At 32.7% G+C, this 144,179-nt stretch overlaps 1 protein-coding gene across 2 annotated transcripts; it reads left to right on the plus strand.

Moving 5' to 3' along the window:
- Positions 1-15,030: 15,030 nt before the first annotated feature.
- Positions 15,031-69,996, plus strand: LOC124352656 (nuclear export mediator factor NEMF homolog). 2 transcript variants are annotated; one of them, XM_046802223.1, is made up of 17 exons: positions 15,031-15,340; positions 15,498-15,666; positions 16,473-16,675; positions 20,295-20,431; positions 26,906-27,066; positions 34,629-34,832; positions 36,050-36,336; positions 38,769-38,897; positions 40,712-40,908; positions 48,802-48,982; positions 49,855-50,049; positions 51,870-51,979; positions 59,906-60,014; positions 60,699-60,850; positions 63,024-63,175; positions 64,385-64,671; positions 69,637-69,996. In XM_046802223.1, the coding sequence occupies exons 1-17, from the start codon at positions 15,285-15,287 to the stop codon at positions 69,833-69,835; spliced, it is 2,928 nt and encodes a 975-aa protein (XP_046658179.1). In that variant the 5' UTR covers positions 15,031-15,284; the 3' UTR covers positions 69,836-69,996. The 2 variants fall into 2 exon arrangements, with proteins under 2 accessions (XP_046658179.1, XP_046658178.1); XM_046802222.1 differs by having other exon boundaries at positions 15,032-15,340; positions 63,021-63,175.
- Positions 69,997-144,179: the final 74,183 nt, after the last annotated feature.

Consider the following 144,179-nt stretch of genomic DNA (forward strand, 5'->3'; position numbering starts at 1 on the left):
TCAATTTAGTTCAAAACGCAAAATATTTCACCGTCACGCAGCAACTACGAAAGTGAGGTTAGTTCTTACTATTTCTTGTAGTTCCTACCTGTACTCCGTACTTTCAGTAACCAAATGCAAAATGTACTCGTTCTGATTTAAAATCATACTTTACAAAGTACTCCTAAAATGCTCTAGTTACTGTTAATATTAAAAATTTATTTTGTTAATATAGTAACTTGTAGTAATACTTTATTCCTCTTGTCAGGACTATTTAATGAAACTGAGCAGACCACTCAGTTACATGATTTTCAGTGCTTTGAGTGGATGAATTTGAATAAGGAATCGACATCTCCTACATTTGAAATGTTACTTCCAAGTTTAACTTACCTCGAAGAAAGAGGGGTTAATACAACAGACGAAAGACTTTTTTTACCAAATACAGCTGTTGAAAACATTCATAGGAAATCAACACGAAGATAGCCTTTTTTAGTTAGTTGCTTTACATGAAAGGGGTATATTTTTTACCACATGCCCAAATACTGACAGTTTTTCTTCAAGTGTAAAGTATTAGTAATAGATGATTATTTACACAATGTTAACACTACTTAACATTTACAAAACTGAATTTAAATATTACTTTATTTGTTTGTACACAAATAATATTACTTCTCTTAATGCTGTTGCAGTATATAATATAAAACACTTATATGTACATAGACATTAAGTAAATAATTAAAAGTTTCGAATATGTATGTGCGTATGAATTTGTCCTCCTTTTTATTGAAACGAACGTCATCCATTTGAAAAATTTGATCTGGTCACCCTATCTGAGATGCTCTGTACAAAAAAACCTTACATAAAATTAAATACTGTATTAGTTTACCTATTGTGTTGTTGATCTTTAAATGGATAAATAAAATAAATCCTCGACATGTTGTCTTTTATTATTGTGTATATCATGAAAGCTTTATAAATAAATTCATATTTTTTAAGGAAAGAAGTACAAGAATAAAAACTATTTGAAACATTCCTAAAATTACAATCAGGTAACGATAAAAAAAACACCTCACACCTGACATCACAGTGCAGAAATAATCATCCACTCATCAACATACATAAGTAAGGTCCATAATCACTATTAAGAGAGTATCGTAACTTGTGAGTAGCAAATTAGTTTAAGTTGTGATTGCCTTAATTGACTTGATTATTCCTGTTAGTCAGTGTATTAACCTGTCAATATGTAGACGTTGCCAAACTAAATTGTCTTTAGTTACCTTTTGGTAGTACATTAAAACTAGGAATTTCCTTTTATTATTGTATAATAATAATTAAAAAGTAATACACTAAGCAACTCTTAATATTACTGTGTCAGGCTGGACTGGACGCCATGGCGGAAAGTCTAGCCACAATAGCCGACATGGAAACGGAATTGGCGGTATCTAAAATACTTTTACCTAATACAACAGATTTTATAATGATTGATCAGGCTACCCCTAGTGTAGAGGAGAATAACGAAAGAAAAAGGAAAAAGAGCGATAATGAAAATTGTTTAACGCCAATAAGCCTACACACTCATAAAAACTTTAGTTTTCCAAGTAAAAAACTAAAAACCATTAGATATTATAAGTCACACTCTAGTGGACCATTTGAAGTTATTATCCAAAGTAGAGATAAAAAGAAAATCAATCCATTTGCTGTAGGGAAAATAATGAAAAATCATTGTGAAGCTATAGACCACATAATAAGGGTAGGTAAAAACCTTAAAGTTATTTGTAAGACATATTGTGCTGCCAATAATCTTGTAGACTCACAGTATATTTGGTATTCGTACCTGCCAATAAGGTTGAGTGCACGGGTGTAGTTTATGTTGAGCCTGATGTGACCGAAGAAGAAATAGTGGAAGAGAGTTTATGTGAATATACTATTTTAAGTGCAAATAGAATAAAAAAATGGATCAACAAAGAGTTGGTAAGTACCCATTACATAAAAATTATTTTTGATTCCGAAAAATTACCAGATTTTGTCACCCTAAACTATGTCAGGATGATGGTAGATGTTTACATGCTTCCAGTAAGACAATGCTACAGATGTTTTAGTTATGGGCATGTTGCCAACACACCCTGTGATAAAGATAGACTATGTAGAATATGTGGTCAAAAGTACCATTCAAATGAGTGCGATATAACACCAAAATGTATTAATTGTAATGGAGAACATGCTAGCAATAGTAAAAAGTGCCCAGAGTATGTAAGGCAAAAATGTATTCTCGAGAGGATGAGCATACATAAAGAATCTTATCTAGAAGCTAGTAAACATCACCCCCTTAATCATCCCAATATATCAAAATATACAAAGAGTAGGCATAATCAAATAACTTACGCACAAATGGCAAAAGTTAATATTAATGATCATAGCTCTTTTCCCACCCTAAGAAACATACCAAACCAATTTAGCCATAATAATAGATACCTTCCACTTATGTCACAGGTAAGTGATAATGATGACAAAACCAATATCAGTCCAGAAATATATGGTAATAGGCCTAATAATAGAGATAGATATGGTAATAAACCAAAACATACTTATATAAGTAAAAATAAATCTAACCATAACATACGAAATCTAGAAACGGAATCGTGTCAATCAAGTCCAAGTGTTGAAGGTAAACTTTCAGTACCAGATCAAACCCTGATTAATGATAGGGAACAACAAAAAATTTTATTACGCAGCAAAGTTGATGAGTTGCTCAACCGAATTCAGGAAGAAAAAATTTAAAAAAAAAAAAGTTGATGATATAATAAGAGAGTGTTTTAAATACACTCTTGAAACCAATAAACAATCAGTAGGAACAATAGCCAAACCTAATAATAGAAGCAATAATCGACTGTTACAGCTAGTTGGTAAAACAAACCTTAAAAACAAATAAAAATAAGTTAAAATTATGATCAATATTATTCAGTGGAATGCTCGGTCACTTAAGTCTAAGTGGCCAGAGGTAATTAATACATTAATACAAAATGAAATTCATATAGCGCTTATACAAGAAACCTGGTTACAGGCAAATGATAGGCTAACTGATGATAATTATAAACTAATCAGGCTAGATAGGAACGACTCGTATGGAGGAGTAGCCTTTATTATACATATTAGTATAAGTTTTAAGATTATTAGAGAATATAACAATCATATATTACAATTGTTAGCTATAAGTATTAATAATTTAAGTTCTCCTATTAAACTATACAACATATATTGCACCAATAGACATATAAACCCAGCATTCTGGTACAACGAATTATTTTCTAAAGATAGTGGACATACTCTAATTGGTGGAGACTTCAACGCGCATCATCCTTTCTGGAATTGTACTAAAGCCGACAGAAGGGGCAATTCAATTTTTAAGGTCTATAATGATTCCAATTTTATTTTAATTAATGATCACAATTATACAACAGTAAACAACATGTTTAAAAGGCAATCTATCCTTGATTTAACTTTTATAACTCCAGAACTATATGCACAACTGCTAACCTGGAAAGTAGGAAATGACCCTATGGGAAGCGACCATTTCCCCATTTACATTCAATTTCAAGAGCATTATAATAATAACCCCAATAGGCCTATAGTTTATTTAAAAAATCAACAGTCTAAATGTCCAAACATGAAAAATTATAAACAAGCCAATTGGAAAGGGTATACTAAACACGTAAAAGAGAAAATTAGTAAACTGGAAATAAATAAATAAAATCATAACATAGAAAATCTATATGAAATTATTTATCAGGCTGTAGAGGAAAATATTCCTGATATAAAACCCATAATGAAAAAAACTACATTTAAACCCAAAGCATGGTGGACTCAGGAATGCTCCCATGCAGTAGCTAAAAGAAGATTAGCTTTTAAAACATTTAGATTAGCTATGACCCCTATTAATTACCATAAATACCAGATTGCACAACTGAATACCAGAGAGGTCATTAGGCTAGCAAAAAGGAGGGGATGGGAGGAAACTTGCCAAAGCATGGCCTTTACCAACTCCATAGCTCATGCATGGCATATTATAAATAAATTAAAAACTAAAAATCATGCAACTACTTATTATGATAATTGCATAAAAAATAATGAAGAACTTGGAGAAAAATTTATTAAAAATATAATACCAGATTATGTCCCACATGTGACTGAAATTACTACACCTTTAATTACCGATACCAACCACACTCTTGAAACCAACTTTACATTGAATGAATTCCAAATAGCAGTATTAAGCAAAAAAAAGAGATACATCACCTGGAATGGATAATATCAATTACAGCCTGATACGACTACTACCAGAAAATGGGCACAAAATATTCTTAGAATATATAATGATATATGGAATGGAAAATCTAACATCCCTTCTGTATGGAAACAATTTAAAATTATTGGTATATTGAAACCAGGGAAAGATAAAAGTGATGAAACATCATATAGACCAATCTCATTGATCCCTTGCTTCATAAAAATTATGAACACTATGATAAGAAATAGGTTAGAATGGTTTGTGAATAAACTTAATATTATACCATCTACACAATACGGTTTTAGAAGGAAACGAGGATGTGCAGACTGCTTAACCACCTTCTCATCAGAAGTGCATAATGCGTTATCACAAAGCGAAAATATAATAGCTGCATCCCTAGACATAGCTAACGCATATGACCATGTCCATTTCCCCACACTATACAATAAAATGTTCATTCTAGGTATTCCTGCTAAGTTCATTTTACATTGCAGCAAATGGCTAGCCGACAGAGTATTAACAATAAGTTATTCAGAATACACTCTATCAAGAAATTCCAGCAGAGGCCTGCCGCAAGGAAGTGTATTAAGTCCAATACTTTTTTCTATATATATAAGTGACATAAATAAGAATTTGCCCTATGATATATATACATTACAATATGCAGATGATGTGCTTCTATATACATTTAACAAAAATTATATTATTGCGCATGATAAAATGCAGAATGCTCTAAACATCATGGAAAGCACATTTATGAAAATAAGGCTCAATTTAAATGCATCCAAAACAAAAATTATTATATTTACAAGAAAAAGAGTTATTGATAACAGCAGACAATATTTCCATGGTGGAGAAGAAATACCAATTGTAAATGAATTACGATTATTAGGCGTTATAATTGACAACAAATTCACATTCAAACATCACGTAAATAACCTACACTTACAATGTCAAAAGGATCTGAACATACTAAAAATAATTTCCTGCTGGAGAAATGGGGCTCATCCAAAAACAGTCTTACAAGTATACAGAGCATTAATTCGTTCAAAATTGGAATATTGTTGTCACTTGTTTGGTCACCTGCCACAAAATATACTAAATAAACTAGATACAATTCAAAATCAAGCACTAAGAATCTGCACCGGAGCACAAAAATCTTCACCAATACTTGCCTACAATTGGAAACAGCTTCACTACCTCTAAATTTGAGACGCCAAATTTTAACCGAAAGGTTAGTTCACAAGATTGTATCAGAAGCAAACCATCCAGCATATGAAAAAATTATGTATATGAATATGATGTGCAACATCAACCCTTACTGGCAGAAAAAGAAAATTCCACTATTTATATCTGCACTCAATACTATGGAAGTGGTTAACCCTAACTTTGTGCAAGGGAAAACAGCTACAATAGAGCATTGGGAATTTAATATGCCCTTGTTCATGGAAAAAACAACACTAAGATGCAATAGTACTATAAATGATTTTATTTATTTATTTATTTATTATTATTTCAACGGCATCCGCCAATATACAATAATTTCACAACATTTTCATGCAACTTAAATATAACATCAACAAAATAAATAACAACTAATTAAATTACAGAAAGTAGTGATTATGCAGTGGAATAATAAATAAGTATTAAGATTTGTGAAATAATGTTACAATAGTGAAAAATCATAAACATCATCTCCAACTGATTAAGGGGAAAAAACTCTATCACTCATTACTGTTGCAGTCTCTTTTTAAGGTGTGCGATGCTGTCATAAAACATATCACCATCGGAAGGAATGCTGTTTCCACGCCTATGAAGTCGAGCAATAGGACCGTGATAGCTGTAATTGTTTGAGTGGTGGCAGGTTGAAAACATATTCCTGGATCTGGTTCCAGCAGGCACCAAGAGGGATATCCTACTCAGAAGCTCTGGTGAATCGATCGCCCCGTTGATAAGCTTGTGCAGGAAAATAATATCAAACATTCTCCTTCTGCACTCCAGCGTAGGCAGAAGAAATTCCTGCTCAAGTGCGGGGACAGAGACCTCCCGATAGGCTGCACCTCTCCGGACTCCTTGAAGTCTGCAAAATTTGTTTTGAATACTCTGTAGTTTGTGAATATGAGATGCGTAATGAGGGGACCAAACAAGAGTACAATATTCCAGATTAGGCCGAACTAAAGCCTTATACAAGAGCAGTAGTGTCTCGTCACCGAACGTCCCTCTAAACATTCGAAAAATGAATCCTAGCATTTTGTTTGCCTTCAAGGATACCGCATCAATGTGTGCATCGGGTGACAAATTTGTAGTCAAACTTACTCCAAGGTCGTTTATCGAGGTCACTCGCTTGATGTCGCCGGATACAGTGTAATTGAAAGCAACAGGATTCTTCAGACGACAGAAGGTGATTGTAAGACATTTGGTTGAGTTAATGACCATCTTATTATCATCGCACCACTCAGCAATTAGGTTCAGATCACGTTGAAGATTGAGACAGTCATCACGAGAGTAAATTTCTTTGAATATCTTGAGGTCATCTGCGAAGAGGAGATATTCCGATGATAGGTGGCTGATGATGTCGTTGACAAACAAGTTGAAAAGAATAGGGCCAAGCTTGGACCCCTGTGGGACACCTGAGGTGGGAGGAAATTCTTCAGACAAATGGTTTCCAAGTTTGACCCTCAGCAAGCGTCCACTTAAATAGCTCTTGAACCATTCTAGAGAGAGTCCGCAGAAACCATATCCTTCGAGCTTGGAAATCAGAAGTGAGTGACTAATCTTGTCAAATGCCTTGGAAAGGTCTAAATAAATGCTGTCCACTTGATGTCTTCGATTAAACGCAGAAAGAATATAGTCTGTGTAGATGACAAGGTTGGTCTGGGTGGAACGACCCTTGCAAAACCCATGTTGTTGGGGGACAATGATACTCTTTATGTCATTAGATATCAATTCCAGCACTAAACCTTCCACAACCTTAGCCAAAGCAGGCTGGATGACGACTGGCCTGAAGCTGGTGACATCAGTAGCATTTGGTGTTTTAGGAATCGGCACAACATAACTGGACTTGAGTGCTGTGGGAAAGATGCCGTCCATAAATAGTCTGTTAAGTAAATTGGTGAGAGGCTTTGAAAGCTGAACGCTACATTTCTTGAGAACTATAGGTGGGATGAGATCAGGACCATTACCTTTGTTGACATCAAGTGACTCCAGCTCCTTCCGTACTCTTTCCTCACTTACATGGAAGCGATTTACATTGAAGTTGCTAGCACAATGAAAGTCTAAAGTTGTGTCATCCCTGGGATTGAAAGTTGAGGCGAAGAAGCCAGCAAAAAGATTGCACATGACATGAGGGTCATCAGTAACTGTGTGATTAAAAGTCAGACGAGTTGGGATAGACTGCGATTTCTGCATTTGCTTCACATAACTCCAAAAAGATTTTATATTGGAGGGTATAGAATACTCAATATGCCCAACGTATCTGTTAAAACAATCCTTGGCCAGCAACTTGCACTGGGCCCTGGTATGAGAGAACCTCCAGTAGTCCTCAAATGACAATGAAGTATTGTAGATCCTGTGCAGTTTCTTTTTTAAGATGATTAAATTTATCAGTTCTTTAGAAAACCAAATGGGAAACTTGGACAATCCAACCTTTTTCATGCAGGTGTTGTCCAAAATAATTTCTCTAAGTTCCTCGCAAAAACGACTGAAGGCTAAGTCAGGGCCCTCCGCCAAATGCACATCGATATTAGCAATGGCCAAAGAAATATTAGCAATGTTGCACTTTCTGAAGTTGGGGATGAAAGTAGCAGTGCAAGAGCGACGAGACATTTCAGGAAGATCAATCACAGCTGTCAGGGCAGGATGGGCTATATCTTCAGCTACCAAACTCTCTGCGGTGTGCGATACAAGACAAGGGATGTTAGTGAAAATTAGATCAAGGAAATTTCCTATGTAATTAGGAATAGTATTCATCTGCCCAAGGTCGAGAAAAGAAGTAAGCTCCAATATCTTGAGAGCGGAAGGCGAGTAAGTGTTCGGAGAATGATCAGGAAATTAAAAAAGATCAAAATACCATGATGTTAAAACAATATTTCAACAACTGTATATACATAACCTATAAAGACCATATTATTGTTTACACTGATGGATCCAAAGACATTAGAGGTACAGGCGCTGCCTTCTTCATTCCACAGATAAACATAAAGAAAACATTTTCTCTGAATAAATATATGTCAAACTATACAACAGAATTATATGCAATATATAAAGCAGTACAGTACATAAATACCCTCAATTTTGACAATTATGTTATCTGTTCAGACTCACAATCATCGATTGTAGCACTTGAAAATGCTAGTAAGGTAAACACACCAGAGGGATTAATGATGAACATCATAAAAATTATTTTAGATGGAAATAAAAATATTACATTTCAATGGGTACCGGGACACTCAGGTATAGATGGCAATGAAATAGTAGACAAATTGGCCAAAGAAGCGATAGGAGATGGAGATAAAGAAGAGGAATTTTTCATTTGTGCACAAGATTTTAAAGCTTATCAAAAAAAAATTATATATCAACAAATTTAATCAACATGTAAAAGACTCACCCAAAGCAAAATGGTATAAACAAATTAAGAGTGAATTTAATAATAATCCTTGGTTTAATACAATGAACATGAGCAGAGGAAACCTAATAAACATCATTAGGCTACGGTTGGGTCATGCAAATGTTAACCTTAATCTCTATAAAATGAAACAATATTTCACCCCCATGTGTCTAAAATGCTCCTTAGGACAAACAGAAACCATAGAACACTTCATATTCAAATGCCCCAGTAATTATTATATAAGACAACAATGTTTTAAGAAAATCAGTAGACTAATTGTTAGTGATAATGTAACATTAAGTAGCATTCTGGCTCAAGAAGATATAGAGTTATATAAGGAAATAAACCAATTCATTTCATTGTGTAAAAGAAATTTATAACATCACTCACACACACTAGGAAAAATTAAGTGTCTCCTGGTCATGGGCTCTGTCTACCGCGGTCCAAACCTTTTCGGGATAGACTAGGCCTGATGGACCCCTGGCAAGAAGATCATCCTAAAACCCAACCATCCAAGTTTAATCCTTCTCTCAATAGAATGTCCTTAAATCTTTTACTAATAAACACGGTTAGACACACATATTGTAAATAACCTGTTGTAATTAAAATCATCTTAAGAAAATCTAAATTCACAGGAAAGGACCTAATTTAAACTAACATCTAATTAATAAATTGTTAAACATAAATGTTATTATCACTCAATTGCATGCTATCAATGTCTATGTGTATTTATAATTCAAGGCAATCACAACTAAAAAGAGTTAAGGGTTCAAAGAGGCTTTTTGGTTTTCAAACCTAGCCTATGCCAAGTGGCATCAACAAGAATTAAAAAAAAAGTCCATAAGGATAATGGTAACATCCATTCTCAGACTCAACGGATCGCTACGTGAACGGTCACCAGTCTTGGTTTCGGGGATCGGCAACAACTATGACGTCACAGACTGACGTCAGATTGTTCAAGTGGCTGGCTCCCTGTTTGTTAGTATTAAAAAATGGCGGGTTGTGGGAAGGTTAGTTTTTTTTGACGAGAAAACTTTTATCAATAATAAATAAAATTCATACAATATTCAGTTAAGAATAAGTGATTCGAGAAAAATTAATTGCGTGTGATCATTAAAGCAAGATCCTAAGATTGATTAATGAACAGTTAAAATGTGTAATCATGTACAGATGTATCAATAGTGGAAAAAATTGCAAAAAATCTGATCAGATATAAAATAAGGTATCTTGGATTTTGTTTATTATTATGACTGTGATCTAGGCAATTAATAACAGCCTAATAAAAAGTGCATGATTTGTTATAATCTTTCTCTCAGGCTAAGGCAAATTTTAACCCCCATAACCCTTTTACACCATTATATTCAGAATATTACTAATTTTGGTTGGATTTACCTACATTACAGGTACTATAAGTGGATAGACTTTAATAAGTGGCCTACACTCATAATTCGGTTGTGTTTATAGAATGCTTCGATGGTTATTATGAAAGGAATAATTTTACATTACAAATAATTAAATTTAACATAATATAATTTTGCTTCTTAATTATAGTAGTGTTTAATGTAAACAATATACAAGAATAAGTAACTAATATCTGGAGAATTTGTAAGTGGTGATGAATGTGAGGAAATTGTGTGAGATAAGCAATTGAAAGTGACCGTTCTTGGTGAGCGGCCAAGAGAAGTTTGACTAGTGGACTACCAGCAGACTGTCTAGCACTCCTTATTTGTGATTTTTTGTACTACAGGGAAGTACACCTGTCTAAGAGAGAATCCTTTATGCATTAGAGACAGTTGCGATCAACGAATAACCTTGAATTTAAAGCTTTTTACAATTCATATAAAAAATATACAGAACAGTCTTAAAAGCCGCAAAAAGCTACGAAGTAAATTGAAAATTAAAACATTCAGACAATTATTCAAAACAAGCCTGGGCGATTATTGACAATTCAATGTCGTCTGTTTACAAATAAAAATTATTTAACTGGAGGTGGAGGAGAAGATAGTTCTGGAGCCAGTGGAGGTGGCCAGGGTTTTTAATGCACTTTTTGCGAATACCGGAGACACTGGCCTGACACTCGCATCTCTAGCGGCAGAGCAAACTTGTTAGTCTTTGGATAAAAGCTAGGATTTTAAGTAGAATTAAAACAAGTTATATAAAATATATAAAAGAAGACCATATGACAATAACTTTAAGAAATACTTTGATCAATATGTGTCACATTTAAAATCTGATATAGAAACAACTAAAAATACTTTTTACTTGAGGTTAATAGACAGTTGTGGAGGTGATACCAGTCAGCAGTGGAAGGTTGTAAGTAGGTTAACAGGTGTTAGAGAAGACATAAAGTTTGATAAGGTAATACTGGAAAATAGTACAGTCATTAAGGACCCGCTGTGATTGCGAATGAAATCAATTCTTATCTGGCTAATGTTTTTGGTGTTACTGATAACATTAGCAGCAGCGACCCTGCCTGCATTGAATGTAAGCTTTTCGAACCAAGTACAATAATTTTTTATTTCTCCAGTTGGCAAAATAAAATTAGAGAATCTTATTAGTAAATAAAAAACAAAATAAAATCCACTGGATATGACAGTATTAATGTCGAGCTTGTAAAAAGGATCGCTGTAAATGTTTCACCTATCATTAATTTGAGCTTTTTGACAGGTATTTTTCCTGATAGTCTTAAAAAAATTATAATTGGACCTATTTTCAAAAAAGCTAAAAATTTCAGTATAGAACAAATATGTCTAATTAGTCTACTCTCAGTTTTTTTTTCAAAAATAATAGAAAATGAATTCAAGATTGAAGTCAAGATGGATAAATGTCTTTTAAAATTACAAATGTTCAGTCCAAAAACCAATTTAGCTTTACTGCAGTAATAGTTATGGGAGATGCTTTGGTGCAATTCGCTGACTCAATTTATAGTAACATAAATAGGAACGAAAAAACTTCTGGAGTTTTAGTAGATTTTACAAAGGCATTCGACCTAGTCGACCATAATATTCTATTTAAAAAATGGAGTCAGCTGGAATCAGAGGCGTAGCTCTCCAGTGGTTTAAAAGATTTTTACTCGGCCGATTCCAGCACATAAGAGTGGACAATTGCTTGAGTGCGCCTCTTACCGTAAATGCCGGAGTCCCACAAGGCTCAGTCATCTCGGCTAACTTATTTATTATTTTTATTAACGATTTGTAACAAAATTTTAATGGCACAATCAGTGCCTTTGCTGATGATGTTGCTTATTTATATTCAGATACGTGTAGGAATAACTTATGGGGTGGGGGAAATAAATAATGATCTGAGACTGTTAAGAGCCTGGTCTAATAAGAATAGAATGTTAATAAATGTAAAAAGAGCTAAATTTGTAAATTTTTATTTTAAGGGCTTTAATTTTAATGTGCCTGTGAAGTATCACGAAGAAACTTGTACAACTATTATTACATGTAAATGAATAGAGTTAGAAGAAGTGAAATGTTTTAAGTATTTAGGTGTATATTTTGACGAGAAAATACATTGGAAAAAACATATATCTTTCGTCTAAAATCAAATTAGAAGTAATGTTAGGATGTTTGATTTTTGTTAGAAATGTTTGTGATGAAAAGCTGTTACGTACTTTGTATTATGCACTAATATACTCTAGATTGCAGTATGGTATTGTATGTTCCAAAAACAAAATAGACGGTATTAGAGTAACGCAGAACACTTTTGTACGTATAATCTTAAGGAAAAAAAGGTGAGACTCTTCTTACCCTCTTTACCAACAATTGAAAGCTTTTCCTGTACAATATATTTTTATTTATAAAGTATTAAGATTATTTTTTATAAGAATTGGAAATGGAAATAATATTGAACAGCAAAAACAGTACATCACAAGAAGTTTTCAAAAAGGTATTATCCAAAAACCCAAAGTTAATAAACTAGCTTTCAGGCGTTCGTACATGGGCCCACATTTATTTAATCAAATTTCAAAGAAAATAAAAAAAATAAAACCTTTAATTCTTTTTGCAATGCTATAACTAATTGGTTACTTAGTCAAACTGAACAGATTGATATCATACACAACAGATTAGTGTAAAATAGCCATAACTGAATTTCTTCTATTTCTTATCTACAAACCAAAATTTGTCCCCTTTATAAACAATTCTTTTATTTTAATGTACTTCTCTTTTAATTAGTAACCAATGTAACATAACATTTTACATAATCTTAAAACTATTCCCATTAGCTTAGAATGTTAAGATATATTGTCATTATATAAATTGTATTAAAGTAGACGAGTCTTCAATATATTAAGAGTTTCATATTTTATGTATATGTAAACATTGGACTAGTAAGTAAAAATAAGATTGACAACAGTTTGAATTGATTAGGTTAAGCTCTTATCATCGTTAGTGTATTTCCCTCTAAGATGTAATGTTAGTTAAATGTGGTGAGAAACTTTCAATATTACCGCAGTGATCTGCGCAACAAGTCCTTATCATAGAAGTCCGGACTGTTATCAGACCTTTCCTTGTCTATTGTTTAGCTATCTAACCACGCAACTCGTTAATGAGGTTAGATTATATTCAATAATAATCTTGTTTGTAAAGTCTTTATTTTTTCGGAATAAATTTCATTATTTCATATTATTTCATTATTTCTGAGGCAGTCAAGACCAGCCGGCTCGATTTTTTTGAATAAAGTAACTGAGCGGGAGCTCTTTAAGGCGATTTGCGATCTGAGGTCAAAGAAATTCACCCTCTTTCAACTCTATTAAGTTAATTACTCGTTTTTACTCATTTTGTTGAAAGTTTAGAAATAGTGTCGGTTCTCAGTCAATTCTATTTCAATCTTCTTATAATGCATTCTACAGTTTTAGTTCAGTTTGTCCCTCCTAATGTAGAAAAGTTAAGCCCCCATATTTAAAATCGAGTTTAGGTATTTTCAGGTCGATAGTTTTGTGTTAAATAAGAATTTGGAGCTTGGGGAACCATCATGCTATGTACCCTTCGAGAATGTATTGTGCAGTGATAGGAAAGCGGGAGGGAGCGTGGTAATGAAAGGAACTGTCTGTATCTTCCACGTTAAATTGATTAGATATGTAAGAGTTGTGCTGGGTATCAGATGCCCCCAGTTGTTTCGTTGTGAGATACTACACGACTGTTATATTTTCCCTAGACTGTTAATCCTCTAACGCAATTTTCTGTTTTTGTCCAGCCACACCTTAATGAACATACTCAGGCTTCTTTTCATGGTAATAGTTCGAAAATCTTACGCACAGGATGCCAACCTTTCTAGATCATCCTCTCTACTATCATAATGGCACATCCTTATGTGGTATAACGGTTAATAAGAATTATGCATTGATGTATGACACTACAAGTTCCAGTTCAAGTGTTACTTTACACCTGTCTGACTTACCCAGACGTTTATATACCTGAAAGTATAGTGCTGAGAAACAATGGAAGATTTAGGTAGTGATATAGAGTGTAGCTTACGTACTGTAAACTGTACTGTACCATGATTCCTTCTATAAGAATTTACAGTCCTACTAAAGTCAGATTATACATTATTAATAATATAGCTATTTTTAATCAGTAAATGCAAGACTTAATTTAAAAAAATTCCAAGAATTGTCGTGAGTGAGATATATGTGCAAACGAACTAATTTCTCTACTTTCACTTTCATTTTTTCACTTACAATTTACAATGAAATTATAATAATTCGAGTGTTAGCTGGGAATGAAACAAATTTTTAAGTCATTACATGCTATTGAAGGACATACATTGTATATGACACAACATTATCTAAAATTATGATTTCTTTTAATGATTATTAATTTAAACATTCCAGTAACATTGCCAGAAACAAAACTATCTTAATGAACTACGCAGTGTAGATTCTCATAAATTCTATATTTTTAGTTGTTCTATATTTTGCCTTTCTAGTTTATTTAACCGTACACTTTTATTAAAATAAGCTGAAATATAAATACAATAAATGCATTACCGTTCATTCACTACATTACCAATGCATAATATGCAAATCATAAAGTAGTTTACAAATTGTGTTTTTTATTTTTGTAAGGCAATGGTGTGAAAATGTACGGCCGTCCTTCTTCGCCCTATGGTCTGCTACGTCACCACTAACCATCCGTCTAATACACAGAAGGTGACCGGCCATATACCCACTGAGAATTCTTAAATCTTAATTTATAGGTTATGAATTGAGTGAGTAGTAAGATGGCAAAAATATGTGACAGTGGAATTGTTTTATACTAACATATTTGAATAATTAAAAAAATGGCATATCTAAATAAACAAGATAAACTGTTTATATAGAAAAGCGTTTACACAAAGATAAATATAACAAATAGTTATTGAAAAAATTAAATAAACATTTGTAATACATTATTTTAAACTGTTCACAAAATGAAATCTAAATTTAGTACTTTTGATTTAGTGTGCAGTCTAACAGAACTACAAAGGTAGGTTTTAAATATCATTAGTTATTGTTGCTTGACTAGGCCTATATAGGTTAAACTAATCTTGTTGTATAGTATTTTTCAAAACTAAGTAACTTGGGAAAATGATTATAGACTTATCACTGACATTAGCTATTTTTTGAATTTATAATTTTTTCAGGCACATAGGATTGAGAGTTAATCAAGTGTATGACATTGACCAAAAAACATACCTCATAAAACTACAGTCAGAAGAGAAAGTTGTGCTTTTGATAGAGTCAGGCTGTAGAATTCATCAAACAGCATTTGAATGGCCCAAAAACCAAGCTCCATCAGGTTTTACCATGAAAGTAAGTTCCTACTGTAACCCTATCTTCAAATATTTTGTAGCGCTAATTGTAAGAACAAGTTTATACAGTCAAGAGTTAGTAATCTGCGGAATTCTGATTCGGTGTGCTTATAGAAAATGATGAAATATGCCAGTTAATGTTTTCAAAAATTGTGATGTAGATATAGGCTTATCTGCTCAACTATTATTTTGGCAACTCTGTCTTTAAGCATTTTTTTAAAAACAAACATTACCGTCTTATTTATACCATTAATTTATGTATGTGTTGGGAGGGGAAGGGAGTGGAGGAGTATAAAAATGTTTCTACTGTAAAACGGGTAAATATGAGATTAACCACTACATTATTAGAAAGTAATTCACTTCATTTGACTTATTGTGAAAATTACATGTCATTATGACAATTGGTTCTTGTTTTCTGCCTCTCAAAAGAAAGTGATATCGGCGAGAAGGAGGCCACTCTGTCGCTATCTGCTATTTGTTATTACGCAATACAAATAGGTTTAGATAAAAGGTTATCATAAATAAGAGAATGTATGAGTAGATATGAGGGAGCCAAATTAAACTTCCATTTTTTAATTTAGGGTAAAGTTTAGTTACTTGTATTGTTATACATGTGCTGTTTTTGAATTATGCAATAAAATAATAAAGAAATAGGCTATGTGTTTAAGCAATTAGTAGTTCACATTACTTTTTCCCAGTAGAAGAGCATTTTTGGTGTTTGTAAAGTACATGTTTCTGTTATAGTTTAACTCACTGTAATGAGTGAATAGCTGTATTTAATTTAGAATTGCTCATTTTTTATTGCAGATGAGAAAACATCTAAAAAACAAACGCTTGGAAGTTCTCCGACAACTGGGGATGGATCGGATAGTTGATATGCAGTTCGGGACTGGAGAGGCTGCTTACCATGTGATATTGGAGCTATACGATCGTGGAAACATCATCCTTACAGATTACGAACTTACTATCCTCAATGTTCTAAGGCCACACGTAGAAGGAGATAAAATAAAGTTAGCAACCAAATATAGTTCTCTGACTGTAGATTTTATTATGATTCGTTAATAGAATCTTCAAAAAATTCTGGATAATAAATATTTAAAATAGCAACCTAGATCAACAAAATTTGCTTTTGAATTTTGGCATGAAGGTCTTACTGATATAGGGTGATCACGGGTAGTCTGATGAACTGATTTATACAGAGTGATCACTATTTGCTCGTTGGTGTTACTTACACAGGATGATCGCTATATGCCTAATGATCTGATTTATTATATAGGATTATCACTATTTGTCTGATGATTAGACTTTATAGGGTGATCACAATTGGCTTGATAGCCTTATACCTTTTTTCAGCTAAGACTTTGTGATTTCATTTAGGGATTTTAACCTTAAACTTCAATAACATTAAATCTTCTTAAACTTAATGTTATGTCTTCTTAACTTAACATTAGTATTGACAATATTGTGTTGGTATTATTGATTGCTTAAATTCTAAATTCTCTTGGTTTAGGAGTGAGGTTATATCTTGATAATTATCAGGTCTGAGAACTGAGAAGTGAAATCTGCAAGACAAATTTCTGTAATTGAGATTTAGCTTATGACTGGTTAAGTTAATTTTTGTATTTTATTATTAGCCTATGATCAAAGTTTACCTTTCTTCTTCTTTGTTTCAATTTTATCCTCTTCACAAATTGAGTGATAGAATCTATGAGTCCTCTGTGAGAATACAAGGTAAAATTCTTAAGTTTCCCATCTTCCTTATTTCCCCTGCTTCAATCTCGTTAGGACTGGTTCTCTTGGGCGTACCCATCACTTCCCCTAATCTCTTCACTATTATCAGTCTGTCTCTGACATTGAAGGGAATGTTTCACAATGTTCATGATAGTGTACTGTGTGTTAATTAAGTCCTTGTGTAAAGAGAGCCTTACTCCTGTACATATTAGATAGTGCTTAGATGTAGTTACATGCATTTTCTATTGTAAAAGAATGTGCAATAATGTTCAGGTTAGGGAGAGAAATTTTAGATGATGACATTCCGGTAGTCTGTTAAGCAGTTAAACCTGAGACAATCGAACTTGAGGAAACCAAAATATTATCTGACCAGCATCTTTAAGGTTCTAAGATACTAAAAAAGCAGAGTATGTTCACGGATCTAATTAATCTTTAAATGAGTACAGTGCTGCTGACCTACATAATGTCTTGGAATCAATTGGATTGGGTATGTAACAAATGTCTTATACTATGGCACTTTCAGTAAAAGGGTGGTCTCTTCATGGAATGAATACCAGACGAAGCTCTCCTGCTAAAGGTAAAAGTCACAAAGGCAGAAAAAATGGCAACAATTTTTTGGGATTGTAGAAAGATACTGCTGATAGATTTCGAAGAAAGGAACAACTACAGTGAATGTAGAGTACTATGCAGTCCTACTTCACTTTTATCGCAATGCTATCACAGAGAAAAGACGAAGAAAGTTGATCAGAGTCTTCTTCACGACAATGCTCCTGTCCATACAGCATTGATTGCCTAGGTTGCTGTGAGTGACAGCAGGTTTCAAAATATTGATCATCCACTCTACAGTTCAGACCTCGCTCCGAGTGACCTGTACCTATTTTTCAAGTTAAAATCAAACTTTCTTAGGAGGAGATTTAACACAGATGAAGAGGTTTAAGCAACTATGGAGGAATATTTTGCAGGCAAGGAGGAAAACTTATTTTATCAAGGTATAGAAAAGTGTGCTTGAAGTGTGTAGAACTTGTAGGAGAATAAATTATTAAAAAATAGACTTTATTTTGTTTTCACATTTTCTTCTTTTGTAGGAAAAAAAAACGTTTGGACTTTACCTCATATACTGCAATAATAAGATTCTAATCTATGATTCTTGATGGTCATGTCTATCTTAAATGCCTTTTGACATCAATGTGTGACCTGACTGGTGTTTTTACTGGGAAATTGATATTTAAATAACAATAAAATAATATTCAGGTTAAACCAGTATTTTTTATAATTTGTAAAGATTGTAAGTTTACTGCCTAGGTAAATTTCAATTTGTTCAAAACAAATTTATAGATGTAGTTATGGAGGAAGGGTTGATTCAATCTGAACTCAAACTCGACTCCTGGAATCTGAAGTCATATTTGTCTAAAGAGACCCACATAAAGTCTGTGATGAAGAAGTTCAGAATTAACTCTACATTGTTTTGACATCAGAGGTACATAGACTACAAAATATAGTGTAATCTAGGTGCTGAGGTATTCTCATTGTCTCATCAGGATTACAGTTAGTCTCCCTTTAGACTTAGGATTTCTCCACACTGGTCTAAAGTAGTTTACTTGTTTTATATTACTGATAGGCAATGACTTAAACAAGTAGACCACATATAGTTTCTAGGACTTATAATAGATAAAAATTTAGCTTGGGATAAAAATGTAGATCATGTTATTGGGTTGAGACGAGTGCTTCCCGATCACAGCACGGGCTGCGGCAGCACCTTTTTTATTTACTACTTTTACGAATTCTTTTGTCACAACGAAACATCAAAGTTTCCCGGTATAAAAACAATACGCGACCGCACGACGAACAAACACACGCATTATTAAAAATTCCATGTTCTATTAAAAAGGAAATAATCTCATTTTGGTCAAAACATAAACTCTTAACATGCGAGAAAATACCCAACAAAACACTCCAACACACACAATTCACTACAATTCGTCAAGCTAGTGGATGGCTGATCCATGATTGTCACTCACTCACTCGATCCAAACTATAGTATATAATATCTTGTGAAGCACTGACTTCTGCCCACGAACGCTTATATTAACACATACACTATCAGTCCCCGCGACAGATAATATTTACAGATATCCAGACACAGCACACAAATAGAACATTAAAACATTATTAAAAACTTTCAGGAGGATGAGTAGAGTACATTGATAACGTCAAATTTGTAATTTGCCATGTTAACCTTTAACCTCATAATTGCCCTCGTTTTAATAGACATATCCATCAACACAATCTCGGATTTTACAAAAAGAAAACATATTACAGAGCTTTGAGATATTTACATAATTTACCAACAAAATGTATTGATCTGAAATTGAAACAAATCTGTTAAAATTTAAATAAAAGAAGTAAAGGATTATTTCACTAATTTGTTTCTATATTCTTTTGAGGAATATTTTAATACTAAAACCTATTAATCATTTGAAGAAGAATTTTAAGATACATTGTTAAGATGTAAGTTTTATTATTTAAATGAACTAATGTTACAATTTTTGTTTATATTTTAAATTAATATTAGTATTTAGTTTCATCTCGTACTTTGTACATATTATGGAATAAAGTGGTTTGACTGTGAATATGACTATAAAATTTAATTAAATAGAAAATTGATGAACATAGATTATTCATCCAGTAAATATATAGTTAATTACCATCAACAAAAATACCAATACTTTATTCAGCAATTTTTTATAAAATAAAAAGGAATTAATATCAATTTTATATGATTTCAGCAATTCAGTAAGTTAATACTCACACTATTTTTGGTGTGTATTTATAGTTATTTGTGAACTTATAAGACTGTGTACTTAAAGAGATTTAAAAATTTTGTTTCCCCTTTGGCAGGTTTGCTGTGAGGGAGAAGTACCCAGTGGACAGAGCCCATCCACGTGTACCACCTCCTAATGTTGATGACTTGCAACAAATATTCTCCAAGGCTAAACCGGGTGACTCACTCAAAAAGATATTAAACCCTCATTTAGGTATGAAAGTTATAAACCTAAACTATGTATATATTTTTTTAAGTTAGTCCTTTTAAAGGATTAGAGAAAATGATATGGTTTTTGTAGCCATTGCTATAATGACATAGAAATTGATAAGGGAACTTAATGTATTATATAAAGTTAAGAAGTTTGAAGTGGGTTACACTGAATTAATAAAAGGGTGTAGTTATCAACTAAGAAAGTTGGTATGATTTGAAAAGTCTACCACTCAATTACATGTACTTTTAACTATATATAACATAGCTTGAAGGATAGGACAGACACTGCTCATCCTGAAGTATAGGTTTGTAATCTTTATCACACTTTAATATGGTTGCGTTGCACTTAATACACAATTTTGAATATGTTGGTTGAGTGGTAGAGAGGGCTTGATAGCCTTAACTCTGCCTCTTTCATAATGGCATTTTTCATTTCAATATGGCAAACAACAGTGATAATTCTACTTCACATTGTTATTTTTTTTAATTGTGTGGATTCCAAATGTGATCTGATTCTGTTTAGGGCTGTATCATACATTTTGTAAACATACAGAAGATTAGGAGACAGCATAACCTGATAGTGTCATCATCAATGTAGGGCTTTGTGAAATCACTTGATGATAAATTATATCCTCAATCGGTAAACAGTGAGAATTACCAACTGAGATTGATGAAAATAGAACGACGATAGCCCTGGGATGGAAAAAAAGTATCCCCATTTAACAGTGAAGTAGTATCATGAGAGGGAGAGTGGAGAATTGTCGCTACATTAATGCACATGTTATTGTGACAACTAATTGAATAGACAACAAAATAAACAAATTATTTTGCCTTGTTTGTTTTCCAGGCAAAATAAACAAAACAATTCAGAACTCTCCAAGTCTGTTCAAAGGTTTTCTTGGCATAAATATCAATGCTGATTAAATTCATTGGGGAGTAGACTAATTTATGCATGATGTATGATTGTGATATGTTTTGTTTGTTTAAGAACCGAACGACAAGTATCCTTGATGACAGAAATAGCCACTACTCTGTGATGAACAATAAACTGGGCCAGATAAATGAAGCAGTTAGTAAAAACTGTCATTTTACAATATCCGGACTATCAGAATGTTTCTACATGCCATATTCCTAGGAATGTGTTGCATGAGGCAGTAATTGAAAAGTTAGTCTACCACAGGTTTGGTGGTTGTTGGTCTTGGTCTTACGAAGAACCGCAAAACTCATAAAATTAATGCATCTCTAGGCATTGTTTTGCATTATGGTAGGGAACAAGAAAGCCTACTGGACAAAATTGTGAACCTATGAAGTACATTTATTAGAAAATCCAAATCAGCATGTGTGAACAGTTTAATTAGTACTAACCAATCATTAGTGATATGTCAAAAGTAAATCTTAAAAAAAAAACATTCGGAACAAAGAATCAATGGATGAGATTTAAGAATAAAATTTGTTGTAAATTACCACTAATTAAAAGGCAGAAATGAGATTAATGTTCAATTCTAGCCATTGTAAAGACTCAATATTAGTGGTTTTATTTATAACAATAGACAACTAACTGAACTATAGTCATAGTCATAGTCATAGTCATAGATCTTTATTCAAAGCTGTAATATTATAAATACAGTCAGAATAGTGTCACAAATACAGATAGACTAATATCATCACAGATACAGGTTAAACTATCTAAAATCTTATGTTTACTTAACATAAATATTGTTAATTTAAACAACTAAAATCAACTCAATTTTTATTTTGTTTAATGGCCCAAGTCCTCAAAAAATTCTTCAAAAGAATAAAATGGTTGTGATATGAGATAATTTTTTAATTTATTTCTAAACGGATTGATTCCTTCAATTTTTTTTATGTCACTAGGAATGTATTGAATAAATCGTGTACCGGCGTATTCAGTTTTCTTTTTAAACAGCTCTAATTTATGATTTTCAAAAATTATACCACTCCTAGTATTATATCTATGAGTGATATAGGTAGGTATATTTTTAAATTTTGTGTAAGTTATTGTATCGTATATTTATTGACTGTAAACAGTTAAAATTCTTAATTGTGCAAATAAATGTTTAACGGTTGCTTGCCATGGTAAATTTAGAATTAACCGTATTGATTTTTTTTGTAGTATAAGAATTTTTTCAAGGTTTTTATTTGAAGTAGCTCCATATACACTGATCCCGTAGCTTATATGGGAATGTATTAAAGAAAAATAAATTTGTTTTAAAGTATCCTGGTTACAAAGGTTTGCCATTTGCCTAAGGGCATACAGGCCAGATGATGCTTTTTTTATTATGGTTTGTACATGTTGATTCCAGCTTAAATTTTGATCTATTATTAGACCTAGGAAACAAGTTTCCTCTACCTCCATTATATTTTGGTTATTTATCTTAATGTCATATTGAAAATTAAACTTCGATTGGTGTGTTTTAAAGGGTATAAAATGTGTTTTGCCGGGGTTAAGTAACAAATTTTTTTTAGTTAAAAAAGAGTTAATTTTATTCAAACAATTAAGAGATGATGTTTCAATTACCTTAGGATCCTTTCCTTTGACAATTACGTTTGCATCATCAGCGTATAAACACATTTTGTTGTCCTCTGCTACTGTAGAAAGTCCTGTTATATAGCAAATAAATAGTAAGGGACCCAAAATTGAACCTTGTGGTACACCATACTTTATGAGCTTTTTTTCGGATACAAAATTGATTTTGTCTTTATTTATTAAGTATGATAATTCAACGTATTGATTACGGTTACTGATGTAAGAGTGAAACCAATTTATTTCTTTATTTTTTAAGCCTAAATCTTCCAGAACATTTATAAGTTCGTCATGAATTACGCTGTCAAACGCTCTAGTCAAATCCATAAAAATTCCTAAAGGTCTGTTACCTTTATCTAATTCTTCTATTAAATTTTGCACAAATTCTACTGATGCAGTAATTGTTGACCTGCCTGGACGAAAACCATGTTGTTGATTATCAAGAAGATCATTTTCTGACAGATAATTTAACAGTTGTTCATTAACAACTTTCTCAAATATTTTAGAAAACGTCGATAATAATGATACTGGCCTGTAGCTCTCCGGCACCTGAGGATCTCCCTTTTTGTAAATAGGAATTACTTTAGCCATTTTCAGTTCATCTGGGAATTTACCAGATATTAGAGAAGAGTTTATTGTGTGTGTTAACGGTCTTAATAAATGCCTTATTACTTTTTTTATTATTACAATTGGTACTTCATCAAAACCAGTAGAATATTTATTATTAAATGAACTGACAATTTTTTTAACTTGCTGTTGTGTAACTTGACTGAATCGAAATACTTTAAAATTTGGATTCCAATCTCTATTACAATAATTTGAGGACCTAGGCACATCTTCATCACCATGGGATATCTGCTGATCCACAACATTGATGAAGAAGTTATTAAAAACATTGCAAATTCTACCTGGATTCAACAACAGTTTTTCTTTATCAAGCAACATAATGTTTTCTTTTAAATTCTTATTTTTACCAGTTTGCATATTAATTAACTTCCAGGTTGTTTTGTTAACGTTACTTGAACATTTTATTTTGTTATCAAAAAATCTTTTTTTAGCTTGAATAATTTTTAGTTTAAGATCACGTTTTTTAATTTTTAGCTGCTTTAAGTTATTATTTTGTTTGTTCTTTCTATATATCTTTTCTTGCTCAATTAAATCTGTTCTTTCGTTTTTAATCTCTTCTGTCACCCAATTGTTTTTGGATATGCAATTAGGTCTTAGACTAGATACTTTAGGGAAACAAATGTTAAAATAGTGCAAAAAAATAGAATGGAAAGTATGAAACTTGTCATTGACACCAGACATATAAACATCTATCCAACTTTCTGATCCTAAAAGTTTTAAGAAAGTTTCAATATTACTTTCGCTAAATTTTCTTGTTAATTCTCTATATTTCTTATGTTTATTGCTATCTGTATCATAAAAATTACCAACTTCCATCAATTGCCCGTCATGATCAGATACTGCTGTGATAATCCCCTCCACTTTTATATATTTTTTATCAATATTGGTTATAAAGTTGTCAATTGATGTTGCAGTTTCTTTACTAAATCTAGTAGGAAAATTAACTGCATAATACACTCCATGTTCAGTTAATATATTTCTAAAACTTTTTAAAGTCAGATTATTATTTAAAATATTTATATTGATGTCCCCAGCGATAATAATGTTACTAAAGTTATTGCAGAGAACATTCAGAAGTTGGTCCAGTTTTTCAAAAAAGTTATTGATTAGACTATTATTTGGAGATCTGTATAGGCAAACAATTACAACATCAACATTTGCAATGGTAATTTCTGAAACACAACATTCAAATTCCTTTTCAGTTATTAATTTGTCAATTGAAAATTTACTTATATTTTTACTTTTGATCCCATTTTTAGTTAACACCATAACCCCTCCTCGTGTAGTTTTAGAACGGCAAAAAAAAAGAACTTACTGAGTAATTACATACATTAAGCCGAGAAATTTCATTTTCTTTAAACTGTGCTCACTAAGAGCTACAACATCGGGATTCAATTCATCAAGAGCAATTTCTAAAAGGTCAATTCTCGTAGGTAGGTATTGTACATTTTGATGGAAGATGGTAATTTTTTTTACATTTTTCTAATTTACCAAGTTTTAACCTACATTGTTTTTGATCAATTCCTTTTCTAAAAAATTTTTCCGATGTACACTTGACATCGCTGCTTCAGGTGTAGAAGAGCCAAGTAAAGGGTCAATATCACTCAATTCACCAACCTCACTTGAAATATTGAGCACTGACTTCCTGAAACCAACAACACTTTCACTTGTCTCTTGAGGCATATTCAGGGCATCATCCTCCATATTCAAGCTGTCACCAGTTTCCACATCCCTAACTTGCTGGTCACTGCTGCGGTTTACAGCGGCAGATGCAGGCAGTGATGGAAAAGACCTTATCTCCATCATGTTAGGAACATCTGTCGGGCCATCTTTCCTCTCATTAAAAGACGTTGAAGGTTGTGAGAGAGACAAACAGCTGTTTAGGTCAGGTGTTGACGGTGGAGGTTTTAGCTCTTGACTTAAAGAAGACAAAATTAGCTGGCGTAAACAACTCACAAACTTCTCATGTGATAGTCCGTTTCGCAGCACCCCATATGGTTGTTCATTATGAGTGATAACAAAAACTTGTGCATTGGTTGTCAGACGAAATTCAACAAGCTTGTGAATAAAAAGATCAGGAGGCAGGCAGTCCCTAACACAACCCAAAGGCGAGCATATAAGTCTCTTAAGTCCTCTCTCTTTGAAGTCTTTGGTCATTTGGTTAAATGCGGAGATGTAGTCAGCTGCTGTAGGCTTTTTGTGATATTTAGCTTTAGTTACAAGTCCGTACACAACAGCTCCATCATCAATCTTTTGTAGAGTGAGCCGACTGTCGACCAGATTTGATGTTTCAGGTTTTCCAAACTTGTTCTTGAAAACAACTGCAACACCTGCACCCAAATGAAAATCTGCCAAGATGCAGTGGGCAAAACCTACTGTGTTGTCTTTTTGGTTTTCGTCGATGGCAAGACTCATATGTTTTTCTTGTACTACTATAGTACCTTCTTGTTGGTTGTTGGTAAAATAAGGTGTTGATGAAAGCAAAGAATTTAGAGTACTGTTTGGAGTGGTTGTGTGAGTTAAATCAATTTTTGGTTCATTCTCGACTACTTGAGGTGGATTATTAAATTTAGGTTCATTTTCAATTACTTGAGGTGGATTTGAAGTGGTTGCGGTTGAACAGAAATAATTTTTAATGTTTAAAAGTAAGTTGTGAACCATGTCAGATACGCTAACTTTTCCCTTTTTATTTAAATGTAGGCCATGAGCAGTGAAATAGTGGCGTGGAAGATCATCGAGGGGCAAAAGCTGCACGTTAGTGGAGGAATTCTTTACTAGGTTTCTTATTTCCAAGTTTATTTGTGAAACTTTTAGGTCTAGGCTCGGCTTGTCATGTCTCATGGGCAAACTACCCAGTACCAAGTTCGTGTGGCTAAGGTAGTTGGTGACAGTTTTAAGTTCTTCTACAATACGCTTTTCACCCATTACTTCTACATTGTTTGCTCCACCAATTACTAGGACACAATCTTTTTTTGTAAAGTTTTTACACATTGAATTTGCTTCCTCAACAACTCTATTGAGTCTTGCACCTGGGCGAACACAGGCAGAAACACTAACTGAGGTCTTTGCCTGTATGAGATGACTGAGCCCTTTTCCATGGCTATCCGCAAATATTAGAAGTTGACCTTTTTCAGGTTGGGGTACCTGTACAGCTGTTGGGTTTGGTTTTAATTTGTTTATAATAACTAATAACAGTTTAATTTTATATCCCACAATATAAAAACAATCTGGGATATAAAGTTGAAACCAATTTAGATGTCAGTAAAAGTAATTTTTATAAATTTTAGTTCACCAACTTTTCAGAGTATGGTCCAGCAGTGATTGACCACATGTTGCTCAAAGTGGGACTGCCCCATGGAGTGAAACTAGGGAAGGGATTCGACATCAGTCAGATGGACAAGCTGTGTGAGGCTCTACAAGAGGCAGAATCACTCCTAGACCAGGCTCTCACCCAACCGTCAAAGGTAATAATAATTCTACTATCATGTGATACATTTTATATTATGAGCAGCAGAGTAGTGTTGAACTAATTAATGTAGAATAAGCTTCATTAAAAACTTCAATTAACTAAATTTTTGTATTGCTGGAAAGCTTTACGGAATAACACCTGCAAAGTGCAAAACAGTACAACCTTGTTTATCTGGAATTGGGACAGGAAGTGATTAAGATAAATGAAAATCCAGAATAACTGAGAATATAGTAAGAACACAATAGATTATACGTAAAAAGAAATTAATTTTTTACAAATACACTAAAAGGGAGCCAATTTACTATTTCATTTTACAGATATTAATAACAGAGATATCAAATCACTGAACAAACAAAAAGAATGTTGTTTATTGTTTTGTGTCTACATTAGACGGGTGTATGGGTTGTTACACCTTTTAGGGAGTATTGGTCGAAGGGAAGGAAACCTCTTCCACCAGCGGAGCTTGAATGGTTTACAGACGACACTAAAACAAAAAGTGGCACAGGTGCTGAAATTTTGGGGGTGAGACCATGTAGGGAGCTGGTGGTCCCTATGGGTCCTTACCCCACAGTCTTTCAGGCAGAAGTCACAGTCATTATGGAGTATGCTCGTGAGAATCATCGTCTGCGGTATAGGAATAAGATGATCAGCATTTTCACAGATAGTCAGTCAGCACAGATGGCACTGGACTCTTGTGTGTTCAATTCCAAACTTGTCTGAGATTGCTTTCAAGTTGTTTCTTCCCTTACCAGAATCAACAATGTGACTGTGTGTTGGGTCATGAGGAGATCCCTGGGAAAGATATACATAATCTCAAAATGACTTCAAAAAATGTTTTCTCACCGGGGACCTGGTATTTGCCAAAATAAAGGGTTACCCACATTGGCCAGCAATTGTTAAGGAAACATTACTTAACGAAACAAAAACAAATGTCAAATATTATGTAGAATTCTTTGGGGATAAAAGACAGACCAAAGCTACAGGAAAAGACCTATTCTCTTACAAACAAAATAAAACACTGTATGGGGTACAAAAAGTTGATAATTTTAAAAATAAAAAATTCAACGCTGCTTTAAGAGAAGCTGAAGAAGCACATACAATCAGTGAGAGAGACACTCTTATAGCTGGTCCCTCTAATAGTATATGCAGCCAGAGAATAGAACCTGAAATCAAACTCGGTGAACTAAAAGAAAAAATATTAAACATTGACAACATTGAAGAAACTGACTTAGAGACTTCACTTTCACTTGCGGCAGAAGTTGGCAATGAACTTTTAACTGAAAACCACAAATTAAAACAGGACTTACTAAATGAAACCCTTATAAATTCCACTACCTCTGGACATGGAAGAGCTAAAAAACACTTCACAAATAAACTACCAAGGTCAACTTAAATAATTAGAGGACGAAAAGGAAATAATTATACACAAGTATAGCACAGTTTGGCAAAAACTAAACTATGTTGAAACCCAGTTATTAAAAGAAAAACAAATCCAAGCTGACCTTAGGGAACTATTTGAAGAACAAGACAGAGAGAAGGAAAACATAATTTGTAAACTCCTTAATGAAATTAAACAGCTCAAACAATATAAAAGCAAAAGTAGCCAAGATTTTGAACCTAAAGTACTAAAAAAAATGGAAACTCAAACTGCCGAGACACATGAGAATAGTTCAAGTTTTGTCCTCAAAGAACTAACTCACCTAAAGAGGAGACAAGAACAAACAGATGAATCCATCAAGACAATGGAAATGCAAATTCATCAGCTAAAAGTTCCTATATCTCTCAACAACCCTACCGACTCTCTCTACACTATTGACCCAGAGCTTAACAATACCTTAGACCAAGCACCGATCAACTTTTTGACCACAAATATGGAGAATAAAACTAACCAAATTACCCCAGGAATCAGCCAAACCTGTAGTCAAAAACTGTATTACAATGAATTCGACTGTCAGACAAACAGCAGACAAAAATCCATCCCAGACAAACGGAAGTATAAAAGACCACTGACATTTAGCAGAAAAGGGAAAAATATTTTCAGAGTATCTCTCCAAGTTGCAAAACGTGCAGCTAAAAATTACAGAAAAATAGAAAATCCCCACCTTTCAGCAACAACTCAAATAGCAAAGCCGTCCTTTACTGCAAAAATCCATGACAAAAATGAAGATATAGAAATCTTTTATGACAACTTTTACAAAATTATTAATACCCATCACACAAATAACTCAAACAGACAAGCCTCAGAAACACAACTCTGTTTCCCAAACATTCAACCAACTCCACAAGTAAACAGAAATATTTTAGGGTTGACAGAGAGACTAAAGCCCAAAACCTAAATTGCCGTTTCAAAATAATAGACAGGAAAAAGACAAGATCTGACAAGCAAAATAAACCCTCTTCTACAATATTTCACCAAAATACAGACAGAGTATCTAATCAAATTGACAAGCTAAATACACTTCTTAATGCAATTGAACCAGACATTGTAATTCTAACAGAGCATGGACAAAAAAAGGAGACATTAGACAACACAAGACTCTTAGGATACTCATTGGCAGCATACTGTAGGGAATTACACACCAAAGGAGGTGTAGCTCTTTATGTTAAAGAAGAACTAGAAAACAAAACTGAGATTGTTGACACACAAAACATTTGTGCCGAGATGCTCTGCGAAGTGGCAACATTAAAGATTAACCTAGGCAAGTCATCGTTCTATATCACAGGAGTTTATAGAACAGGAAATAACGTGGAAGAAGGCCTGGAGGTCATATCGGAAGCTCTTTAATGATGATTGAAGCAGAAAAACATCCAAGACTCCTCATCGGTGATATAAACATAGACTGCCTCAACAAGAAAAAGGACTCTAGCCAGCTGACTGACACATTAGCATCATTCAACATGTACAGAATTGACTTACCTCCAACCAGAATAACACCTACTTCGATGATCTCAATAGACAGTGTGTGTTCCAACCTCGGCTAAGAAGAGATCTATGTTGAAGTTTTAAATACCGGTATCTCTGACCACACAGGACAACTGTGTACAATATCCAGAAACAAAAACACATCCTCACCCAAAATGACTGTAGAGAGAAGAAAAATATGAGCAACAGAAACCTACTAAGGCTCAAAGAATTACTGAGGCAGCAAGAGTGGGAAGATATCTACAATACTGATGACACAAAAAAAACATACAACAAGTTTAATAATGTCCTAAACCAAGCTTTAAATCAATCCTGTCCAGTAATAAAATCAAGATATAGTAAGTGGAAAAATAATTACCTTTTGAATGACCCAACTGCTCTACTCCTAAGACAAAGATTTACATCAGCTCAAACTTTTTATAACACAACAGGTAGCGAGGATCACGAGAGGAATGCTGCATTACTAAAAAAAGACTATGACCTAAGACTCCGATACCTAAGACAAAAAGATACTGCATCTAGAATTGCTGAGTCTGACAATAAAACAAAGGCACTCTGGAATATCATAAACACAGAAAGAAAATAAAAAAATGAAAAGAATTTGCCTATTAAACTTGATACAGGAAATGAAGTTACTACTTACTAACCCAGTAATAATGGTGGACTACTCTTAGATTACTTAGACGTGAAACGGTCCTTGGATGCGCAGTGGACAGATGTCGCTGCGCGCATGCGCGGCCCGGCCCGCTCACCGAGCAGCGCTGTCAGTCAGTTCTATCTGCTCTACGAGTGAAGTGTCTATTAGCGTGACTAAAAACATACGTATCAGTTGTTACAATGGACAACGCAGGTGCTTCGGTTTCTAAAACTGTAAAAAACCTGTTATTCACAGTCAAGCACGTGAAATAATATACAACGTTTACAGTATATGCAGAAACAGTACCCCGGAATGTCAGGAAAACAGCTCAGACTAAAAGTGACAGATGCTTGTGGGAAATCATCAAGTACCATGTATAGAGTTTTAAAAGAAGGTGAAAATCCCCCGGGAGAAACAAAGAAATTCACCACTCCCAATAGAAAAAGACCAAGAAAAAAGGAAAAGAGTGATTTCAATGATTTTAATAAATGCTTACTAAGAAGAGTGATAAACGAGTTTCACGTAACAGAAGAGGAAAGGCCAACATTAAAGGGTATTTTAAGGGCAATGAAAGAAAGAATACAATATCAAGGGAGTGTATCTAGTTTAAGAAAAATTATTTTGTACCTAGGTTTCAAGTGGAAGAGGGCAGAAAATAATCGGAAACTCCTCGTAGAAAAGTCAGATATTCGGAATATGAGGTTAAATTATTTGAGGAAAATTCAAGAGTTTCGTGAAGCAGGGCATAACATTGTATATATGGATGAAACTTATTTTCACAGCTCTTCTGCGGTCTCCAAGACTTGGACAGAAAGTGAAACCAAAGGTTTAAAGAACCCAATAAGTAAAGGGAAACGGGTGATTGTTCTCCATGCTGGTAGTGAAGATTCATAAGTTTTTATTATTCATTAAAATATTTATTCATCGTAATATTTTATTTTGTTAACCAGCAATATCTTGGAGTCGTGTAATTTTAAGGGAGTACAATGCCTAGACACGCGCATCAGCCCAATGTCTGCAGTAGTGCTAGTAGCTGCCGGCCGCACCTGCCGTTCCGCTCCTCTTACCCACCCTTCTCCTCAAACTGCACACCCCTCTATGCGCGAACCGTTTCACGTCTGAGTAATCTATCTGTACCTAAATAATTTCTTTATTGATGCGGCTAAAAAGATTATAGACATGAATGGACTACACAAAACTCACACAATTCTATCACCTGAAAATGTAAACAACACCATTACTACTCACACCAAACAACAGTTTAGAAATGTCCAAGATTATTAGGTCATTAAAAACAAAAACATCAGCTGTGTATGATGAAATCTCATCAAAGATAGTTAAGTTATGTGAAGACGAACTAATACAACCCTTAGTTAATATTACTAATAAATCATTTCAATCTGGAATCTTCCCGTCTGCATTAAAGTTAGCTAAAGTTTACCCTAAATTTAAGCAAGGCTGCACAACACAAGCACTAAACTACAGACCAATTTCTCTTATCTCCTGAAAAAGTAGTGTTAACTAGACTTATTGAACATCTGGTGACCAATTCTTTACTAACACCTGACCAACATGGCTTCTTAGCTGGAAAATCAACAACAGCCTTGATTAGTCGTACAGAGTTCATAATAGACCAACTTGAAGAAGGCAATACATGTACAGCTATTTTACTAGACTACAGTAAGGCTTTCGATTGCCTCTCTCATAAAAAACTCCTTGAGAAACTGTCAACACTTGGCATACAAGGCTTCAAAAACATGGTTCACCAGCTACCTGACAGGACGAAGCCAAGTAGTTGAAATAAATCACACAAGTAGAGGGAGTATAAAAAAGATTAGATCAGTACCTAAATTTGTCTCACGCGGAGTCCCATAGGGATCAGTATTGGGTCCAGTTTTATTCATCCTCTTCTCAAATGACTTTGCTAACTATATACAAGACTACAGTAAAGGACTTATGTATGCTGATGACATAGTTCTATTACTAGGGGAAAAATTACCAAAAGATCTTGAAGTAAACGCATTTATAGCACTCAACATGGCCATTCAATATTGCCATAGAAATGAATTGGTTGTCAATGAAAGAAAAACAAAACAGTTATTACTAGAAAAATATAAAGAGGATACAGGGAGGCTGACTGAATTAGTAGAAGTCACTTCCACTAAATACTTAGGTATAACTATAGACGACGGAGGCACCACAGCAGGAAACATACAAAGGTTACTGGTGCTGCAAAAACGAGCTATAAGAATTCTGGGAAGTCTTCAATACAGGGAAACATGCAGGGATTCCTTCAAACAACTTAGAATACTAACTGTTGTAAATTTTTAATCCTAGAAGCTGTGATGCATGTTCACATCAAAGCACCAGAGGCAGCAAGGACCTATGCACAAATGCATCAATATAACACAAGACATGCATCTGATTACTGCCTGCCTCACCATAGGCTCACAGCAACTGAAGAGTCCAAGCTATGCTGGCGCCAAGATGTGGAACGCACTTCCTGAAGACTTGAAAAAGATAGACCGGAAACACTTCAGACAAACCCTTAAGAACTGGCTACTGCATCGACCATTTTACTCGCTAAACAAATTCTACGGAATGAGGACCTAAGACCAACAAGACAACTAGACCTAAACCTTTATTTGTTGACACAATTACTAAACTTAAAGTTTATGTAAATAAAGATGATTTGACTTTGAAAGAAAGAGCTGACACCCTGACCAACCTGGACTCAGCGTCCAATATGAATGGTCCTCAACCGTTCTATAGCATTTCTAGGTGTGAATTCTTTGGGGCTGTCACGAAATAGGTTTGCGTTGAACATGAGAGAAGGTGGAGGCTGTATCCGGGTCTGAGAATGAGTAGAAAGGTTATACAGTTGCCTTCCCTTAGGGTAACGTCTGACCTCTCACGAAGTAGATCGGTGTCTTCTCGGGTTATGGGTCTGATTATGGGACAAGGTCACCTGAGGAATCATCTTTACAGAGTTGTCATCCTTTGAGAGGATCTGCTCTGTAGAATGTGTGACGGACAGGAGGAAACTGCTGAACACATGCTCTTTGACTGTCCTCCAATAGCAAGGGAGCGGTAAGCCATCTTTGGTAGTTTGAACAAGGGTGGTGAATTTCCCCACGAGGGCTTAAAAGGTTGTTTTTGGCAATTAGTGGAACTGCTGAAATCGTGGACTGGTAGACGTCATGGTTTGCTTCCGGGGTGTGCAAAAAGCCCTTGAGGCTTAAGTGCATGGCAATATGCTGCCCCATAGAAGAAGAAGCACCTCCTGAACGGCAGGGGTTAAAAGTGAGTGTTGTTTCGGAATAAATATATTATTTATGAATAGAGTTTTTATAATTCATAAAACAAGCTGTATTTTTTTTACTTAAACATAAGTTTATAGACTTTTGAAAAGGCAAATTATAAATAAATAAAGAGTCATTTTTTGAGTTACTTATGTCATGTGACTTTTTAATAACATAACAAAATTATTGCTGTTACTATATTTTTTAGTAAATTAACCATTTATATTTTGTTTTGTTATCTTTATAATTGTACGATGTGTGTTCAAAAAGTAACGGGAATTTTAAAGTTTTCTGGGGTTGGAGGGTCCGATTGACAAAATATTTTTCATTATGTTGGTACTGATGCTCCTGAAGTATAATAACTTTTATAGCTGTATTCATTGTTAACTTTTTTGTATTCAGTGGCAGTTTCCAAATTTAGACGTGAGATATGAACTCAGTATTTTCGTTAAAAAAAAATTGATCAGAGAATTTGTATCAAGTTTTGCGTGAAAATGAAATAAAATGTAACAAAGTGTGGGAAGTATTAACAAACACTATGAAATTCAGTAGATATTGTTTTAGTCTAAAACTATATCTTGAGTTTTTGACTGTGAAATTAATAGAAGTTTTAAGAATCCTTATTGTTGGAAATAGTTTGCAATTTTAAAATTTTAAGTCTATATAATAAATGCATTATGGTGTTTCAATTTTAGGGGTACATAATTCAAAAAGCTGAAAAAAGGCCAACTAGTGAAGGCGGCTCAGAAGATCTGATAACCAATCAAGAATTCCATCCGTATTTGTTCCTGCAAAATGCCAACCAGCTTTATAAAGAGTTTGACTGCTTCGATTTGGCTGTGGATGAGTTTTTCTCATCTTTAGAAGCACAAAAGATTGATGTAAAATTTCTGCAACAGGTAATCTGGACTAATTAAGACTTAGTTTTCAGCATATTTAATTGGAAAAGAAATTATATACAGGTGTAAATTAAATCCTAAATACGCCTGGATGTACTCCAAACAGATTGAGATATTGATGTACAAACTTCACCATACTTATTAAAATATTTTTTTGGATTTTTTGAGTGATAAAAAAAGTCCCCCCCATTTTAAAAGGGGATACAGGGGGGTAACGTTAAATTTTAAAATTGCAATCCCTTCTTGTGACATGTCATTTTAAAGGTCTATTCAATCAAAACACAATGACATGAACAGTTAGGGGAAAGTTATGGGACAAATAACCCATTACATTGTAAAGCCACCTAGAAAAAGATACCAAAACCAAATCATGCAAGAACCAAAGAACCAAAACTATGCACACCAGAAACATTAGTACTACGTAAAAGGATAAGCTGGGCACCTCAAAGTCTTACTAAAAGATATCACGCATACACTGTATTGAAATGCGCAAGACATTGCAACTATCCCTACAGATTATTATTTTTTTATGTTATTTGCCCATGACCTTTGCACATGAATGTTTTTTTAATGTCATTGTGTTTCTATTTAATAGACCCCGTACCTCCTTTACAAGGGGAGGGGGGAAAATTTTTTATCACTCAAAAAATCCAAAAAAGTATTTTAATAAGTATAGTAAAGGTTGTACAGTACATCAATATCTCAATCCGTTTGGAATATATCCAGGTGTATCAATACTTAATTTACATCCTGAGATGTAAGGGGTTACTTGCCCATAACTTTTGCTAGAAAAGTCATAGAGATGTTTTATTCATGTCATTGTGTTTCTTTTAAATATGCCATTAAAATGGTATGTCACATAATAGGGGTTGCAATTAAAATTTAAAGTTAACCTTTGAAAATGGGGGAAAATTGTTTTCATTCAAAAAAAAAAATTTAATAATTATGGTGAAGGTGTACATCACAAATAACATAATGGTATTGCCTGTCATCACAAAAGCAAAACATGACTTAACTGGATAACTTGGATGTGGTGATTGTGCACAAATCTAGTATTGTACAATATATCTCGACCATGGCAGAAGGTTGTCTAATATTTTAGAAGTAACTGAGTTTTAATTATGCATTTCATGTCAGTGATCACTGTACTTACTGTATTTATATTACAATATTTAAAATCAGCATACTATTGTAATTGAATAAAGAACTATGTTTAGGAAAGGGAGGCTCTGAAGAAGTTGGATAATGTGAAGAAGGACCACCACGACCGGTTGCAGGCATTGCAGCAAACGCAGGCTGTGGACAAACAGAAAGCGGAGCTGATCTTACGTAATCAGCAGCTGGTAGAGAGCTGTCTACTGGTAGTCCGGACTGCTCTGGCTAACCAGCTGCCCTGGCCTGCCATCAGTCAGCTTATAGAGGAAGCGAAGACAAGGGGTGATCCAGTAGCAACAGCCATAGCTCAACTCAAACTAGAGACCAACCATATAACCTTACATCTTAGGTATGGTTGTTACAATTTTGTAATTGGCAAAAGAAAATTTGTTCAGAAATCAGAAAATCTATCATAATAACTAAGTAAATTTTCACTCCAATACCTTATTTCCGGGGTATACTACAATTTGCCCTTGTGACATAGGTACTTTGCAATAGGCTTTTGTGAGATTTTTTCTCTACATATGTTTTAAGAGAGACATGACAGAATAGCATTTTTTATTATTTAATTTGCTCAAACTTGTAACTTTTTAAAATTTTTTGCAATTTGCAAAGCTTAAATTACAAAGCTTTTATTATTTAATATAAGATTTTAGACAAGAAAGTGTAATTATAATTTGTACTGTTAATAAAGCATATAATTAATAATGCAATAGACCAAGTCACAGTACTTTTTCTTATGCTGATAATGGGCTATAACTAAAATAAGTTGCACTAGTTAGGGCATTGAATTATTAGCCTGTTTTTATGACATAATTTCACTGCTAGAGCAATATAATGTAAAGTACTTTGACAAGACCATCTTGCCACCTACTACAGTAGTTCACTGTTTTCTCACAAAATATCATTAGCACTATTCAGTGTTAAATTCGTTTCTATGTTTTCTAAAATCAAATCAAAATCATTTTTATTGTCACAAAAATCACAAAGATCAATGACATAGTCATAAAATGAGGCCTAGTGACAGCCATGTCCATCTTAATGTTAACATGCTAGTTGTAAAACAAGAAAATGAGAATATGTAGGGTGACCAGTATGGTTATGACGTATTAAGTTACACTAGTAGTTCGAAAATAGTATAATTTTTAAATTATATAGAATGTTATAGATTTCATGAAAAATAATTCTTACAGCAAATATAAAGAATTGTCCAAAAGCCATAAATAATATTTTCTTAGAAAACTATACTTTTGAACTGATAATAGTAGATGATTGCATACTTTCAAGGAAACTACTGACTATTTTGTGTTTTGGTTAACCTATTGTGATGAATTTAATACTGAACTCTTATGCCTTGTATTATAGAAGTGATTATCACTATGGAGTTTTAAGTGTTGGATTTTGAAAAATGTATTTCAATAAATCAAAAAGATACAGATTTATGACAGTTTGAATTATTAAATCTTTAAAAAGAGGTTTACAATGCTCTGAACTATGTGAATTTGTAATTATTTTTATAACCTTTTTTGAAGAATAAGAATAGTATTGATTTTGTTGGCATTTTCCCATACAATGAGCCCATATCCAAGGATGGACTGAAAAAAGACAAAATAAGCAGTTTTAAAATACTCACTATGGATAAATTGAGTAAGACGTCTAATGAATACTGAATAGCATATTTTGGGGTTTTTAATTAATTCAAAAGAAAACTATTGCTTTAAACCAATTTGAGGCTATAATTTAATGCAATAACAGTTCATGTATTTAAATTAAGTTAATTTCAACTCTTGTTAATACTTAAGAAAGTTGTGTCATCAGCATACATAATTGTTGTTGCTGTGACTGAAGAAGGAAGGTCATTAATAGATATTAGGAACAACAGTGGGCCAAGTATAGATACCAGAGGAACTCCATATTTCACTGTAGCTTCCCCAGACCATGTGTCATTAACAAAAACTTCCTACCAACTAAGTAAGATTTCAGGAAATACATTTGGTGTCAAAATTATAATATGATAGTTTCATAATGAGATCATCCATTTTCACACTGTCAAAAGCTCAGTGATCGTTGACTCAAGTAAAAGCAGTAAGTTAATAAAATGGCAATATTGAGTTAAGCCTATTGTTCATTATGTTAAGACCTGATTGATATTTTGGACATTCGTTTGGAAGTAAAAGATAAATGTCCAAATTTATTTTCGTATGTAACTAAAAAATATATTTTTTTAAAAAATAGCACAATATTAACAATATGATATTTTCATAAAAACACAAATGAAATGTTTAAAACAACATTACAAAGAAATAAAATACTTGTTGCCAAAAAACTTATTAAAAAAATTGACATACAATTAACGTAACATAATTAACATTAGATTACCATTTTTAAGATGGCATTATTTTTATAGATCTTAATAACATAATAATACAAAAAATATTAAACAAAAACTTAATTTGTAAATAGCACAAAATTTACCAAAATTATTAACATTATAACTTTTTTTAAGTTTTATGTAAATTTTAGTAAAAAATTTATCGTACAATGGCTATAATAAAATTGTTAAGTTTTATTAAAATCTTAAAAGCGCAACAAATTGAGATATCCACAATTCTTTTTGTGCTATGCACAAGTCCTCGTAAAAGCTTGAAATTAACAATATGATCATTAGATTTTGTAAGAATGTCAGAACCTCTTCTCTAGTTTGGGATATGACATTTTAAAAATTGGGCCTGAATATTTGAAGTTATGTTCAAGATGATGAACTTTACTCATCTTGTCCAGTGATCCATTCTTCAGTGATGACACATCCAGCAGGGAAGAGGACAGTGATGATGAAGCAGGAACCTCAAAAATAGAACCCATGAACATTGATATTGATCTAGCATTGACGTCTTTTTCTAACGCTAAAAGGTAAGTACTGTAATTACTTTTCATGTTGGTAACGAAAGAAAATGTTCAATTGAGAGTGATGTAGGTAACAAAGAACACTAACTAGTATTCTTAGCTAAAGGATGGATGCCCATTTAATAATCAATTAAATGTAAGTATAATGTTGAGGATATAGTTTAGTTTTAAAAACATTTTCTTTAAACCTCTGCAAGTCCCTTTAAAATAGATCGGTATACTTTGATTACTTTTTGTGTTATCGGGTGGTCTCCAAATGTTTCAGAATGGTAAAATTGGTTTGGAAATAGTTTTATTAAAATCAATCTTAGGCTACATAAAATTATTAGGATTCAAAATTCAAAAATTGGAAATAAGTTTATCAAAATTGAGAATTTGAGAGTCGAACATTTAGTTTTGGGTACATCACTATACATGTTATTATGCCGATTTGTATACTTAATTTCATGATTTTAATATCAGCTGTTGGTTAAATTCTAGACTTTTCTAAAAGTCCTTTTTCATGTTACTTTTGCTTTTTTTTACTCTCACATATAATGAGTGGTATTTTTCCTGCCTATGTATTTCACAGTGCTGTTTATACTGTAAACACATTTTAATGAATCCTGTGTGCCATTTTTCGATTTGTTTGCCAATGAGTGGGTTGTGTATTCTAAACGGGGTTAAAATGTCATCCTATGAATTCAGATTTGAATTACAGTTTGGACATGAGATCTTTATGTACTAACTAATTATATTAACCTGGCATGAAGGTAAATGATAAATGGTTTTAGGTTAGAGCTTCTGATCACCCACAAGAAAATGTTTATACTTTCTGTCTACTCTTCTAATTTTCTGTAATGATATTGACACATAAACAGATTAAGAGCCAGCTGTAATAAAACAACTTTTACTCCGTAAGAAGAATGTGAAACTTCAAACACATTTATGCCCTTATTTTGGTCATAGAATTATGGGAGATGTCTCTTTGTGAAGATATATATTTGGAAAATATTATAATGACAATAACCTATTGTTAAACAAAATTTAAATAAATTTATTTTTGTAAATATTCTCTATTGTAAACAACGTGGCTGATGTAACAATGCGGCTGACGCAACATCGTGGCTGACGTTTATTACGTTTATGTCAGCTGGCTATTGAGAATGATGTTTGATGTTGTACGATAATCGAAGTATGAACTATAAATCAGTACTATAGTTAAGCTCTGCCAGAATCTATAAAATAAAAACCATTTATATGACCTTATAAGCTTAAAATGTAAATAACTGTTCATGTCTATTTTGGCGACAATTATTCGTCGTTGCCAAATCAGATGGACCTTTTGTGACAAAAATTTTCATGCCAACTGCAGGGTTAATCAGCCAGTGACATAACTGGCAACATGGTCAGTTTAGTTCGAAGTAATCTTCAAAGTATATAATTGTAAAAGAATGGATAAATACATAATTGTTTTAGTGTTGTTTCAAATTATAAAAAAAACTCCTGTTTGGACAGATTTTTTTAATGATTGGAGGGGTTACAAAATTTAAGTACTGATCATTATGTATTTTCTTCCTTTAAACTGTTGTGTTAAGGATGTCCGTATTTCTTGCTAAATAATGAAGCTTATGTGTATTATTTCTGATAGGTTTCTGATCTATGGTAGATAATAATAAAAAACAACAAAAATTAAGCTAAAAGAGTTATTTTATTTAAATTAATTATTGTTTCCTTATAAAAGATTATGTAGAACAAGAGTAGATTAATTGGAAGTAATCTCTTCAGAAAAATTAAATATTACCATAATCTAGTTAAAGAACACCTTTTATTGTTTGCAGATACTATGACAAAAAAAGATCAGCAGCCAAGAAACAGCAGAAAACTGTGGAGTCACAAGGGAAAGCTCTCAAGTCGGCTGAGAAGAAGACCAAACAAGCTCTAAAAGAGGTGCAAGCGATGAGCACAATCACGAAAGCTCGCAAAGTCTTCTGGTTTGAAAAGTTTTTTTGGTTCATCAGCTCAGAAAATTATCTTGGTAAGTTACATAATTTATAGTGTTCATTTGTACAAAATTGAAATATTCATTAATGAGAGTTTTAAAGAAGTAAAAAAACATGTTTATAGTATTTTAGTTTTATTAATTAAAAAAAAGTAGGATAGTTTAACCCTCTATCTGTTAGAGGACTAGTGACTAGTCGCTAAAAAAAGTTTCTCCATTGTTGAACTAGTCACTACTCAATTTTTCAGTCATATATTACCAAATTAATTTTGATGTTTCACTGATTAATTTAATATATAATTTATTGAATAATAATGCGTAATAATTATGCACCAAAATTGTAAAGTTGTAATACAAATGTTGGTCTGCTGTGTCTGGTCACGCACTTCGAGAGAGCGTGAAAAAGCAGGACTTTTTTCTTATAATTTTGCTGTGGGAAACTTTGTTTAGGAATGAGTTTGGCTAAATCACTGCGTTCAGAATTTATTTCTCAAATAGATCATATGGTTCAATCATCTGTTCGTTGATATATGTTGCAAAGAAAGACCTTCAATCCATTGTTTGCGACATTTCAGTAATATTAGATGACTAGTTTCGTTAGTTGCTAGTATTTTGTTGTTTCTCGTAATATTATTAGAGTTGTGTTAGTATCAAACTACATAAATCATTTCCTTGTGAAATTTTCGATTAAGTAGTATTGATATCTTCAAAAAATAAATAAATGTAAAGTGTTTTATTAATTATCAAACTTTACAATTTCGAGATGACTATAGCCGCCATATTCATGCACCGGCATTACTCATTGTGTATTCTAAACTTTTATTTGTGAAATGTAAGCTTGTAACTATAAACTGTACAGTACCGTGATCAATGGTTTATTTGTGATTAATTTATTGTACAAAAATGTAGTGACATTCACAGGTTTGTAGGCTAAATTGTAATTTAAAAATCATTATACCTAGGCCTACGCCTAGATTACAAATAAGTTTGTCATTATTTTTTATTTATTGAACACTATGAGTGACCTAGTAAATAAGTAAGGTGAACTTTGACAATTATTATTAGACAATGAGTTTTTATTATAATAAATATACTTCATTTTAAGCATTTTCTGATGGTAATGTACTTTTTACAACTTTTATTTTTTAACAAAACATTTCTTAGGATTTGTAACAAAAATTTTTAGATATAAAGGTATTAAAAAGATTATTTTTAGAACTTTTATGGTCTGCAATATAGGAAAGGTCTCAAACTATAATAAGCATACAAAAAGTATCCTAAAAATGTTAGAATGTAAATATGACACTTTTGTAAAAACACAACCTTTTACTAGTTACCAAAAACAATTTACAAATTTTAGGGAAAGTGGAATTTTGTGATGTTTTGCATAAAAAACCCTTTTTAAGACATTTTTTATATTTTGAAAAGTAATAACAAAAATATATTTCTATTTTTTATAAGGCATTACGTTTTGATGTTTTTGTTTTACTCTTTGTTTTTTTCTCTTGTAGTGAAAAACAAAAACCTGATGTAAATAAAAAAAATAATTCAACTGCATATAAATGTACTGAAAAGTAAAATATATAATAGTGTCTACTTTACTTCAATAATAAATATTCTACATAGGTTTGACTGAAGGTGTGCACAACTAGCAAAATAGTGCCTGCCATTATAGGAATTTCAACTGCCAGATGCTGGATTAACATGATTAGGTGGCTGATATCCACAGTCATGACAAGGAACTAATCTGGCCTGTCTGTATCTGGTCTGAAGATTATAATAATTATACATTCCTTAGTATACATTTGTACAATAAATTATCATAGTGAGCATCATTGGTTTTATTGTAAGGTTCGAACAACGATAGGATTGTTGGTAGACATAATGCATTTTGTATACTAGATAAGTTGTTTAATGCAACTTAAGTGACATGCATTTTTAATTACTTTGCAATTTTTTCCTTATAATCGACTATAGGTAATTTACATTTTTTACAATATAATAGAAAAACAAAAATTTTTTCATAAAATATGTTATATATTCATGTACTTAATATGTAGCCATCAAGGAGGGCATATTTGACATGTTTGGCAATGACTAAATGAATATCTAATAATAATGATAATTTGATTGCTAAATTAATTTAATAAAAAAGTAAAAATTTGTTTTGAATGTTATATAATTAGTGCAAGATTGTAAACATATGTAGTACTACACTACTTAGTGTAATTGAGGTTTTGCGTTTTTTATTATTGGTATCAAACAATAGCATTGTCAATATATCAGCATATAAGAACTTTAAAAAACCAAGAATGCAAACAAATAAAACAATCCGCTAATAAGTTAACAAATAATGTTATGTCTAGGATTAAAAACCATGTTATAAATGTACAAGCATATATTTTTTATGACTCTTTAATGCTTTTTGCCACAAAAGTTATATACAATTCCCGACTTCCTTCCTAGAGTGTTATCATATACCTTAAATTACTTTGTAAAACGCACAATAGGCTCTATGTAATATGAGTTTCTAATCTTTTACAATATTGCAATTTGCAAAGAAAAAACACAATTCTAGCTTAGAACGAGATTGATTGAATGATTGATCAGATTAAATGGTATATAAATACATTCAAGGTAAATTTGCATGTTTAAAGTTAAACTATTATATACATATCACCCTTTAAAGAAATGTGTTCTGTAATGTATTCTCTACACTGTGGCCTTTGAACTAAACTGCTCTGATAGAACTGATAAGGAAATAAATTTATATAAATGTGATCTAGTTTGGTACAGAGATAGCTCCGTGATAGAGGGCAAACATGGTTATGGGGTGTTGCATTAATCACCCAGAGAAATGAAAACCTTTAACTTTGGTGAGCTTGATGCAAATGTCTACAATATAAGAAATGAAGAGGGAGTATGCTTACATCGCTATCCTCTCCTCTATTCTGCAAGTCTGCAAGAAACACAGTGATTTACTTGAATTGCCTACCACTCTCATAGTTTAGGCGCTATATCGCACCATATTTACAGGTTTTAATTTCTTAAATAAAACAAATGAAACAAACTTTGAGCAGTGTTCAAACTGTGTGAGATTTGTTCCCAGCTGTTATTATAGCATTTATTTATTTCATATATGGTGCCAAAAAACACGCCAACAATCAAGATGATTGGGCATTTACTTCAGAAGTTATAAATTTTAACGTCTTTACAAAATCAAGTGTTTCCTATGAAGTTTTCAAATTACTAATGAAATACTACCTCCAAAAGTTTTATATATACAATAATTGGAGTTGTACCCAAATAATTTTATTGCATTATCAGGAAAATAAATAAAAAGCAAGTCTGATAAAGTGTACGGTCGGTATTGATGTCACTTTTATAAAAGTTTTTATCACTCTTTGATAAAATATCTGTGGTGAAAAGTATACATTTTGGTGAAACCCAACCTTTACTACTTCATCAGAACTGCACAGTCATAGATTTGTTTGAGTTTTCCCAATTCTAATTTTTCAGACTATCAGTGTTTATCCTAAATTTAACTTTTAAAGAGATAACATTGTTATTAATTAATTTTATAATAAATTTATCAAAATTCTAAAAATTCTCCCATTTTATGGACTTTAATGAAAAAGTTATTGCTATATCAAAAAATAGCTCACACGATCAAACACTCCCTGAGTGAATATCTTGCCGTTTACCTCCTAGCTGGGACATCATCACTGAAACATTGATTTAATTCTATATTTACTGTATTACCTAACTTAAATTATAAATTGTTAATTGCCATGTTTCAATATTTCACCCCAACCCCCAACATTTTAATTGTGACTGTTATGTTTTAACCAAATTTTTATAATTTGGTATCTAAAATAAAATTTAAAGAAAATATTTACTAATCATTGTAAAGAAAATAAAACCTATTTATTTTTGTGTATCTATTTATTTTTGTAGCTTAAGTATTCTGGTATCGAGTCTATCGTTAATTTGCATGTGGCAGATCAGTTGCCATCCACGAATAGATATGGGAGACTCACGGTAATGCACAAACATTAATGTAGAAGATGTTAATTGCTAGCAAAATATTATTTGTCAAGCAAAGATAATTTATTGTTTATGTTGTGTATTAACGGATTTTCATTCACGAGCTACAACAAAATCACATTTTAGCGATCACTAATTTGTTAATGCGGATCAGCACAAATAGTAGTTGCTATCAAATACTATTTTCAATACTCAGATAACTAATTGATAATGTTATCTATTTAAAATCTTTCAAACATTAAGTACAAAAAAAAATACGTTTTAGGGATCGAGCGTTTCCTCTAATGCTGGTCAGTTGTAGTCCACAAATATATGCAGAAGACTCATGGCGATGGACGAACTTAAATATTCTTCACAGATTCGATTTTGAAATCCTATCAATCGAGTCTCGAATCCGAATCTGTGTTGAAGATTCAAGATTCGGGATTCGGCTTTGATACATTACTAGTTGTAGCGTTGGGAATAAAGAGTCCTTTTACCCTTTACATCTGATTCAATAAATGCTGAATGTATATAATATACATTCAATAATACATAAGGTCATATGGCAGTTGAAGGGTTATATAAAGCAGCTGAGGAAAGAAATCTTCAACATTTATTAATAACCATGTTTTGTTCTAAAAGATCCTGAAGACAATATTAACCCTAGAACTGTTAATCGACATAATTATGTCGGTTAATGCCGCTTTTGTGGTGTTAACCGTCAAAATTTTGTCGATCAAACATTCCCTCGTATAATTACTTTTTATAATATACTCCGGTAACGTATCGATATAATTCATGCACCATTGGATTCGGGAAGAAAAATGCTAAGGAACAGATGAGTTTTATTCCTCTTTGTATTATGGTTATGACGTAGCAAGCTTGTTATTTTGAACGTAAAAGAAAACGCGACGCCGTTTGTTGTGACCGCCATATTGCCGCTGCCGTTCTGTATCACTTTCGTGCCGAGCTGTGGATATTTGTAAGTTTTAATAGTTTTACGCGTGTTTTAGTGTCGTATTTAATGTGTAGTGTGTTGTTTGATGTCGTAGTAGTGTAAACATATATATTTTAGAATAAATCAATTTCTATTTACTGAAATATGTTTGAGAAATTACCGGCTTTGTGTAGGCTATGGCAAAATGACTTGGCTAAAATTCATTTCACATAGTTTGTTATTGTTTTCACTTACTAAACGTTATTTATAGCATTTTTTTAGCTCTGAAGTAACTATTTATTTTTGGTAAATAGATAGTTTTCACAATAAAATATATATTTCCTGTAATTTCTTTGGTTATATATAATAACTGTTTGGGTTATTCTATATTTTTTCAATATCTTTAGTTATATTTATAGTTTTCTAACTACATAATATTTCCTATTACTTATAAACCATAAATTTATAAATTTTGATATAGTACAAGCTTTAGAAACTATTTTATATTTTGCTGAATGAAAATTTTTCGCAAAATTTTTGAATAATGGCAAAATTTAACTTTTTTTACTTTTCAAAAAATAATTTATGGTAATTATTTCATTACTACTGTATATTCTATTTTATTCTAAGTAATAAAATGTGCAAAAATAACATGTATTCATAGATAAATGTATTAGCAAAACTTGTATTACCAAAGTCTTACGTGTACACCCGATTTTCAGAATTTATACGCATCGCTGCTTTTTTGTTCTATAGCTTAATGATGCTTTCATAAATGTGTATAATGTTTATGTTTTTCTGAAACTAGATAAAATTTGACACAGAATGGCTATCTCACTTATAAATATTTCTCACTATAACTTCATTTGCTAGGTATGGTCCCCCCCAAATTTAAGAAATATTTTTCGTAAATTTTATATTTGATTAAAAAAAGTGTTTATTAGAAAATTTTTTATGGTTAATTTTACAATATAGTGCAATTCTACGTTTAATTCTGAACACTAAAATATATACTCTTATTTATATTGCTTTTATTTTATATTTTTAATAATTTTTTTTTAAAAACCCTTGCGCGAAGCTCCAAAACAGCCCGACACTACAGGATGAAATGACCGCCAGTTCTAGGGTTAAATTACGTTGCTTGGTTCTTGGGATTGATAAACTGATAACTGCATTAACGTCCGTTACAAACAGCAGACTTGAAGAACTCCATCCAACGACAATAGAAGAGGTACAGAAAGTAATCAAATCCTGTAAATCCAATCATTCAGCTGGACTCGACGAAATGTAGTCTAAAATCTTAAAACTCTGCTGTGAGAAGCTGTCTACACCACTTACATACATAATAAATAAGACCTTTTGTCAAAGATCTTTTTCCTTTACAGCTAAAAAAAAAATCAACAGTGTATCCAAAACATAAGGGTGGTAAAAAAAAGGAAGTCAATAATTACAGACCTATATCAGTCATCTCAACAATATCCAAATTGATAGAGAAAATAGCCCTCAAAAGATTATTAGACCATTGTAATTAAAATGAGCTGATGACCTCTTACCAGCATGGTTTCAGAAAACAGAAATCTACAACAGCCTTAATAAGTCTAGTTGAGGAAACCATCAACCACATCGAAGCTGGCAGAATGGCAGCAGGTATAATGCTGGACTACAGTAAAGCTTTTGATTGCCTCAGTCATGCTCTTATCCTCACCAAGCTACTATCACTTGGTATAGTGGCAAAAGCCGTAGAATGGTTTTTCAACTATTTATCTGACAGACATCAGGTTGAAGAACTGATGTGTCAAGAAAAGGGTATGAACAAAAAAATTCTTTCAATGCCTTTACCAGTAAAAAGAGGGGTGCCTCAGGGGTCTCTCTTGGGTCCAGCTCTTTTCATTCTAACAGTCAATGACCTACCAGCATATCTAGGAGACAGTTGCACAACCATCATGTACGCAGATGACACAACCCTGGTGCTGGGTAATGACAACCTTGAACAACTTCAACAGAACGCTTTTATTGCTACAAACCTAGCCACTCAGCACTGTGACGAGAATGACCTAGTTATAAATACACAAAAAACAAAACAACTCATATTTGGCAGAAGAGGAAGGGAGGAAACGGCTTTGCCTGAGATAGAAGTGGAGAACAGTGCACATTTCCTGGGAGTTACCATTGACAGCTGCTTTACTTGGATAGCCTACATTGACTGCGTATGCAAGAAATTAAACACTGGTATATATTTAATAAAACGAATTATGCAAATTGGCACACCTGAAATTTCAAAAATAATTTATCATGCTTTTGTGAAACTCACGTAGTGTACGGTATTGCAACATGGGGTGGCACTTCTAAGAAAAACATGGACAGGATTCTAATATTACAAAAGAGAGCTATAAGAACTATAGCAGGTATAAATCATATGGAGAGCTGCCGTGAGCATTTTAGAAAACCTTCACATATTGACTGTTTATGCGTTGTACATCTGTGAGGTGGGATACTACGCATCTCTGAAAGAACCTGCCCGAGGAACTGCCCTGCATAACTATAATACGAGACATGCCAACCTTTTCAACCTACCAGCTCACCGAACTTCTCTATTTGCAAGAAAACCAATATATGCCAGCATTAAAGTTTTCAACCACCTACCTGAAGATCTCAGGGAAGAAACTGGTACTATATTAAAGAAGAAACTGAAGAATCTCCTAATGGACAATCCAATTTACTCTATGGATGAATTTTTTCAAATGACCTGTACATATGACACTATTACATTTCTTAAAAAAATTGTTAATAAAAAATATTCTGATTCTGATAGTTTGCTGATGCTTACTTTTTTTACCAAGAAATGGAACCAAACATGATTTAGTACTACTTAAGATGGAGAAGCACAATACTAGGTTTTACTATAATTGTTTTTTAACATAGAAGTTTAATTTTGATGCAATACAATGTTTATTTTTGTACAGTTATCGGAGGTCGAGATCAGCAGCAGAATGAGGTGATAGTAAAGCGACACCTGCGTGGCTCAGACGTGTACGTTCATGCAGATCTTCACGGTGCATCGAGTATTGTGGTCAAGAATCCTTCCCCACAGCCAGTGCCACCCAAAACTCTCAACGAGGCTGGGACCATGGCCATCTGTTACAGGTAAGACTTGGAATTATTCTTATAATTTAATTAAATTCAGAGAAAACTCAATTCATCAAGGATCTATACAGTTTTCCAAAACAATTAAATATTTAGGGATAAGTTAAGTAAATTATTTCTTGAGAAAAATAAAAAGTTAAAATTATGTAGCTTTTTTTATATCATCAGGTGTTTTTTTATCTTACTATGTGGAACAATGGTTGTAACTCTTTCATTGTAAATCTCTCTTCTTCCATAAGAGCGCAGCACTTGTCGATGAATCCATATGTTGATATTTGGTCACAGTGGTCTGTGTTTGTCAGTTTACGCAGAGACGTGATGTGATCTCTGTGCGTTTGTATGGATGAAGGTTAATTATTATATTTAATCTATTGTAGAACAAATTGTGCACATACGCCCAAAGACCTGGCCATCATGTGATGTGTGGTGTAAATGATCCACAATAAGTAGATTAAGAACAGAAATTTTTAAGGACAAAATAGATGTGTAAAGATAGTAATCACAAAAATTATGTATTTTTGTACAAGTCATGACTAATTTCTGTGCTTCAAAGTATTACAAAAAGATGTGGCAAACTAAATAACATGTTGTTTGACAGGACAGTCCTATTTATTAAATACAACTGTAACATTACATAACATAGCTACAATGGTTATGTAGCTATGTTATATAATAAACATAAATAATAATATAATATGGTTGGACTGTAAAAATGAAAAACGTGAGCTTGTGCTTTAGCCAGGAAGTTAATTTGTAACATTTGAACATATTTTTAGTTGGTGATTCTACTTCAAGTGTTTTTTCATTTCCTAAATTATAGTAAAAGTTGAATACAGTTTTTTGTAGTATTTAATATCGGTATATTTGTGCAGCGCTGCGTGGGATGCAAAAGTACATACCAGTGCCTGGTGGGTTCACGCCGACCAGGTGTCCAAGACTGCTCCAACAGGAGAGTATTTGACTACTGGTAGCTTCATGATCAGAGGCAAAAAGAACTATTTGCCTCCACTCCACCTGGTCATGGGCTTTAGCTTTCTCTTCAAGCTGGAGGAAAGCAGCGTTGAGAGGTAACATACGAGATATTGAATTGTGGTAGTTTGTAGGGTAGCTGATATGTAAATACCTGTTAAGATTTCAATATCAGTAAGAAAGAGATTGAACTGTTCAGTGATATTTCCACCTTGGATAGATGGAAAAATTGTGTGATAGAAAAAGTAGCATTTGTGCAGTGTAATAGATAAATAAGTACTGTGTGCACCCAGTAAACAGCGATTCTACCAATGCTTTGTTTCTTTTCACCCTGTATTCCAGTTTTTTTCTAAGGACTTCCCAGTTACAGAAATAGACAAGAGAATGTTTACCAGAGTGAAGAATCTTCTTCATCAGTTGAATAAAGAACATTTTATCATCTATAGATAATAATAATTGTTAATATTAATTGATAATCACCTGATTCAAAAAGGCCCAGAGAATTTAAAACTATATGTTAATGTATTGGTTTCAGTTAAAAAATGATACATTATTAACTGTACAAGTAACGTGCTAGGATAAAAAAAGGTGAGAGTTTTAAACGTCTGTAAATAATGAATTGACCAGGGTATTAAAACAATATGTAGATGGGCTGAACACAAATGATGATAACATTTTTCGAGATAAAAAATAATAATATAATATAATTGGACTCAAAGGCTTTTTGGTGGTTACACCTTCCCATACCAATTTTTTTTAATTATGCATAAATACACCAGGAACATTATATCACTTTTTGCAGTATTATACAAAATCAAAAAGCAATTATTACACAAAATAAAATATTCCTTGAAATATACAAAAACTAAAAATGATTACGTACTTCTCAAAAAATAAAACAAAAATTAAATTTTACTCGGACTGGTTTAATATTGTAACATAAAAATCTCTGCTTTTTATAAAATAAATTCTATTAATTTTTCTTTTAAAAGCTCTGTACGTAATGTTCATAAACTTTATTCTGTTCTTTTAGGAAAAACTTCCACTAAATCGCTGCTCTAAATATATATATATATATATATATATATATATATATATATATATATATATTTATAATGTTATATGTTTTATATTCAATATATAGTTTATAGTTAGAAACTGTAAATAAATTTGAATTAATAAAAGTTAAGAAAACTACTACAAAATTAAATTTTATTCAAAACTTTAATCCTAATTTCCAAAATTAAAAAAATTGCCTGTTCAATAACAAATATAATTAGTTTATAAATGTAGTTTAATAGATAAAATAAAGTATACAAAGTATTAAAAGTATACAAATTTAATTGCAAACAAATGTTTAAAATTCAACTTCCATGAAGTATGAAATATCTGTGGTAGTGAGAATTAATATATTTCTTCCTCGCAGTCTAAGCTAGAGAGGTTGGATCAAGATTCTTCACTCTTCATTCTGGGAAATAATCTTGTTCATTGTCACACTACAAATGATACATTTTTAAGAAGATATCCACCAAGCCTATTCTCCTACCTGTCAGCTCTTATCACCAGATATGCACAGAACTCTGGTTGCACGCCTTGCACATATTTGGCTAACAATAAACCACGATAACCAGATTTTTTCAATATCCTCCACCTCCGTCCACAGGTGTGCTGCACCAAATTAGTTTACCTATACAAGTATACACAAAAGTGCCTGGAATAGCTATGCTGTGAAACAAACTTCTGCTGCGGCCATTGTAATATAATTAATTTGAAAACATCAATATTGTTCTATAAATGTAATTTGTCTTATTTGTAAATTTTGCTGTAACGTTTAAAAATATTATCGCCACTGAAAGTGTTAGATATTTTATTGTGATTTAGCTATAAAAGTAATTTATGAATTTGTGATTGTCTGAAGGCACAAAGATGACCGAAGGGTGAGAGCTGTCGAGGATGAAGAGGCACCAGCTGAGCCAGAAGAGGGGATGGCAGAGGTGGAACTGGAACTTAGTGAGGATGAACATCCTGGTATGTTTATATAAGCATTTAAAGAAGGAAGTAAACCACATTAAAATATTTTATTACAGAGTACATTTTTGCTGAACTCTTTTTTTTCTTTGAAGACCAATGTTTGATCTGTCGGACAGTCATACTTTATGCCTAGAATACCCAATATCTGATCTGTTTAACGGTTAGGAAAAGACTTTTAAATATAAATCAAAGAAATTTTAAAAATAAAGACAGTATATATGGGTTATTTATTAATAATTGTACATACATGTAACAATATCTTCCATTATTAGATATATGCTCAATCAATCTATACTTTTCATGCTGGTTACAAAAGATATAAATAACCTTATTTTGTCATCTATGTCAACAGACTCTAACTGCATGTGTTTACTACAATTCCGATGATATGGACATAATTGTATGCCACCCTTTAAGGGTTAAAACACGTGGGTGGAGTTCCTCAAGAGTCAGGAATGGCCCTTTGCTGTCTTTAATTTATATTAATGATCTTCCACATAACCTAACGTGTTTGTCCATTACATTAGTTACACATGACACAACTTTAACAGTAAAAAGGAGATAATTAGGCTGAGCTTGAAAATGCCTTGCAAACATATCTATATGAAGCAAATAATTGTTTAAACATTAATGGTCTAATGCTCAACAAGAAAAAACCCAAATAATTCAGTTCATGCCCTTTTTAAATCAGTTTCCTGATATTGAGCTTGTTCATTCTTCAAAATATATATACAGATATACAGGGTGGACACCCGACCGGGAAAACGGGAATTTAATGGACCGGGAAAAACCCGGTAATAAGCCAGAAATTTTTCTGAGAACCGGGAAAATTTCAAAAATAATTTTTCCGTCTCCAAGAACTTATAAAATCAAGACATAATTTGACAGCTTCTTGAATCAAGAACTGATTAATCACGAAACATCGTATTTTACGCAATGTGGCTTGTGAAATCGTGAAGATCGACATATGTTCGTAACCTAGTTTATTTAAGGTTACCTCCACTGTGTAGTGAGTTTATCTTGGTTAGTTCTACTTCTGTGCTGTGGCAAGCCTCCGACCGATCATTTCCGACTTTGTGAGTAAACGAGTGATACGCGGCAGAGCGGAAGTAACCACGATACAAACGGTTTTTTTGTACTCAAGTATTATTCAGTCGCCGGGGTCTTCGAACGAAGTTGTCCAACTCTTATTCTTTAGAGAAAATAGTGTTTTGGAAAGATGTGTGTTAGATAGATAGCACAGGCCTAAAATGTACAGTGTTATCAACTGGCTTCAGAGTTCGGTACGTTGAATAATATAATGTTTGACGGTTTGATAAGAGGTGCAGCCCGGGTTTTTTGAGTACACCAGAATGTCTTGTTGCACATTAATGACAGACTGAGCTGAGGCATGAGAAACATTTAATGTTTGTAATGGCGGCGGATAAGCGCCATCGTGTGATACTGCCCTGCTGTTCACGTCTGCCATGGCTAGTGTCGAGTATTCCCCTTGTGAACAACACAAACATTAAACTTTAAGTCCCTGCCCAATCTAGCGCCCACCGCTAACCGCTCGTATCGCGGCCGAAGCCTCGGTTGGTCTGTGAACGATCGATCCTCAAACACGCTCCGATTGTCATCATATTATATATATTAAAACAAAGGAAGTGATGTTATGTTTTGATATCATGGTCACATCTAAATCTCGTCTGAACTGCTTTTCCGGCAAAAAATGGCACAAGTTTTGTGTCCAACTAAACATCGCTAGTCTAAACAGGCACAAGAGCTCTCTGCAACCAGTGCCGGATAGTTGGTTACAAGAACTGGAGAACAGTGTCGGCTATTAAAATTTCAATTATAAACATTGCCGAGACATCACTTGTTGTGTGTGGACAGACTTCGTCTTGACTCCCGGAACCACCAGCGATACAACTGTAGCAAGTACTTGCGACAGTTCTCGTGAGTAAAAATGCTTATATTGTTCACTACAGTAGTTGTGCAAATTATCTCGCAACTTTACTTGCCATTATAAACGCAACTTAATGTTGTTGCCAGTCTACAAACGGCAGACGGCCAGAGCCGATCGAATTCGGCGTCAGAACGGCCAGTTCTCTGGTCAACTATTTACCGGAACGACTTCTACACACACGTGACGATTGTTTGGACGATTCGAACTGTTCAAACCAAATAGTCCAACGTGCATGAGGATCTTTATGTGTTGTTTTTCGTAGTCCCCTTGACTGTAGACTAATTGACCGAGTCTGCACTGTATATTCGTAGACAAAAACGATCGGCAGTACTCAAATTAGCGATCGTTAAATCATGTTTTTGTAGTTCATTGTATATAAAACTATTTATAAATATATAGCAACAGAATAACGTAATTTATAAATAATATTATAATTGAAGTACGTGTTCTATGTATATTGTTCAACGCTAGCGTGTCTGCTAGTTTTATGCGCGGACTTTAGTTACTTGATAGTAAACAGACGATCGCTAATTCGTATTTTATCTGTACGTCGTATTTTGTGTAGTTGCAAATAAATATATTCTCTATAAATATTACGTAAATGTAATATATTCTGGAAGGTCATTTATAACCTACTATTTCTATTACTTGCACAGGAAAAATGACTAGGAATTTTAAATATGTTTATTTCCTTGCATCTTTGCAAATTACTTTGAAGTAATGCGGTATTCTTAGACTTCCCCCTCCCCCACAAAAGATAAATTAATTAAATAGAGTTCAGATCAAAGTATTTGGTTTACTTGTTGATTGTACTGAACCGACCTTGTGTACCGGCGAAATCGTTGTCTCGTACCGAAAGTTTGTCCACCGCTAGACCTCTGACCCGCAATACTGGGCTGCAGTCTACTCCACGGTAGCGCTGTGTTGGTATGTATTTGTTATCTTTGTATTTCTGAGTTGGATACATGTGTTTTCTAAACTTCACAGAAAGGAAAATTATTAGGTATACAAATGTTATGTCGACTCTTCGTAAGACACAGAGATTAAAACTAAGGAGCTTAAAATAGGCGATAGCGATAAATCGTCACCGAATTTTTTGCATATCGCTAGCGACGAAATGCTAGAGCACCGCAGCTTTGTGCAATGTCTTGCAAATACTGCTAGTGACGATAAAACGTCATCATTGCACTTGGCGTAAGGGTTAAATACAGTACTACAGTTGTCTATTTCGTTTGAAGATAGACTAGATAATCGGAAATTTTCAACCAGAAAAACCGGGAAAAACCGGGAATTTGAAAAGGAGGTTTGGGTGGCTACCCTGATATATATATATATATATTTATTTATTCATACAACAAAACCCAAAATAGAACCAGTCAAAATGTTATTTATGTTTTGGTTCTCTTAACCTTGGATAATGTCTACTTATGTTTAAAAAAATTGTAGGGTTCCTTCTAACTACATCATAAATGCTTTCACTAAGAAAGCCATGGCCTTAAATTTTGCAAATTGTATGTGAAGCTATGGGTATCTATCTAATAGTTATTTATAAATAATAGCTAATAAATATTTGGTTATTATTTATGCAGAAATCTGCATCCTCTTAAGAATCTAAACTAAATTTTGTTATTAGTATCGGATTTTAATTTTTGTTACTATCAAATCCCTAATTAAAATAGTGATACAATTTAGAATTGGGCCATATTCTTCTTTATAGTAACAAATAACACAAAAATTAGAATTGAGACTGAAGATCACGATTTTGGTATCAGAAATTGAATTGGAATTAGATTTTTTTGGAAGCAGCCACTCACAAAAATGTATAAATACCCTACTGATAACAAGAAGTTTAGAGTCAGGTTATCTTTGCAGGTAGCAGACTATAACTTTAGGCATTCAAAAGCTTCTCGGATGCTATGACTAATGCTTAGACAAAAATGAGATTTTCGTAAAAATAAAGAAAGATACCAGGAATTAAAATTAGAATTAGTAGTAGTAGCAGTAGTTTGAATTACTAGTATAGTGGATATTGTATGAAATAGTAGAAGTATAGTATAGTACTGTATAGAATTTTGAAAAGCTTAATAAATTGATGACCACCTTAAATTAGTGCCTTCATCAATCACATTAGGTAAGGTGTGTTGCTGTTATTGGTAACATAGCCTTCTAAACTTAAATAGGCTTCATGTCAATCGTTATCCTCTACTGGAGTGTACGTGTAAGAGACAAGATGATTTTTCTATATTAGGATCATTACAGTACAGTACAAGGAACTGTAAATAAATGTGTTGATGAAATGGAAAATGAAATAAAAATAAAATTACTAGAAAAGAAGTTATCTTCAGTCCTATCTTCATGCTCTTCCTATATTCCTGTTTTCACCTATCGAGAATACAGTTATGAGTAGTCAAATAAGATCAGTGGCACATTCTTCTACTAGTTGTTTTTATATCTAAGTTTTGGATATTTTTCATCCCCTATGTACGTGCATTACTCAGTATCTGCTATGTTTAAACCCTCCGTAACACACGTGACGTTGAGTTACACAATCACACACGCGCGGCGGAGTGTGACTCCACTATTGATATATTTTACATTTTCTTAACAAATCCTAATTCTATGAAGATTTTGTAAACCTTTTTAGTATTTAAACATCTAATTGTGTGTTTACACATGCTTTTTTTAATTTTGGGTGGGTGTATGCATGTGTGTTTTGCAATAAAAATACGGTAAGTTTTTATGAAGAATTTAGTTTATTTCTCTACCAACTAACATTATAATTGAAAAGAATCACATGTTTAATTTATATAAATGATAATAAAATTAAAAAACATTATTAGCATAATAATGAAAGTAAAATATGATAATTTAATTTAAAATATTGTAAAAGTTATGTTTAACTTAGAAAAATTGGCATTGAATGAATAACGTCTTGCCAGCAGGTCAGTCTTTGCCTTGTATTTCTAGTACTTATTCATGACTAATCAATAACTGTTCATCACTTCCTATTCAAGACTTTACAAGTACAGTATTTTTTACAACCAGATAATTTATAATTAACGAAATGTTAAATCTATCAAAAAACAAAATGCCTTTGAGTAAAGTTTTAACAAATGTTGTTCAGTTGGAATCTGAACCTTCTTCTATAATTTGAACTTTGGCATCACAGTCCCTGCACACATAGCTTTGAATATGTTCCATACACAAATATTTTCTGGCATCCCTTACATGTGAATCGGGTTTGGTCTGTTCTTTTTTCTGTCACAAAAGCTACATCTTCCATGAGTTTTCTCCCTTTGATCAGTACATGATTTGGTTGAGTTGCTGGCAGTCCCAATATTTCCCCGCCAGACGTAATCTTATTGACGTTGGATGTTTGTCTTCGCAACTCTTGCTCTGATGTAGTCATCAAGTAGGTCATTGGCCAGTGTTTCAAGAAAATCTTTTCTCAGCAGGTTGGTGTTTTCCACTATTGGCCTTAATGTATTACATAGGCATTGATGCCCTCCAATGTTCAAAAATGAAAAAAATACCACTAATGTCCACCTCCTGGTTATTCTTGCAACAGAATACGAGCACTTCATCTCGTCGACTTTGTCTACACCTGATTTTGTTGCATTATAAAATGTAATAATTGCTGGTTTGTGCACTTCATTATTTTCATCACTTTCCACTTCATCTCGTTCGTAATGAAGTGTTGACAGGGCCAAGACCACCTTGTTTTTCTTCGGTTTGTAAGAGACAAGTGTGGTATTTTCTCTAAAAGCGAAAACACTTGAATCTACTGGGCGATTTTTTACTTCTTTCATGAAGTTTGGGATTCCCCTTCTGTTTTTTTTAATTGTACCTACAAGAGTAAGCTTGTCATTTTCCAATAAGTCTTGAGCTAAAGGTATTGACACAAACCAGTTGTCACAGGTTATATTGCGGCCACTGTTAGAGATTGGGCGCACAAGACGTTTTAACGATTTCATGTGATGAGTTTTCCACATAAGTAGGGTCCTGGTTGCTGCCGCCCACAGTAAACCTCAAACATTGTTTGTGTAGTACATCTTAGCATCACACAAAGCAAATATTTTAAGACCGTATTTGGCGGGCTTGCTTGGAATGTACTGTTTAAAACTGCAACGCCCACGGAAAGCATCCAACATTTCATCGATGGTTACTGTTTCAGATAAACTGTAATGTTTCATGCAGTTGTTGTTTAAATTTGTCAATAAGAAATCTCACAGCTGCAAGCTTGTCTGTAGCTTTCCTCGTACCTCTGGTCCTATAATCAATCAAACCGCAAGCATTTTAAAATGAACTTGAATCGGTTAATATTCATTGACAGCCTAAAATATTTCTATGCCTGTACCATCAGTACGCCATAGGTCCTCAAGTCTTGTATGCGATAGCTTCATGGAGCCTGCAAGGAAAAGCAGCCCCTAAACAGGCCTTCAAGTCAACAACAGTTATGTCCACTTGCGTCTCGGGGTCTGGTAAAATTAGGGCGTTGCTAGAAATATAAATGTTTGTACATCTCACTATCTCCTGTAACATTTCATCGGTAAAAAATAGCTTCAGTGCGTCCAAAGGCTTTCAGCATTACGCGCATCTGCACGAACGCCAGATGTCGTAGAAGATCACACAGTCTTTTCTTCTGACCCTCCAATTTTGATCCGGTGTCATTCTCCACACAGTTTCCATCGTCTGCGACATACAGGTCATTAGTAATAACATTATTTATTACTTCATTGCCACGAATGTCCTGGCCATTATCCTCCTCGTTTTCAAGAACAGCTTGGTTTAAAACTGGCTCATTATCACTGCCTTCAGCTGACTCCTCACTCAGTGAATTGTGACCGCTTTCTTGAACATTGTCTCTTCTTCTGAATCATCATCCGATGCCCCAATTTCATCTCCTAGAAGTCGAAGAATTTCTTCTTCATCTGGTTGATGCATCTGAAACCAAATAAGAAGTATAATACAAGGTAATTAGGTACAAAGTTCTGAAATACATATTTATTGGTTTTGAGAACATCTTTTATGAGTAAAACAATACTCAGGCTATAAAATCAAAATTACAGATTTTTATGTATCGAAAAAACGTTTTTACTTACCTTAAAAGTACTCCGGTTTTTAGGTTGAACGTGATGAGAGATGACTCTAATGATGAATGCAGTGTAGAACGCCGCGGAGCGATACTCCGTTATATCAGATAATGAAAAGAACGCATGCGGAGCGTCACTCCGCGGGGATGTTCTCAATGTTACCAATGAATACAAACCTTATAAGAAGCGCAAAGCCAATGTTAAAAAAGTCTGCCAATTTTTATTTGAATTTGGCAAGCTTAGCGCGTCCACCGCTAGGCAGCGTGAAGGGCGCTCGTGGCGTGGCGAGCTAGAGTGTGACAGAAGACACAGCGGGAGCGAATGAGAAGACAGCGCGCGGCCAGTTAGAGGGAGAGAGAGAACAAGCTAGGGCGAGAGGGAAAGAGGGCGAAACAAGCGCTTCTAGCGGCGGACGCGCTAAGCTCGTTTTGGCGGGAAACCAACTTGGCAGACTATTCTCCATAAGCTTTGCGCTTCTTATAAGGTTTGTATTCATTGATGTTACTGCTCAGCCGCGACTGAACGTACACGCCCCCAAAAAACCGCGCCACGCCTTTCTACAGATGGAGGGGGAAGCTACACGCGGGCTCAAGGCTCAACCCATTCTGACCACTATTCTAACAACAAATATACCTACTTGCGGAGTGTCGCTCCGCGGCGCGTGCGGTGGGGGGGTTAATTATTCATTGCATCTTAAAGACACTCTTCTGATAACATTTTTGATACTTTTGTTTGAGTGCTACGTAAGAGATTTTGGTGATTGTACATGATAACAAATGTTTCACTGAGAGTTAATGTGTATTTTTGGGTTTTAAATGTTAATTATTTAGGTTTACCTCAGGAAAGATGATTTTATAATGGAATACTTTGTTAATTCTTTAGATGGAAAATCAGCTACCACATTAGGAGATGTAGAAGAAGTGGATGAGGATGAAGATGGGTCTCAGTTCCCTGACACTCAAATAAGAGTTGAACACACCAATGACAACAAGTTAGTATTGGAGTCATTGTAAAATCAATTCAATTCAATTCAATTCGTTTATTGCTGTTAAATATGTTAATATGTTACAATAGGCTTTGTCATATAAGTCAATTAAATGGTAGCACAATGATATAAATAAAATAGTAGACATTTGACTTCAGTGTAAATTTGATGTAAGATAATTTGTTGTTTATCAAATGTGTTATTATCTAAATATAATAATTAACAAAATATAACAATGAACAAATATAGCAATTAACAAACATAACAATTAATAAAATTAACAATCAATAAATACAACAAATAATAAAAAATTAGGAAATCTTACTACTGAAATACAATTTCAGGTGATTATTTTGCAGAAATATTGCTTTATCTCAGCTGTTTTCTTAATGTATTTTGCAGAGTAAGTATTGTATCAGATATGGACAGTCTATGTTTGCAACCTAGAAGCACTGCATATGAGACGATTATGTATCTATGAAACAACTAATATTACCGCAATATCTGTTTATCACAATTGTTTCCTTTTTATATTTTGCATTCTTCTACTAGTTGGTTTTTTACCTAGATTTTGATTATTTTTCATCCCCTCTATAAATGTATTACTCAGTCAGTACAGTAACAAACAGAAAAAACCAATATTACCACAATATCTGTTTATCTCAACTGTTTCCTTATTGTGTTTTACAGAGTAAGTGTTACATCAGCCATGGGCAGTCTCAGTTTACAGCCAAGTAGCATTGCAGATGAGACAACGGTTGTTTACCTGGGAGATAATCAACCTATTGTTGTTAAACCTTCTGCGCCTAAACCTACCAAACAGAAACAACAACAAATGAAAGGTATGTGTCACAAGTACTTGCTTGCTGTTTGGAATATTTGAGACCAAATTTAGCTATAGTGGGAGGGGTTGATTCAATATTGGTGCTGAGTTTAGCTTCAGTTCACCTACTTACTTAGTGCAGTGTCTGGAATTTAACGCAAATAAAAAAAGTGATTTAAAAAATTCGGCGATGAAGAATCTCAAAACGATCACTTCGTTTTGACATCAAAGACACCCATACTACAAAATATTAAAAATTGTATAATCTAAGTGAAGAGGAAATTATTATATGTAGAAATCTCGGTTGCTCCTCTGTGTTAAGGGGAGTGTGAACTGGAGCTAAACTCATTATTCAAATTTCACACCTCATGTCAAAAGGATATGCAATTATGACTATTTCCAGCTGACAAATTGGCATGAGTATCTGGGAGAAAATATAATAATTTTGTAAGGAAACTCCATTTTTGGTACAGATTTTAACTCTCATTATCCTATTCAAGTTTTAACACGTTAACTGCCGACTCCATAAATAACATTTTAGGGATAGAGTGCCAAATTTCTTTAATGTAAATTCTTGCAACTATAAGGGTTTTTCCTCTTTACTGGAGACTAATAACTATGATTGTATGATTTGTTTGTCAGTATCATGTTTATAAAGTATCGTGTACTTTAGCCCAACACTACTATTTACATATACAAATTTTACTAAAAAAATGTATCTGTTGGGCCACTATGCATGATGCCTTATAGTAGGAAAATTTAGTTTTCTCTGTTGGCAGCATGAATATCTCATATGTTTTTTGCTCACTAGCTGCTATAGACGTATCAGCTGTCCTGTCATGTGACTATTCCACAATGAGAAAGTTATTAGTCATTCTCCAAACTGTTTTCCCGCCATTTTACAGGTTTCCCGCCATTACATTTTACCTCACATTGTGTTTCACTCTGCTAAGTGATGTTACGCTGATTGTATGTAGTGTTTAATTATGTAGTAAAATGAGTGATCAACTGTGATCATCTGAAATTGATCGATAATTCTTCATCACTAGGTGATTTATATGCGGGTATAAGTGACGATGGTAGTGTCGAGTCCATGATAATGATATACCCGACAATAGTGACAGTGATCCAGACTTTATTCCTGGTACGGACTCTGAAGACTAGACTGATGTTAACAAAGTCATCAAAGAATCGGAGCGTGATCTGGAATTCTAGTGATGCTAATAACTCAATCAGACACCAAAATTAAATTACAATTTACATGATGATGCAAAGCCTAATGACTTTTTTGAGCATTTCTTGACATGTAAAGTAACTGAAATGATGATTATGGAAACCAATCGCAATGCAAATGATGTAATTTCTAAACTGCGACTCAGCCATAAGAGTAGGCTAAAAGACTTGAAATATACTAATTCAGAGCAAATGAACAAATTCATTGGTTTGCTTGTATAGCTGTGTATATATGTGGAATGTAGTTTGATTTGTTTAGTGACAGTGGTGCGTGTTGTACGTCTTGCTTCATAAGGAAAATTTTGAGTATTTTTCCTTAATTATGGCTAATCTAAACATACCTCAGTTTCAGCCTTATTAATATGTTTTACAAAACCAAACATAATTGTAATTAAATTGAATTTCTCATATAAGAATAAATTCATCATAATCATAAAGGAGTCACTTACTTTGTTAAAGAGCTAATTAGTAAGAAACAATGTTCTTAATTAGTTATAATGGAAATCTAGAGACATTTGACAGAGCATTTATTCCCTTCAAGATTTTTGAATACAAGACATTTCTTTAAGAAGTCATCAGATGGTTAAATGGTATCAAATCAGAAGTCACTTTATTGGGGATAGTACTACTCGTAGATGGAATATAATTTGAAACCACTATAAATATATTTAAGAATTAAAGTTTTTAAAAGCACATACTTTATTTTGCAAGAAGTTTTAATATACAAGTAAAAAGAAATATATCAATAATAGATTAATGAAATTCTAGAATATTTTACATTAACAAAAAACCCCGTAACGCTACAACTGTTTATGTATCAAACAGTATTTATGCACTTTTTATTCTGTAAAGAATATTTGTATTAAATTTGAAAGTATGTAAGATTTTACTTCAAAGTTTATTTAAACTGTTAAGCATTAGTTTTGCACTCTTGAGCAATTCAAATTTGGTTTTAGCAGTGAAAAAAGAAGACAATGATGAAGAAAAAGAAAAGGAAAAACAAAACATACCCCATGTAAAAAGAGGACAAAAAGGCAAACTTAAGAAAATTAAAGAAAAATATAAAGACCAAGATGAAGAAGAAAGAAAATTGAGAATGGATATTTTACAAGTAAGCAATGTTTTTGTCACACATAAAGCATATCTAGTACAATATACATATAATACAAATATAGAAATACCTTTAATGGTAATGTTAAATACAATAGATTTTTTTCTAGTTTGATGATGGTGAATGTTACTTCATGGGATTTAGCTGAGCGTTAGTGAATATTTTTAGACTGGTCTTATATGTATTCATGGTGGAAATGAGGAAATAGTTGAATAAATAAGTGTGTAAACAAACTGTTTACAATCGTATGAAATTTTAACAAGTGACACTTATTCATAGAGTAAAAAGAATATAATAGACTGGTGTCAATGTTAAAAGTTGGTGTTGGTGACAAAATTTGAGTTCAGCACGCTCTTACGTTGTAGTACCCTAGCTACTTTACCAGAACTTTTATTTGAACACTACTATAAAACCTAACTTACTGAAAAAAATGTGACTGAATCATATGGCAATTTTTCTTGAGGAAGATTTTATCTATACACTTTGAATTTTGCATGAAATTTAATTTCTATATAGACAAGAATGAGTTGTATGATATTGTACGTCCAACCATGAAATTCGGCTGAGCGTCATTGATCCCTATCACTCAGTAGACCACAATTACTCTTGTCTGACGGGAGGATGTACATATTTCTTCTTGGTTTGATTGTATGTCTATTTATCTGCCCGTAGGACATCTAGAGAATGAAATGAGCTACAAAGGTTTGATATTTTGCATGCAACCTTATTGAAACCTATTACGTGACACATGGTGTAGCATATTCTGATCTTGTATTTGGGAACTGATTCACCTTCAATCAATGAAGAATATTTATTAGAATAGGAAAAAAATAAAAAAAGGAAGCAGGAACATTTTTTTTACTCATGGTGAGGGTAAAAACATTTTCAATAGAATAAAGAGTAGGTTACAATTTTACTGCAACATTCCATTTTTTCGATACTTTTTGCTTATCTGAAATATTGTATTTAAAATGTAAAGTGGGTTTTTTCAAACCATTTAAAAACTAAAAACATGAATTGAAATAAACAATTGAAATATTTATCTTCCGTACTGCATTTCTCCAGAAGATTATGAAGTCAAAATGTCCATGTGTGAAGCAAAACTTAAATTAACATCTGTTTTAAAAGTCTAGTTTATAATTGGAAATAAATTGCAGAACGCTATACAGTTCCATTATTGTAGAAAATAACACGCACATTATTTTGTAGAGTGCAGGGAGTGGAAAAGTTAAGGACTCCAAGAAAGGAAAGAAAAGTGGTTCCAAGGTGGCACCAGTGGTTAAGAAGCCTCCAGTCCCCAAACCTGCCTCGGCACCTCGTCCTGCTGCTGGTGACGTAGCAGGTGTAGAGAGTGGTGGTGAGGATGAAGCAGAGGGGGAGGGAGTGTCAGCGGACATTGATATGCTCGATTCACTCACTGGTCAACCGCTCCCAGAAGATGAACTGCTGTTTGCTGTCCCTGTAGTAGCACCTTACAACACCTTGACAAATTACAAGTAAGTACATGTCCTGCGGTTAAAGTTTTACTGAGAAGTTTTCCACATTTGTCTTTTTATGTCGGAATATTTTTTGGGACTAGATGTTCAATGACAAGGCTATTTTTGTTGTCTGCTTTACCTATTGTATGGGTAATTTTGTACCAGATTTAGTGTAGTGTTATTAAATTTTCAATGTATTGTGTATGTTTCCTGATGAGGTTATCAATCCAATTACTCTTGGTGATATCGAAAAATTATCTGTGTGATAGCTAGTGTACTATCTCTGTAATTTTTAAGATAATCATATTGTAGAACTTTTTGAAGTTTTGTATACCTAGTGATTGTGACATGGTCAAGATATCTACAAAAATCAAAGCAGTTTTAACATGCTATGAATATTATAAATTCAAATATTTATTTTGTAAACAATTTATCCCCAAAATAATTTTATTGATCTTCTAAGTGTTGATACAATTCAGGTAAATGTAACTTGTGTAGTTGTATTCTCTTCCTTGTTTCTTCATTAACTCTATTTTTGCCATAACATACAAAATAACAGTTGATCAGCCTTTTTTAGAAATAATTACCACAGGCAAAACAAGTGAAACAAATTATTCACAACTGCCTTTTTCAGATTTCAAAAGACAATCTATTTTATTTGATTTAAACAGATTTTGTAGATTCAAATAAATTCACATTTTGACACATTAGTACAGGATAGGATAAATAAAATTAAAGTTGCAGAAATAGAAAGCAATAAGCCTTATTTTTTATACATTTCTTTTGACATAGTAAATTAAGTGGGAGGAGTTGGGGTCATCTGAATTGTTCAGGTTAGAAAATTACTCTTTCAACTTACAGTCGTTGCCCAATCTTGTCACTTATGAGTGTTTCTGGCAAGAATTCTGTGAGCTGTCACGATATATACCGTATTTGGAATATTTTAGAGATACGGATTTGTTTAGTTCCAAGGATAAACTTTCTATTTTAAATTTAAATTTACATAGATTTTTGCATAACATTAACGAACTCAGTGACACTTTTCAAGTTTTAAAGTTGAGTCAATCTTGTAAGAGTGTCCAAAATAATTTTTCAGGCAATGTGGTTGTGGCGTTTTATGACCATAAGCGCTCATTTAGGGGTGGTTATTGTGTACTTATTAAGCGTTGTGTGCAATATAAGCTGGAATCTCAACTTGGTAACCTTAGTGCACCTTTCACTTCTGAATGTCGTAATATAACAATTAACCATACCTTTTCTGATAAGATCATGGTGACTGTCGTATACTGGTTTCCTAGTTCTAGCATTGATTCTTTCATTGATACCTTTAAATTGCTTGTTTAAATTGGCTGTACAGGGGATTGTAACAATCTCATTGTATGTGGTGACTTCGTTGTTGACATTTTGAGGGACTTAAAGAGGGAAGAAACTGGAAACTGTTTGTGTATTTTGATAATTCTGGTAATGGAAGGTAATTCTTTTAAATATTACTTGTCCAACCAGAATAGAGGGTTGTGGCTCCAGAAAATGTATTGATAACATACTTACGTTTCTTCAAAGAGTTTCAGTCCCAATTGCTTATTTTTAAAACAGGACCCTCGATCACCTAGCTCAGCTGACAGTTGTATCTCCTTTTTCACCTCGTCAGTCTTCAACAGTTGAAATTAAGTTTAAATTAAATGATAAATGATAAATATAATCATACTCTCAATTCTTACACCCAATATGAGAATTGGATTTATGTCATTGAAGCTCCTGATTGTAATGCAGCATTTAAGTAATTTTAAAATTGTTTTCTTAGTTTGTTTAATCATGCTTTTTCTGAAAGCTGAAAAGTCTAAAAGATCTTAAGTAAAAGCCTTAGACATGAAAGAACATCTTGTGCACACAAGCAGAAGCTTTATGTTTTAAGTAAGATCAATTTTTCACCAGGTTTCGTGTTCTATTTTAGAAAGTATAAATGGGTAGGGTACGATAAGCGGACCCGGTTTTTTTATATTGAAGAATATAATCATCGATACCTAATATTCGTATCTCAAATCCTAGACTATCAAACGATTATAAAAGTATCTGTAGTCCTCAATAACAATCATGTTTTAAATTTAAATATGAATTTAATATTTACAGTGATCAAACAAATTATCATAACCAAAATTATGAAAACTGAAGACGACCATATTTGCTCCTCTCACAGTTACAGTTGTTTCTTTCCCACAAATTTCACATAATGGGTTTTTCAGTACAAGTCCAAAATGTTGAAGCCACTAAAACATGTCTTATCACCTTTCAAAGCAATGTCGTGTAGTTTTCTAAAATTGACTGCCATTTTTAATAATAAATGTTACTTATATGTAAAATTGAAATATTATCGTACATGTATTATTTGAAAGTGTTTACAGCTGTTGATATAGGTTTTTAAGTTAACCTATTCAAAATAATTAATCAGTATCGATTGATTATATTGATGGTTGTGATTAAGTAATATCGTTTGCCAATTTCGATATAAAAAACCGGGTCCGCTTATCATACCCTACCCGTATAAATATCTTCATTTTAAGAAATTGCTTTACACCAAAAATTTCAACAATGATTATATAAAAGAATCCATATTCTGGGTAGGGCTGATTATTAAAAAAATCCATAATCTGAGTAGGGCAACTTGAAAAGTTGTACATAATGAGCTTGGTAATTCAAAATTTTCAAACAACTCTATTGTCCTTACTGATGGTAATGAAGGTATTTGAACCCTAACTGGTGTAGAAATGTTTGTCTTTTGTTTCAGTTGGAAACCAACTATTACAATTGGCCCTTTTTGATACACTTCACAAAATAAACATTTTCTCTGTTTGTTTGAGCCTACTATAATAACGGTGGTTCTAAATTCATTTTAAAAACTGAAAAACATTAAGAGAAGTGGATGGGACGGTGTTACATCAGTTCTAAAGAAATGTACAATTCTCATAGTGTTTCCTTTGGCACTCTTAATAAACCGATCCTTTTCTGAAGGTATTTTCCTGGAGAATTTAAAGTTGTCTGTTGTACACCCAATCCTGAGATTTCCAACTACAAACCAATTAGTCTGTTTTATTCCTTTGCTAAAATGTTTGTAATAAACATTCTGGTAAGACTTTAATGATACATAATGGAATGCCAAGGAAGCTGTTTTGGGATCTTTGAATGGGCCGCAGTGTGTCAGTATGATATACTGTGATTTATCCACAGCTTTTGATTGTGTCAACTATTTCGTTCTTTTGGGAAAACTCGAGAGATATGGCTTAAATGGTGTATCTCTCTCACGTCTTTCCTCATACCTCTCTGAAAGGAAGCAGGCAATTTTATTAACAACAAATACAGGACAATTTCAAGGGGATTGGACAAGGGTCAACTCAGGAATACCTCACGGCTCCATTCTTGGCACTTTTCCATTTTCTATTTATACTTTGTTTGAAGGTTATTTTTTTTTCCATTCCTGTCCCCCTTCCCTTGTATTTCCGCCATCTTGTTTTAGCCGGCCGTCACGATTACCATTGGCTACCCCCTCTGGTCAGTCGTAAATGGTTAGTAGACGAGTGAAGACATATTGTGACCTGTATTCCGTAGTTTAGTTTAATGATTGGTGTTTTGTATAGTTTTTTTATTAAGTGCATGTCTTTAGTGTTAGTGAAGTTGACATACAACATGTAGGTTGTGATTCCTGACTCAGGCGTGCCACAACGCTTTAGTAAGATTTGTTTATTTTAACCTAGTTTGTAATTATGTATTAGGTTAGTTCTTTACCTGAAGAAGAGATCAGATTGCAGATCTCGAAACGTAGTGTTACTGTTTTCTTGTTTCACTTAACGATGGCAAATGTCCGGAAAAATCCTGTTTCCTTCTATTTATATTTATAAATGATCTTCCTTCCAACATTATTCGGACATTATTTGCTATACAGATGACCACTCTGTATGCTCTTGTTTTCTTGTCATGGTGCTCACAGCCTAGAAATTATCATGAATCAGTCATATGTTACCTTGAATAATTGTTTAAATCAAATGGTCTTTACTTGAATAAGGAGAAAATTAAAATAATGATTTTCTCGATTTAGCAAATTTCAGTGTAAATTATATCAGCTCATCAGAGTCTGCCCCTTTTCTTGGTGTTATTATTAACTCAACTGGTCTAAACATATTGGTACCCTATGCACAAAGCTGTCATCAATTACTTTAGATTTTTGAGTATTAATGCCTGTAGGTAAACAAACTATCTTTCAAATTCACTATGCTTATGTATACAGTTGTTAAAATATATTATTAGATGGATTCTGAGGGGTCGTCTGGTAAAAGTTTAAGAGTATTTAGGCTCTAAAAAAGGATTATTTGTATTATATCAGAATCTGGTCATCGTGCTGACTGTAAGCCTTTTTTCAGCAACTGAATTTCCAAGTATCTACATACTTTAAGTTTTAACTTTTTTAAAAATAACCCAAATTGTTTTGCAGAAAATATCTTTTTAATCATCAGTACAATATCCAACACAAGGGTAACATGGTCTACTCGATCTATAGATTGACACTGCTTGAAAAGAGCATCCACTTCTCAGCTCTGTAGCTCTAAATGTGCTCAGCAACTGAAAAGACTATCCAGCTCTAAAAATTTGTTCAAAAAGGTTGAAACTATTTTACTACAGAGATGTCCAAGAGATATTCTCTACCAGAACTCTTGTCAGATTGTATCAATATGTAAATTTTATTTAGTGACACTTAGTGACCTTATGTAATCGGAATAATTAAATGTAGAGTATAAAACATGCCATTTGAGAGTGTAGTAATATCATATGTGTTATAAATTTATATAATGAATTTACCTGTGGATCCAATTGAGACAGACCAATGTAAGATTAGACTATTACTGGTATCAATGATGGAAGGTACGGTTTCTTTGTTAATTGTTGAAAAAAGCCATTATAGCAGCCAAATAAACAAGAAATGTGGTATGTACCCAGGTACAAGGTGAAGCTGACTCCTGGTTCAGGCAAGAGGGGTAAGGCGGCCAAAACAGTTCTCAATATGTTTTTGCGAGACCGCAGTGCTACCAACCATGAGCGGGACTTGATGCGGAGTGTGAAGGACCAGAACATGGCTCGCAATATTCCAGGGAAGGTCAAACTGTCAGCTCCTCAGTTGCAAAAACTCAAGAAGTAGTTGATCTGCTATTTTCCATCCTATGATTGTTTATATTATACATAAAAAGTCAAGTTTAAAGTGGGTTGTGGTACTTAGTTATACTCAGGTCTGTTATAATTATATATGTTTTGTAAATAGAAGTTATACAGAATTGAATATTAAATTTTTTTAATGTTCAAGTTTTATTTGTTTTTTATTTTTGAAATCCATGTAGAGTTAATTAGTTCTAAGTTATTAATTATAGGACATACATAAATGGATATGTATATATACATATGTATATATATATATATATTTTCAAAAAGATATGTATAGATTTATTTGAACTCTACATAACGTTGCATTCCTATTTTTTTTATACAGGGTGACAATTAAGTCTGGAACCTCTTTTTTAATTTTTAAACCACAAAATAAAAAAATAACAAAGTTCACACGTGCTTACTGGTAATAGTAACGCACACATTTGCCCAATTACCGACCGGATAATCCCTTTGGGGGACGGTCCACAAGGAGTCAGACGAAATTCTTAAATTGGAGCATAGGTCAAGTTTGGTATCAAATTAAAGGTCTCACTTAGCAGAGTACAATTCCGCAAACCGGATTTCAAAAGGTGGATTCATTCATTAGTTATAGCGGTTTGAATTTTAAAACTATTGAACAATTAATTGTTAAATTATTAAGTATTACAAGTAAAAACCAATTTTTAAGTACCTGTGATCAAAGTAAGTGTTCAAAATGTTCCCCTCCCATCATCTGACAATGTAGTAATCGAAGCCAGGAATCAATAATTATTACCAATAACACAACTACTGTTAGAATGTGAAAGTGGCTCTTTGGGTTTTCCCAAACTTTGACCCCCAAGTGAACTTTGACTGCAACCGTTGTTATCTGTATTTTGTTAGGAAGGTAACAGTTTAGTTAAACTGAAGCTTTCAGCGGGTTTAGTTATGCAGAGGGAATAATTTTCAGTCATTAACAAGTTTTAAAATTGGTTATTAATTTTTTTATTTACTGTTATGTCACTTAGTGAGCGTGAAAGGATAACTCTTTTAATGATGCGTGGGCGGGGAGATAATGAAAGATCATATGAAGCAGTTAAAAATTTATTCAATGATACTTTTCCAGAGATATATCCTATCTCTAAGTCCACAGTAATAAAGACAGTGGCCCGTTTTGTAGAGGCTGGTAGCGTTAACGATCGTGTCAGAACTGGAAGAGCAACAACAGTGGCGGGTGAAGCCGCATCATTAGATGTTCTTCAGTCTTTCGTCGAGAATCCAAATGAATCAGTTAGATCTGCTGCAGAAACTCATGAAATATCTCGTGAGTCAGTCAGAAAAGTGTTAAAAAAGGCAGCTTTCAAGGCGTACCGAGTACATCTGATTCAGGAACTGAACGAAGACGACTTCGATCGGCGGCTCAAATTTTGTGAAGTAATGATGGATAGAATTGACCGAAAACAAATCCTTTTGAACGATATTTTATTTTCTGATGAGGCAACATTTATGTTGAATGGCACTGTCAATAGAAATAATTGTCGGTATTGGGACAACAGCAATCCGCACTGGAAAGAAGAGAGTCATACACAGCATCCACAGAAACTTTACGTTTGGGCAGGTATAGGAAATCAAATTGTGGGCCCATTATTTATCAATGGTAATTTAAATGGTGACTCGTATCTAGCAATGCTCCAAAATGAGATAATTTGGAGCACTACAAGCTGCTCTTCGTCGACAATTTCAAAGAATTTATTTCCAACAAGATGGAGCGCCACCACACTTTGCTCTCCTTGTTAGAGAATACTTGGATACAATATTCCCTCACAGATGGATTGGAAGACGTGGTGCAGTAGAGTGGCCTGCTGTTCCCCTGATTTATCTCCGCTGGATTTTTTTCTTTGGGGATACCTCAAAGATAAAGTTTATCGTACTAAGCCTCGAGATTTGGCGCACCTAGGAAATCTCATAGTCCAAGAAGCTCAAGATATTCGTCGTGACTACCTTCAAAATGCAGTGGATGCCTTTTACAACCGCCTAGGACATTGCCAGACGATGGGAGGGGAACATTTTGAACACTTACTTTGATCACAGGTACTTAAAAATTGGTTTTTACTTGTAATACTTAATAATTTAACAATTGTTCAATAGTTTTAAAATTCAAACCGCTATAACTACTGAATGAATCCACCTTTTTAAATCCGGTTTGCGGAATTATACTCTGCTAAGTGAGACCTTTAATTTGATACCAAACTTGACCTATGGTGCTATTTAAGAATTTTGTCTGACTCCTTGTGGACCATCCCCCAAAGGGATTATCCGGTCGGTAATTGGGCAGATGTGTGTGTTACTATCACCAGTAAGCACATGTGAACTTTGGTATTTCTTTCTATTGTGGTTCAAAAATTAAAAAAGAGGTTCCAGACTTAATTGTCACCCTGTATACTTTTTAAGTCCACTGGGGTGCTAAAATTTTAAAGGCGTTTCAGTGCCTAGCAGTTCCTATTTCTTAACCATTTGGCTGGTTATACAAACAATTGTAATAACTTGAGTTCTATAGAAGATTTAGGTTAGGAATACAAAATTATTTAAATATTTTAAATTCTTAGTCCAAAAATCATAACATTCAGGTTTATTTTAAATATCTATAAGTAAATATGGTACGTCATCTCAGAATTTTTTTAACTAAATTAATATTTAAAATTACTTATTTGAATTACAGTATCGTGTTGATTTTCCAACCTAAACCGGCTGCAGCAAGGTTAGATAAGCGAAAATGTCAGATAACACGGAAAATGATAAAAACTACTTCAAAATTGTGTAATGCCCCCATACATGATCCGACCAATCCACAGACATGTCTGGCGACGCACTCAATTCTAGATCTGTCGTTCCCACACACTGCCCGACCTTTCTGACCGTGGACAAGTCTTGGCAGTGTGTGGGGAATGCAGATTTGGAATCGGACGCTTCGACAGACGTGTCCCCGGATTGGTTGGATCGTGTATGGGGGCTTTTAATTTTATTTGCTCATCAAAATATAAAGTAAAGTAATTAAAAACATTTTACAGTAGGTAAATACAAACATACAGTGTAGTAGTGAACTACAAAACTAAACTTAAGCTTCAGTTAAAGAAAGTTCATAATTATTTTTTTGTTTTCCCGCTGTTTTGTCGTTTTCTGGCCGCCAAATCTCTGTCTCCTCAGAAGTAAAACCTCGGTAGACGATGTTTCCTCCAGCTGCTCTGCTTACTTTAATGCCATTTCTAAAGCTTTGTGTTCTTCGCTGTGTGAAACTTCTATGCACTTTCCTTCAACACCATATTCTTTCTTCTCCTTTTCTTCGTTCGATATGTTCACTATTTACGTTTGTTTTATGTTCTGTATGAGTGATAGTAATTAATTTATTTTAGTATTGTAAGTGATTAATCTAAGAATTAAGTACCATTAAATTTTAATTTAATATTGACTACTTAATACGTATATATATATGAGCACCTAAGTAAATTAGTTTTCAAGAATTACTAAAGTTAGATTATTAAATATATCAAACTTCTTTCTAATAGAAGAAAGAAAGAAGGTTGAATTAATAATTAAGAGAAACATTAGGTAATAATGATAATTAATGAGATTAACGTTATTTATTGTTCATTATTTAGTGTTAGAGAGGGCTTCTTAGCCCTAACTTCGCCTGGTAAAATAACATATCTTTACTTTACTTTACTATTTCTTCATCTGTCACTTTCATATTGTTCGTTTTGGGTAATCCACTCATTTACGTCCTCTTCTTTTGTGTTTGCACAAACTGGCATTTGTAATAACAGTGGAAGTAGGGTAGTATAATCCAGTTTGGTCTTCTTCTGTACATTTTTACCACACGGAGAAGTTTCTTGGAGCAAAACTTTACAAGATTCAGTAATGGTATTTGCTCCTATACTCTCCCATGATTGAGGCACATAGTAAGCCACGTCTTTTAAAATTAAAATGACGCAATTGGTTCACCATGTCTTCTCCTTGTCCATAGCGTCAATTAAAGAAGAAATAAGGTTTTTTTTTCATAATTCATCTTCATTGCCTTTAAGTTCCCTGATCCATAGGCTGACATAAGGAAGTCACATTTGGAGGCAAATACGTGGCCTTTATTTCCTTATTTTTAAGTTCATCCTCATCAGGATGGAACATAGCATTGTCAAGCAGCATATTGCTTTCCGTGGCAAATTTTTAGATTTCAAAAACTGTTTATTTTCTTTAAAAAACCATTCTTTTAATTTTTCTGAGCTCATCCAAGCATTTTTTTGCTTGGCCATTATTTTTTGTCCTGAGGGAAAAGGACGGTTTTGTCCCCGCGCTTAGTCCTAAAAGGACCTATGTGCCTCTCTTACTTAAATTTTGTGTCCTCAAAGTCCGAGTTTTTACAGAAGCCTATCAGATTTGAGGGTTCCTGTCCTCTGATATCCTTGGAGCTGAGATATGCTCCCAGGAATCTTTTCCGAATTGTTTAGATGGCAGGACAAATTTAACCAAATAAAGCTCTGCTGATTCCTCCTCTTCTCCACAGAGTCTACATTCGTCAGTCTGGCTAAGGCCCACCCTCATAAGATGTTTCCTTTGGGGGCCATGTCCTGTCAACATCCCTAATGTCAGTCTTATATCCTCTTTACTCTGGTCTAGGAGAGCTGCCAACTCTTTAGCGTAAGGAGAGATAAACATTTGGAATAGTCTTAATCCTGAGGCTCTACTCTAGTTAATGTTTCTTATCCTCTTTTCCCAATCTTTTACAAGAGCTTTGCTGTTGAGAAAGCTATCCCACAGCTTGGCTCAGACCCCACCATTATGGACTCCACTCCCTTTTTGGCAAGGATGTTTGCTTTTTCATTTCCATGAATGTTGCTTGGGCATTACAGCATGCAAGAATTGTCACTCTTTCTTTGCTACGATTGTAACCTGGTGCTCCCGCTTCAGCCTTTGATGCTAATTTAAAATTGAGACCAGTCTCATTACAGTTGAATATTTAATCACCTGATGGGCTTTCATTGTCCAATAGTGTATGAAGTTTGTCCCAAAACGATTGAACGGCTTCACAGTTTGCTAAAAGCTTTTCGCAACAGATATTAAGCTGCTGAATTCCGTATCTTTTTTCCTTCTTCCAATCCAACCTATGCTAGCTGTGAAATCAGGATCACCTTCGTTAAGTTCATTTCAAAACTTTAACGCTTTATGTTGTAAGATTGGTTCTGATATCAGTACACCTTTATCTCTATGTTGAGTAAACCACAGATACAAAGCTTTGCTTACTTTTTCGTACTCACATTTTTTTCATAGACAATAGACAATTGCCGATTTGACAATAGACGTAGTCTTCGATTTTGCAAAGCATTTGCTGTTACTCTCTGAGAACACCATTTTGCAATATCCTTTTTTTTTGTTTTGAAGCCATCGCCACAATTTTTAGACACAACAAAATTAAAACAAAGAAAGAGCTACGTAAGCACTGAGGACTGCAGCGCGGCAAAATAAAGAGGAAGTGAAGTTACCAACCGGTCGCCTGGCATGCGAAATATAATGCGTACAGTTGGAAAAAAAAATAGGAACTGCCTCGTGTAGGAACTGCTGTAGTCGGGTGTGACTAAAGTGGCTGCCTTGCACAACATATTGCGTAAAACATGTTACATGAAATATTGCCTTGAAAGATCGGATAGCTCGGAAGGTCAGATAACCAAAGGTTGGATGATAATAACCAAGACTATTGTATATGTATCTGTTGCTGCTATGCAAACATTCCATTGTACACTACCCAGACTATAACTCTGAGTATCCCTCTCAAGACTGTAAAACAAACATTAACTGGCTACAACTTATATATATCTTTATTTATATATAGTATAAAAATCATATATATATATATATATATAATAATTTTATATATATTATATTTTATAGCGATTACTAATATAGTAAACATCATAACAAGAAAAATTACACAAAAAATGGTATACATATACTGAAATTGTCACAGAGTATTGCTTATGGAGTCTAAGTCGTTACTAAATAAAACCTGGAACGCAAAATGGTAGGTGCAGGGCTGGTCCCAACCCTCTGTGCTTGTGAGTGTAGGGGTGCGTGCGTGCGATGTGACTACCTGGCCCTTCACCCACAATCCCTATTTGCTAATACTATACAACTGGTCTCGCCCTAGCTTTATGAGTGTTCAAACTCATCTCACATACAAAATAAACTAAAGTATTAGAATGATATTGTTTATGATTGATTTTGTATTCAATTTAAACTCATCTTTTGCATAAAGCTTTTGTAATTTTCTAGGAGGTCTTGTGTATATATTTATACTAATAATTTAAAAAAAAATGTATATTTAACTACCAAACAGAATGAATAAACATACAAGGTGTGTCCAAAAACTATCTGACCTTGACGTCTGGCATGAACTGACGTTACTCGGCGGGCAACGGCAATCTGGTCCCCTTCAAAGTACTCCCCTCCACAAGCCACTACCTTATTCCAACGCTCCTCCACTTCCGGAAACACTCCTTAAATTCATTTTGCGGAATGGCTAACAGGTCCTTCGTCGCATTTTGTTTTATTTGTTCAACTTTGTCGAATCTTTTTCCTTTCAAAGGAATTTTAATTTAGGAAATAGCCATAAGTCACAAGGAGCTATGTCAGGACTGTAGGGAGGCTGTCGTAGTTGGTTGATGTCGTGTTTGACCAAAAAAACGCTGAATAAGATTTGAGGAATGAGCTGGTGCATTGTCGTGGTGCAGAATCCAGTCACGGCTTGTCCACAGTTCAGGTCGTTTCCTTTGCACATGCATCTCGTAGCCGCCTTAGGACCTCAAGATAATACTCCTTATTCACTGTCTGGCCTCTTGGAGCATGTTCGTGATGAACAACGCCGTCCTGGTCAAAAAAAATGTCAGCATTGTATTGACATTGCTTCGACTTTGTCTTGCTTTTTTTCGGCCGTTGCTCTCACGAGTTTTCCACTGTGAAGAATTGAGCCTTTGTTTCAGGTCATAGCCATAAACCCATGACTTATCACCAGTAATAACTTTTTTAAATAGCCCTTGGGTCACTTTTTATCAAATCCAGATTGTCCTGTGCGATTTCAAGTCGACAGTTCTTTTGGTCTTCTGTCAGCAGCCGAGGAACAAATTTTTGCTGAAACAACGGTTCACTTTTAAATCTTTGTGAAAAATGTTACAAACTGACGATTTTGGTTTTCCTAAATCTTCTTCCAGCTCTCGGACAGTCAATCGATAGTTTTCATTAATTGCTGCACGAACACGTTCAACATTTTCAGCGTTTCTGACCGTTAAAGGCCTGCCAGATTGGTCATCACTCTCCACTGATATGCGGCCATTCTCAAACCGCCTAAACCACTCTTTTATTTGTGTATCGCCCATAAACACGTCACCATAAACTTTCCGTATAATAGTAATCGTCTCTGATGCTGAATGGCCAAGTTTTTGGCAAAATTTAATGCAAATGCGCTACTCAACACGTTCAGTCATATTTAAATGCGACGCATACACACGGCAGTACTGTATGGAAAAGAGCGCTGTGACTCACTGAGTGACCGGATCGTATTCAATGCCTAATATGGGAAGGAGTAGGCTCACCCCTCCCCTCCAATAACTGGTTAGAGCCGGTCAGTTACGCCGCGGCCGCCTACTGGTCGGCGGTCGGATACTTTTTGGACAGACCTCGTACAATATATTCAATATAGAAAATATCTTTTTAGCTCACTGATTATCAATTTATATCGTCTTATTAATATGCTACAAAATTCACTTTTTGCCTCTATCAACATTTTTAAAGATAGCTCAGGAAAAATCCAACAATTTTTTTGATATTATTTTTTTATTGCATACTTTGTGAATATTCAAACAATGAAGTACAAAAGTATTTGTTTTTAAGTGAGTTATCTCCTATAATTCTATGACACAGTTTTATGACATAATTATAATTTTATGATATAGTAGTAAAGGTGTTCAAAGTTCCAACATTGTTTCTATGGGGCTAAAATCAAGGTGGCCACCAGTACAGTCTGCTCTTAACTGAACTAACACAAAGAAGTTCAGATTTTCAAAGAGTTTATTGATATCAATTAAGTACAAAACAAACCAATTGTAAATTGTACTTACTACAAATTCTACTTAAGTGCTTTTAAAATGATATTTTTGATTTTGAACTAACAATGTTATATTTCATCTTATGTCAATTCATTCATTGTTCATTTACAAAAATTTGATACATACTAAAGTAAATTCATAATATTACATCCAATCCACATGTATTGATACCAAACAAGAAGTCTGATCTACTAAAAATCCACCAGTGTTAATATAAGCAATTCAAAATGTTGTGAATACATTAATATTACATTTTGTGATGATTACCCTACCAAATCAGAAATATACAGTTATTTAATAAGTCTGTAAGTGAGATGTTACTACGAGAGTGGTCTGAAAATGTTTGAACCTCAATGTGAAGAGGGCATCACTTATTAATAAAAGCTACTAAATTTTGTTGTTTATCTATTGACAGGTACTCACCAAAGTATTAGCCATTTTGGATGCACAGATTTAAAGTAACAGTTGTTTGAGTGAGGTTATGTGAGGTTTTTTGTGAAAATGGACAAAATCGAGTATTGAGCTGTCATTAAATGTTTGTTTTTGAAAGGCAATACGCCTTCGCCTCATCAAAGAAGAGTTGAATTCTATGTAGGGGGACTCTGCACCATCATTTACCATTGTGAAATTTTGGGCTGCTGAATTTAAACATGGCCATAAGAGCTAGGGAGACAATGAACTTCGCGATGTCCAAAAACTGCAACTACCGACGAAAACATCGTCAAAGTTCAGCAAATGGTAGTAGTTAACCACAGAAATAAAGTGAGAAAGATTGCAGAGGTTATGAACATGTCATATATTAGATCAACATTTAAGCATGAGAAAGCTGTCCATGTGTTGTTTGTCCCGTTAAGACTTAATACGTGTTCAAATGAACATTTCCAGTTTAGCCAAAATAAATCTGAGTTTTGGCACCGATTAATTACTGTATTTGAAACTTGGATACATCGTTATACGCCTGAAACAAAAATACAGGTCAAACAGTGGACTGCAAAGGGGAACCGGCTCCAAAAAAGCAAAACCTATTTATTCAGCTGGGAAAGTGATGGGGACTGTTTTTTTTTATGGTAATGGAATTATTTGAATCGATTATCTTCAAAAAGGAAAAACCATTACAGGACCATACTGTGCATCATTACCTAACAAGCTGCAGGCAGAACTTACAGAAAAATGGCTACATTTGCAGAAAAAGAAAATCCTGTTTCACCAAGACAACGCAACGTGTCTCACATGTCTACAGTTGCTTTGGCGAAAATCCATAAATTACAGTTTAAATTTCTTGACTGTACTCACCAGATTTAGCCCTAAGCGACTTCCATCATACAATTATTGCACTTGGAAGAAAAAGATTTTCGTCAATGGAGAGGTAGTCACCTCTGTGAACAATTTATTTTGTAGGAGAAAAATGCCAAGTACTATTTGGCTGGGTCACAGAGATGAGAGCGATGGATGCAAGAAGTGTATAGAGTTACAAGGAGACTATATTGAAAATTATTAAAAAAATTTCAGAATAATGTCTTTTATGTTTATTAGGTCGGAAATTTTTCAGACCACCTTCATAATATAATATTTATTAAAAAAGTGAAGACTTCTTTTTAGATCTCGTGATAGTATTGTTAGTAAGTCTACTGTTATCGCTACTGGTCGTAGTAATCATAGTGTAATTTTATGTGAGTTAGCAATAGGTATAATTAGTAAATCCTCAGTTGAGTCTAAGTTAAGCCTTGAAAAAATTGACTATAAAGCAGCTAGAAAGTTTGTAATAGATACTGACTGGACATGTGTTTTGGAAACAAGAGATGTTTAGGAAGCGTTCAGATTGTTCTTGAAATTACTGAATAAGGCTATAGAAAAAGCCAAATTAACGGAAATTAAGTTATAAAAATTTAAATTGCTTAAGCCATGGATGACTGAACAGATTTGTAGGCGCCAACAGTACAGAAATCTATTATACAAAAATAAAAAAACACGTACTAATGATAACAAATTTCAGACTTTTTCAGAAATATTACTTGAAACTTAAAAATGATATATTAGAACGAAAGAAAACCTGCTATTTTAATTTATTTCATCAAAATAAGAACAATATCAAGAGTCAATGGCGAGTTTTAAATAATGTTTTAGGAAGAGTTTCATAAAAGTCTAACGTTAAATGTGTTTATTCTTTTTTAGAGTCTGAAAAGAAAATAGATGATCGTTTGGCCATTTCTAATGAGTTTAATAACTTTTTTGTGTCAGTAAGAGATAATCTTAAGAAGACCCTAGATGCACTGCAAGCACTAGACTACGCTCAGTATTTTAACGATTTTCCTCGTAAATGTATATGAGGAAGTAGAAAAAGTAATAAAAAGCTTGTCTTCTAATAAGGCACCTAGTATTGATGGAATTGGTGCTTTCTTTTTGAAGCAGGTTTCTGATGTAATTTCTCGTTTTATCTCATCTTATTAATTTGAGTTTTGAATCTGGAAAGTTTCCAGACTATTAAAGACAGCTGTAGTTATTCTGTTGCATAAAAAAGGTAGTGATAAAGATTTTAAATAACTTTAGACCAATTTATTTGCTCTTGGTTTTTTTTTAAATTATTGAGAAAATAATGAAAAAATGGCTATTGAGTTTTTTAAATCCAAATAATGTATTATGTAAAAACCAATTCAGATTTATGGCTGGAAAATCAACGGAAGATACCATTTTAAACTTTTGTTCATATTTATTTACAGGTTTAAATCAATCTTACAGTGCTAGTGGGTTATTTGTTGATATTGCCAAAGCCTTCAACTCTGTTGATCATGAAATTTTATTGGCTAGGTTAGAAGAAATGGGAGTCAGGGGTGTTGGAAAAGGGTGGTTTGGTAGTTATTTCTTAAATCGATTTCAATGTGTGAGGTTTCAAAATGCTGTTAGCAATACACTACAAATGGAGTAAGGAGTACCACAAGGCTCTGTGCTGGGTTCTATATTCACCAAGTTTATGCTACTCTTAAATATAGTATAGAAAATTTTGATGGTATTTATTTCAAATGCAAAAACTGTATTATGAAAAATATAAGTTTTTGCAATAACTGTGTTAGGATTGAACAAGTAAACCATATAAAATATTTAGGTGTACATTTTGATGAAAATTTAAATTGGAAAGTGCATATAAGCAATTTGCATGCATTTGCATTGTTAAGGAAGTTATATTTTTTGAAACATATGTCCACAGTTTATATTGAAAACAGTTTATTATTCAATTGTTCAAAGTTAATTACAGTATGGTATTTCTTGTTGAGGAGGTACTTATTTTTCGTCAATTAGTCCAATTGTAGTAGTACAGACAACAGTAATTAGAATTATAACTGGTTCTGGAAGGTTTGAACCTTCTTTTCAATCATTTCAGCAACTGAATATTCTTCCTTTAAGGTACATTTTTATACATCCCGTGTTGAGAATTTTCTTTGTAAGGGGTGGTTACAGTCCAGCTAATACAAGAGCGTATTCAGTAAGATTAAGTTACCATAACCATACTGTGATAAATCAACCAAAATTTGAAGCTTTTAAGCGGTTCTATTCATATTGTGCACCTAGTATCTTTAATAAAATTCTGAATGAAATTGCTCAGATAAATAATTTTTTCACATTTTCAAAACTGCTCAGAAAATGGCTTTTACAGTTACAAGATGTCGAATTGTTTTTAAAGTAAAAATGTAGTTTAGTAAGATTGTATTTTTATGTACATTGTTTCAATTAAGAAGTGGTAATATTTTTATGCATCAAGTGAACTGTTACAATAATCTAGACTAAAATTTGATATTATATACTGTGTACTAGAATTTTTTTAGTTTGTTTGTCATTATTTTTGTTATAGTCATGTTGGGTAGGTTGTATATACTTATTGTTTTTCTTCATGTAAAAAATTGTAGTTATCTTTTTAGTTTTAAAGTGTTTTGAGCACCACTGCCGTGTGTCAAAAAACCTGAGGGTAACCTCCACACAGCAATGCTAAGGAGGTACCTATCCTAGCACATAGTTGCACTTTTATCCCATTGTTGTAACATTAACATGTTAACATTATTATTTTTAGTTTTTAAAAATAGTTTACTTTTTGTTTTAAGTGGATTGAGTGTAAAACTGTATGTTGTGGAATAACATTTCTTTCTTTAATACTATTAATATGATATAATTTTAACTTATTATAATGACAAAAATCTCATGTCATGACCATATTATAATTCTCTGGCACTTCTTCTTTTCTAATTGAAAATAAATACAGATTTCTGATTTATAAGTTGTATTCAAAATTTGTTTTTTCCTTAACATTGTAGTAGATCATTAAGCGTAACTATGAAAAATTGTATTATATTTATAGGCTTAAAATATATAAGCGCAGCAGATTCTCAGTTATGGATATGTGTTTGTATATGTTTGCGTTTATCACTACAATCATGAAAAATCAATAAGAAAATGTAACAAATATCCTGATATCTCCAAATTTAAATGTAAAAATTATATCTCAAGGTAATAAATGATTGTAAAGTTACAAAAGAATAGTTCATGTTAAGATGTGTGTTAATATAATAGTATTGCTAAGTAATATGGCAAAAATATCTGAAAGTAAATAAGAAACAGTAATTGAAAAGTGAGGTGTTTCCGATTTATCAGTAATAAGAGTGTGTAGTTATAAACATTATCAACTCTGATATCAATAATCTACTTGACTAGAATTTAAGTGAAGGGCATTACTCATAATTGTGGAAAAACCTAGTGTGTCAAACTTCTATTTTCAGTCAGATAAAGGCATGTTTCTGCAATACTTGGTAAACACTTGTATTATATCAGTTGATATTTAAACCCGATCAACCTGTAGAGAGGTACAATATTGAAACAATCGTCAAACTAACCATGGATCACCATCATCATAGCGGTCATCACCACGGTGCCCCTTACTATGAGCCACCTCACTATGAGGGGCATCACCACCACCACCACCCTCCTCCTCACCATGAACATCATCAACACTATGAACACCATCATGAAGGACATCATCACCATGAACAACACCACCACCACAATCACCATCATCATCACTAGGTGAGTAGATGTAGTTTTTTACTTGTGAATTTAAAAATAAAATAAAATTAAAAATATTATTTAATAAAAATTGCAAGAGATAATATTAAAGTTCAACTATTAAAGTGAATGCACTTAGGGAAGTTGAAAATTATCTTCTGAAATAAAATATCTAATGTTTTAATTAATTCTTGAAGTTAAGAGTTAGCAAACCCAAGGTAATTAAATTGGTAAAATCCTTTGAGTTAACAGATTTGTTTTCTTTCAGAACTTCACACAACGTTTAAAATAGAATGTTTTAATAAATAATTCAAAAATTTTACTAGATTTTCTAAGCTTTATTTAAAAGAGGCTCATATTTTCTAATGGCTAAGATTTTTTTGTTTAAAAAAACAGGAACTTAAATGTGTACATTTAGTTACAACATATCTGTTCACACGCGAATTTAAAGTAGTCTTATAATAATATGTGGTTGGGTATTGGATTAATATAAAATGTAGTAATATTTACTATTCAAATAATTAAAGTGAACAAATAATATTTTGATTTTATTTTGGCCTAAACAAATAAATTTTAACATGTGGTTTGGTCTTTTTTAGAGTTAATAAAGACTTAACTATCTAGAAATATCTATTATAGTTAGAGAAAAAAAGTTTTGAAATAGTTTTAGTTGTTAAATTAAATGATTATTATTATTTTGAACATTTTTATTCAAGGAGCAATGCCCAAATCATTGAAATTGCTTTAAATCAACAGTTTCTATTTGGGTTACAAAATCTTCTCTGTCAACAAGTTATTACTTTTAATAGTTGATTGATGATGCCATATATCTTTAACATTTTTTTAAATTCCCTGTATATAAAAAAAATAATATTTTGTACAGTTAGTGACAATAACTATATAATACTTATACAATCTCAATATTATAAATTTAATGCAGAGTAGGAATATAACATATACCAATGGTATATGCCAGTAATGATTAATGTAATAATTCATTTCATGGACAACAGTATAGGGAATTTATTTATATGTTTGATTAAATACTGTATTAAGTTTTCATAGCAATAACTTGATCCGATTTTAAGATGAAAAAGAAAATTCATTGTTTAATATCCTTTTCATTTATTGAAATAATAATAGTTACTTTGACATATTAGACAGACTTTTTATATTTTTCTTGAATACACTAATGGGTAGAAAATTTGATCAGGACACTGCAATGAAAACTAATGTTGTACAGACAGTTATACTCTGTGATTTCTACTGCAGAATATTACATGAAACATAAAATTTTATGTATGATTTTAATTACAATTTCGATATAAAGTTTAGGCCAACATTAAAATTAATATAAACAAATTTGACTTTTACTTAAGGAAATCATTGATAGAACATATTCTAATACTTTAATAGAGTCCAAATAACTAATATCTGTAAAAAACCCTGTTACTTTGTGAATTTCTATTGTCATTGCAGTTTACATTAGATAAAGCTTTATTGAATTATTTTAATAGTTGGATTTTAAATGAAATATTAAGTTATTTATATAATCTTGCCATTTAACTGCGGATGTTATATATGGAATATTAAATTTTATACATATTAGAGAAATAGTAAATAAACAATGTGTTGTGATGTTATTTAAACCTCTGTCAAAAGTATAGTATTCCATAAATACATATTGTTTTTGTGTTAATAAATATTTTATTATTTTTTCTAAAACCCTTTATTATTAAAAAAATAACAATTTAAGATTATTGGATGGATAATTAGAATATTATTGAGAATAGCTGATTTAATAGGACATCAGGTTTGCAGACATTTGCCATTAATAATGATACAAACATAGCACACTAATTTCAAGCCTCCTAACTTCTTTTGATACTGACATTCAATATTCAAAAGCAACAAAGTTAAGAAATCAGATAATAATATGATGTATAATCAGAACATGGACCCAATGGTTGTGTGTTCCTTCAAAAATGTGTTTAATAAATTCTAGTTTCCAAACTGGAGTTAAAAACAAAATAACAATAATTTATTAAGCAAGATAAAATAAGTAAAACTACTTTACTAGGTATAACACAAAAGGGCTGTGTCTGGGAGAAAATTATAGGGAAAAGTGTGTGTTTTTAGTAAGAATAAAGTGGTTTAAAAGCATATTTTAAGAAGTTTTGTTTTTGTTCAAATAATATTGAGCTTTTTATTTCTTTACAGTTGTTTGCTGTCACCATGAATGGATAATGATCACAGGATTGGAAAAACAAAATTTCGTATATATATTTGTCAACTAAATTTAATATACTAAAAGTGAGGTAAATTACAAAAATAAAATTCATTTAATAATAATTATTAAATTGCTTTAGAATAATATAAATTTGTATTTTGTATAAATCCTTTCAATATTCTTCCTGTCCTACAGTTGTGAGCCAAATCCTAACATGAATATTATAAGAACCCATCTTAGTTTCTGTAAACTAGGAAGAGGAATTTATCATAAGGAAGCTGCTGATTATCAGCCACGGGAGTTTGGATGGTGTCTAAAAGTTTGAATTTTTTAAGTTTATTGTAACACACCCTGCATTGTAAAATGTTCAAAGTGCATAATTTTACTTTTATTTGTATTTTGATTGTGGAGACTAAAAGTCGTTTAAAAAGTATAGTTTATTTACTCACAGTCAATGAAATGAAATGAAATGAAAATTTGTTTATTTAAACAGGCAAAGTTAGGGCCTCATGGCCCTTTCTTACACTTAACCTGTCTGATCAATAAAGCAGAACAATAAACAACATGACAAATATGAACAAATATTAACCAAATTAATATTGAAACTAATATACCTTACTAAATACATTAAATCAAACATTAATCTAAACACTAAAAAAATTATAAATATGATACTTCTAAATAAAAATAAATAAAAATATAAGTATACAATCATGACACAAAATAATACTACAACTTCATCTTTAATAATAACCAAAAACTATAATTAATACCTAATAACAATAATTTATAAATATATAATAAGAATATTTTTGAAATAAATAATATATATGCAGTTTGTCTTACTCACACTCCTCACACACAATGCCAGCACCACACCCACAGACCCTAGGACGGACCCGCCCCGACCAACCGTTCATGGTACAAACGTTTTCAGTGCCGCCACAAACCGCCGATCTCCCTCAATGGAAGTGATTTCTTGGGGGAGGGAGCAGTTCCACAGACGACAACCCATCACTTGAAACGATCTATCAAATACTACAGTCCTGTGTTGGGGCATTCTTAAGGTACGAGAACCAGAGCGAGTGCTTCTTACACTATCATGAGATATAAAATTGGAAATAGTTTGAAAAAATATTTTGGAAATCCAGATTGTAAAATTGAATGAACTAAATTTAGTATTTTGATTGATCGTTGTTCTTTTAATTTCAAAATATTTCCCTGAATATAGTACGGTGTAATGTGTTGGTCTCGTCTCACGTCATAAACGTAACGTAAACAGTAGTTTTCAGTCCTTTGCAGCTTCTCACTAAGTGCTACCGTCATGTCATTCATCACAGAGTTTGCAGTAATTGAAGTGTGGAAGTACTAGTGATTTTGTCAACAGTAGTTTGATCCGTTCAGGTAGAAATCTTTGTAAGCGTTTCAGTGAGTGGACAGATGCGAAGACTTTTTTACATATAATCCCTCACCGCTTCCGTCCAAGTCAAATTCGAGTTAAATGTCCAAACCAAGATTTTTCACTGTTTCGTAGTATGGTAGAGTAGTTCCGTCAATAATTAAGGATTCAATAGTGTTCGGGTCCAGAAAGTTCCGTAAACGTGTGTGGCATATAAGTATTGGTTTGGTTTTTGCATGGTTTAGTGTAAGCCCATGGTTTTCCACACCATAAAACAATATTTTTAATGTCGTCATTCATCCTGTTGATGCAGTCGTTAATGGAGTTAACGTCAAAGTGCAAGTAGATTTGTAGGTCATCAGCGTACATGTGATACCTGCAGTATTTGAGAACTCTGTGAATGTCATTTACATTACAGTACAAAGAGTAGGGGACCCAGGATAGAACCCCTGAGGCACCCCACAAGTAACACACCCCCAGTCCGAAGTCACGTCAGCAACCTTGACACACTGCCTTCTTTCTGACAGGTATGATCTCAGCCAATTAAGAACTATGATCAGAAAACCCTACTACCTTTAATTTAGCTAACAGTAACTTGTGGTTTACGCTGTCGAAAGCTTTAGAAAAATCAAAGAGAGTAAGAATTGTGCCCTGTCTATGGTCCATGGCAAGTCGTATGTCATCAGTTACCTTTAGCAGTGCAGTTTCAGTACTGTGGTTTGTGCGAAAACCAGATTGGTAGTCACTTAATATGTTATAGTTAGTCAGATATTCAGTAATTTGACAGTGCACTATTCTCTCAAGGCCTTTAGATAGTGCAGGTAGAATACTTATATCGGCCTGTAATCCGAGCATGGACACTGGAGCTGAGATCTTGTTGAGGGGGAGGACAAGGGCAGACTTCCATTGAAAAGGGAAAAACACAGCTTCTTAATGACGTGTGTTGAAGATTAAAGGTAATAATAGGGAGGACAGCAAAGAGGATATTTTTTTAATGAGGGCGTATTGGAATACCGTCACACCCAACAGCATTGCTGCGGATACGGCGTATAGCCCTCAACACGTCACCCTGTATCACTGGCTTAAAAGTAAACTCAGGATAATTTTCGCCTGTGATCAGGTAAGTTATGAAGATAGGTTAAGTAGTCATTCACTTGACCTTGGTTGATAGTTGGACTACAAGAAGTGAAAAAAGGTATTTAATTCATTCAATGGGATATGGACCTGATGTGATTCACGTTGCTTTCCCACCCCAAGGCTTTTAACTTTTCGCCATAAGTCGCTTGACGACTGTTTTCTGTTCTCAAAAAGACTTCGCGTGTATCTCAGTCTGGAATTGCGTAAGTAGAAGCTGCTTAACCCTATTCCTAAGTTCACGGTACTGGTCCATAAGTATAAGATCTTGGGAGCGCCTCGCTCTCCTGTACAGACTGTCGCGACATGCCATCAGACTGAGAATTTCGTTTGTCATCCAGGGCACTGGACGCCTTTTACTAATACGCTTTGTCACTATAGGTGCATGTTTGTCATAAACACCCATGATGGTTTTTATTAAAAACATCCACCATATCATCTACAGATTTCAAGGTTTTCAAGGTTTTGCCATGAAATCATCAAAATATCAGACATAAACGCAGCCTCATCCATATTTTAAAGTCTCTGTATTTTATGAATCTAACTTGAGCCTTAGGTATATTTTACAAAATAAAACACAATAGATTAGGTCATGCTTTGATATGGCAGGGACTGGAAGTTGCCCATGAAGGACGATATGCTGTGGTTCTGAAACAACCATAAGGTCAAGAAGAGTGTCAGATCCGGCAGTGTGGTGTGTGTCGGTTCCAGTGGCAGTATTGTCAGATTACAAGAATCGAGAATAGAAGTCAGTTGTCTATAGTCATAGTCGTGATTGTTTTTCAGTAAATCAGTATTGAAGTCGCCCATGATCAATATTCGACTTTATCCATGCATAAGTTGCAAGAGAGCATTTTCAAAGTCTGCCAGATGACCAGTCCTAGGCGGGCGATAACACACTCCGCCATGTTGTCAATATGAGACAACATGTATCAACTCATGTATTTTTACTCTTATTTCCTACTTCTGAAGTCTATTTTGTTTTCTTTAGATTTCAAATCCAACTAGATCTAATCTGTTTAAGTAGGATTTGAATGAAAAGTTTTCTTTCTTCCAACATCAAAATAAAAAGAATACAATGAAGAGGAGAAAAGGACAAGGACATTGAGATTACTTTAGAATAAATACTCCACTATAATTACAATAATGTATTCCAAACCCATTTATTTTTATAATCATGAAATAAGTGTGTATAATGAATTTCCTTCAAATTTTCTTACATTAATTCGTTGTTGCCATTATTCCAAGTGGTATAAATGTTTTAGTTATGTCCCCTTCGGCATATTCCTGCAAAGATATAACCATGATATAAATATAAAAACAGGTTTGATCACAAAAGAAGATTATTTCAACAAGTTCTTAAGTTTTTCAGAAAACCATTACAGTCAGAATGTTGCTTTCAGCAGCAAACATAATAATTACACATTAGGTGTTAATAATTTATTGGTGCCTAAGTGACCTAATTTACGTGAAGTCTAGTTATTGTGTTACTGACATCCTTACCTGGTGTACAAGTGTAGTAAGTAGTGTTTGTCATATCTATCCTGATTAAGTGCATATATAATTGCAAAGGCCTGTGTATTTGGTATACTAATGCCATTTAATATATCATTTTGCTTTTATACTAATGTTCGAAATACTTTAAAACATCTTCGTAAAGTTCTGTTTTTCTAGAAAACATAGCCATAAATAAATTGCTATTACACTTGGAACAAAACAACGTGTTACCTAAAAACCAACATGGCATTTTGAAATGCATGCCGACAGCTACAGCTCTTATGCAACTCATTGAAAATATAACAGACAAGCTGGAAGAAGGCTGTGTGCTGACAAACATATAATTGACCTAGATTTTAGTAAGGCTTTTGATTGGTTAAGTCATGACTGCTATACACTTTTTTCTCTGCTTTAAGGGAGTGGGAAATCTCTACCAGATACCTTAAGGATGCCACCCGTCCTTAGCAGTTCCTCTAGACATGTGAGTCTCGCACTCACTAAAACCCCTGCGCTATGTTCTACATGTTGCAGGAGCCGGGACTACTAATCAGTATTACTTTAGCTCCTCCACGGTCTTCTAGTGTTTTAGCTCTTCTGTATTTGGATTTAGTTAAATTATCAGAACTCTTCATCCCTGGTTTCGCATCTCATGATTTTCCTGATCAATCTTGAAGTGTCTTCCCAGGCGTCTTCATTCTCCAGCTCTCTGTTAATTATGCTTCTTACTGTCAGGTGATGCCTCCTGTTGCCTCTTTGTGGCTGCTACTGGCTACACACAAAGAGAGTATGCACCACTGTATCATCACCCTCATATCAGTCACAACATTCTGCAGTTTGGCTTTTCCCCATCATGTGTAAATGGGTACAGAAACTACCCCAACCACTTAAAAACTGAGTCACATAGTAGTCTGTATTGCCACGTGTATTTTCAATCTAAGGCCTCAAGTTGGGGATGATCCTTCTGGTCAAATTTCCCTTTTATGCAGACATCCATCTCTCTTGCAATCTCTCATGAGGTCAGCTCTCTTTACTAATGTCACAGTGAACCTCCCATATTTCTCTGGCTGATAGCTCCATTAGAGGGACACCTGCTATTACAAATGCTACCTCATTGGCTACTGTTCTATATCGACTACACACTCAGTATCACCTTTCCCTGCAGACCATATAATCTTTTTGCTAGCGTTGTTCTTGCATTCCAGTCCCAAACTGGTGCAGCATACACTACCATTGAGGCACAACAGATGCAAGGGCTGATTTGGGCTTCCAACATTAGCCATAACTTTGCCAAGATTCCATCGTCGTGCCTCTGCCCTGTGAACCACTTCCTTTATGTGTTCTTGAAGGTTCCTACGCAAAGATTCAACGACATTGCAAGATACCGGATCTTCTCCTTGGCATTAATAGTGAAGCCAAGGAATATCTACAAGCATTACTGATGCCTGGAGCACTCGTCTGCCTGACATTATCACCACCTCTGTTTTCTCAGAATTAAGCTCCAGCATGTGTTCCTTCATTCGTGCTTGTTCTGTACATTGCATTATTAGCATATGCACGTAGTTTATCTAAGTCAGTTGCATCTTACTCTGCTTATTACAGTGTCATCTGATCACCAGTATACAATGTAAGGAATTCAATTTGCAAAATTTCTGGTAGGAATTAATATTTGTAAAATCTAAAATACTTAGTTACATAAATGTATTTATTGTTTTTATTAAACCAAAATAAACTTTTCTTATTGTCGCTAACTTATAATAAACTTACAATAAGATTTATGTCCAGGTAATTTCTTTAATTAACAATAGACAATAACCTAAACACATAATGTAAAAATTTGAACTTTTACCAGACCTGGTATCAACCTTCTCCTTTGGTCTGCAGCGAGATCTGCTAACTAGATCCATGACGACAATATGTCCTTGTATGAACAACGGGTTCCGACGTCTGCAGGTCATAGAACAGCAGTCATGATTCCAGAGACACTGTTACATCAGGACAAATATTTTTAAATGGCACTTATAGCATTTAAAAGTAACTGCTATAATACTCTGGGCTGTCCCCAGTATAATGCGCTACCTATATATTCTTGGACGGGGTTTATTAAAGCTATGGTTTTTGGGGAGTAGAACCACCTTCCAGTCAAAATCTTGTAAAATTAGTGGTAACCTATATATAGCTTTTTATTGAGAACATCTATCAATTTTTGACCCTTAATACATAAATACTAATAGTTTTATTTAAATTGTACAAATGTATATAATTACATTTTACATGATGGCTCTTTTGTTACATAAACATTAGCATTTATTTTTTATCATAAAATTAACGTTTTTTTAGTTTCTTCTTACTTTAGGAATGTTCAGGTGAATTTTAATTGCTGATCCAAACCTCAACAAATGATTTGTACATGGTGCGTTAAAAGAATATATATTGTATATTCTTACCTTGCTCAATTTTCTAGGTCTGACTATGTGTTTTTTTTTAGAAAGACATCCTTTTCTTAATAATAAATTAATATATAAAAGCTAAATAAGTGATCAAATCAATTAATGTATTAACATGTATCCGAATATTAATTTTTGTTCAAGATAATCTTTCTTTTAAGTATAACTTTCTGTTTTCAAATGTTGGGTTTGAAAATGCAATAGCCAAATAAGGATTACTTTGATTAAGTATTAGAATCATTAAATATAGTATTTTACATTTAAAGATTTTGTTTTATCAATGAACGTGTTAGGTCTAATAATCCATTTTTAACCATTGTACATTGCACAAGCAAAATAATTCACTACAACATATTACAAAATATTTGCACAAGGGTAGTACGCCAGACTACATGTTGCGTAAGATTTCACTGAAGTTACATGCACAGTTTAAAAACTTCATTTAATTCTTGAGATATCTTGCGGACAGGCAGACTGGAGAGAAATATTGTCAGCGCCCTTTGTGAATGAATTTACTAATGATCTTAATTCACTTTGCTCTGGTGACGTGATGCACGGTATACTAGATTATCACAAATAAGGAGTCACAATACCAAAGCGAGAAGCTCTTGTACGACAACAAAGCACCCGCCGTAACATATCGCTTCACTCTTAAAGTTAGCCTGTACGTCAGAAGGAAGGGCTTACAATATTTTCGATACAAGTTTCTAAAAACACCTATCTCAACATGTTAAAAATTGGTTAGCTTGTTCTAATTTTAGGTTGAAAAACAAATAATAAATGACTCTGACATTTGATCACCCAACTAAAAATTTAGGTATACTGATTTCTTTTCAATTTGCTGGAGTTAAATCGATACTGCATAGTTTATGAAAAGGAAAGTTTATTTGTAAAACAGATTGTACTGAAATACACTGTTAAATCAAGAACTTTTATTTATTTATTTTTACTTTTAAGTTTATATTTATCACATCCAATGTTATTTAACCATATTAACAATAATAGTACATAAAAACAACTATTTTTACAGACCATAAGTTTATGGGACAGTATGGTGTGTCAAAACCATAGGTATATAAGATTACTTAATACTTAGCGTAGTGAAATTAACGTGTTACTACATAAACCATTACGGTAGACAGCTAATCAAGCGAATGATGTCAATCCGGTTAATCCAATTACGCGATGATCCAATAGGAAACTATCAATTTCATTGGTTTACTGGCAAATATTGGGCACTCTTGCCAACTGTTTACTGAAATGGATTGAATCTTAGAGGACGAACATTTTTTGTTAACTCATACCCAGGCCCGTACTCAGACTAGGTTTTTCGGAAAATTTTCCGAGGTCCGGCCGAATATCTTTTCCGGGAACCGTCACAGCTGAGTACGGCCCTGCGGTAGTTCAAACAATGATTGTAGTTTTTGAATTGCCAATTACCTGAGGGTTTGCACGAATTTCCTGCTAAATAATAGATATTTTATAGGCATATCCTTAAATGGTAAACCAAACTCTTAGATAACTGCTCGTCACTAAAAACCTCAACGATGTTTCTCTCCGTTAAAAAAAGGTTTAAATTAGCCAAACATTTAATCGAGGTTCTCTTGTTAAACTCCCCAATATATATGAATATATATATATATATATATATATATATATATATATATATATATATATATATATATATATATATATATATACTGGGGATCATATCTTATTTCATATTCTTATAATCATATTTTAAAATCCAAATTACTTCAAGCACAAAAAGTCATTGTCTAAATAAGTAGAAAAAATGTTGCATTACCTTTTTATTTTGAATTATATAATACGTGAATTTTTACTATTACTTTATAACCAATCACATATTCCATTGGGTTATTGCCCTTATTACGTATTTTATTTATTTCTCTTTGAAACTAGTTGAAGAATTTGTACAAACAGTTGTCTTGATGTTAATGTCGTAGTCAGGTTTGATGGCATAATTTTGAATTGCAACATGGTCTACTATTACTCAGTATAGTATGAACTGACTAGTAACCTGAGTAAGAATCATTCATTAAGTCTGATCAGAAAACCTCTACTATCAGTTTTCTTTATTGCACATACTTTCTAAATCTGAAAACATACATAACGTTGAGTACAAAATATTCACATTTCCTTCTGCCTTAGGCAATGTGAATACATGTCTAATGTGATTAAATCCAATCCACACTAAAGGAAACTTATGTTCAAGTATGTTACCAATTTTCAGTTTCAAAATTCAAACACTCGATAAAATATTTAAGCTTGTATTAATGTATAATCAAACGTGTTACCGTACTACATAAAAAATGTCCTAACGTTGAATTGTTCAATGATGGTTTAATGAAAAAATATAGAAATATATTTATATTTCATAAGGTTTAGTAACCGGTTGTACATAAAGAAGTTTTATTAGCACTAAATTTAACGGTGATTTAGATAGTAGAAAGTTGTTGATTATTCAACCAATCTTAACCACAAAATAAACACACTATATTTATTTTTGACGTATGGCTATTGCATTTTAAAATGCGGGGTATTTATTAATGTCAAGTTTGTCATAAACAAAAATTTATAGAAACGTTTAACTATCTTAAAAGTTTGCAATATTACTGAGAACAATTGTTTAATATACATTAGCGAAACCATAACAAATCTTTAATTTATAAGAATTTAAACTTTTGCTATACTTACAGGAAAATTAATAGGTCTACAAATAGGTTTTTCACATAGTGCAGCACAAGACACAAGTACAACCAAAGTTAGAGTTATAATATTCATGTCGAACTAGTCGAACAACAATTGTTGGTGATCCGATCCTTCCAATGCGCGTATATATATTAAACTATGCACAATCTGTTATCAAGTTCTGTTCCAAGTACCTTTTGTTTCCAGATAAACTGGTTTCATGACCAATTGTTTCTTTAACTGAATGGGGTATGATTAATCTGCATTTACGTTCTTTTCAACTAAAGATTGATAAGGCACGGTTACGTACTTCGTAGCGTGATAAGAGCCAATATCGTAATCTCTTTAAAACAACTTTACATTTAAGTTTAAAAATAGGTTTTATATCTAAATTTATTTAATGTATGAACATTAATTTAATTATTGGCAATTGTTATAAAACTTAATAAAGAGTGAAAAACATATAAGAACCATAAAAAGACTAATTATATGTCAAACCAGGAATCACTTACCAGTATTCGCTTAAGTTTCATGGACAATTTTGAATCTACGAGTATAGTTTATATTGTTCTTGAGATATATTGCGGTCAGTAGCGCTTCACTACACTCAACCAAATCCCACGGACGGAGATGCACAATTATACAATTCAGCCTTGCCTATATAGAAATGAAATTTAATGCAAACTTTTAGGTCAAGCAATAATGCAATAACTAATTTCATTCTCAATTTGTCCTGCGGACAGGTAAGCTACTCTAACGCTCAGCAAATCAACTTAAAAGTACTATAATTTGGTAATAAAAGATAGTGTACGTGTTTGATGATACTGATGTTTTTGTATCAATGAACGATAGCGAATTTCCGGTCAAAACCCTTCAGATCTGAATTTTAGGTATCATAAGCCATATTGCAATAAATATTTCAGCTGGTTTGATCCTAGAGGTTACACTCTACGCACTAGTTTCTATTCCCAATAATACAAAATTAAATGATATTTAAGAAATATCCTGTTAATTTTAATTTATAACTTCTAAAATACTAAATGAAAAAAGTGGGGTTTAAAACCCAAAGATCTTTAAGTTAAAAGCGATTAATTCAATGCTGAACACTTCGAGTAGGACCACATCATAGAGTGGGTTTCCCGAGAGGTTGGCTAACCCCGGAACTGCAGAGACTGTCGGAACATCACTAATCGGACACTCCTGGTCCGACGACTGCCCAAGCTGGCGATGGCTGAGTATATTAGTATTATCGTTTTCGTTTTCGATTGGAAAAAGTAACGTATACACAGAGAAAGTAATAACAGACTCTTAACTATTGTAATACAATGTATATTGTCTGACGCAATACAAAACACAATTTTTATTATTTGTGATTCAGTTTAATACTCATATCTCTAGATAATATGTAGCAGCACTTCTGCATGCTGTTGCTTTGAAACGCTGTCACGCTTTGTATTTACAACATAATACTAATACATGTAATTATATTTTAGCTACTGAAATATATTTAGATTAACGCCATTCTGCGTTCTACCTGAATAATAAAATGTTCTCTTTCCTGTTCAAACATGATTGTAACTACTCTTAGTTTGCGTTTTGATTAAATTAATGTTTTCACTGGCCTGAGATGTACGTAGTAGACTTATCTTTATATATATATATAATTTCAATAAACATTGAATCACAAAAAGTACTTGCTCCGCCGGGAGTCGAACCCGGATCTCTCACTTGCCGGGGTGAATGTGCTACCATTACACCACAGAGCGCTTACTTTTTCCGATTCAATTATTTTGTATTTGGCCGTATCTGTCACATATGGGTTTAAATAAGCAAACTAACATATGATCGGAAGACCAAATACCTGTCAAACGACTTTTATTTACATTAAATTGTATAAATGGCAATAGCCTTATTTAATTTCAATAAACATTGAATCACAAAAAGTACTTGCTCCGCCGGGAGTCGAACCCGGATCTCTCACTTGCCGGTTGAATGAATGTGCTACCATTACACCACAGAGCGCTTACTTTTTCCGATTCAATTATTTTGTATCTGTCACATATGGGTTTAAATAAGCAAACTAACATATATATATATATATATATATATATATATATATATTTTTTTTTTTTATATTTCTTGTGTTCGTGTGTATGTGACTGAACTCCTAAACGACTGGACCGATTTTTATGAAATTGTGTGTTGAAGGGGATTCGAGAATGGTTTTAATGGAATGATTTGGTCCGATTTAAATAATTTATTTAATTAATTTTTTATTTATAAATTGTTGTTGATGTTAGAGTGTTTTATATTAGATCCGGCAGATTGCGCTACGACATGTAATACAAAGTGAACTGATACTTTCAGCTGGTAACACTTTCAGCTGAAGTTTATCAAAGAGGCAGAAACATTTAATAATAAATGTTTCATTTAAATGAGTCATTTGTTTACATTGAGATTGTAGTAACTATTAAATTACTGTAAACTGCTTGATCAGTAGTGTAATGCAGATTGCAGAGACGAAGTTATTTAATTTTAAATATAGATTGCGCCAATGATCAATAATCCATGCAATGCAATGGAAATGCTATTTATACGCTGTTATAAAAACTAACTTATTGTATAGAGCTTTGAATGTTTGCACATAAAGTAATTGAATCTGGTTAGCTCCTTTAACATTGTATGGCATTTTTACTGTAGTAATAGAAAAGCAAATGAGGATAACACACTTTTGCCCTTAAACTAGAAGCATATACCCCTTATACATATTTATCGTCGGTAAAAATATAAAAATGACTTAACCACCAAAATCTAAGTTGGATTCCGAAACCAACATATGAGACAATTCTTTTGGTCAGTGCAACAGCATAAATCAATTGTGGAACCGTAAATAGGTTAGACCGGGAGTGAATTTAAACGACCAGAACAGACACATATTGACCACACCAGCTTTTTAGTTGTACGATACACTTTTGTCATTGGGATAAAAAGGCTGACTCTTATTATGAAGTCATCGGAGAACTTCAATAAATTATCATGGAATGTTGGAGGGAAATACGAATCTTATAAAAACTTTACAACTTCAAGATCCCAAACACTGTTCTTTAAACTGAAATCTAAAATGGATCAGGAGATTGGAATAGCTTTGAGTGACTATCGATTATCTCTAGACTGTTTGTTATGTAATTGAAAAAGAATATAGTGTCCAGTTTTTCAACAGGAAATTGCGTGCGAAGCCGCGGGTAACTGCTAGTATGCTTGTAAAATTGTAAATAGCATTTTATATGATCGGCCAGTTTACTTAACAATCTAATCTCTGTTATTGACCAACGCTTTCTAGATATCAAGACTAAGGATTAAATTTATATCGTGTATTTTGAGTGTGTAGATCTCTTCTTTACAATATATTTCGTTTAATTGTTTCTAAAATACTGCATATCTAAAAATCTAGGTAGTGAGTTTAAATGTTTTAAATGCAGAACCACACAACTCTCTTTTATGCAATTGTTAATAGTTTTGAATAGCTTTCAATCAGTTTGAATCTTTTAATTTACCTTCCATAATGAACAAATATTATTTTTATAAATGAATTTTAATTTTTCGCTGAAATTGTTTTAAGATAAATTACTTTATAGTTTTGTATACAACATGTGACAAACATATGCATCCTCTCATTAAATCTGGCATAATTAAAACCAATACACAAAAATTGTGACGCTTCGAACGTACGGAAGTAGCTATCAGGTTTTTAAGAAACCTAATATTTCATATTAGATCTTTCAAACGAATACTTTTCTGCATCTGATATGGAGGAAACTAATATTGAAAAACATCTAATATGGCACATCCCTCCGGGCCAGCTAGATACGCGTCGGCAATTCTCTCTCTCCAAACAAATTTTCAAGATGTTAGTCTTACTCACCTAACCTACTGCACAAAACATTGAAACTGTAAGCAAGGAGTATGATCTGTTCTGCACCTGCACCTATTGGGAATATTCCCCAGAAACTGCCCCAAGAGGGTTTACCACCGCCGCTGATCTACCTGAAGCCTGAAGTTCTATCTGAGAAATATTTAACAAGGGACATTTTATCAGTGCACCATTCCTGATGATCCTATCATAGAGGTACACTAAGTATATTAATTGAGAACTTTGTATCTCAATTAATATACTTAGTGTACCTCTATGATAGGATCATCAGGAATGGTGAATATGTAGCAACACAGAAAACAAATATAATCAAATTATTCTGGCACATGAGGTACATTTACAAATACAATACTATAAAACACTTTATGGCAAGTACTGTAACGATTACTCTTCGTACGAGTATATCTAGATGATGAGGCAATGTGCTCACGGAACATCTGAATAACGATATGCAGTACTATACACGTTTAGCATATCACTTAAATTGCTTGTGATAAAATGTAAGTTGTAAAATAATGATTGATCAGTGTACAAAGATTCAGTGACAAAAACAGATAGTAGTTGCTGAAAGGGTTTCAAACAAGTAAAATTACTCGTTAAATAATATTGCTTGGTTTATATAAGGTATAAAAGTTTGTTGGACATTTGCCATCACTATATTTTGGTAAAAGATAAAACTCTTAGTTTTGATCAAATCTACCCTCTTTTTCGGACGTCAAACGTGCTACGATTAAACAACACAAAAATAAATATTAACTATAAGTTAAACAACACAAGTTAAAAGTTGTAAGTCATAGCACATTCTACGGCGAGTAATGTTTAGTTCAGTGCGCCTGTGGCAGTGACATGATTGGTGGTTTTTCTTACCACTCTAGATTCTCAGGTATGGGTTGGAGTTTGATTGATGTACAACTTGTTCTGTTGTTAACACCGGTTTTGAAGATAATAATATCAATAGTAACTATTTTTGAAATTTGTGTGTGTGTATGTGTGCTTATCCTTATGCTTTAGAGGTTTTTGGCACCTGAAGAACGGTAGATTCCAATCCTCCTAATCGTAGAGTTCTATTTTTGTAACATATAACAATATTTTTGTATATTTTGTAAACATCCAGAACAAAATTATACGAGAAAATAAATGATTATCACTAACAATATATTATTTCTCAGCAGGAACCTCTCCTTTACGTAAATAATAAGTCGTGGAAAGGTGTCCTGGGATGGGACTTCCTCTCCAATACCTCAGAGCCACTTGAGGCCATGTCACCCTCTAGATAACATGCTATTTGACATCAATAGAAAAGAATCAAAAGACGCAAAGTCTGTAGGTTAACGGTACACATGTTATTCAGGATAATAAAGACAAAACACGAGCGTTGCTGTTCCTGCAAGCAAACCACTTGCACAACCATTGGTAATATTTTATCAATTCATGAGTCCCAAAATTAAATGTTGGAGTGGATTTCTTAACCCTAACCTCATCTTGTAAAATGATACCCCCACTAAATTCACTAACGGTCTGCGGTGGAAAATCATCGTAGAGATAGAAAGAATACTGTACTAGAACTAAGTATGCATTGCCTATGATCTCCCCATGTGAGTGAGGACTGAGAAATCTGATGATTATTGTTTAAATGTGTCCATAAAATAATAGAAAATAGTCATTTTCTATGGATAAAGAAAAAGTGAAAGGTACTTTAGATTACACGATTATTACTCAATTGTTGAACTCATCAATTTAATTTCTAATGAAAAAATAAATTTTTGAAACCATGTTAATTTTTTAATGTCTTTTGTTATAGAATATACTCCATTTCACTTTCAGAATGCAAAACGTCAATTAAATATAATGATTGCACAAGTAGATGTTGATTTAAAATTATATACAATTACGAGTAAAAGAACCAATGACATAAACATTGAAATCTTTAATGAAATGTTCCTCTATTTAAGCAGGTGAGTATTTGCAGACAAGAAAGTTGTACGGGATGGGTTAATTTAAAGTTTTCATTTAATACTGCTCCTCTTAAGCAATTCTTTCCTGAACCTTATTATGATTAGCGCCAGACCGGCCGGATCTGGTGCAAGTTGTGTGTATAGCGCTACCCAAAGTACTGAAGAAACCTTTTAAAGACAATTTCCTTATGAACTTTACTTGACGTATAAGTAAAATTGTATTACTATTAATTTTCCCCTGGTTTTATAGTTTATTGCACACATTTTGTACATAAAACACCACTGGAAAAGTTATCGCTTATGAATTTTTAGAGAAAGAGACTACAGCATTTATTTATTGTTACAAATTTATACAAACTAAGGCGTTAAAAAAATTATATTGAACAATTTCAAAGATATTTACAATCAAGTGTATTCAACGAATCAACCATTGAAGTGTAAATAAATCGATGATTCAATCAATTTCCACTCATTTATTCATATAAAATAAATTAGTAGACTTTCAAATTGGTTGGTAATCAAAATAATTTTTCTACAAAATTTACATAACTATGTAAAAACACGAAAAATAAAATTACATGCCACTATAGTATTTGCTAATAACTCATAATTTACCCAAAACATGTATTCAGTATGTTTATTAATTATTTATTTGCTTTATTTAAGGACCGGTACCTGACTGATACTGTACGTTTTACTACATGAAAAACAGATAGGCGTGTCAGTTAATTACAAAACAGATAGGCGTGTCAGTTAATTACAAAACAGATATGCGTGTCACTTAATTACAAAACAGATAGGCGTGTCACTTAATTACAAAACAGATAGGCGTGTCAGTTAATTACAAAACAGATAGGCGTGTCAGTTAATTACAAAACAGATAGGCGTGTCAGTTAATTACAAAACAGATAGGCGTGTCAGTTAATTACAAAACAGATAGGCGTGTCAGTTAATTACAAAACAGATGGGTGTGTCAGTTAATTACAAAACAGATAGGCGTGTCAGTTAATTACAAAATATGGTTTTGCTAATGGAAACCTGAATATCTGAATGTTGGCAAATTGGGATAGTTTGGGGGTATATCACGGATTGGGTCGCTGTTTCACTACTTCCTAAATGAGTGAATGCAGGTCGATAAAGGGAGAGAAGAAACACGAAACAGCATCAGATGTAAACTAATACGGAAGTTTAGTCAGCAGCTCTATGGTTTGGCCAATTGTTATCCACAAAAAACAGCGACCATCGTTTTAATTTTCAAACTTACTTTTAATAATATTCTAGTTTGTTACGTAGAATATGAACACTAGTTGAATATCCAATAATATTTTTTTTACACGTAGAATACCTGTAATTTTTAAATAAAATCCGGTATTGACTGCACAATTTGACTGGAGGATGAAAAATACTTTGGACGTGTAAGAAAAGTAAGACTGTCTATCAGAAGGTGTAGTTGAATCCATATCTGAATCTATTTATACTTTTATAATTACTCTTATTGTGTACAGTGCTCAATACTCTTTCGGACGACATGATTACCTTGGTATTGAACTAAGAGCTACATAAATCTAAATCTGCCACGATTAAGAAGGAGTGACAAAGTAAAACAACTAATTATAAGATAGATTCAACATCGTCGTTCAATGTGACGTTACGTCGCTCGTTCACAACACAGACATAAATCGAAATGGGAAGCGTCCTGCTATAACAGTTCCCAGTGCATTCAGCCTGTCGTGTACGCATCATCTGTCCTGTTCCTTATATTCCTGTTCTTCCATTCGTTAACTAAGTTTATATTTTTAAACTTTTTTCGTTATTGCGAGAATATTTAATAAAGCAATATTTAATTAATATTTATTAATTAAATATTAATAAATATTTAAAGAATATTTAGTAAGCACAAAAATCACAACATATTGAAACAGATATTTTAAACAACTCAATATATTTTACTTCGTACTGTTCGTTTAAAATTATATAAAATAAATTTACAATATACCTGTACATGAATTTTGTGCGTACATAAAAAATATCAAGTGTGCAAAAGAATTCAACAATTACGTCAAATATTATTTTACGTTGCACAACACCGTTTATTTTGCACCACCGCAAAAATTGAAAAGAGATGTATGGTTAGGATTTTCTACTTCATACAATAGTATATAAAAATTAAAATAGTACTAGAAACAATGATGGTTTTCCAAGAAAAATACTTCTATTGTAGTTGAAGCATGAAACTGACTAAGATGCCTTTACTTTGAGACAACTCTTTCTATTTAATCGTACATTGCATTGGCTCTATTCCCAAAAACCGTCTGTATTCTAGGTCAATGTATACGTTAGTGTCGTGAATGACTATTGCAACCATTACACTACTGTATTACCAGTATTTCCGTAAACATTGGACTCAGTTTCTGTACTTTAGGGGTGAAAGGTTTGTGGTTAGTGACTTGCTAAACCGTAGAAGCGCTGTTTCAACTTCCGCATTTGTTAAAACACTAGCACAGTTTCATGTTTGATCTGTCGTTTTTATTGAGTCTGTTGTTATTAATTTCTAAAGCGAATTGACACTCTATCCTATTTATTTAAAACCTATTGGATATGAGAATATTTTATGAAATGGATTTTTTTAGTTAGTACTATCCTGCACTGTAATAAACAACACATGCAATATTGTATTTTTATTTAAAAAACAGTAAGTAATCCATGGGTGAAAAATTATAATTATGACTTCAACCAATGTGTAGTGTATAATATGAAAAATTAAAACGCATATATGAGCTTTTCTTCAGACACGTGTTTGAGCAGCAGTAACAAAGAAAATTACTTGTCACTGTATTTAAAGCTTTAACCTTCAATAGCATAATAAGGGTTATGTGATAGGGGTAGTATAAATATTACGAAAACGAAACTATAGTGTTCAAGACACCCCTGCTTAGGTATCGTTAAACTGTTAAGCGATAGCATGGAGAAAATACAAAACATTCGTGAATGCATGAGTCTGATGTCATTATAATAGTACAATTAAAGTACAATTCCAAAATAATTTGTCGGAAAAATATTAGAAAACGAGTCTCAAAACACAAATGTTTAGCGATTAAAAGGTAGTTTGGTGTAGGGGAATGTATCTTATTTTTAAGTAATTTATCAGCATTAAAAAAAAAGTTTCTAAGTTATATAAGATAGTTTTGTGTTCCTCGTAAATGTTTGAAATTAATTCATGAATTTTTATTATCATATTAATGGAGCAAACCAGTTTATTTATACATATTTATAAGATAGTCAAACTATGATATATTATGATAAATTTAAAATTAAAAAAATACAAAATATTTTTTAAACTGTATGAAAATAATCAGTAATTAGCTCATGAGTGGGCAGCTTTACTATGAGAAGAAATAAATAAACATCAATTTAAACAACATCACGTAGTAGAAACTCAATTTATGCAGGACCCATTTAAAGTTGTGAAAAGTTTCAATAAATACCTTTCCTTCGTAGCATCATCTATGGGATCCAGTTCTTACGTTCACGCGATCTAGTATCTCCAAATACATGATGAGATGGCTCGATACATTTGTCACCAACCACCATTGTCAATGTATCTGTTAAAAATCATCCTAATCCAATAGTATTATAAATTCGAAAGTACTCTTGTTTGTTTGTTTTGCTTTCAGGTGTAAACTTCTCAACTGATTGTACAGAGATTTTACATGGACAATACTTACAGTCCCTGGAATGAATATAGTCCCATTCTTATTTCGAAAATCTCTGCCGTCCTACAATGTGTTAGGAACCATAATTTATTGGTATTAGCTTGATCCAACAAACCATTCGCTGTGACTACAGCGTTAGGAAATAAGCGAGCGCAGTGACACCGTGAGTTTAGCAAGTGAAATCACAAAGCAATACACGAGACACTAAATGCAATTTTTAAATGGAAATTGTCTAGGGGACAGAGTATTAATTTTTAACTGATAAAGAATACGATAATTATTAGGCATAGAAATACTGATATAATTCCTATACTGGACAAGGAAATAGTATGATATTGCGAACATGAATTTGGAAGAAGAAAATGTTCTTCACTACATCATGTATATTCTTTACATAATGATAACTGGAATAATGTACTATAATGTATTGAAATGTTTTAGTATTATTGATATCGATTTTAGTTTTTTAATTTCAAATATCAATGTATACCCATACAATTTAAAAAAACTGTACTGTTTTGAATCCAACCTCATTGTAAAATTGTATATGGGCTGGACTATATATATTTTCTCGGAGCAAAATAGCAACCTACAATTTGGCGTTAGAAATATAATTAATTTGAACTAGAAGTACAAAACCTGAAATTAAAGATTACTCGCAAGTTTGCTTAATCTCTTATCCTCTTAATCATGAACACTGAACAATGGGTACATGTTATATGACTAATTCAGTTTTAAATATATCTTATAATCCTATCGTATTATACCACAAGTGCTTTTACTAAGAAAGCTATGAACTTCGACTTTAAAGTTCCTCTAGAGTGGTCTAAAATAGTTCAAGTACTACTGAAACTGTTGGGAGATATACAATCAAATACAAGGAATTTTGCATAGAAATTGTGGGCGAAGCCGCGGTTATGTCCTAGTAACAGAAAAATTTTCACCACTCACACACTTGGTACGTTTTCTCTACCGGTTACTACCTGTCTTTGAAAAAAAAAAATGTATTTATTTTCAAGAAAGAATAATATTCTTATTTAGCAAGTACCAAAATAAAAAATGAGAAGCACCGGACGTATTGCATTCTGAAAGTTATTTAGCCAGAAAGATAAGGCTTTAAACTTTGACTTGCCTTTTTGTCTTTGAGGTGGATTTTTGTCGATAAAAGAGTACTTTGACACGAAATGAGTGCTCATCAGAGCAAAAGAGAGACAGGTAAATTGTTGTCTTAACCAATTATTCATAACGTTGGTATTTTAGTATTAAAGACGTGCGTTAGAATTAATTTTATTGAGGATCTCCCCAAGGGTCTGACAAAATTGACAATCCAAAAAATGAAACTCAATTTGAAGACGGGTGTAAAACTTCTACTGTCGTTAAACGATTTCGATTCCGTAGGAGAGTTTAAGCAGAATCACTAGAAGAATAAAAGTTTAACATATACAGACCTTATTGCGGGGTGTGAATTCGTGACTAAAAGAGTTTCAATAGTGATAATACTACTGAATAATCGAATAGGTGTAGCTTTTAGTAAATATTTAATTTAAAATTAAGCTGTTTTTAATTGTCATAGCGTCTCTTTTATTTTAAATCATAAGTTAGTTAAGGAATAGCAGAATTAAATTTGTCATAATTACGTGTTATAACGGAGGCAAATATCCGAAATTCTGTTATCTTATCAAATCACATACAACAACAACGAAAACACACACACACACACACACACACACACACACACACACACACACACACACACACTTTAATAAAGACATTTTTTTCATTTCATTTTTTCCATTTAATTTCATAAGGCTTTAAACAACATTATACTAGCACAAAATATCAATTCAAAATTTAGTCTACATCGAAGCATTGCCCACTCAGAATACTGCGGTTTTATACGTTTACTATTTTTGTTATGGTGAATTCCATTATATCTATTCTATATTTGGTATTATTATGCCCATATTTAATGTGCGCTCTTGGGTATTAAAAAATATTTTAATACTGATGATTTTCGCGCTTTTAAGTAGATTCTATAATCAAAAAGCAGTTCATTATTGTTTATAATTAGAGGATGGTTGAAGCTGATAATACCAATTTCTTCTCAATGTTCAATTATATTCACTATTAGCTAAATATGGCGTGGACCAACAGTTTTGAGCCATTAACAAACTTAAATGTTCTATTAAACTATGCGAGGTTCTGTAAGATGAGGTTTACTTTTAGAACTTACGAGTATATCACATGTTTTCGATCTTCTGAGTTTGAAACACCGAGATGACAGTTTCACCCTAGTTTCGATTTTAGGTTTAGGAACTTTATTACCAACAAGCACTTCAGTATTGGTACGCGAAAATCTGCTGATAACTTCTTGTGAAGAACCAATTACCCTTTACAAATATTGTTCTAAACTTCAGAAACACCACCAAAGTTTAGTTATTCTTTTTAGAATTTCAAGTATTTCCTTAGCTGTTTCGAAAACACGTTCAGCCATTCCATTTGTTTTTGTATCTGGGATTAGTGTTGCAGCATTAGACATTCGATATCCCATAAAACGATCTAAACTCGGAATGAAATGTAATTTATGACAGCAAAGTAGTTTGGTACGTTTTACACTTACTTAAGTACTTAAACTTTGTACTTAAGTTTGGTACTTTTGGTAGAAAAATAGTTTTTAGTGTATTAATCATTAGACTATTCTGGGTAATAAAATAATGTAACTGTAGCTATTTGTAATATTAAATGCAAGATATGTCCTTCACCTCATATTCCCAAACATACATAATTACTTTTCACATGATGCAAATATAACACACTTCACATCATTAACATTGATGTTTGGTCAATAAACATTTTGGAATGTCATTTAATATTCTTCCTTTTTAATTTACATGTTTGTTTCATGAAATAGGCTTAATACGTTCGTTATTTTGAGACATTCTACAATATGGAAATATTAATTCCTCATATACGAGAATTGACGACTTACTTGCTTTTGGAAATAAAACTGTATGTTGTTTGATTGTTAGTACAATATTTTATTTTACTTGAGCAACATCATGTGGCCAGCTGGATTTTAGGCGATTTTTCATGTGCATACTTACTTGAGGCATGAGTCAGTTTTGTTAGGTTCATGACTATCTAAGAGCAATAATTCTTATAATTAAGAAATTACCAAGATAACAAATTAGCAACGTACATATGAGTGCTAGGAATATTCTTTATTTTTAAATTATGTTTAAGAGTTTCACGTGCATTCTCTTTAACTTGTGATAGAAATACCCTCTTGTTCATAATTTAATATGTTTATTTGTCATTAATTTTTACGGGTAATTTTACAAATACATCATGGTACTTTTGGTAGTTTCTACACAACATTATCAGAAACGGGCGTGTGTTGTTATATACGTTATCAACTCTGATACCGCTAATCTAATTGGTGGTAATATAAGTGAAGAGCGTTACTCACCAATTAAGGAGAAACGGTGTGTGTCAATATTCTATTTTTAATAGATAAAAGCGTTATTCCGCATTACTTGATAAACACTTCTGTTTTATCTATTGATATTTAAGCCAAATCAATCTACAGAGAGGTACAGCGTTGAAACAAGTGAGAAACCAGCCATGTATCCACGAAACCACGGTGATCACCACGAGGGGCATCACCACAGCCCTCCTCCTCACCACGAGGGACATCACCACAGCCCTCCTCCTCACCACGAGGGACATCACTATCAACCTCCTCCTCACCAAGGCCATCATCAACACTATGAACACCATTATGAGGAACGACATCACCATGAACAACAACATCATGATCACCACCATCACCACTAAGTGAGTAGATGTAGTTCTGATTATTGAATTAAAAATGTAAAAGCATGTTTTTTTATACATAATATATGTTTAGTAAAAATATATTACATTGAATTAAAATTTCCAGGCTGAATGATATTAAAGAAAATATAAACCGAATTTGTTGAAATTGCACATAAAGAAATAATATGTTTATATAAAAAAAATTCACAATACTATAAAGCCCAAAAAATTAAATGTGTTTATTTTTCAAATGGACGGACTTAAAGTCTCTAATGTGTTTGTATACTAGTCTAAAAGTCAAACTCATGACCCTTTTTAAATGATGCATTTAGTTGTCGGTATTGACTGAGTTCAATTATTATATTTGATAGTTAATTTTAAAGACTGAATGATATTTCTTTAATATTTACTTTTAATATTTTGCTTTTTCAAAATAATATGTTCCGAAACCAATAAAATATATTTATATTTTGCTTGTATAACCTAAATCTTAAACATATAATGAAGAGGAGTGGTTATACATTTTATAATTGTTGTAAAACGATTCTGACGTAATATTTTGGCAGTTGGAAATAAAGAGAAATCTTACAATATATTTGTTTTAATGACTGCATACACATTTTCATGGCAATACATTGTTCTCATTTTGTGATATAAATACAAATATTACAAACAATTACAATGCAAAATAATTAAAAAGTTGATTGTATTGTCATCTCCTTTTATCTAACTCACCTGTTTTATATCTAACTTGAATTCCAAGGCATAGATATTTTCAATGTCTTATAAAGGTTAAATTACTGTATTTTCAATTCAGATATAAGAAATTTAGAATGTAACACATAGAAAAGGAGATATATATACTTGAATTGATTTAAATGGAAGTAATCATACACATTTTGATTTTAATATGTTAGTTCTTACAGTAAGTTGATTTATAGTTAGTAAAAATAATTTTAAATAAAAATTTAATCATGGTATGAACTTTATTTTCTTCCAATTATTTATAATAAACGAAAAAAATCATTAAACAAATGTTATAAAAACTATTTCCTTACTGCGGTTTCTGTTGTGGAGTATTATGTCAAACAGTAAAGTTGTACGATGTAGACAATCAAACCGGTTAATTTATGAAAATAATCTGAAGTATTAATATTTATACAAAATTACCTCTTTCTTAAATATGAAAATTTGGAAATCATAATTTACACTGCAGTCCACACCAAGTGCTGAAAACAGTTTTTTTGGATTAAAAAATTAGCAAAATTAGCTGTTCTGAAAATATTTAAATTGATAAATATACTATTGCTGTTGAATTTGAACTGTTATACAATAATGTTCATTTTACACATATAAAAGAAATATTAAATTATTAAAAATGTATCACAACTATTTGTAAACTTTGGTTTATATTAATAAATACTAAGTGCTTTGTGTGATGGACACACTTATCTGAATCTTTATATCCATTAATCAATCACCAAAAAGGCACAGTTTTATCGTTACAAGTAGAAAACAAATACACTACTACGTTAACTGTTCGAGAGTAAAGTTCCTAAACTTAAAAAATATTAAACGGAAAAAAGTATTGTTAAAAGATTGGCACTTGTTTTGTAGTAGAATACACTTTGGCGTTTCGATAAAGAAAAAGTGAGCCTTTTAATTTGTTACAGATCTACTATCACCTCCATGGAGCACATAACGCTTACTGGATGAAGACAGAACTGCAGAATACATCAATCAAATAAATCTTATTTAGCAAAAAGTGGTGTGATTTCATAAAAATAAAAACATATGGATGTGCAACAATAAATCTTTATATTTATAAATGCTCTCAATAGTCTTAATATCCTTAAGGCAGTAGGCCTAATAATTAAGAACACAACGTTAAACTCCTCTTAAGCCAGAAACCTTTTGTAAATCATGTTATTTTTACATAGTTTGTGTTCGAAAAGATAAACGGCAGCTGGGATAAAAACTCAAATTGTGCAATTTTTACAGGTAAAATATTCTAGTCTGATACACTTTGGTCTGAAAACTAACAATTAGGCATATAATTAATTAACCAGGGCCGTATTAAGTTTTGGCGGGCCTCGGAAAAGATGATTGGCCAAGCCCCGCTACCACGCCACCGTCCATCGAAACGGTCCCTTCAAATAGACGGGCGATGCCCGGCCCAGGTTCCGGTAAAATTGTTCGAGTACGGCAAACCGCAAATAACCGTCAGCGTGGACCTACGTAATAAAGTGACTTTCAACCTTTTCATTTTATTATCTAGAGGTTGGCTCAAAACAAGCGTCAGTTATGTAAAAATAGTTTTAGTAATTCACTGTCAGTTTTAAGAAGTTTCTTCCTCATAGGCTGACACTGATATAACTATTATTAGTAGTCTATAACTAATATACGTATCTTATAGTTAGTTTGAGGCGTGTCAAAAATATAAACTTTGGAAAATACTACTATTTACTATTTTCACTCTTTTACTATTCTGTAATTTTGACCTTCACCACAACTAAAGCGACTGACAAAGGAACATTTCCCCATTAGAAAAATGTCTCTACAGATTTTACGAAAAACTAGTTTGTATGGTTGTAAGATGAAAATTGACTTTCTACTCCCGGACTTTCAAAATGCAGTCCATACTAGCTAAGTCATTAATGTCTTACCTTATTCCAGGAAACCTGTTTAGAATCATTGATGTAGCATCAAATCTTTGCTCTCTATCAAAATACAACCTGAACCTACCTGAAGTAATGTCGTAAACGGATTCGAGTTAACATTTTCACACCATCCACGGGAAAGTACTAATATAACATGGTTTGCTGACTTTGTTATTGCTATTGGTATCACGGTATATGGAGTGCTAAACATAAGTAACCTGAAGTATAACTTCCAGTGAGATAAGGAGTTATGTACCTGTCCTTGTATTCAAAGAAAAGTTACTTATGATAAGAGATATTCATTGCTAAAACAGTTTAAAAGTTTACTGTAATCTAGCTCGATGACTGTGGATGTATTTCCCTCTTCTATTTGGTCTGATAAGAACTCTAATAGATGTATCAGTGCCGTATTGTGCATTTACCGGGCAAGAAGCCGTGCTGCTGCAGTCTCAGTAGCTGATTGGTTGTAAGTTGTTACATAAGTCTGGTTAATACAACTTTTTCTATTAAATTTGAGAAGGCGGGCTCAATAATATGAAGCGATAATTAACAGTTTGATTGGTTTGCCCCAACTTGTATTTTGGATACACTTTTACTATTTTTAGTCCAGATGGGAATACACCTGTATTGAATGATCTGACGACAATATCGATTAAGGGATCGTTCAGTTATTCTTTACATGATTTCACAAGTTTTGTAGTGACATTGTCGAAACCAGCAAAGTTTTTCGTTTTAGGGATCGGATGAGATTTTATAATTCATATTCATTTGTCGGTTACAGTATTAAAGTTTGAGTGTTTTGGCAATACCTTTGGCTTATCAAGCTGATTGGAGAATTTAATTACCTAAATTTGTAAAGAGTATTAAGGTAGTTGGGAATCATCTTGAGCCCTGAATTCTTTTCCATTGATGTGTAGAGAGGAAGGCAAAGCGTTTCCTTCTTTTAGATTTCTTTCTGAGTTTATAATCTTTCTTAGGGTTTTTGTTATCAGTTCTTGATACCACATCCACATAGCGCTAACGACTTAGTTGTTTCAGCCTCATATCATACGCTTTGTTCAGCTGTGCTGCAGTTATTTTATCGATTTCACGTCCAGTAGGTTTTTGTTTAGTTTTTTTCTTCCTTTGTCTAATTAATGAGCATGATATTTCTATGAAGTTATGATAGAATACGATTAAGAATAATAATCCTGTTTAAGCTGTTACAAGCATCTTCTACATCTTTTGAACCATCAACAGTTGTCCAGTTTTGCTGTATGAGTAACTGTTTCAATTCAAGCAGATTTTTATTACATATATTGCTTCGCTCAATAACAGGTACAAGGGGTACTTCACTTTCTCAGATTATGGTACAGAGATGTCCAGTGTGGTCAGATATTCCTGTGTTAATTACTTCTGTATTTACTGACATCCTTTAGCTGGATGTTGGTGCAAAAGACATTCAATCGAGGTAAGAGTCATAGAAGTTCATGGTGGAAGGTCTAGTCTGTGGATATTGTTTCCACTCAGTATATCCTTCATAAGAGTGTGGTCATTCTATAATCCTACATTATTATTGTGGTTTTCTCTGTAGGAATACTTTCCAATACTTGTGAGATTATTTCTAAGCTGGCTTCAATATAGCCTTGATGGTTGAATATCCAAACAAGGTGCATAAGACTTTCCAAGATTTATTTTAATTACTGTAATCTCACAGATTAGTTTTTCACACAAGTTATTCATGTAAATTATTTATATGTCGTTTTTTAATGGTCTTTAGCAAAAGTTACAACTCCTCCCTACAGAATTATGCCATTATCTCATATCCCATTAGAATTGTGTTTTTTATTGTCTCGTTATTTTGGCCATGTTCAGTTAGAACCACAAGGTCTAGTTTTAAACTGCTTAGCAATTTTATCGGAGACCCTATCTGTGTTCTGGTGTAGGATGGTTATGGGGCTGCTCGCCTGTGGTTGAGTATAGGGCTTTTTCTTTGCGGTTTTCCAGCTATAAAAAAGAAATGGTGTAAGTTATCGTTTGAAATTTGTTTTATTGAGGTGTATCGGGCTTCACGGAGTACCTCAAAAGCATCTCTAGTGGGAAATTGTTTCCGGTTAATTTCTTGTCCAGTTCTGGATGAGTTATGTTCAATGAGGTTCTCCTATTGGTGAGAGAGTGGGGTGCTCGTGTACGTACTTTCAAAGGGATGTGGTTTGTATTTGATACACTGCTGTAACGTTTATGTTTATTCTAATTGAAGCACCGGATGTTTAAGTAATTAAATTTCATGTAGTTCAAAAGTTCAACGCAACACACAAGTTATACAGTGTTTGAATTAATACTAATACTGGATTTGTTAGTGTTCAAACACATTATTTATAGTTATACCTTTTCACAATAAAAAAATATAGCGATTTTGATCAAAATAGCGTACTAGGGCTATGAGCACAATCATACAGAAAACATTACATTTTTTATTTACAATATTATTTTACTGACATTCTTGTTTGTGATGTAGAAGGTGGACGTGGAAGATGTTTTTGAAGAGTTATTAATATTTTGTGTATGCATAAAGCGTTCCTTTTTCACTACCATTGTAACAAAGTATTTACAAAAGCTACTAGTATTTATAGAAATGGAAAAATTGAAGTGAAAAAGCTATTTAGATTAGTAAGAAAGTCAGAGTGTGTTGAGATGTATTTCAATTCTAGTTATTGTCCGTAGCATTATTATTATAATTGTAAAAGCACTTTTAACTAATATAGAACGTGGATAACTTAGCGAAGACGGACGAGCCACGGACGTAGCCATCGAGGTGGATCAAGAGGTCCGGATCCCCGAAAATTTTGATTTTTTAAATTACGTTTTAGCAAACGATTATTATTATTTAAATAGTTTAGTATTACTGATATCTATTGCTGAAAGAAAGTTCTCGACATTGATGTCGATCAAGAAATTTTAAGAAACAAAACGGGTGGTGAGCGGTTAAATGCAATTTTTCTGTCCACTACGGGAAAATAGCAATCGTCTTGACTCCCCAAAATCTTTTCCTGGCTACGTTCTTGGGACGAGCAGAGTCAAATGCTGCTCTAATATAATTCTGCCTTGTTTGGGAAATTCTGTGGCAAAATAAATTAACTTTGAAACAGATTTTACACCTCGTTCAGTGTGACGACGAGCGTCCTTTCAAAACACAGACATAAAACCAAACGAGGGCGTCCTGCCATAATCACTTCCCACGACATCGCGCTCTCCGCACTGTGTCACTCGCCGCGTCGTTCAGCTCGGTGAATTATCGTCTTTTAGTTCCAGCTGCTCTGTGCTTAATCCTTTTATTCATTGTTTTCACTATCCAATTATTTTTTATATATTTGTGTTAGTTCAAATTTAATTTTTGTGTTAGTTTAATGACATTTCAGTACTAAAGCATTAAAGAATTAGCAGAAACCACTACATACTATATTCAGTATTCTGCCCTTTGAATTAAAAAAATATATAAATGGAGTTTTTGAGAATGTAAACTATAGTTTTTTTCATACAGAAAGAAAGTTTAATTAACTTTAGTTAGCTTGGGTGGAAGATAACGGGATCAGTGTATGAATTCTTGTATAAGTGTACCAGACACCAACACACATTTTAAGTGTTCTGTTCTTAACTACAAAATGTTCATGTGGGTTATTTCATTTTTTGCAAGGTTATAATAAGAGCTCCACATAGCAATATCATACTTTGGTGTTAGGCAACCCATTGGTGGCAAAAAACACATTTGTATTCATAAAACGGTTATGAAGTGTAAGTAATGTGATTAGACTACATACACAGAAAATACTATAATGAAGTTGATAAAATTTACTTTTTGATATGCATTTACGATATAACTTACTTAAACAGGTTAAAAACAGAAATCTTGATAACTTTAAAAATTGCAGGGAAGCCGATAAGGCAACAATCACTGAACTGAGTACTCTGAGTGTGCGTCTCATGGTGGAATGTGGCCCATATGAGCCAATGAGTTCTAGTATTGAAATTGAATAATATTTTTCACAACAGGTATGAGCCGAGCCATACGTGGCACTCTGGTCGTTAAGGTGGACCCTCAGGCTAGATTTTCCACAGACCAGTGGACCTCTTGTAAATGCACACCAGACCGAAAATCCTTAACATGGGGTGAGGGAATAGATTAGCAGGAGCAGGATGTGCAGATAGCTTACTCACGATTTCTCTATACCCTGATTTACCTCAGAGTTAACCTCATGCAGTTTTCACCCTTATTTTAGATAGTATCGTTATGGAAGATTTCAAAGATAAAGTTAATACGCATCCAATCGCTTTTTAGTGCTTTTTGTAAAGTGTAAAGTTTTTTAATATTTAATCGGTGAAGTAAAACAAAGTTTCACATTTTTTCTTAATAACCCATTCACATATTGAAACAAGATAAAAAAGTGTTTGGATCCGTATTAATTTATACTTAAACGGAGATATCTCTCATAATTCTGACTAAAAAATAAGGGTATAAAATGCATAAGGTTTAATACTCTCCATTTGGAAAAAAAACTCAAAACTACAGCTTACTTCTAATTTCAGTGAGGTTTTGAGTGTCAAATATTGCACAGGCCTGTATTTTAAAAGTAAACCCCCAAAACATTTCTTAAATGTACTAATGTTTTTAGAATAATTTCCTACTTTAGATAAAAGGAAAAAAATATTTTAACTTTATTTATGTCATACATGTGTGGTTAAATGTTTAAAGAATTTTCATTTGTTATATAAAAATCGAGAATATTACTTATATTAGGATTTAAAATTTGACAACTTGTCTACAATAGCCTGTGTGCACAATTTTCATCAATAAATCATAAAACTGGATATGCTATATTGGTTCATGTTGTCGAAGTGTACAGCATGTGTGCACAAAAACTGTTCCACCGGACGAATTTGGTTTTGAAGTTATTAGTCTTGTTTTCTGTCAAAGATACACATTAACTTCATTTATCTAACCAATCCCATGTATATTGGAGGAGCTTAAGAAAAAGATATATTTAAATAGATTGAAACATTTTCCACCTGTTATAAGTGACACTCATTACTTCGAGTAATGTTGGCGTGAAAGGAAATTCAGAATTGGAGGGTCCGATCATCTCTCCTCACTCTCTTCCATTCATAACTTACTTCCTACAGGTTTGGTGTTTCTTCTCAAATTCGCGCGTAATATTAGTAATATCAATATAGTACTAAAAGTAGTATTAAGATTCCTTCTATCCTGGCTGAACTAACAGACTCATTAAAATGTAGATCTGTTTGTTTGGAAAAACTCTAACAAATGTTATGGTAAAGATAAATGAGGTTAGGATGTAATGCCATGCTCAATATTACATAACAATAAAGCTACAAGAGTAAAAAAATTACCAAGAAAACTATTTTCAGTACAGTTTTGATTTTGAGAGCAAAAGCTGTTTTAATTGAAGGAAGAACTAATTAATTGAAAATAAGAATCTAATTAATGGGAGTGCCGATGGCTGAGCGGTCTAAGATGTTGGACTTAGCTGAGTTAGAGATAGCGCAGGTTCGAATCATATTTGCGACCCTTGAATTTTTATCAGTACTATCGACCTTGTACTGTACCGACTCTCTACCTTATTCTTTTTGATAAGCTCTTCGCACAGGCCAGTGGTCCATGAGGACGGGCAGAATAAGGCATAAGAGGGGATCGGTTTCTCCTTAAAAAGAAAAAATAATAAATAAAAAAGCTAGTTCGATTTAATGTAAAATATAATTCACTCTTTTCCTAAAACTGTCTGTGTTCTCGGTCAGTGTGTATGTTATAGTCGCAAACGGTAATAAGAAACAACATACTGTTACGATACTATCAGTATATTCGTAAATACTTTTCTCAGTTAACTGCAATATAGGGGTGAAAGCTAGTCACTGTCAGAGTTTATGTGGACAGCGACTGGCCAAACCGCAGAGTTGCTGTTTCAACTTTCCCACTGGTTTACAACTGGCGCCGTTTCGTGTTTCACCTCTCGCCTCTTCACAACACGTGCACCTACCTTTACCGCACTTAGTACACATTGGTAACACCTGATACTCGTTTTTATTAATTGACGCGTTGATATGTTCTGCCTGTAGTACTCAACCTGATAATAAACGGTATTTACAAAATAACTCAGGTTTAATAAATAATAATATGTGCATTCAAAATAAAATTTTTATTTCAACTACTGGATCTCTAATATGCTTGAAATAATTTCTCAATGGTTTTGTGTTGCCGTGTCAAACATCAGCGACAAACATTTCAGAGGTGAAGTAAGTCCTATTGTTATCTTAAACACGCAAAGGAAAATTAACTGAATATACGTGTGACCGTAATATAAGTTAATGAAATACTCCCTAGGAGAGAGACAATCCGGAGGTATTTTCTCACAAAATGTAGTAAATGTAGAGCCTCAAAGTTTCGTGATTAGCCATTGACACGCTGATAAATTTAGGAAAAATATAAATCCTAAATTACCTTTTTGACAATTTATTTAAAACATAGACCTAAAATCATCACTTTAAATATTTTATTCTGTTTTGGACCAATAAAAGTATGAATGAATGAAAGGTATGCTCTGCTGAAAATATATCATTATCACATTTGTCATCAGTAAAAAACAGTAATAAGTTGAAACAATAAATTTTAATTAGAGGTAGAAGAGTGTATAAACGTTCTTTGTTTAAAGTTTATTGTTGACGATGGAATGTTGACACTTTATGTATATAGCAATGGCCTGCTGCCGTGGAAGATAAAAACTATCTAAAAGAAACAAGGTTAACAAAATTCCTAGGAAATAGCTATATCTAGATCTCATATGAGACACCTACACTGAATCAACAAAAAAGGTGGAAGACATTTCTGAAAACAAAAACAGAGGAAATCATTGGGAAATTAAACATGAAAGAATTTGTAGGAAAACCTTTAAGATAATTAGGAAAAATGAAAACTCTTCTGAATGATTTGAAATTAACATTCAAATACCACCTTATAAATATAATATCAATTAGAACGTACTGCGGTAGTGTTCATTAAATATAGGTGAGACATATATAATAATGTGAGGCATTTTGTAAACAAGTCTCCAGAATCTTACTTATTTTGCCTTATATTTCCATATATATATACATATATATAAATATAACCTAAACTACCCAAATTAAACCAACTCGTTATTAATGGATGTGAACTGTGCAACAAACCACATTGCGGTTATTGAAAAATTATGAAGAACTCTAGGGAATTTCAAAGTAGCGTAACTGGTTTAAGATATCCCATCATTGGTAAAGTAAACTGTGATTCCAAGAATGTAATTTATCAAATTAATTGTAAATTTTGTAACAATCAGTACATTGGGCAAATATCTAATCACCTTAGAGTCAGAATCATAGGTCACAGATTCGATATTTTTTATAAAGACAAGGAGAAGCCATTGGCCAAACATGCTGCTGGGCAGAAAAAAGCCAAAATTGAAGAGTTTTATGATCTTATCCTGAAGAAAATTTAAATAGGTTAAAATTAAAAAATCTCGAACAGGCCCATCAGTTATTTCTAAAATCTAAATACCCAAATGGTTTAGATTTAAGATAAAAGTAACTTTTCCGCAATTCCTTTTGTGCAATTAATGGTATAACAGCTAAGTCTTTGATGGTTTAGTTGCGTATTTACATTTATGGTTATTTTATTCATATTTGTTGTGTTTCTTGTTCTATATATTTTTATTGTGCTTCCTGAAGATGTGGGTATAAAATCCCACGAAATATATAGAAGCGTTATATCTTTGTTTATATATATCTATATATTCCTCAATCACCTATTTAATATAGTAAAATAGGTAATTATAGGTAGTAATATAGTAAAAGAACTGTTAAATAATGTCTGCTATTATTAAAACATAACATTAAAGCACTTATAAAGAAAATTAAGTGGTTATTCAAGTCGGGTTATTTCTGTATTATTAATTATTAAACTATAGTATATTAGGTAAATAATAATATTTGTTAAAACTTTTCCAAATTTAATTTCAATTCTTAATTAGAGTAGATTGATCTGTCGAAAAGATAGATTTTGTAAAGAAACTTTGTGTATTTTAAAAACACTAGTGATTAAAATATGATGCATCAAAATTCAATTCAGAGTAAAGATTTAATCCAAACTAATTCTATACGAATTCAAAATAAAGAGATGTTAAACTTGGTTTATACTTCATTAGCAATACGAACAGTTACTGGAAACAAAAACCGTTGGTTTCATCTTAATATCGACACAGTTGTTACTGTAATCAATCACCCCTTAGGGAATTGCGTAACCTGTGTGTTGTCCAGCTATTTTTGCTTCGTTACTATCGTGTTACATAACATGAAACTCTCCATTCTCAAGGAGTATTAATAAATTCAATTCAGAGTTAAGATTTAATCCAAACTAATTCTATACGGGTTCAAAATAAAGAGATGTTTAAACTTGGTTTATACTTCATTAGCAATACGAACAGTTACTGGAAACAAAAACCGTTGGTTTCATCTTAATATCGACACAGTTGTTACTGTAATCAATCACCCCTTAGGGAATTGCGTAACCTGTGTGTTGTCTAGCTATTTTTGCTTCGTTACTATCGTGTTACATAACATGAAACTCTCCATTCTCAAGGAGTATTAATAAATTCAATTCAGAGTTAAGATTTAATCCAAACTAATTCTATACGGGTTCAAAATAAAGAGATGTTAAACTTGGTTTATACTTCATTAGCAATACGAAACAGTTACTGGAAACAAAAACCGTTGGTTTCATCTTAATATCGACACAGTTGTTACTGTAATCAATCACCCCTTATGGAATTGCGTAACCTGTGTGTTGTCTAGCTATTTTTGCTTCGTTACTATCGTGTTACATAACATGAAACTCTCCATTCTCAAGGAGTATTAATAAATTCAATTCAGAGTTAAGATTTAATCCAAACTAATTCTATACGGGTTCAAAATAAAGAGATGTTAAACTTGGTTTATACTTCATTAGCAATACGAAACAGTTACTGGAAACAAAAACCGTTGGTTTCATCTTAATATCGACACAGTTGTTACTGTAATCAATCACCCCTTAGGGAATTGCGTAACCTGTGTGTTGTCCAGCTATTTTTTGCTTCGTTACTATCGTGTTACATAACATGAAACTCTCCATTCTCAAGGAGTATTAATAAATTCAATTCAAGAGTTAAGATTTAATCCAAACTAATTCTATACGGTTCAAAATAAAGAGATGTTAAACTTGGTTTATACTTCATTAGCAATACGAACAGTTACTGGAAACAAAAACCGTTGGTTTCATCTTAATATCGACACAGTTGTTACTGTAATCAATCACCCCTTAGGGAATTGCGTAACCTGTGTGTTGTCTAGCTATTTTTGCTTCGTTTACTATCGTGTTACATAACATGAAACTCTCCATTCTCAAGGAGTATTAATAAATTCAATTCAGAGTTAAGATTTAATCCAAACTAATTCTATACGGGTTCAAAATAAAGAGATGTTAAACTTGGTTTTATACTTCATTAGCAATACGAAACAGTTACTGGAAACAAAAACCGTTGGTTTCATCTTAATATCGACACAGTTGTTACTGTAATCAATCACCCCTTAGGGAATTGCGTAACCTGTGTTGTTGTCTAGCTATTTTTGCTTCGTTACTATCGTGTTACATAACATGAAACTCTCCATTCTCAAGGAGTATTAATAAATTCAATTCAGAGTTAAGATTTAATCCAAACTAATTCTATACGGGTTCAAAATAAAGAGATGTTAAACTTGGTTTATACTTCATTAGCAATACGAACAGTTACTGGAAACAAAAACCGTTGGTTTCATCTTAATATCGACACAGTTGTTACTGTAATCAATCACCCCTTAGGGGAATTGCGTAACCTGTGTGTTGTCCAGCTATTTTTGCTTCGTTACTATCGTGTTACATAAACATGAAACTCTCCATTCTCAAGGAGTATTAATAAATTCAATTCAGAGTTAAGATTTAATCCAAACTAATTCTATACGGGTTCAAAATAAAGAGATGTTAAACTTGGTTTATACTTCATTAGCAATACGAACAGTTACTGAAACATAAACCGTTGGTTTCATCTTAATATCGACACAGTTGTTACTGTAATCAATCACCCCTTAGGGAATTGCGTAACCTGTGTGTTGTCCAGCTATTTTTGCTTCGTTACTATCGTGTTACATAACATGAAACTCTCCATTCTCAAGGAGTATTAATAAATTCAATTCAGAGTTAAGATTTAATCCAAACTAATTCTATACGGGTTCAAAATAAAGAGATGTTAAACTTGGTTTATACTTCATTAGCAATACGAACAGTTACTGGAAACAAAAACCGTTGGTTTCATCTTAATATCGACACAGTTGTTACTGTAATCAATCACCCCTTAGGGAATTGCGTAACCTGTGTGTTGTCCAGCTATTTTTGCTTCGTTACTATCGTGTTACATAACATGAAACTCTCCATTCTCAAGGAGTATTAATAGTGTCAGTAAATACGTTCAGAATACCCCGCATAATTCTAAGGTTTACTGTAAATACTGTATCCCTTCCGGTTCAGTAGGAAGAAAGGTAGATTTTACATCTGGCCGTCATCTAGAAATGTGAAACTGAAAAAGAATTATTAGTTTAGATGTTTAATTTGCACAACAATGTTAGCATATTAATATAATCGTAACACTTTCAAACATTAAAAAACCCATAATCTTGAAACTTTAGAAGACAAAAATTGTTATAAATATTCATTTTTTTGTAATAATGTGTACTTGATTTAGTTACAATTAATCCGAAATTATACTTTTAATACATCCCCTTTTAAATATAAGGGGAAGGAGTATAAGGGTTAGGGGTTGAAAACTTCTATAAAGTTAAACAGCCATACGAAGCAGAGGAGCCATGTAAACCTTCTTGCACCTGTAAAAATCAAATACAGTATTAACAAAAATATTCACACAAATAATAAATAAAATCATTGTGTAAAATCCTACTAAACACTTTAAAATTTATTATATTGATATATTGTCCTATTACGTACTATTATGTGCTATATATATATATATATATATATATATATATATAATATATATATATATATACAGTCAATATCGTATTATTGGCATAGTTCTTCTTTGTACTATTATCTTCGGTACGTCGTTGATTCATAAATTTGTTATGATTTATAGTAACAGGAAGGGGTATTTTAACTGTTATTAAATAAAATACATAATCTTGCAGATCTGGTTACTGACATAGAGTATTACTGATTCATATAGTAAAAAGCTGAACGTTCTGAATTGAGAGGCCGGAACTCAGCCATTCAGTTGATAACGTCTATATGTCGCTCACAATGTGAATGCCAAAAGTACTGGAAATCACTCGAGCCTTGCTACATATAAAATATTTTGTCTAGAGAAATCTTCAAATAACGACTGTGAGGTTCACGTTTCTTTAAAGATTTTATATACCCTTAACGTTAAAAATTGATGACTTGACAGTCTATTTTATTTTCTTTCAACCACCTCTAACATTTAAAACCCTTAAATGGGCACTATATTTATACGTACTTCAGCTTTAGTTAAAGTATATTAGTTTCTTGTTTCGAAATCGTTAGTATAGCTATATTACAGCACTGGAGTAAGACTTTTCTCTCATATATGCTTTATATTAAAAAATCTTCAAAAATAAACTGCGGACAGCAGACAGACATGGCACCTCCAATCAGCGGTACGTGTTGTGAACATTTGCGCCAAAAGATGGACACTGAAGGCCGTTGGACGACGAGTGAGAGGAGATTTTCCTAATGTTTCTAGATTGCTGCCAGGTCTAGGGTTTTTTCCATGTTCTATTGTAGGACAGCTAATTTCATGAAGACAATAGGCAGGAACAGTCTCAAAAAGATACTGGCTTAGAAAATAAATACTACCAACCGTAAGTCTTCTAGTGCACATACTCTCTTTGTCCATTTCTGGGTATGAATGTGGGTGGGGACCATCGATAATGAACACCCCTACCGGTAATTTTTTTAGATGTTTTTTTGGTATTTAAGACACTCAAGCTCATCAATCTTCAGGGAATTGAACTGGATCTGTTTTGGTTAGTGTGGGAGAATGTAGTTGGAATCAGATTTCTCCGTAAGTGTGCTTCCAAATCGAGATTAAACAAAGAAATAATACCTTCTCTGTTCTTAGTGTGTCTTTAAACAAGTAATTTACTATTGTCTTTCAATAAAAAAACAGTTACTTATGAAAATAAATACACGTATTATATTAAATAGATTATACACAGTGTTTACGTTATAAAAATACTTTGTCACGTTTTTAGTTCATAAATGTCTCTTTAAAATGAATGCATAAGTAGATCTTAGAAACCATAGGGATTCAACACAATGCTCATTTTTACAGCTTTTGTTTACATACATTTAATATTAGTTAATTATGATTACTTCTATATTTATTATTAACCCCACTTATTAAGACATAGTGTCTAAATATGTTGAACATTTAAAGCCTAACCTCTGACATACAGCCGTAACATTTAAAGCCGTAAACATAATCTTTAATAGCAGTCTTAGGTTTTTACTGTAAAATGTGGTAGCCAGTTTAATGAAAATAGAGTTGTATACAAACTTATAATATATCTAGATCGCCATACCAGTATCCGCACAAAGAGATGTTACACATTGACATTTTATTTAATATACGAGAATAATGCAAACAAAAAGCTCTTGCTTTAACATTCCTAGTACCACATAACAATAAAGCCTGACAAATTACACATCAAGTATTGGGGCCACGGACAAGGGATTTTGCAAAGTTTGTACAAAGCCTGTAATGGTGAGTTATCGGTAGCACTTGTCTTGATCAAGCCACCGATTGTGATTTGTGAGGTCGAGGCCAGCGGAGCGTCTGACTTCCTGGGGTTCCAAGAGCCGAGCCAGTAAACAGCAATTATTCACTGTACTTGCAAATCGAAATGAAAATCTGATGTGCAATGTGCTGCTATAGTTTTGAATCAAAGGAGATGGATATAATAAAATATTTGTTTTGAAAGAATTTAAATTTTTGCACAGTTCTTACTGTATGTTTTTGGTTTTTTCCTAACATAAATCTAATTGTGGAAATTATCATACAAAAATTTATTTACAAGTTAAACAAAGATATTGGTTATTTTCTTTAATTTTATTTTTTTATTATTTAATAAATTATAGTGGCGATTCATATACATGATTATAATCTAAGTTTTCTGGCCCATATCGCGTAAAACATTGGTAACACGATTATAATTTTGAAATATTTTGGTCTAGCATGGGAGAGCCATCCAAGCATAGCATCTGAGAACCAAATTGCACCATTTAAGCTTATAACCGGGTTTCAGGTGTCGAAATGGTTAAATAGTGATGATGCTTTTATCAAATTATTTTAAGACTAGAAAGATAGAGTTTGGACTAGCCTCTTGGCTTGAAGAATTAAAAATCAACCGTCAGACATAAACAATCACTGCCAGACAACTATATAAAGTGACTGAATGTTGGCTTTTAGGGATCAATAATACAAGAAATCTTGGTCACCTCTAACAATGGGCTGGAAGGAATCGGTGGCTCTTTAGTCAGGGCAACTTTTGCAGTTGCATAAATACTTGATTGTTGCGAATGCTGAGATGCTTCCAAGCGATTAATCTTTGAGAGCATTTCTAATAAACATAAAAATTAAAATTAGACTCAATTCATTTACAAATTTCTCAGTAAATTACATTGTATTTTTAAGGATAACAATTATATTTACATTGTAAATACCAGCATTGGCCCATAGAAGCCCAAGATTTAGAGGACTTTACAAGAAGTTTATTTCTGGAGTTCTCTGTTGCCCTAATACTTAACTTAATCTCAGAGTTTTTGCGTGCGGTGAAATGAATATAAAATTGAAGTGCCAGCATATACTGAAACTAAATGGTCCAATAAGGCCATAATACTAAAATCAGTTATATTTGGTGAATCAGAATTCCAGCATTAAGGTTGTTATTAGAGAATTTTTACAATTATGGCAGGGTAAATTTATAGTGCTAATGAAATATTAAATTGAAATGTAATTTACAACACTATTGATATGTTTCATACTTAGAGTACTGTACATTCACATAGAAGGACATTTTATGGAAGATAAATAATGTTTCAACAAATGTATTACTTTGCCTGGGAGATCCACAGCGTGTATTTATCCATTGACAGTAGCGACGAAAGCAAGTGTGAAAAGGAAACGTAATATTGGAAGCTATGTGAGGAACGCGTGTCAGGCTGAAAACAACTACGCACAATACTGGCATTGTTTCTGTTATCAGCAGCTGATTTGAACAGTTACCAAGAATAATGGATATGACATACAATATAATTATGGAGGACTGCTATGACTGTAAAGTACGTATGGCGTACATTTGCTGAAACGATAACAATTACATACTGATTATTAACTCTATTCACGGTTATATTCAGAATTATAATATTATTTTCTACACTAATAGTACATAAACCCACATTCATTATAATAAATCAAATACCGATGTGTAGTTAGTAATAAAAATAATGCAAAAGTTAGTTACTAAACGCAAACTCTTTGTGTTCATATTAACACAGATATAATGTTTAGTTTTATGATATAAACATTATGTATCAAGTTTTTTTAGGAATAATTACAATAAATGTTTTGGGAAAATAGTGAGAATATGTATATCCAAATCGTGATAACTGTTCGTCTTGTCTTTCTTCTTATTCCTAAAAGCTAGGATTATCCTCCTTTTTAGTAACATAATTTCTTTGTTAAAAGAGATGATTCATCTCTGCGGTTGGTTTTATTGCCAGTCCATCCTAATGATGGAAATTACTGATCATGCAAAACATATTTATTATTAGGAGCTACAGGTTTACAGATGTAAGAATTTATTTGCATTTTGTGATATTCTTGCAGTAATTTCCCTTACATATCTAAAGAGACTGCTATAAGTAATCGTACATTTTGTTTCGTTTACCACTGATGGTTCCTGGCTTTAAACAAGCGCCAGATTGAGATCGATATATTTAGCTACAAAAATAGAAGTGAGGGAAAAAGATTTTTATGAGTAAATTTTGAGAAAACACTGGAAAACATTACTACGACTTGCTTTAATTGCTTTAAGACAAGTTATCTATGAAATATATAAAGGTTTTCGTAAAGGGCCCTCTTTGACTAATGGCTTTTCAACCCTGAACATTTAGCTTCCTGTTCATGTTACCAAGCCTATAAAAAGTATTTAGAAGTACGGTTATTTTTGCATACGAACTATCTATAAATCGTAATTTCTTTAGTTATGAAGCACCTACCTCGTATAACCATCAATAAACAAGGGTTCATCCTAGAATTTACCTTTTAAAATTGCTCTGGTAAGAATTTTTTGAATTTTCATTCCTACACAATGATCCAAAGTTTATCTCACTCTTAACCCAGTGTATTTCATTAGGTAGTTTTACTTTACTATACACATCATACAATGAATTTCATACATTTAGTCGATACAAATCCATCCAACACATCATATCCTTTCCCTAACCTGATCCAATAATTAGGGGAGTTAACTTATACCTGCCAGTTAAAACTAAACTTGCTGTACACAAACTTCTTAACTAAATCTGGCAACTCCATGAGTAGCAAAGAGACATCTCGGAAATATTGAAATACCGTAGCAAAGAGATAATTTATCAACAGGGCTAATTAATCACTGCGAAAAATAATGGTTGAAGTATGTGTGTGAGGCCTGTTAGTGATAGTCAACAGAAAACTAAAACATGAGACTCTTTCCTTACCCGATTGGAATGGTAAAGGCTGGAACAGAGCTGATGATCTTTTTTCAGGTAGTATGGCTGATGTATTACCCCTGTCACATCTCATACGGGCTCATAATCTCGGCAAGAAGCGGGCTCCATTTCTCAATCTTACCCATCCTTAGTAGCCTGTCACTCAAAACGCCGCGCAGAAGATCTTTTATGTTTTAGTGCATTAGAAATTTCCTCGCTCCTTTTCATAGAGCAAACATGATTTAAACGATGCAAAAATTAAAGACATCGCGTGCTATGACCTATAATTCTTACAGTACTGTAGAATTTAAACGTTTGTACTCTAAGCGTCAATGTAAAGACCACAATTATTTCTTCACAATTAATTAAGTCTTCTTGTTTTATTTGGTCGCAAAGTAGCCTTTCAATCAATTCTACAAACCTTTGCTTCTTTTAAATACAGGTTGCTCATCCATAGAAGAATGAAATAAGAAAAAAAGTAAAATCACTAAAAATTAACAGTAAGTAATAAAGAAAGAACACAAAACTCACCAGTGGATACATAAATATATGTACCCGTACCAACGCAGCTGGAACCAGCAGACGATAATTTACTCGGCTGAATGAGCCAATGCTGGTGAGTGGAGTTTTGCGAAGTGATTGTAGCAGGATGCCCTGGTTTGTTTTTATGAGTGTGTTCACGTCTCTACACGCGATATCAAATAGGACTGGGAGTTGATATATTTTAACGCTGGGTCAGAAAGTTACCTATTTATTGAGATTTATGATGTGGCTTTCCATATATTAATAGATATAAGGAGTTATAAGAATGGGTTTAATCACGTTGAAGAGATAAGGACAGTGCAATGAAATTTAGGGCTTAATTGTGGGGGAAAGCTGAGTAAAATTACCTTACGTTATTTACTGTAAATATTATGTAAAGATTTAACTATTTTTTCTAGCAAAATGTGCGTTTATGACCTAATAATTGCAGTTTAAACACATTGGATAGTTGGATTCTCTTTAAAACCACATAAGGTGAGACAATAATTCCGCAACGCAGGAATATTCTCTTAGTAAAAACGAACTCTGTGTAATTATAAGGTTTCTTGCAGAAAACAAAATAAAATAAATAGGAGCATTACCTATACTCTCTTTAATAATATTCTCCAAGATTAGACGCACATCAGAGTTTAGGTCAAGAGATAAATTTGTATTTTGTTAATAGTGTTATAACGTATAGGATCTACAAAATATATCCTATTTATAAAGATTTCTTTTGATTATAATTTCTTTTAATGTACAGTTTTTAATGGTGAATAAACACTGAACGCAAAAATTCAAACAAATAGTACAAAACGTTTGCACCATTATCTTTCATAGAATAAAAATAGTAACTGTAGTAATTTCCAGGTATGCACATACACGTTTTTGGCACTAAAATGACTCCCAGAGTATAAAATCACCCCCCCCCTCATATCTCAAGAATGTTTTATAACACTTCCCTAAACATGCTGCAATAACAAAATTATTTGTATCTCGAATGGATTCGAGTTTTTCAATACATATAAATCCTAAGAGGAATAAATTATTAATATTTCTGTTGTTTCAAAACCTAGCTACTTCTAACGACTGAACCCGACGGACTATTATTTTGAAGCTAGTAGAAGCTAGATTTTTGGTTAGACACAGGTCATTATTAATTGCTAGGTTATAAAAATACCGAGTCTACACAGTATGGCCTTGATTCAAACCGGAATTGGATCTAACACTTAGCACTTAGTAGAGAGATGCTAAGCACTTAACTACCAGGATCGACATTAACACAGCAATTGGATCTAAAGATGGTATGCTTTTTAACAGGTAGTTGAACTTATTCACCAGAATAGTTCTTTATTCCATGGTTCTTTACTGTTATCAGTGGCATTGATTAGATAATCAAAGCGATATTGCAATCATGATAGGTACCACCTGTGGACAACGGTAACGTGTAACCACAAACCGCATAATGCGGTCATAGTAGGATTGATTAAATGGTATGTATGGTCTAACGGGTGAGGTCACCTAATCCTTAAATCCTTTAAGGCACCATCTCCAAAGCATTGACGATTATGTAAATATATATATATATATATATATATATATATATATATGTATGCATGTATGTATATATATATATATATGTATGTATGTATATATAGGTATATATTTATTTATTTATTTATGTATAGTATTTAGAACACGTCTTACTGTCAATCGTAAATAGTTACCACTAAAAATAAGTTTTCATCCAATTCTTTATTTATTTAAAGTAGAAGTGGAGCGTTTGGAAAACATATGACATAGGACAGTGGTTTGTCCAATATCCCTACCCACATGAACTGTTGGCGTTGTTAGTCAATAACCCCCGTAATGCTGTAGCAGCGTACAGATTAACAGCTGAAGTAGTATTAAGACGTATTATAGTATTTAAAGCATATTGCTAGTATTAATAATTTAGAATATCCTTGTGTTATATACATTTAAATGAACAATTTAACGACTGCATGAGGAATTGAATCTTATGAAGTTTTTAAACAAGCTGTTCGTGTTTGGTTATTCTGTGTAGATTAAGTTAGGATTATGGCTTGAGTGTAAATTTTTATATTTGCGCAGTAAAATACAGTTTTAAAGGTAAATATTAATAACACTATACAATTATTATGCAAATTTATGTGAGGGAATACATAGCCTAACGGCGTAAAGCTTAAGCCCAAGATTTATTTATAAGATTTACTGGATACCAGCCCTGTTCCTATCACTATTTCTTGGTGTCTTCTGCTTTCCTCCACTTGTTCTTAATATGAATTTGCTGACTGTTTCTCTGTCGGTATATATAAAACTGGTTATATTGTTAAGAAATTGAAGAATCCAAATTGATAGAGGAGTGTTTGGTTGTTTATTTTTAGTTTATACATTCCCTATGTTTTATCTTACCTTCAGCATAGGTAAGATAAAACATATTCCAAAATCTGAGCGACTAAGAGGTAAAACCTCCTATAATCTGCATACTTTAATTTAGTTACTTAATGAATACAAGAAAGTTTTGGGTTATGAAATTTTTAAAATTTAAAATTTTTAGTATGAGATTAGTTTAATGTCACTATTACATTAATTTTAATGTCAGTTTTATAATAGACACGACTGTGCAATAAACTAGCATTTTGTATTAAAAAAACTTTTTCTAAGCTATTTTATGATTTTTTATAATACAAGTATGACTTTGGGTAATGTTCATTTCGCTCTAAAACCGCCACTTTTCAGTAACACTACGGTACATTAGGGGGTTTTATGGCAATTTTCTTTTATTCTCTACGCTTTGTTAAGTACAAAAGAAAGTAAATTATTACAAAAAAAATAACAACTTAAATTAAAAGTTAAATTATTTTACTACTTCCAATATCTGAATTTTGATTTTCAGTTAAGTTTTTAGTATTAGTCTTAACGCCCTCAGTTCTGACAGACAAGTTGTTGTGGATATTTGTATTTGTATGTGAATAAAATTTTGACATTAGATACACAAATGTGTTTGCTGTTTGTTAAAATTTTTAGTTATTTAAAGTGTTATAATATAATGGGTTACATATTAATTTTAGGTTTTCACTATTGTTAAGTTAAAAAAAAAACAAACATACCTGATAAACAGTATCTAATACCTAATTTAACATGAAAGAAGCATATCAATAAAAATTTTAATCGAGGAAATTAACTGATTTCTTACAATCAAATATCATTTAAACCTGTGCATTAGGAAACTGAGCTGATACAGGTATAAAGTTTAACTGAAGTGCAAAGAAGTTTCCAAGGTTTTTAGTGCAATTTTGGCAATTAAATGTAGTATACGGCACAACTTATATAATGCTTTGTTTAAGTAATGATACTTTATCAGTAAAGTAAGTACAACCATTTAATTAAAAAACTAATTCTGTACTTTATAGAGACGCTAAAGTTTCATTTGTTTGTTTTTTAAGAAAAAACTATACTTTAAAGCAGTGAATGGACTGAAGAGAATTGGAGCCGGCAGTGCTCTGTGGTAATGGTGTGCTGGGATAAATGTTTCTCAGTAAATTCGTACTTAGACTGAACACTCAGTTAACATTCTTGAGAGCGGTAATGTCGCTTTTAAATATTTCAACCGGTAAATTTGTTTTTTTCGGGTTTGTCGGGAATGCAATGTATACTAGTGAGTAACTCCGAGCTTCTTAAAAATTATACAATTAATCTGGATAAATTCAAATGGATAACAATGCATGCTTATTTCAAAACCATCATGGGAGAAACATATTTTTGGCTGAGAGTGAGCGAAGCCTATCACTCGAAAGACTGATAAAATTTCATGTCTGATTGTCTGTCTGTCTACACGAACTGAACTATAGACGAAAGTTTGCATTACGCTTATTTCTATATGAGAAAACTTGAGGTCAATGATGGTGCATGTTACTCTTAGAGGTGTGACTGAGCGTTAATGAAACTTTCACATTGATCTTATAGATAACCATGTTGAGAGTAAGAATACTACAGAATAAAGAAATAAAAAAATCATATGGTATTTTACCATGTAATATTTGGTGGATTTATTGGTTTATAGAATTATAGAATTTATAGTATTTATAGAATTATTCTTTAATACGTTGTATAATTTTATGTGTATCTAGACAAATTCGCTCCATGTCCACTTTCGCTTTTACGCGCATGTCGCTCCATGGGATTTGGGTGTGCGATAGGAAACACTATCCTCAAGATGGTATCTCGAGAACTAATTGAGCAATAAACTTGAAATGTTGCATATACTGCTTAGCTATCACTAAAGGTTCTGTGTTTCGTGATGGACGTGTACCTCAATGAAATTTGTCAGTCTTAATGTGACCTAGCAATCCGCAGTATATCTGAAGAATGTTCAGACTGCAGACTATATTTAGCATAAAATTTAATTTTTACACACACAAGAATGAACACGGTTAAGGTATATGTCTATTCACTCAGTAGGCTGGAAATGTTCTCTTCTGTCCTGGGGGGCTGTAAACATAACTGGTACATCTTATTGAGAGTCAGAATGATATTTTAACAATAAAATGATCTATTGACTTCATCATTATTGCAAACTACTTCATCAAAGCCCTTTACGCTACACGTATTCCTACCTTGTACACAGATTAAAATTAATAACAAACATGTTGGGTTTATAACTTAGATTTTAAAAGTCCATTTCATATTAATGAAAGAAGTAACACGATAGCCTTAGAGGGGAGGTTTATGATGTAAGATTATTTAAATATTGAAAATACAGAAATCAATGTGATGGAGTTAGGTGTTGTAGAGTTATTAACTGTATTTTTAATTGGAAATTAATAGTTTGTAATTAAATTTAAAAGTTTAAATACTTTCTGCACTTCATTATAACTTTTATTTACTTTTAGTTCTGCCCGTCGTGAGTCGCGGTTGTTTTCTTATGTTTATATTTTTTCTTTCTTTCTCCAAATAGTTTTAGCTTTGAAGTTGCTTTTATATGTAATTTAAATGTGCTTGCTTTATACGTCATACTTGCATCTTTTACGTGCAAAGTTGTTGAGTTTTATATCGTGTAATATTTGCAAAAAAATGAAGAAAAGATTATTTTCTAAAAGAAGTAATTTTGTCAACACTGTTTTAGTACAAATTCGAACTAATTTTTACATTTTAAAACATTTTTGCTGTGAGTTTTTGTCAGTTTCGGGTTATGCAATCGAACTTGGCGGCTAGAAATATTGATTTATTCTAATTCATGAAAAGAATAAAAATACTGAATTTATTATTTGACTAATATTATACAAATTTTGATTTACTATATTTTTTATCTAAATCTTGTAAAAGCTTCTTCCTTTTCTGGAACGAGAGAGAGGGAAGAGAGAAGAAGGGTAAAAGGTCTTTCAACTGTATGTTGATATATTTATTGGCTAAAAAAAAAAAACACTAATCCTCACATAAAAAAACAAACATTTGCATGAAACCGAAATATAACCGAACTAGAAACTTGGTCTAAGACATACAACAAAAAATTGTATTGTTCAAACGCATACAGAAATATGTGTAGAATACGGTCATTAAAATATTTGTTATGTCATATTGAAAGTATATTATATTTAAACTACCAACCAAACACTCGAAGCAACCGATCAGCATGAATTTTGAAACGCGTGCTAATCATCCAAGATAATTAAATGTTGAATAAAGTACAATGTCAATAATATCAAAATAGTTACTATAGAACATAATGTTAAAGCTAGATTGGCGTATTAATTAAACTATTTCATTTTATAGCGAAACCTTATCGTCCCTATTAGTAAGTAATCACTTTTCTCCTATATTAGACTTCCCACACAATTTACAGTGCAATAGTATTTTACCACAATACTCAATTATTCACCTTGTTTAATTGTGCTACTGGACCGTCAAAACTAATTAACCACCACAACGTAATCAACTCGAAAGATTACCAATTCATTTCAGACTCGGATGCAAATTTAGGATTAACAACCCACATTGCGTTAATATATACGTATCCATTTGATAATATTATATGTGTTTATTTGTATATTTGAATAACTACTTCACGGTAACCATTCATAGTAATGGTTAAAATTGTTCATTCATATGATATATCAATGTGCTTATTTTATATGTACTGTAATGAAGATAATGGGAGAAAACGTTAAAAATATTGGAAGCCAGAAAATGTTTCTTTTGGACTGTCTAATCCTACCATTGATTTTAAAAGAACGTTAATTTTTTGTTGGAAAAGCATAATTTTCAATGTAAGGTTTTCTATGATTGTGTCTGTATTAATATCACATAAAAATACAGATTATTTATTTTTGTACATTGTCTGCCAGTCTGTAGCACAATTTATTACTCGCTTATTTTTGTGTTTAATATTGCAGATATACAATAATTTAACAATAATTTAAACATTCTAGTATTACATATGGTCAATTTAAGATTCCTTCTCTAGAATGCTGTTACAGCAGAATAATACAGTGAATGAAAACATGACGGTGACATTAAGCCGAATACGATAATTAAGTCTAACAGGAGCTAAAGCTTGTTGGTATTTATATCAGACTCGTGTATGACAGGACGTTGGTGAACACATGTTTACTGTTTTCTATCAAACTATTTAATTGTCAGTGACGTAATACTGAACAAACGTGGAGTATTTAACCAATCATGTATTAAGATTACTTAACCACACCATGTGTTATAATGTACACGGTTTTCACTTAACGGACTACAAACACGTTCTACACACAAGTGACCAACTGTACTCAGTTCTGGATAATCTACAATAGTGTTGTCTACAACATACTTTAAAATAGTTATGTACGATTTCATGCAAATACATTTTAGAACTCAACCAGTTCAGTAATGTACTCAGCTATCTAGTTATACTTAATAAAGCATTCGCTCAAGTTTGCGACTTGAGCATCCGCCCAGGTAATTATATTTAAAACAAAATATTCAAGTTGGAATGTTATATGTATTATGAGATTTTAAAACAAGACAAAACCAGGGCGGAAATTTATTGCAGACCCAATGGCAATTATATTTGATAACAAAATATTCCAAGTTGGCATTTCATATGTATTATTAGATTTTCAAACAATAAAAAATGCCCTGGTTAGGGGCAATAATATTAAGAAGCATTGAGAACGACTAGAACTACAGAAATAATGATACTTTATCAAAGAACAAAATATAAAAAATATATTATTAAAAAAAGTTTAATTCATTTTACATGCTATTGCATGAAAGTATGTATGACTCCGTCAACAACTTTTTTAAGGATTAGCCAGGATTGCTTTCTAATGCAATTTTTGCACAATAGAACGCACAAGTTGAAGTGTATTGATGCAAAGCTTGTTCGGTGACTGTCGTAAACTTGAGCGAATGCTTTATTAAGTATAACTAGATAGCTGAGTACATTACTGAACTGGTTGAGTTCTAAAATGTATTTGCATGAAATCGTACATAACTATTTTAAAGTATGTTGTAGACAACACTATTGTAGATTATCCAGAACTGAGTACAGTTGGTCACTTGTGTGTAGAACGTGTTTGTAGTCCGTTAAGTGAAAACCGTGTACATTATAACACATGGTGTGGTTAAGTAATCTTAATACATGATTGGTTAAATACTCCACGTTTGTTCAGTATTACGTCACTGACAATTAAATAGTTTGATAGAAAACAGTAAACATGTGTTCACCAACGTCCTGTCATACACGAGTCTGATATAAATACCAACAAGCTTTAGCTCCTGTTAGACTTAATTATCGTATTCGGCTTAATGTCACCGTCATGTTTTCATTCACTGTATTATTCTGCTGTAACAGCATTCTAGAGAAGGAATCTTAAATTGACCATATGTAATACTAGAATGTTTAAATTATTGTTTTGCACAGATTAGTGTCGAAAACTCTCAGAGTATGTGAGGTGTATTATAGGAAAGGAAATAAATGTCGAATATCAATGTAAATATTTTTATTAATATAATATATAAAGTTAAGTAAAGAGGAAATAAATGTGGGATATCAAGTAAATATTTTTATTTCTAGTAATAAAATATTAAAGTTATGTCCATAGTTAAAATTTAACAGGACGTAATAGCAAACATGAAAGTAAAAATTTATAATATACGAGTAACAAAACTTATATATTAAACTTTTATTAAATGTTCATAATTAAATATATATATATATATATGTATTTACATTCTATTAATTTATTATTTAATTCCTTTTAAAACACTAAGTAGCTTTCTTTAGTTCATCTAACCATGTCAAATAGTATTGCTTTCAATACAACTTTAGCACTGAAAACCAGGTACAAGTAAAAAATAAAACATGTTAAGCAGAGAGCAGGCAGATGAAAGTCAAGTGGTGTTCCTCCCTCACCGCATAATGCTATTATTGCGACACAAACCACGAAATTAAACAGTACGTTTAACAAACTCAATCTTTACATTACGTTTTTTCAACCTTTTGTATCTTTACTTAACTCTTCATCTGTATTATTTTAGAACACTAACATTTATGTAACAACAAAGTTTTATGTACAACTATTATGTGTAGTCATTATTAGTTGAATTTCTATGTATAACCACGGTTACGGCCGTAATTCTTGTCGCATATTTAGAAAATTAATAATTCCCGGAGTCCTAAAAGCTCCTAGAGGATAGAGAGGGAATAAGAGCTATCAGAAACCGAAACTCCCCCAGGCCCGAAGTTAGAAACTAGAAGCTTGCAATGGCTAAGATCTCTCAAAGGCTAAGACTTATTTATTTATTTATACCCACGTCAATGCCATTTTAACACTTAAATATTTAAAATATACTTATATATTTCCAATATATTATTTTCAAGATTTTTGAAGTTCGGTAATTTCCTAGTTGCAGGGATCTTACAAATGGCAAAGCATACAGAGTCGATCATATAGGAAACTCCCACAGCTATAGAGATTTCCTAGAAACTGGAAGTTTAAGAAGTTAATGTTACCGACTCTCAAGGAGCCCATATTTCTCGTAAATGCCGTAGTCCTATCGGGCGAAGGCTTTAAGACTAATATTATTGTAAAACTTCCAAGAGGCAGAGCACCTATATAACGTTTTAATAATTTCATAACCAAACCTAAATATTGAAAGTTACTGGTGTATAGGTCTACCAATACCTGGATAATCCTTATAGATAATCCAGGGCTTTCAAAACTGGTGTGTCAGATGTTGAGATGTTGCATAGTGTATAATATAAACGTTTTCAGGAGCCAGGTGTTTCTATACCCATTGTAGAATACCATAACGTTTCTTATAAACTCATGAAAGAATGTTAGGACTATGTGTAATGAGAGGTTCCTTACTTATTTGAAACTTTATATACAGGTATATAAAAATGAAATTAATAATTAAAAAATGAATATTTTAATAAGTATAGTTCACGCTCAGCGTTGAACTCTATAATGCGACGTAATGAAACAATTCTCTACTCATTACACGCTTCAGCTCAGATCAATTAATTGACATGATGTACATCAGTAACTCATGAACTCATGTGTGGTTCGATACATAACCAAACTTCACCAGTCACTTTGTAATCACCACTAAATAATATTAAACGTTAGTTGTAAGAAGACGCTCTTTGATGTCTAACAAAAGAGCTCAGAAGTGTAAAATTTGCCACTAGATAAGGCAAGTAATCCCACCACTAAGCTATCTGGGGTAATCCTGGCTTTCCTTTATGTTGAATACATTTTCTCTGTGTAGTTATTTATTGACGATTTCCGACTTATTGAGCTCTGTGCAGTTCTTTTATTTTATTAAGTCTACTTGTGTAGGGACTTTGATACAACTACATAATTATTAGTTGATTTGTTTTGTTATACATCCTGAGAATTATATTTCAGATATTAGGTTAGGATAGTGCTTAGAAAGTGCGCTTAAGATATTGAAAGAAATGTGTACCGTACTTACTTATCATACTTTATATTAGACTTAGAAGGTTTGTAATCTTAATTAAAATAATAGGAACTGTAAAACTAGTACCATATAAGTTTTATTGAATATTAATGCTGAGTGTTACTTAACTGTGTATTTTAGGTGATTTGGAACTTGAATAGTGAATTAGAGACGAGATAACTGAAGTTTTCAGTGCTTCGTTCGTATTTATCTGAATGGTCAAAGTTTCCAGCAGCGGCAACATGACCAGAATCCCTATCTAGATATTTCCAAGACTAATGATGGTAGTATGAGTTAAATGCTCTAAATCAGAAAACCGATCTCTTTATTTTACTCTGCAGATTTGAGCATACACGTCCTCTTGAGCTTTTATAAAAGCGTTGGCGGTAACTATTACCTGGACAGCTTACGCGAGTAGGTGAACTTAGCAGACCAGTTAAGTGAAAATAATTTACGCGACGCGAGGTGTTGTATTCCTATGCTGTAATAATTTTTAGAAACAGTACGTATTCATTTTTAAGGGAGCTTTATAGACCGGCAGGCGGTTTAAAATTAGTATTTTTTAGAAAGATAACTTATTTTTTCTCCTGTTAAAAAAAGAGACCTTCTAGAGGTTAATAGAATTTGATAAAATTATTATTAAATGTAAAATTTACATTAAAAGAAACCGTAAGAATATTCTCTTACATTTTTCTGAACCAGTAAAAAACTTAATTTAATAGGCCGTAATATGTTTATCTGCTTTATTTAAATGGATTATATAATTAAGTTAAAAAACTGGAATAGTTTGAAAAAAATTGTATTTTGCATTTGTAGAATGAAAGAATTATAATAATAATTACTTTTATACAATGTTTATCCTAGTGACTATTATTAGTGCGTTATATTTGATTACTATGGAATAACTAAATAATAAAGTACATGAAAACTTCACGCTTGTTTGAAATTGATTACACTAATTAAATACAGAGTTTAGTTGTTTATCGCGTTCGGAAAACAGTAACATAGTTTCATAGTGATGAAACACACTAATTGATGGAATTTATAATAATCTCTGGTATAATTAATGATATTGAGACAGCAAAAAAATAGATTAATAAACATATTGACATCAAAATGAAGCTAATAAAAAGGGTGTTTTAACAGTTAACAGCGAGACATAGAGTTTGTTCCCATGCACATATTCATGAGTGCACAAAACGTGGGTTGTCAAAACCCACAAACAGAACAATTTATGGTCTGCTGTGTAAAATATTGGTCTCTAATACTGTTTAAGGCATGGAAATTGTATTGTTTCTATCATATTATGTAAAATATACAAAGTAGAATAAATGTTCTTTCGTTGTAGGATAGTCACTATGATTATAGCATTCATAATCTTACTTTAATGCAAAACTTTGTACATTCATCAAGCAAAATCTAATAAATCGTATGAGATAAATGCATGATGTACCTAGATTGAACTCCGAAACAAATAAAACATTTCTGTTAGGAGATTGGATTTTGAATTCACCCAAAATTAATAATAAAACTTTAAACGGAAAAAACTCTGAAAATATATAACACCGTTACAGTATATAGTAATAAAGCACTACTCTGCCCAAGAAAGGAAACAATACCGTATTTATCCTTAGCAAATTGAACGATAAAAGTACCACAATACTGTTTCATCTTGACAGTGGCTCCTTTGACACAGTTTTATTGACAACATTGGCTCAATGCTTTTAGCCCTTGGCCAGTCTCCAGCCCCTCACAGTAAACATTACACATCGTTATCCACAGAGACTTGGTACGTATTACCATCTTACTGGATTGAAAAGTTGATGTTAATAGTGACAAATTTTACTACAATTTAACATCCTTTCAATATACGCTATTTTTTGTTGCATGATGAGGTCCTTTTTTAAAATTGAGGCTTATTAATGACAAAAATTTTAATGCTGGTCAGCTACGCATTTATTGCAGCAATGCTGCACATTTCATATCTGGTTTCACAATAAAATAATTTTATTTTACCACATTAAATGTTGGCTACTTAAAAATGATTGTTTGATCGACAAATAGTGTCAATATAATTTTACACAGAACACAAATGAACTATATTTATAAACTACAAATTATATCTAATATAGGCTAGCTGTTGTCATGTTAAAACACTCAGAGGCTCAAATACGGTTAGTGAAATAATATTAAGTATAGTCAGTGTAACTCAGCTGGAATATGTGTGTGATGAAAATTGTAATTTATTAAAGTTATAATCTTGGAAAATGGATGGAAATTTAGATGGATTAATTTGACTTTCATGTTAAAATTTAAATAGAAAGGAATTGGTCTCATTCGCAATTTCCATGCATTTGATCATAAATTAAAAATACCTTTTTAGCTCAAGAATTTTCAGATAGATTGATTGATTGCTATTCTTTTCAAGAGGCAGTAAGAAACCATATAGTTACTGACGTTAAGAAAGCATAAATACCAAGTGATGGCAAGATATCCGAACAGATAGACGGTGCAGTTCCAAAAAAAAACTATGTGTTTTTAGAGGGTGAAGGATCTTATAGTGCGAATATTAAGTTTAGCTGAATTTCATCTTCAGTTTAGTGCAGCGTCTGAAATATGACAAGGGCGTAGTGAAATATGCAATCTGGGGTCCACGTTTGTGTGAAGAGATTAAAAAAAGACAGTGATGAAGATGTTCAAAACGAACAAACCGCATCGTTTCAACGTCAGAGAAACCTAGGCTACATAGGGTTACTGTCTGAATTATCAAGCAGCTATTCAGTGTAATGTAGCTGAATAACTATTCTTCAGGTTCAGAACTGAGTACAAAATCTACTGGATTACCAGAGATCCAGAGATTGGAGTCTGCAAGACCAGGTTGTTAGTAGACTGAGTGCAGCAGCAAAAGACTGTGCAAAATATAGTAGGGATAGTAGGACCCATATATGTTTGGTGAAATCAGATGTAGGTATTAAATTAACAGGCTTTTCCTTATTTGCCATATTCAGAGAGATCAGCATTTCCGTGAGATTGGATAACACAGAAGCACTGTTCCCAGATACCGAGATACTGGAGTGTTTAAGATCTTTTCTTTAGTAATAGTTGTAAAATCTCAGAGTATAGGTCGGTTACCTTCAGAGGCCAGCTTGTTTAAAGGACTCAGACCCTATAAGCTGCAAGTTCCATTGATAGTAATTCATTACCTGAAGGTTTCTAAGAAGTCCAGAAGTCTTATTGACTGTGACCAAACCTCACGTAATTCTTTATTTTTTAATTAACTATTTATTGAACACAATAATGTACATAAGACTGCGTTATAGGATTATATAGTTAAAATGATATAAAATACACACATAAGATATAAAAGTATTATTATTGATTGATACTGATACGGAGGTATGTTTTTGTAATTTGAATCATATATGATTAAATATGAAAGAGTCAATCTGTATTAAAGCTTAAGCAAAGCTCAGCATCTTATGTTCTTATGTTTACTATGATTTTATGAGATTTTTCTCCTTGCCTGATGACTTTTATTAAACACTGTGACCAGTTACTTTCACAAAGAATCTTGGAATATACAGCCCTGCCGACATTATAACGCAGTTTGTTCGTGACAGAGTCAAAGATTGATTGGTGTGTAATCCCGTTCGTTCTCTTTAATGGACACGGATAAAATATTAAATACTCCATCAACTCTTCGCAAGTGTTGAACAATAAAGTTGATTGTGATGCATTTTGTCCGTTTTGTGATGCAAGCAAAATATAAACTAGAATTTAGAATAAACAGAAACAAACCATTAGTTAAAAAATAATATGTTGCATATGCATAGAACCAAACATTTAATCTTCGCAAAGGTGACAATAATAGTTTTATATTTTATCTTTATATCTTTGACTTTAATTATTCAAGTGTTGAGGATGATTTTACATTCTAACACCATTCATTAGCTGTACAATTAAGAGACAGCGTACCGGATATTATATAAACGGAAGCCTATAAGGTGTAATTAACTTTATATTCATCCTAACCCAAGTAATTTACTCATAATTAAAAGCTAACCTTACCAGAATTAAACTAAATTCAATAATCATAAGTTGAATTCATAACACTTTATAAATAAAACAATGGATACGGAATATATTACAATTATTTATTGACTCATATTAGAATAAAAATGTTAAAAGAATGCATGAACACGTCCAGTGTTTAAATTGATAATCTATATAGAGGCCTTTATTGAGTGTTTCACATCTGCAGCAAACATTTTACTGAACATATGATGCTTTTATCGGGATTTAGTACTAAGCTTTAGATATTTATATGCACAACTGCCTCTCTTTTCCCTCTATTCTCTATTCTCAATATTTAGGCATGTGCATTGTATACTGGTCTGTGGACTGCGTGGTAGTATAATAGTCTTAAACAATGCATAAAAGCAATAAAACCTTTACTTTTGTCTGTTAACAAGAAAATGCACAGTATTCTGTAAGTCTCAGTGGGAGTTAATGAGTAACGTACAGTACAGTAGAACATGGTTGGAACCCATCAATTAGACGTTTATATATCTTAGAGTATCCAACAGAAATTATTATTGAACTTTGTTCATAGTTGTAAACGAAGCTGAACTAGGTAACCAGCTTATCTGTATCTTTGTAAGATTTCGCATGTTAATGTTTAATTTTATCGAATTTAAATCATTAAATAAATGTATTTTAAGGAAATTTCGTGGAGAAATTGGATGAAGAGAAAAAAATAAAGTGAAACGAATAATAAAGTGAAACGAATATTAAAATATGTAGAATGTAACAAAAAAAGGAAAGTAACTAAATTAAAATATTTGTCAAACATTTTGAATATATTTTTTACAACGATTCACATGGTTGGTTAGTCCTAAGTGTTATTGCCTTTATACGGCGGTTAAAGTAGTCCAGACCACTCCAGCAGTGCTATTACTCGTATTGTTGGACTTCTCAGATCTTCTATAATAACTGAATTGCTCTCATACGAGTCGTACACTCGACTCGACATCACTTAATGGCTCACTTTTAGAATGGAAGCAATCCAGAAATTGAACCATTCTAGGTGCAACGAACTGTGTCACACATTTACAACTAAACGTAATGTATTATTATATGCTATATTTTTTATTGTTGTAATAGAGAACAATGTTTTGTTTTTAGATTTTTTTATTTTGACTATTAATGAGTTCGGTAGAAGTTTTAAAATTAATAAAACTACAATCAGGGGTGCCCAGCCCCCTCAAGGGCAATGGCGCATGCCCCCCCCCAATCCAAGTGTAATGCCCCCCCCCCAAAGTACCCCAATACCCAACCCTTTAGTTTTTAACATTAGTCAGTGTATGACAATAAAATTCACATCTTACATTCTAATCTTCCAAAGGACATCATTTACCTTTGGTCTTGTGAGGAATTCTTTCTGTTTTCATTATTGTAAAAAATATATACCACTGTTTATTATCTTTTTTAGAATAGAAATAAAGTATCTTTTTGAATTTTGATATAATTTTTGACACTAGCAGTGCACCCGTTCTTTGTACGGGAGGACTAAAAAGTAGTAAACAATTATTATAGTTTTTAATATTTATATGTTTATCAAAGTACTAGATTACATCAGGAATAGTTACATGACAAATATTTTAATAGGATATTAAAAGGTCAGTAAGGGAGGCTTTGCCTTTTAAATGTTAAGGTTACTTATAAAAAGTTGAATAATAATATCATTGATAATTCTTTATTGCAAAAGAATATTGCATAGCAACTTTGGTAAACATTCATACAATTTTGGAACGTTTATAAAAAGTTAGATTCCAGCCAAAAAACCAAAAAAGGATTGAAAAAGAATTGAAGAACTGAAGGTAAAGGTTATCAAAGGTTAAGGCAATGAAATAATAGCACTTCAATCTTCAATGTATATGTCATTTTAAACACTTTTATTTATAAGTAATTATACTGTAGTTCCAATAGCAATTATAGTCACTAGTCTAGTATGTTGCTGTCATGAAAACAATGAGATACAATTTACAGCTGATCATACAATACAATCCAAATAGTACAACATATTATAATCCAAATAGTGTTGTACATTTTATTTCATAAAACGGCATGTATTAAAAAGTTTAATAAATGTATTAATTTAATTTTGTTTCTATTATGGTGGAGGCATCATGTTTAACAATAACCAGAGTTTTCACAAGTGAATGGAATAAACATAGCTGTAAATTAATATATAATGTTGGCAAGTTTAGGTATTCTAAATTATTATAAATTGGAACAGGTTGTTACTGATGTTGTGTTGTAGGTTGTATTTACTTTTACATTACAAGAGTAAATAACAAAAATCTAACAAAATGTATCATTAAATGGTTTGATTTTTGGAATAAAGATATCATCTGAACAAGTACATTTTGTAAATTCTATCTACTAATACCAATAACAATAACAAATTTTACAAAAAAGAAAAAAGTAATAAAACATTACAATAGTTACTTGATTACTGTGTGGTAAATAGGGTGTAAATTTGAAAGGTTGAAATTGGCTTCATTTGATACTTTTCTTAAATTTTTGACAAAAGAAGTTTTTTTTCTTTGCACACTTGAAAGTGCAAACCTGTTGATGATTTCTTCATTTGAGATCTGTTTTAGAATTTCTTTCTCGCAAGAAAGAATGAGCAAGCTTGAAAGCCAACTATCCCCCATGGTGCTTCTTAGACGATTCTTAACTATCTTCAACCGACTCATAGTTCTCTCAGCAGAACAACTTGTGACTGGCAGAGACAACAGTATCCTATAAAGTATACTGAGATGAGGGAATCCTGATAGATTCAATAGGCACCTGTATGGTCTAATAAATCCTCTTTTCACCCAGTCGTCAACATTTTTCTTTTTCTTGAACTTGTCAGTCACTGTAACGTCCTCCTGTTCTTCATCTTCATCATGGTCAGAACTTAAACTATCCTCGGGGTTAGCAGTACTGGTTCTCTCTGATTTTTTCTTCTCAGACATGACATCAGAAATATCTATGTCCAAGTGAGTAGCTTTGTAGCATTGAACTACATCAATGAAGATGTCTAGTTCATCTACAATTAATTCCTTGTCTAGATTGTAGTATTCACAAAGATTCTCAATTGAAGATGGATTACATTTTAGGCCTTTTTTCTTATCATCTACCATCTTCAAAATTCCATCATGAGAAAAATATCCCATCTGCGACACCATAGCCAGAGAACTTTCTGGAAATCTGTCATTTAGCTGGTTGTAGAGAGAGTCTAGAACGTTGAAA

This window comes from Homalodisca vitripennis, chromosome 1 (assembly GCF_021130785.1).
Source record: "Homalodisca vitripennis isolate AUS2020 chromosome 1, UT_GWSS_2.1, whole genome shotgun sequence".
Classification (NCBI taxonomy): Eukaryota; Metazoa; Arthropoda; class Insecta; order Hemiptera; family Cicadellidae; genus Homalodisca; species Homalodisca vitripennis.

Coding starts and splice junctions, on each gene's coding strand:
- LOC124352656 (XM_046802222.1), top strand. CDS start 15,285: ATGAAATCTAAATTTAGTACTTTTGATTTAGTGTGCAGTCTAACAGAA. Junction 20,432..26,905: donor GATATTAAACCCTCATTTAG/GTATGAAAGTTA, acceptor CCAACTTTTCAG/AGTATGGTCCAGCAGTGATT. Junction 64,672..69,636: donor AACACCTTGACAAATTACAA/GTAAGTACATGT, acceptor GTATGTACCCAG/GTACAAGGTGAAGCTGACTC.